At 47.4% G+C, this 134,366-nt stretch overlaps 4 protein-coding genes and 1 non-coding gene across 9 annotated transcripts; 2 read left to right on the forward strand and 3 right to left on the reverse strand.

The window, feature by feature from the left end:
* Nucleotides 1-41,277: 41,277 nt before the first annotated feature.
* On the reverse strand, nt 41,278-43,250 carry CHST14 (carbohydrate sulfotransferase 14). The gene has a single exon (XM_007538058.3). It carries the CDS (start codon nt 43,136-43,138, stop codon nt 42,014-42,016), a length of 1,125 nt encoding a protein of 374 aa, XP_007538120.1. The 5' UTR covers nt 43,139-43,250; the 3' UTR covers nt 41,278-42,013.
* A 2,311-nt stretch (nt 43,251-45,561) lies between these two features.
* Nucleotides 45,562-75,928, reverse strand: BAHD1 (bromo adjacent homology domain containing 1). 5 transcript variants are annotated; one of them, XM_060175116.1, is made up of 7 exons: nt 75,797-75,928; nt 53,254-54,665; nt 50,790-51,172; nt 49,751-49,910; nt 49,307-49,383; nt 48,251-48,351; nt 45,562-47,707 (listed from the first exon to the last, which is right to left on the reverse strand). In XM_060175116.1, exons 2-7 carry the CDS (start codon nt 54,650-54,652, stop codon nt 47,518-47,520), a joined length of 2,310 nt encoding a protein of 769 aa, XP_060031099.1. In that variant the 5' UTR covers nt 54,653-54,665; nt 75,797-75,928; the 3' UTR covers nt 45,562-47,517. The 5 variants fall into 5 exon arrangements, with proteins under 5 accessions (XP_060031099.1, XP_060031100.1, XP_060031102.1 ...); XM_060175117.1 differs by lacking the exon at nt 75,797-75,928 and adding an exon at nt 73,434-73,518; XM_060175119.1 differs by lacking the exon at nt 75,797-75,928 and adding an exon at nt 72,380-72,513 and having other exon boundaries at nt 48,251-48,342.
* LOC132533631 (small nucleolar RNA SNORA68) lies at nt 66,382-66,514 on the forward strand. The gene has a single exon (XR_009545489.1). It is a non-coding gene; the product is annotated as a small nucleolar RNA SNORA68 (small nucleolar RNA).
* Nucleotides 71,460-76,353, forward strand: LOC132533382 (basic proline-rich protein-like). The gene is made up of 6 exons (XM_060174186.1): nt 71,460-71,535; nt 71,643-72,237; nt 72,375-73,348; nt 73,452-73,701; nt 74,294-74,399; nt 75,881-76,353. The coding sequence occupies exons 1-5, from the start codon at nt 71,460-71,462 to the stop codon at nt 74,376-74,378; spliced, it is 1,980 nt and encodes a 659-aa protein (XP_060030169.1). The 3' UTR covers nt 74,379-74,399; nt 75,881-76,353.
* A 34,093-nt stretch (nt 76,354-110,446) lies between these two features.
* On the reverse strand, nt 110,447-126,967 carry IVD (isovaleryl-CoA dehydrogenase). Its single transcript, XM_007538056.3, has 12 exons — nt 126,762-126,967; nt 125,357-125,446; nt 125,075-125,126; nt 119,936-120,105; nt 118,558-118,651; nt 118,218-118,354; nt 115,867-115,963; nt 113,829-113,922; nt 112,890-112,971; nt 112,236-112,340; nt 112,081-112,153; nt 110,447-111,237 (listed from the first exon to the last, which is right to left on the reverse strand). Exons 1-12 carry the CDS (start codon nt 126,909-126,911, stop codon nt 111,104-111,106), a joined length of 1,278 nt encoding a protein of 425 aa, XP_007538118.1. The 5' UTR covers nt 126,912-126,967; the 3' UTR covers nt 110,447-111,103.
* Nucleotides 126,968-134,366: the final 7,399 nt, after the last annotated feature.

A 134,366-nucleotide genomic window follows, 5' to 3' on the forward strand; every position in this document is an offset into this window, starting at 1 on the left:
TATGTGACCACTGCATCCCTGTAGATCTGAGCTCACATTCTGTGGTCATGAGTAGGAACATTTCAAGCTGCCCTAATATCAGGACCCATCTTCCTCAGGTGTAGCATAGAGTGTGTTGTCCAACCTCCCTTCAGAGGATGGAACATTGTCTACCGTTGTTGATCCAAGTTGAGGGAAAGGTCCTATGGGGCACCCACAAAGGGGTCTATTTTGTTGTTCCTGATAGAGATGACCAGTAACAAGTTGAGAGGGATTTATTTGAGGTCTAGGCCCATCATGTCTCTTCGGGAATCTCAGGACTCTCCAAATAGGGCCCCAGCTGATGGAGTGACCTGATAGTGACTAAAGAGTCATCATTAAAGTATGCCAGTCTCTTGTCCTTATTCAGCTTTTGCAGTCTTTGCTTTTATAAGGTTAGCTTTGGAGTGAGTGAGATAACTGTAACAGGAAGTAGGTGAGGAGGGTATCTAAGTCTAATTAGATACTATTTCATTAGGAACTTTATACTGACTCACTGCAGACTATTGTGTACTTTTGCTCTCAGGTATATATTTTGCCCTAATTTATGGATACATGTGGACATATGCTCTATCTCACGAGACCTGGTCTATACCTAGGTTTGGGGACTTTGTTAGGAATTGAACCACCTGGAATGGAGTTAGAGAATACTATGAAAGGAAAGGTCTCACCCGGGTAATGAGGGTGAAGGGTTGACATTCCATGCCTGACATCTCTGGACACAGTCTGAAGTGAAGTATGCTGAGGTGGTACTCATTGCGTTGATTAGGTTGGGATCAGCGGATGCAGTATCATTTGGTATGAATAGAGAGAAGCATGCAGGAAAGTGAGCCCTACCCTAGAGGTTCCAGGACTGGGGGAAATATAGGCTCTATTGGGGAAGTGGGAGGTTCCTGCTATCTTAGGGTTAAGAAGACGATAGATAGTTATCACATTATTTGGCAATTGGGTTAACTTTGAAAAATCCCTTTGTTAGGATTTGCTGTATCATACACAACATCACTATAATTTATGTCCTTTAACATTATTTGTATATAGCTGTGCCACAGTTGCTTCTGTTTGCCCTGGTCTAGGCTTTTGAGAGAGTCAACATATCAAAGACTCAGCCTATGTATTAAAAAGACTCGGTATGTGCTTTAAAAAGTTTGAGACATACAGTCAATTTTCCCCTCTCATATTAATTAAGTAGTTATTTATATGACTACAAATTAATAGGAGTGTACATAAACACCATTCCCACCACCAAAAGACTGTGTCCCATCCCAACCACCACCACCACCACCACCCCCAACCCCCCAGCCTGGGAAGCCAAACATCCACCCTCACCCTCATTCCAGGGTTTTGACTTTGGTGCCCTATTCCAAGCTCCCTCATTTCTATATTGATTTTCTGCCTGGATGATCCATCAAGCTGAGAGAGTGGGGTGTTGAAGTCCCCTACTATTACTGTGTTGCTGTTAATATATTGCTGTAACTCTTTCAGTAGATGTTTTATGTATTTAGATGGCCTTTCATTGGGTGCATAGATGTTAATAATTGTAAAGTTCTCTTGATTGACTGATCCTCTGACTAAGTAATGTCCATCCCTATCTTTTAAAATTTTATTTTAAGGTCTATCATGTCAGATATGAGAATAGCTGTTCCTGCTCCCCCTTTTTTTGTGGTCCATTGGCTTGTATGGTAGTTTTCTATCCTTTAACTTTGACTCTGTGCTTGTCTTGTTAAGTGGTATTCCTGTAGACTAAATATGGTTGGTTTATGTTTTCTGATCAATCTAGTATGTAGGTGGACCCAACTTATTGTCTAGGGAGATGGTGTCATAGTTAGAAAAAGGACTAGAAAGCTGGATTAGGGAAGAAAGTAGCTCCTAGATATGGAGAAAGTATATAAATATTGTTAACTGTAAACCCCATAGATTTGATCTGGGGTCCATATTCAGCACAAGAGCCTATATAACCTCTGCATCCTGTAAGGTCTGAGCTCACATTCTGTAGTCATGGCTAGGAACATTCAAGGCTACACTAATTTCAGGACCCATCTTCATTGGGTGATAGGTAGAGTATGTAATCCAACTTCCCTTCAGAGAATGGAACATTCCCTACAATTGTTGATCCACATTGAGGGCAAGGTCCTATAGGGACCCACAAAGGGGTCCTATATGGAGATAACCAGTGACAGTGGCAAGAGGGATCTGTTAGAGGTCCTGGCCCATCATGTCAGGGTGGGAATCCCAGGACTCCCTGACTAGGGCCTCAGGTGATGGGATGGCCTGACAATGACTAAAGAGTTATCATTCAGGAACTCCAGTGGCGCAATCGGTTAGCGAGCAGTACTTAGACATCATTACAGTGTGCCAGTCTCTTGCCCTTATTCAGCTTTTGTAGTCCTTACTTTTGTTGTGGGGTACAGGCAAGGAAGACAACTCAAGACCAAGGTCTAATTATGAGTCTTTATTTCCCAGCCAGGTGCTGTCTCACAGCAATGGAGGAGAGCAAGCAACCCTTGTAACACAGCTGGTTATATAGGCAAAGATCACAACTGTCGCAAGCAAGCAGGGTAAAGAAGCTTATATGTGCAGTTAATTTTAGCATTCTAATTTTAGAACTCGCCCTTTTGACCCCCACACCTTCTTATCAGAGAAATCTCCAACTACTTCTTTCTGAAGAGTATTTCATAAGTGTACTGGAACTCTAGTGATGCATGAACTTTTTTGGAACTAACCAACACTGGAAGGGTCACTGGGGGGCCAAGATGGTGTTCCTCAGGTCAAGCCCTTACACTTTGTCTGACAAGGTTAGCTTTGGAGTGACTGAGGGACGTGTAATGGGAAGTAGGTAAAGAGGGTATCTTGGTCTAAGAAGAAACTATTTTTTTAGATACTTTATGGTGTAGTTTTCATCTATTATGTACTATAGAATGCTTTCTTTCCTCCCTCTCTTTCTTCCCCTGGTAGGCCTATAATACGTATATTATTTATTTTGAAGTTATCCCATATGTCTGTTGTTGTTTTCAGTATCTCTTAATCTTTTTTTGAGATCTCTTCTCTTAGTTTTCTCTAATTCATCCTCAATCTTGCTAATTCTGTTTTCTGCCTCACTTTTTCTATTCTCTCTCCCCTCTGTTGTTTTCTGTAGCTCAGCTATTTTGTTTCCCTGTTCTGATACTGTATTAACCTTGTTCAACTAGTTGTGCTCTTAGTTCAGCTATTTCAGGTTTCACCTAATTACTTCCAGATAGTTAATATTTTCTTTCAGATTCTCATTTGTTGTTTCCCCATTTCTCATGACTTTACTTTCAAACTCTTTCCTCACTCCTGTGATGAGTTCCTCAATTAGTGTTTGGATGCTGACCTCATTCTTATGTGCTTCTACCTTTGGGGGGCTTTTAGCTGGGGTTTTATCCTGGTTCATTTTACCAATGTTTTTTTTTTTTTTTGGTTTAACCATTGTATATAGTTTGTTATGAGGTCCCTCTCTTGGCACTTTTCAATTTATTGATCACTGTTGTATGGATTGACTTGTGTCTAAGTAAGGTATTTAGAGTTTGTGATTGTGGAAATTAACAGTTGTTTCAATGTGTGGATCTAATGTGTGTTTGAACATGGATGGTTGACCCCCCTCCCCCGGAAGCTCATATATCAGTCTCCCCTTGGCATGCCAGCCACTGTGGTTGAGAGCGATGAGCAGGAGTATGCGGGGAATTCCAACCTTCCTGTCAGTCTCAACCGTATCACTTCACCCTTCCTCCTTCTGGTGGGCTTTGCCTTCTTTAAATTTCTATTTCTCCATTCCTGCATCACCATCTATACCTTCTCATTGCCTTGTTCTATTTTTCCTTATAAGGAGATACTGGTCTCATTGGCCAGTTTGGCTACTTCCCTTGCACAGCTACCCCTTTATAAACTTGTAACTAAGACAATAAAGCGTTCCGTCCACTGACATAGTTCTCTGAGGTGGTTTGTTGTACCGTCCACCACCATGGTATGCTGGAAGACCGCTCAATGAGCTCACCCCGGCCATTTGTGGCCTGAGATTCCCTGCTCTTCATCTATGCTCTGGTGGCCAACAAAACAGACAGTGACATGGGAGCCAGGCTGGCTCATTCCCCTGAGGAACCTGACATCTGGCACCTGAATGTGGGGCACCTGGAGGAAACATTTCACTATGGCAGAAGAGGCCTTATGGTTACTAGTTGAGTATCCCCAAGGTCCGAACTTGGGATTACAGGATCCTGAGTCCCCAGTGGCTCCTGAGCCCTTAGTGGCCCCAGTCTGTCAAGGTGCCACAGATCCTTTATTTTCTATCCCTTTTACTTCCGAGGTAAAGGAACCATCACAAGAGACGTGATACGAGACATGATAATTGACAATCTCTGGCCAGGGCACTCCCTGGTGTGATTTGAAGGTCACGTCTCCTCTGTCCTGCCCCCGACTACCCATAGGGTGTTGGACCCCTCCTCACCCCTCCTCTTAAATTCAGAGGTCAGGCTTGTGTCTAGGGATTGTGCAAATCCCCTAGTCTCTGACTAGGAATGTTGGCCTGCCCCAAAGTGCCTCTCTTTCTGTCTATCATGGGCAATCTCCCCACCAGCCAATGGGACCCCCAACTTAGGTGCCTCCACACCCTCCTAGAAACTGGCCCTATTAAGCTCTCTAGAAAACAAGCCTTTTCTTTCTGGGATGTTGTCATCCGAGTAACCCCCTGGCTATCCATAGATAACATCTATGAGTTGGACACCTGGGTCCGGGTAGCTTACATAGCTCACAAGGAGGAGACAGAGGGAATTCTTGAACTCCTTTTACATTTTATGGCCATTGTCGCACCTCTCCGCCAATTCACCAACCCTGCTGAATCAAAGTCCCCTGCCCCAGACACTAAGCCCTCCCCGAATAGTGGAAAGGTTGAATCAGACTCTGATGAGGAGGATCACAACCCACCATCCATAGAGATGGCAATAACTTAAAGATCAGATCGCTTGTCTCGCTGAGGCCTGCAAGGCACCTCAGACCCCTATAGATCCCCCCTCCATCCAAATCAAAGTATCCTCCCCTGCCACCTTATGCTGAGCCTTCCACCCCCTCTTGTGATCCGCCATCATTGCCAGCTGCTCCACCTTCTGACATGGAGCACCTGTGCTGCCTCCATGATCAGAACTTTCATGGTGATCCCATTCTAACTATGCCTGTTAATGTGACTCCTAACTGCCAGACACCTCTCCACTGGTACCCTACAGCCCTGGAGATCTTATAGAACTCTAACAATCTATAAAAGAAGATGGAGTCCATGCCCCCGGACCTGCTTCATCCTTCAGGACCTAGCCCAAAATCTGAACACCCCCCCAAGATTGGCAATATGTGACCCAAGCCACACTTCTGGGCCCCCTGTTTTTTACAATGGGAAGCGTTTTTTCAAGAGGAATGTCTCCAGCAAGCCAAAAGAAACAGACAAACTCGGCCCAGTTGGGATTTTGTGGCCCTATTCAGGACGGGATGATGGGAGGCTGGCCTCCAGCAGGCTGGAGCTGGATTCCCTCCTGGTTATTTTGACCAAATCTGAGTTTGTTCCATCCAAACCTTAATCCTCCTCAGGGTGTGGCTCCCTCCTCTCTGGCTTCCCTTAGGCAGGAACCTGATGAATCTTTGACAAAATTCATTACTAAAGTTTGGTCCACACTTGAGCACAAAATTCCTGACCCAGATGCACAGGACCTCCTCCTATGGGAAGGGATGTTACTGGATTTTTGTCAAGCTTGCCAGGGTCTTAAGGAAGAGCATGTAGACTGATGGATTGTGGCTACACAGGACATAGGCTCCCCCTCCCACCAGGTTACCACCATGGCCCAGGCCTTTGCAGTAGCATTAGGGGAAGAGAAAGGAAAAGAGTGTTGTTTCCAGTGTGGGAGCTCAGACCATTAGCGAAAGAATTGTGCCAATCCCAGCCCAAAAGGGGGGCCTAAAGCCCTGCCCTTTCTATGTCTGAGATGTCAGAAGGGCTATCACTGGAAAAGGGACTGCCATTCCAAATACCATAAAAATGGCACACTTCTACTGCCTTTAAACTAGGTAAGGGGCAGCCCTCAGTCCCACCACCAAGAGGGCCAGCAATTAATACCAAGACTTACTGGGTAACCAACATAGAAGAGGGTTACCATCCCACCAGCAGAATCAAAATAGGAACTAGATCCTTCAAGTGCCTAATAGATACTGGTGCAGATATAACCATCCTAAGATGGAAAGAGGTGCCCCCCCAGTGGGAACTGGCTCTGGGACCCTGTCTAATGGGAGTAGGCAGGCCTCCCAAGCTTTCATCACTCGGGATGCTCTCACCTGCGAGGACCTGGATTGTACCACAGGGCACATTCGCCCCTTGGTGGCCAATGTAGCCACTAATCTCTTGGGCAGAGATGTCCTTGAGGCCCTCGATGGCATTTTGACAACTGGTGAGGACCTCATTACCCAAGGTATACCTTGCCCCCCTTTATCCAGCTGTCACCCCCAATCCTTTTAGCCTCTAATAGTTATAAAACTCCCTGCCTCGAATGGATCTCCAATGACCCAGTCTGGGTCAAGCAGTGGCCTCCACCTAGGAAGAAATTGTCCACTCTTAAAGAGCTGATCCAAGAGCAACTTGCTCTGGAGCACATCTACCATTCTCATAGCCCTTGGAATATCCCAGTATTTACCATCTAGGAAAAATTCAGAAAATGGCAGTTACTTTAAGACCTCTGTGAGGTCAGTAAGACGACCTGCATCTGGGGCTCCTCCCCAGAGAGGCTTACCTCTTGCTTCAGCCATCCCGACTAGAATTCCTATCATCACTATGGACATTCAAGATGGTTTCTTCTCCATACCTCTACACCCCCGTGACTGCAAATGCTTTGCTTTCTCTGTCTCAGTGCTCAATAACTCTGGGCTGGTGGACCAATTTGAGTGGGTGGTCCTGCCCCAAAACATGGCTAATAGCCACACTATTTGCCTGGAGGCCATGAAATCTGTCCTTCTCCTGCATATAGAGGAGTCACCCCCAATCCTTTTAGCCTCTAATAGTTATATTATTCCTGCCTCGAATGGATCTCCAATGACCCAGTCTGGGTCAAGCAGTGGGCTCCACCTAAGAAGAAATTGTCTGCTCTTAAAGAGCTGATCCAAGAGAAACTTGCTCTGGAGCACATCTACTGTCCCACAGACCTTGTAATATGCCAGTATTTACCATTTTATGGACGACATTCTTATACGGGAGGGACCTCATACCCATTCTATCTCCTGCCGTGACAGACTTACCCCTGCCCTCGCAGCTGAAGGCATTAAGGTTGCTCCAGATAAAGTTCAGCTTATCCCACCCATCCAATTCCTGGGTACAGAGATCACTCTGACCAATATACATCTCCTGAAACCTGTTTTTTCCTTTCCCCGCACATTCTCACATTGTCTTCCCTACAAAGTTTCTTAGGTAACCTTAATTGGCTGCGCCCCTGGCTATCACTGCCCACAAGCACTCTCCAATCCCTCTTTAATCTGCTCAAAGGTGATAGGAATCCTGCAGGCATCTGACACCCAGTGCCTCTGAAGCCCTCAGACAGGTTAATCAGGCCCTATGAGAGAGAGATCGCCAGATATGATCCCTCCCTGCCTCTCCAGCTGCTGATCTTCAACACCTCCCCCACCATGGTTGCAGTGTTATACCAAAGGCACGGACCCTTATAGTGGCTGCATACCCCCGTGGGCGGCACTCCCTGTCTTTTATCAGAAATAGATGCTCTTGCCTCTATGATTCACTCAGGCAGAGAGCGAGCAATCCAAGTATTGGGAAAAGAGCCTGATGTCATCACCATTCCCTTCTTCCTCTCCGACATGTAATGGTTAATTAGTAACCACACCCGCATTGCGATTAGCCTGGAGGGATTCCCAGGCCATCTATCTTGCTCTTCAAGTCAGAGACCCTTTCAATCTTTTCTCTGATAGCCTATATGTCACTAATCTTCTCCCCTGGCTCTGCCCCCCCCTTAGTGGGGGCAGTGCTCTGTGAGTCAGAGAAAAACTGCAGCATTTAAACACCAGCCATTTTTCTTGGCCTTCTAGGCCTCTGTTTTAAATAAAGCCCCCTTCAATATCTAAAGGGCTTTTAACAAGACTATAAATATCCAGGGCACAGGAGGCTTGCTGCTGGCCTCTGCTTTTCCAATAAGCATGCCCATATCAGAATTTTAAAGTGTAAGATCTAGTAAAGTTTTATATCCACCCTTACTCATAACCATTCAAAGGGTGTTACATAAGAAATTAAATACAGCTAAAATATAAGAGTATGAGAACAAGTAATTAAACTTGTGATAAATCTATAATAAGTAAATTACTAAGATCCTAGAAGTAAACTAAGTTCAAATATTGTGCTTAGATTGTTTAAGCAGCTTTAAATCATACTAAAGAGATGATAATCAAATTTTTCTTGCCTCTGTCATTATTGCTGATGCTCAGTGCCTGAACTACAAATCCACTTCTCCTGGAGGCTATTTTTCCCATTTTGCTGCCCTTGTTGTAGTTGTTATTATTGTCATAGCTGTTATTTATGTTGGATAGGACAGAGAGAAATGGAAAGAGGACGGGAAGATAAAGAGGAGGAGAGAAAGATAGACACCTGCAGACCTGCTTCACTGCCTGGGAAGCGACCTCCTGCAGGTGGGGAGCCAGGATCGAACTGGGATCCTTACGCCAGCCATTGTGCTTTGTACCATGTGCACTTAACCTGCTGTGCTACTGCCCAGCTCCTGATAATCATTTTTATTGTTAAAAATGCCTTCAAAAATTATATAAAGATATTTAAGCCAATTCTAATCATTGTGTCATCAATCTAGTGAACTTCTAACTTGGTACAAGTTTTTTCTTCACAAGTCAACGTTTACAGCACTGACAAGCCTTCACATGAAGAACCCACTGCTCATATGGTAAGGCCTTAATATAAAAGGTTCCCCTATATGTATTCCAATTTCATCTTATGTGACTTAACAACAACATTCTTATGTTTTACTCATGGGTATGTACTGACCCCTATGGTCACTCATATCCCTAGTTTTTTTTATACTCCCCCAACATACAGTTAGCCATAGCCTTTGCTATACTTAATATTTTCAAAATTTACAAAAATTTAAATTTTCAAACTACCCCCCAATGCCTCTCATTGTTTTGTGTGTACCTCCCTCCAAAGGCCCATTCTTGCTACTGTACCCATACCAACCTTAAAGGCTTACAAGCGTGTTTCCCAGACATTCCTATAGCCCAGCTTAAATGCATTATTAATACCTGTTCCTCCTGCAACTCCCTTATCAGAACACCTGGGATCCAAGACCCTGGAGTAAACCCTGTGGCCTTAAGGCCAATGCTCTGTGGCAGATTGACGTCACCCACCTCCCACAGTTTGGCAGACAAAAGGATGTCTTTGTAACAATAGATACATACTCCAAGTTCATCTGGGATACAGCTCAAACTGGTGAAAATGCCAAAAATCTTGTGTCCCATATGTTATCTTGTTTTGTCATTATGGGCCTCCCCTTAGAAGTCAAAACTGATAATGGTACTGCATTTACTAGCCAACAATTCAAATCTTTTGCTCACTTTGGGGTGTTACTCATACCACAGGTATTCCCTACAATCCACAAGGCCAAGGTATCATCGGGCAGCTCACCAAACACTAAAAAATCAATTAATAAAAGAAAAATGGGGAATACACCCCCTGAATGTATATCTGGCTCTTACCACACTTAATCTCTTTAATATTTATAAAAATTCTGGAAACCCCCCTATAGTTAACCACTTGAAAGCTCCCCACTCCCTCCTTGCTATACAGGTCAGATGGAAGGACCCCTTAAACAGCCTATGGAAGGGACCAGACCCCCTGATAACCATGGGAAGGGGATTTGCATGTGTTTTTCCACAGGACTCTCCAAAGTCCATCTGGGTCCCTACCCGCCATGTCCGGCATTGCCCACAGGATGGCATGACTCTCCTTGATGAAGAGCAGGAGATGCCAGAACACCCACCGCAGCACTGCACTCCCTGGGACTCATAACACGATATGGCATGAACTGAAGGGCCTAATCCACAGAGCCCAGAGACAAAACCTCCCTACGGGCCCCCATTTTCACCCCTTGCTCTTTCCGTATATCTTGTCTAACTATCCACCCTTCCCACTTCTGCTGCACCTGCTACTCTCTGGCAGTTTCAGGTGTGGGAGACTTACAATGGGATTAACAAGATCACAGGAACCAGGAATTGCACCCTTGATGAGTGCCAGTCAGCTGTCATCATCCCAGTCACCCCTGCCTCCTAGTCTCTCTTATTCCACAGCTCACCTCATACAAATAGGGCAAGTTCCAGTGGCTGACCCCCCTCACAAGAACAAAATGAGCAGTGTTCCTTCTTCTGGTCATCAGCATCAAGCTGACTGCCTCTATCAAACTTGCTGACAGTGCCCTCGTCCACTGCCTCTGTGCTCCAACTTAGGGATTGAAATAATATTGGAACAACTATCAATTGATACAACTGTGAACCCTTTAAGTACCTTACTTAGAAACAAGTCAATCCAGGCAAGAGTGATCAGTAATTTGAAAAGTACTGAGAGGGGGACCTCATAACATACTATATAGGATAGTTAAATCAACAAGAAGAAATATTGGAGAAATGAACCAGGACAAGAGTCCAGCTAAAAGCCCCCCAAAGGTTGAAGCACAAAATATTGAAGTCAACATCCAAACACTAGTTAAGGAAATAATCACAGGAGTGAGTAAAGAGTTTGAAAGAATTGTCATCATAAATGCAGAAACAACAAATGAGACTCAGGAAGAAAACACTAATTATCTCAAGTTTATTAGAGAGCTGAAATAGCTGAGTTAAGAACACAACTAGCTGAAAAGCTAAAACAGTATCAGAACAGGGTAACAAGATAGATGAACTCCAGAAAACAGTAGAGGGGAGAGAGAATAGAATAAATGAGGCTGAGGACAGAATTAGCAAGATCAAGGACAAATTAGAGACAATTAAAAAAGAAGTAAGAGATCTCAAAAAGAGATTAAGAGATACTGAAAACAACAACAGAGACATATGGAGTGACTTCAAAAGAAATAATATACGCATTATTGGCTTAGCAGAGGAAGAAAGAGGGAGGGGAAGAAAGCATTCTTCAGGACATAATAGCTGAAAACTTCTCTAGTCTAGACAACATCAAAGACATAAAGGTTCAAGGAGCACAGAGGGTCCCAAACAGAATTAACCCAGACTTAAAGACACCAAGAGACATCATATTTAGAATGGAAAGGAATAAGGATAAAGAAAGGATCCTGAAAGCTACAAGAGAAAAAGAGTCACCTACAGAGGAAAACCCATAAGATTAGCAGCAGACTTCTCCACACAAACAATACAGGCCAAAAGAGAATGGCAAGATATCTATCGAGTGCTCAATGAGAAAGGCTTTCAACCAAGACTACTATATCCTGCTAGACTGCCATTCAGACTAGATGGAGGCATAAAAACCTCCTCAGACAAGCAACAGTTGAAAGAATCAACTATCACCAAGCCTGCCCTGAAAGAAGTTCTGAAAGGACTCCTATAAACAGTCAGACCACCATAAATAGGTCATATATCAGAACACTCTAAAACTCTACAAGAATGGCGTTAAAATGAACTCTACAAAACCTTCAAGGAAGAGTTAATACTTCTACTTTTAAAAGTCTTCCAGAAGATTGAAGACACTGGAATACTCCCTTCCAGCTTCTATGAAGCCAACATCACTCTGATACCAAAAGCAGACAGGGACACAAGCAAAAAAAAAACATAGATGCTAAAATATTGAACAAAATTCTAGCCAACCAGATACAGCAGTATATTAAATAAATTGTTCATCATGACCAAGTGGGGTTTATCCCAGGCATGCAAGGTTGGTTTAATATATGTAAATCAAGCAACATGATCCACAACATCAATAAAAGCAAGACCAAGAACCACATAGTCATATCAATAGATGTAGAGAAAGCCTTTGACAAAATACAACATCCCTTTATGATCAAAACACTACAAAAAATGGAGATAGATGGAAAATTCCTCAAGAAAGTGGAGTCCATATATAGCAAACCTATAGCCAACATCATACTCAATGGTGAAAAACTGGAAGCATTTCCCCTCAGGTCAGGTACTAGACAGGGCTGACCACTATCACTATTACTGTTCAACATAATGTTGGAAGTTCTTGCCATAGCAATCAGGCAGGAGCAAGGGATACAGATTGGAAGAGAAGAAGTCAAACTCTCCCTATTTGCAGATGACATGGTAGTATACATAGCAAAGCCTAAAGACGGTCAACAATTTGTTTGGCTTTGTATGTTAACTCTTTTCAACCACCAGGTTCCAGATGCTAGCATGATGCTGACCAGATTTTCCTGGAGAGACAACCCCACCAATGTGTCCTGGAGCTCTGCTTCACCAGAGCCCTGCCCCACTAAAGAGAGAGGCAGGCTGGGAGTATGGATCGGCCTGTCAATGCCCATGCTCATTGGGGAAAGCGATTACAGAAGCCAGACCTCCCACCTTCTGCATCTCATAATGACCTTGGGTCCACACTCCCAGAGGGTTCAAGAACAGGACAACTATCAGGGGAGGGGATGGGATATGGAGTTCTGGTAGTGGGAATTGTGTGGAGTTGTAGCCCTCTTATCCTATGGTTTAGTCAATGTTTCCTTTTTATAAATAAATAAGACAAAAAAAAACACCCAAAGAATCCAGCAAGAAGCTTTTGGAAATCATCAGGCAATACAGTAAGGTGTTAGGCTAAAAAATTAACATACAAAAGTCAGTGGCATTCCTTTATGCAAACACTAAGTTAGAAGAAGATGAAATCCAGAAAGCAATTCCATTTACTATAGCAACAAAAGCAATAAAATATCTAGGAATAAACCTAATCAAAGAAGTGAAGGACTTATATACTGAATATTATGAGTCACTACTCAAGGAAATATAAAAAGACACAAAGAAGTGTTCATGTTCATGGGTTGGAGAATTAACATCATTAAAATGAATATACTACCCAGAGCCATATACAAATTTAATGCTATCCCAATCAAGATCCCAACCATATTTTTTAGGAGACTAGAACAAATGCTACACATGTTTATCTGGAACCAGAAAAGACCTAGAATTGCCAAAACAATCTTGAGAAGAAAGAACAGAACTGGAGGCATTACACTCCCAGATCTCAAATTGTATTATAGGTACATTGTCATCAAAACTGCTTGGTACTGGAACATGAATAGACACACTGACCAGTGGAATAGAATTGAGAGTCCAAAAGTGAGGCCCCACACGTATGGACATCTAATCTTTGACAAAGGTGCCCAGACTATTACATGGGGAAAGCAGAGTCTCTTCAACAAATGGTGTTGGGAAAAATGGGTTGACACATGCAGAAGAACCTGGATCCTTGTACACTGTAACATGTGTGCTGAACCAGGTGTGCCACAACCTGGACCCTCCCAGGGGTAATTTTTCCCTTCCCTCTATATAAAGAGAGAGAGACATAAAGATGGAGAGTAAAGGTGAGACACACTGCTCAAAAAACTCCTCCTCTGTAGGAGCTCCCATACTGGCAGTCTGGGGCACAAACCCAGGCCCTCAGGCATGGTAATGTGTGCATTCCACTGGATAAGCCACCTCAAAGACCCCCCTGTACATATCTTCTTAAATAACATTTAGGACTATTTTTGTCTGTGTATACAGAAATGTGTCACTATTATCTTACAATTTTTATTTCTCTGAGGAAAAAAAAAGTTTCTTACTGAGATGCAATACCACCAGATGCTGGGTTTGAATTCATAACCTCATGCTTGAGATTTGAGATGTTTTTCCACTTCCTGAGCTGATATTTATTTACTAGGGAATGTTGTTGTTGTTATTATTAATTTGAGGACTTGGGTTTAAATCCCCAGTCTCCATCTGCAGGGTCAGATGGAAGCTTCCAAGTGGTGAATCAGTGCTACAAGTGCATTTTCTTTTTCTCTTCCACTCAGTTTTTCTATGCCTCTCACTCTCACTTACCTGTCTATTTCTTTTTTTTTTTATTTATTTTTTTATTTAAGAAAAGATTAATTAACAAAACCATAGGGTAGGAGGGGTACAACTCCACACAATTCCCCCCGCCCAATCTCCATATACCACCCCCTCCCCAGTAGCTTTCCCATTCTCTATCCCTCTGGGAGCATGGACCCAGGGTCATTGAGGGTTGCAGAAGGTAGAAGGTCTGGCTTCTGTAATTGCTTCCCCGCTGAACATGGGCGTTGACTGGTCAGTCCATACTCCCAGTCTGCCTCTCTCTTTCCCTAGTAGGGTGGGTCTCTGGGGAAGCTGAGCTCCAGGACACATTGGTGGGGTCTTCAATCCAGGGAAGTCTGGCCGGCATCCTGATGACACCTGGAACCTGGTGACTGAAAAGAGAGTTAACATACAAAGCCAAACAAATTGATGAGCAATCATGGACCCAAAGCTTGAAAAAGTGGAGAGGAAGTGTTAGGGAGGTACTCACTGCAAACTCTAGTATACTTCTGCTTTCTTACTTTGGTGCCATACTCCAAACTCAGTCAATTTCTGCTTTGCGTTTCTACTTCTTCTATTTTTTTTTTTTTTACATGCATAACATTCCCCAGATTCCCATTTAACAATACAACCCCCACTATTTCATTCATCATTTTTCATGGACCTGTAGTCTTTTACTTTGGTGTAATACTCCAATTCCATTTCAGGTTTGACTTGTATTTTCTTTTCTAATCTTGTTTTTCAACTTCGGCCTGAGAGTGAGATCATCCCGAATTCATCCTTCTGTTTCTGACTTATTTCACTCAACATGATTTTTTCAAGGTCCATCCAAGATCGGCTGAAAACGGTGAAGTCACCATTTTTTACAGCTGAGTAGTATTCCATTGTGTATATAGACCACAACTTGCTCAGCCACTCATCTGTTGTTGGACACCTGGGTTGCTTCCAGGTTTTGGCTATTACAAATTGTGCTGCCAAGAACATATGTGTACACAGATCTTTTTGGATGGATGTGTTGGGTTCCTTAGGATATATCCCCAGGAGGGGAATTGCAGGGTCATAGGGTAGGTCCATTTCTAGCCTTCTGAGAGTTCTCCAGACTGTTCTCCACAGAGGTTGGACCAATTGACATTCCCACCAGCAGTGCAGGAGGGTTCCTTTGACCCCACACCCTCTCCAGCATTTGCTGCTGTTACCTTTTCTGATGTGTGGCATTCTCACAGGAGTGAAGTGATATCTCATTGTTGTCTTGATTTGCATTTCTCTGACAATCAGAGACTTGGAGCATTTTTTCATGTGTTTCTCGGCCTTTTGGATCTCTTCTGTGGTGAATATTCTGTCCAAGTCCTCCCCCCATTTTTGGATGGGGTTATTTGTTGTCTTGTTGTTGAGTCTGGTAAGCTCTTTATATATGTTGGTTATTAAACTCTTATCTGATGTATGGCATGTAAAGATCTTCTCCCATTCTGTGAGGGGTCTCTTGATTTGGGTAGTGGTTTCTTTTGCTGTGAAGAAGCTTTTTAATTTGATGTAGTCCCATAGGTTTATACTTGCCTTAGTCTTCCTTGTAATTGGATTCGTTTCATTGAAAATGTCTTTAAAATTTATGCGGTAAAGAGTTCTTCCAATATTTTCCTCTAAGTATCTGATAGTTTCTGGTCTAACATCCAAGTCCTTGATCCACTTGGAATTGACTTTTGTATTTGGTGAAATACAGTGATTCAGTTTCATTCTTCTGCATGTTTCAACCCATTGTTTCCAACACCATTTGTTGAAGAGACTCTGCTTCCCCCATATAATAGTCTGGGCCCCTTTGTCAAAGATTAGATGTCCATACATGTGGGGCCTCATTTCTGGGCTCTCAATTCTATTCCACTGGTCAGTGTGTCTGTTCATGTTCCAGTACCAAGCAGTTTTGATGACAATGGCCCTATAATACAGTTTGAGATCTGGCAGTGTGATGCCTCTGGTTCTGTTCTTTTTTTCTCAAGATTGTTTTGGAAATTCTAGGTCTTTTCTGGTTCCAGATAAACATTTGTAGCATTTGTTCTATTCTCCTAAAAAATGTGCTTGGGATCTTGATGGGGATAGCATTAAATTTGTAGATGGCTCTGGGTAATATATTCATTTTGATGATGTTAATTCTTCCAAGCCATGAACATGGAATATCTTTCCACTTCTTTGTGTCTTTTTCAATTTCTTTGAGTAGTGACTCATAATTTTCAGTATACAAGTCTTTCACTTCTTTGGTTAGGTTTATTCCTAAATATTTTATTGTTTTTGTTGCTATAGAAAAAGGAACTGATTTCTGGATTTCAATTTCTTCTAACTTAGTGTTTGCATAGAGGAATGCCACTGACTTTTGAATGCTAATTTTATAGCCTGACACCTTACTGTATTGCCTGATGATTTCCAAAAGCTTCTTGCTGGATTCCTTAGGTTTTTCCATGTATACTATCATGTCATCTGCAAATAAGGAGAGTTTGACTTCTTCTCTTCCAATCTGTATGCCTTTAATTCCTTGCTCCTGCCTGATTGCTATGGCAAGAACTTCCAACACTATGTTGAATAGTAATGGTGATAGTGGGCAGCCCTGTCTAGTACCTGATCTGAGGGGAAATGCTTCCAGTTTTTCACCATTGAGTATGATGTTGGCTGTAGGTTTGCTATATATAGACTCCACTATCTTCAGGAATTTTCCTCCTATTCCTATTTTTTGTAGTGTTTTGATCATAAAGGGATGTTGTATTTTGTCAAAGGATTTCTCTGCATCTATTTATATGACCATGTGATTTTTGATCTTGCTTTTGTTGATGTGGTGGATCACATTGATTGATTTACATATATTAAACCAACCTTGCATGCCTGGGATAAACCCCACTTGGTCATGATGAACAATTTTTTTGATATACTGCTGTATCTGGTTGGCTAGAATTTTGTTCAATATTTTCGCATCTATGTTCATCAGAGATATTAGTCTGTAGTTTTCTTTTTTGGTTGTGTCCCTGTCTGCTTTTGGTATGAGGGTGATGTTGGCTTCATAGAAGCTGGCAGGGAGTATTCCAGTGTCTTCAATCTTCTGGAAGACTTTTAAAAGTAGAGGTATTAGTTCTTCTTTGAAAGTTTTGTAGAATTCATTTGTCCATCTGGTCCAGGACTTTTATTTTTTGGAAGATTTTTGATAACTGTTTCAATTTCATTAGCTGTGATGGGCCTGTTCATGTTATCCACTTCCTCTTTACTTAGTTTTGGAAGTTGGTAGGTATCTAGGAAATCATTCATTTCTTGCAGGTTCTCTAGCTTGGTGGCATATAGTTGTACCTGTCTATTTCTATTAATAATAATCCAACATGGCTAACTTGCTTGACATTTGATTTTTTCTTTACATTTTTTAATGTGATAAGACAAAGAGAAATTCAGAGGAGAGGATGAGATAAAGGAGAGAGAAAGAAGACACCTGCAGATCTACTTCACTGCTTGTGAAGCGTCAAATGGTTGTACCACCACCTGGCCCCTTGATATTTGATTCTTGAGAGGGTCAAAGTTAATCACCTCTTTGGATTGTTTGAGATATAGCTTAAAGTTGAACTCTCTGACACTTGGTAGATTTTTAGATTTTCAGCTCCTGCTACATTTACATATATGCATGTATACAAATTTATATTGTTCTGCATTGTATATAGTATTTATACACATACAGAATACATTATTGAACTATAGAAAACATGACTTTAGGGCTGGGTGGTGGTTCATCTGGTTAAATGCACATAGTATCATGTGCAAGGACTGGGTTCAAGGCCCTGCTCCCAATTTGCAGCAGGAACACTTCATGACAGGTGAAGCAGGCCTGCAGATGTCTCTCTCTTTCTCCCTCTCTCTCTCCTCCTCCCCTCTCAATTTCTCTCCTATCAAATAAAGTAGAAAAAAAGAAAAGAAAAAAAAATGGCTGTAGGGAGTGATGGATTTGTAGTGCAGGCATCAAGCACCAGTGTTAACCCTGGAGGCAAACAAACAAACAAACAAACATGGTGTTAAAGCTGTCCGGACCAGGAAAGATAGTTCACCTGGGAGGATGTCTTATTTTGTCATGTGTACAACCCAGGTTCAAGCCTAGTTCTTGCTGTGCTGGAGGAAGCTCTGGTGCTGTGGTGTCTTTCTCTGTTTCTTGCTTTCTGTCTGAAAAAGTCAGCCTGGAGTAGTGAAACCTGACACATACTGATGGATGGAAGGAAGGAAGGAAAGGGGAAAGGAAAAGGAAAGAGCTTTCTACACTGGATTAAGAAAGGAGAAATATTTCCAGTATTTTCAGACACCCAGGCAGCCTGACCTCCCCTGGGTGTCTTGTTAAGTGATTACATCACAAGGAATCCTGATCTTAAAGTCAAACAGCAGTTAAAGTCAAACAGCAGTTCGGATAGCACACTAGAATAAAACCACCTACACACTCCCATCTTACTACGTGGAGAAGTGACTAGGCAGATCATGGAATCATATCCTTGATTGAAGTAAGTCATTCTGTTGTTTGAGAATACCTAACAGCCTTTTTCCAAGAGGCAAATGTGGGTGGGCCTGCAGGCAACGACACACTTATTAGAGCACACAAGTTACTATAGGAGTGGGCCTGGCTTCAAACCCCGCCCCACCGGCATCAGGTGGAGCTGTGGTGAAGCAGTGTCAGATATTTCTATTTCTCTTTCCCACTATCTCTCACCCTCTCTCTATACTTCTCTCTCTCTCTCTCCTCTCAGAGGGTTTAGGCAGAAAACTCAGAGAGAGAGAGAGAGAGAAATAAAGGGGTAAAGGGATGAACTAAGGACAGCATCAGAGCCCAGGATTCTCTTCCTTGAGTCATATGCCTAATTAAAGGATAAGAGATGCCTAGGATGACTCATTACTCAAAAAGCACAAAACTCATGGTACTCATGATAGTAGTTACTATGCAGCCATGAAGATCAAAACAAAACTACAGGTTCCAACTACAGCTGAAATCAATTCAAATTAAAATCACTAGTTTTGGGGCTGGGAAGATAGCATAATGGTTACACAAAAAAAACTGTCATGCTTAAGGCTCTCAAGTCCCAGGTTCAGTCCTCCACACCACCAAAAGCCAAAGCTCTGATAAAGTAAATAGATAAATAACAAATAATAAATTAGTTCAAATAATTAGTTTTGCAATCCAGGAACAATGCAATGAATAGAGGCCTGAGGTCCTGAATTTGATGCCCAGCATCACATGTGCCCAGAGTGATGCTCTGGTTCATTCTTACTATTAATAATAATAATAATAAACATTTAATAAAATAATGCTTATTATTTTTGCCACGAGGGTTATCTCTGATACACATACACACAGAGAGAGAAGTAGAGAAAGTAGAGACACCTAAGCACTTCTCATGAAGTTTCCCCTGCAGGTTTTCCCATGTAGTGCCCTGAGGTTTGAACTTGAGTCCTCAGGCATGATAACTAGCATGCTTTACCAGGTGAACCAACTCCTGTTCCCCCTGGACCCATATTTGTCCTGTCACAGAAGGATATGGCTAGGACCCCAAGCCAACCCTTTCGATCAACATGACCCTGAACCTCTGGGTCACCTTAATTGTCTTGAATTGTCCTGATAGGATGGTGGTCTTACATGATTTTCTCCTTCCTTCCAGAGAGTCACTGCAGCCTTGGGGTGTGTCCCCTCACCCTACTGCAGCCATCCCAGAGGCACTCCACCTGCTGTAGTTCACACATATTTGCTCCAAGCCTGTCTCCCCTCGGAGGAAGGGGTGAGCCTGCGTCCCACCCTAAAGCCCCCAGCACTAGGCACGAGGCCCCAGAGCCCAAGCCCCAGCAGTCACGTGGTGGCCCCTCCGCCCACCCTTGGGCGGGAGGGCTGGAATGCTGGTGTTGCTAGGCAACAGGACAGCATTCAGTAATGATGGCACTCAGAAGGCTGTTAGTCGTGTGTGTGTGTGTGTGTGTGTGTGTGTGTGTGTGTGTGTGTGTGTGTGTGTGTGTGTGTGTGTTTGTGTGTGTGTGTGTGTGTTACTGTTTTATCATTTAATGAAATAGAGATACAGAGAGGAAGATATAAAGACCAGAGTACTACTCAGCTCTGGCTTATGGTGGTGCTTGGGGTTGAACCTGGGGCCTTAGTCAACTTTTTTTTTTTTTCAGAGAGAGAAAGAGAGAGATCAAAGCACGGAAGGTTCCCTCGGTGTCATAGTACTCCATATGGTGTAGTGGGGACTTGAAACTTGTTCAATCACCTAGTACCACAAGAAGCCAAAGCTGAGTAATGCCTCCTCAATAAATATATATATATATATTTTTTACCAGAGCACTTCTCAGCTCTGGCTTATGGTGGTGCAAGGGATTGAACATAGGACTTTGGAGCCTTAGGCATGAGAGTCTCTTTGCATAGCCATTATGCTATCTACCTCTGCCCTAAAGTAGTATAATTTAAAATAGTTAGCTATTAATTATTTGTCAATGGTAGTAATAAGTCAAAAGATACCTGGACATTTGGAAAAGTCTGTCTGTAATCTTAGATAATACTGTTGTGTTAATATCTGGGGATTGAGTATGACATCAGGTTATATAACAGAATATTCTTTTCCATAGGAGATACATACTAAAATATTTGTGGGCAGAGGGTGAAGTAATAGGGTGTCTGTCATCTCTTCTGGAATGGTCTAGCAAAACTAACATATACTTGCTAATTGGTGAATCAATGTCTGTGGGCATTGCCTGTACTACTTTTATCATTTTTTAAATTTCTTTATTGGGGGATTAATGTTTTACAGTTGACAGTAAATACAATAGTTTGTACATGCATAACATTTCTCAGTTTAACACATAACAATACAACCCCCACTAGGTCCTCTGCTATCATGTTCCAGGACCTGAACTCACCTACCCCATCTTTTACTTTGATGCAATACTCCAAGTCATTTTTAATTTTTACTGATTACATATGAGAGAAAATTTCACATGAGTCAGTGAGAGAAAAGCAGAAAGCCAAAGTGGTACATGCAGTGCTAGGGATTGAACTGGGAACCTCAGTTTTGTGAACCCAGTGCTCACAAAGTTGAGTCAGTTCTCTAGTCACAGCTTGTACTATTTTTACAACTTTAAAGCAGGTTTGAGCCTTTTCAAAATAAAAATAGGAGCAGAGGTGTGGAGACTTCGTGTTGCATGTGGCCCAGCACAAAGAAGTGATGCACACTCCTGGTTGTGACTACCTTTGGTGTCCATGTGGGGGCGATTTTTTAAAGTGGAAGAGTGATTGTGGAGCAGTGGAACAATCTGAGTGGGATGGTAGCAGGACTTGGGAACCAGAGCTTCTCTAGCTCCACCTCAAAAGGTGATGACTGAGGCCCAGGAAGTGACACAATGAATAAGACATTAGACTTTCAAACATGAGGCTCTGTGTTTAATCCCCTTCACTGCATGTGTCAGAATGACACTCTAGTCCTCTCTCTCTCTCTTTTTTTTTTTTTTATTAATTAATGGGATGCACTGGATCGACCTTCTCATGGTGCATCCCGTGAGTTTCATTGGGGAAACCGACGATCCTTCCTAGCCAACTGAATCCACATGGATCCCAGTCACTTTCAAAGCCAGCAACAAGCAACTCCTGACAGCTTTCAACCTGACGCTGTTGACTGGCTATGGAAGAAGGGCAAATGCTAGAAGAAGAAGAAATTAATTAATAAAATTAAAATTAAACTTAAAAAGAAGTGATGACCATGTACCCCCACTCCAGGTCAGGGACATCTGCACCCACACAGCACACATAATCTGCCAAATTTATAGCCTGATCTTAAACTTCTCCTCTGTGGAAGATAAGAGTTCAGCACTGAATGAGTGCACATGTTGTAATGCACAAGGATCTGGGTTCAAGTCCCCAGTCCCCAACTTTAGGGGGAAAGCTTTGCAAGTGGTGAAACAGTGCTGCAGGTGTCTCTCTTTCTCTCTATCTTCCCCTATCCTCTCAATTTCTGGCTATCTCTATCCAACAAAGCTATTTAAAAAAAAAGTTTAACATTGGAAACAACACTTTTTAAAATTAAGTTTTTAAACCAGAGCACCACTAAGCTCTAGTTTATGATGGTGCAGGAAATGGAACCTGAGACCTTAGAGCCTCAAACATGAAAGTCTGTTGCATAAACTATTGTGCTATCTCCCTGACCCAAGAAACTACTTAAGGATGAGAAAGAGAAGCCTGAAGGGTCAGGCAGTAGTGTACCTGGTTGAGTGCACATGTCACAATGAATAAGGACCCAGGTTCAATCCCTGAGTCTCCATCTGCAGAGGGAAGCTTCATAAGTGGTACAACAATACTGTAGGTATCTCTTTGTCTCTCTCCTTTTTTTTTTTTTTTTTTGCCTCCAGGGTTATTGCTGGGGCTCAGTGCCTGCACTACAAATCCACTGCTCCTGGAGGCTATATTTTCCCCTTTTGTTGCCCTTGTTGTTTTATAGTTGTGGTTATTATTATTGTTGTTATCGCTGTTATCTTTGTCACCGTTGCCGGATAGGACAAAGAGAAATCAAGAGAAGAGGGGAAGTCAGAGAAAGGGAGAGAAAGATAGACACCTGCAGACCTACTTCACCACTTGTGAAGTGACCCCCTTGCAGGTGGGGAGCCAGGGGCTCAAACCCAGATCCTTAGGCCAGTCCTTGCGCTTAGCGTCATGTGTGCCTAACCTGCTGCGCTACTGCCAGACCCTGTCTCTCCCCTTTTCTATATCCCCCTTCCTTCTTGATTTCTGTCTTTTTCTCTCAACACCATTCCCACCACCAAAACACTGTGTCCCAGTCTTTCTCTCTTTCTATCCCATAAGTAAAGTAAAACAGAGAAAGGGGGAGGGCAGGAAGTAGTGCACTGGTTAAGCACACATAGTAGGAAGCGCAAGGACCAGCACAAGGATCCCTGTTGGAGCCCCCCCTCCCCACCTGCAGGGGAGTCTCTTTGCAAGTTGTGAAGCAGGTCTGCAGGTGTCTATCTTTCTCTCTCCTTCTCTACTCCTCCTCTCTCAATTTCTCTCTGTCCTATGCAACAACAACAGCAGCAACAACAACAATGGAAAAAAAATGACCACCCGGAGCAGTGGATTCATAGTGCAGGCACTGAGCCCCAGCAATAACCCTGGAAGCAAAAAAAGAAAAAAGAGGATGGCTGGGAGACGGCTAACCTGGTAGAGTGCACACTTTTACATACTTGAGGACCTGGGGTTTCTCTCTGTCTCCCTTTCACTGCCTCCCACTCTAGCTAAAAAATCACCAAAAAAATCCATGTGGAGTGGTAGAGACACACAGCAGTGAAAATCCTGCCAGAGAAGAGAGAGAGAGAGAGAGAGAGAGAGAGAATGTGAAGATGGTCTTTCCATCTGAATTCCCATCCTGTGTCAGTCCCTACTGCCAGATCCCATAGCCACCTGCTCTCTTCTGGCTTTTGTTTTTATTGCATACCAGGTGTGCTCTGTGACTCATTGTGAAAACTCACAGCTTTTTAAGTCAGAGGTTACCTGACTCATTTCACTTGTGAGGATGCAGGTTTAGAAAGTCTAAAGGTGGGAGTCGGGCTGTGGCTCAGCAGGTTAAGTGCAGGTGGCACAAAGCACAAGGACCGGCATAAGGATCCCGGTTCCCGCCCTGGCTCCCCACCTGCAGGGGAGTTGCTTCACAGGCGGTGAAGCAGGTCTGCGGGTGTCTGTCTTTCTCTCCCCCTCTCTGTCTTCCCCTCCTCTCTCCATTTCTCTCTGTCCTATTCAACAACGATGACATCAATAACTACAACAATAAAACAACAAGGGCAACAAAGGGGAATAAATAAATAAATAAATATTTAAAAAAAAGAAAGTCTAAAGGTCCACTGGATCAGTGCTGTAAGCAAGTGCCCAAGCAGACTTCCTGACTCCTCAACTCTCACCGAATCTGCCCTCCACTTTATGTGTTGTTTGCTCTGCAGAACTGGAGTCCCTTGCATGTGTGATTTTATGCTCCAGAACAATCTTTTCATTCATAGCAACAAAGAGAGAGGGACATACACACACAAACAGAGAGAGAGAGAGAGAGAGAGACTATAGCATCGGAACTCCCTCCGGTGCCATGGCATGTCCCATGTGGTATCAGTGTTCAAACACAGACCATATGCATGGCAAGGCATGAACCCTTATGTTGAGCCCTCCAGCCCTCTAGTGTGGTTTTTTTTAATTCAGTTTCTTTTTTTATATTTATTTATTCATTTATTTTGAATAGAGAAAGTAATTGAGAGGGAAAGTGGAGATGAGATAGGTAGATAGATAGAGAGAGAGAGAGAGAGAGAGAGAGAAAGAGAGAGACCTATAGCACTGCTTCACCTCTTGTGAAGCTTTCTTCCTGCAGGTGGGGACCAGGGACTTAAACCCAGGTCATTGTGCACTATAATTTGTGAGCTTTAGCAGGTGCACCACCACTTGCCCCCTTTTTCTTTCCATTTCTTTTCTTTCTCCCTCTTTCTTTTCTTTCTTTCTTTCTTTCTTTCTTATTTTCTCTTTCTTTCTCTTTCTTTTTGCAGAACTGAGGCTTTACACATGTGCTATTTCACTGCTCACTGACAGAGAGTGTTTGTCTGATTTTAAACCCCTTAAAACTCCTTCCTGCACATGGCCACAAGTCCCTATATAGTGAAGCTGACAGGTGAGGAGGCAGAGCTGGGGACTCAGGGCCAGGAGGCTACCATATTAACTATGTGTGTGGGGATCTATGGAAGTAACTGCAGAGGGAAAGTTTCACTGGCAGTGGAGCAGTACTGTGGTGTCTCTCTTATTCTGTTTCTCTCCTCCTCTCTATATCTCACTGTCTCTTACCCTATATCCAAAAAATGGCTACCAGCAATGGTGGAGCCATACAAATATCAATCTTCAGCAATAAAATTTGTGGCAAAGAAAGAAAAAAGTAATATGTTAATCACCACACATTTGTTGTGATTTTTAAAAATAATTTATTTGTGGTCCAGGAGGTGGTGTAGTGGATAAAGCATGAAACTCTCAAGCATGAGGATCTGAGTTCAATCTCCGGCAGCACATGTACCAGAGTGATGTTTGGTTCTTTCTCTCCTCCTATTCTTCTCATAAATAAATAAATAAATAATTTTTATTTGGGGGGAGCTGGGCAGTAGCACAGCGGGTTAAGTGCACATGGCAAAAAGCAAGGGCCATCACACAGATCCCCATTCAAGCCCCCCCAACCCCCACCTGCAGGGGATCATTTCGCAAGTGGTGAAGCAGGTCTGCAGGTGTCTATCTTTCTCTCCTCCTCTCTGTCTTCCCCTCCTCTCTCGATTTCTCTCTGTGCTATCCAACAACAATAGCTATGTCAACAATAACAACTAAAGCAAGTCCAACAACAAGGGCAACAAAATGGGAGAAAATGGCTTCCAGGAGCAGTGGATTTGTAGTGCAGGCACCAAGCCCCAGCGATAACCCTGGAGGCAAAAAAAATATTTTGGGGGCTGGGTAGTGGTGTACCCAGATGAATGTACATATTATTACATCAGACAAGAAACTAATCACCAAAATATATAAAGAGCTCAGCAAACTTAGCACCAAAAAAGCAAATGACCCCATCCAAAAATGGTCAGAGGATATGAACAAAACATTCACTACAGAGGAGATCCAAAAGGCTAACAAACATATGAAAAACTGCTGTAGGTCACTGATTGTCAGAGAAATGCAAATTAAGACAACACTTCTTCTTCTAGCGTTTGCCCTTCTTCCGTAGCCAGTCAACAGCATCAGGTTGAGCCTGATGTAAAGTTTTGAGACCTCCTTTGAATCTGGAGAGGTGGCAGTCATTGACTATGTGGGTAGCCACAGGGGCAATTCGGGTTGTCTCTGGCTCCCAGCGATGGAACGTAGCAGCGCACCGGCCATGGCCTGTTCGATAGCGATTGAGGAGGGCCCAATCATAATGTGCTAGGTCAAAGCCGGGTTGACGCTTGCAGGGGTCTGTGTTGAGGTGTTTGTTCTTTTCATCTTGGACAGAGCTAGAAGGAATTATGTTAAGTGAGCTAAGTCAGAAAGATAAAGATGAGTATGGGATGATCCCACTCATCAACAGAAGTTGAGTAAGAAGATCTGAAAGGGAAACTAAAAGCAGGACCTGACCAAATTGTAAGTAAGGCACTAAAGTAAAAGCCCTGTGGTGAGGGGTAGACATGCAGCTTCCTGGGCCAGTGGGGGGTGGGAGTGGGTCGGAGGGATGGGTCACAGTCTTTTGGTGGTAGGAATGGTGTTTATGTACACTCCTAGTAAAATGTAGTCATATAAATCACTAGTTAATTAATACGAGAGGGGGAAAATTAATTGTATGTCTCGAAGTTTTTCAAAACACAAACTGAATCTTTTCAATATATAGGCTGTGTAACTGATATGCAGACTCTCTCAAAAGCCTAGACCAAGTAGATCAGAAGCAACCAATAGCACAGCTATATACAAGACACTGGGTACTGTACAGCAAATCCTAACAAAAGGACTTTTCAAAGTTAACCCAATTACCAAATAATGTGATGATAACATTAACTATTGATTGTCTTTTTGAACCCTAAGACAGCAGGAACCTCACATCTCCACTATAGAGCCTCTACTTCCCCCAGTCCTGGAACCCTTGGATAGGGCCCACTTTCCCATATGCCTCTCCCAATCCATATCAAATAATATTGCATCTGCCAATCACAACCTAACCAACACAACGATTGCCACCTCAGCATGCTTCACTTCAGACTGTGTCCAGAGACTTCACTTGTGGAATGACAACCCTTCAGCTTCATTACTCGGGTGAGACCTTTCCTTTCATAGTATACTCTAATTCTATCTCAGGTGGTTCACTTTCTAACAAAGTCCCAAAACTTAGATATACACCAGTTTCTGTGAGAGAGAGCATATGTTCACACGTATCCGTAAACTACTGCAAAATATATACCTGAAAGCAGAAGTACACTAGAGTTTGCAGTGAGAACCCCCCTAACACTTCCTCTCCACTATTCCAAGCTTTGGGTCCATGATTGCTCAACAATTTGTTTGGCTTCGTATGTTAACTCTCTTTTCAGTTACCAGGTTCCAGATGTCATCAGGATGCCGGCCAGGCTTCCCTGGACTGAAGACCCCACCAATGTGTCCTGGAGCTCCGCTTCCCCAGAGACCCACCCTACTAGGGAAAGAGAGAGGCAGACTGGGAGTATGGACCAACCAGTCAACGCCCATGTTCAGCGGGGAAGCAATTACAGAAGCCAGACCTTCTACCTTCTGCAACCCACAATGACCCTGGGTCCATGCTCCCAGAGGGATAGAGAATGGGAAAGCTATCAGGGGAGGGGGTGGGATATGGAGATTGGGTGGTGGAAATTGTGTGGAGTTGTACCCCTCCTACCCTATGGTTTTGTTAATTAATCCTTTCTTAAATAAAAAATAATAATAAATAATAAAATAAAAAAAAGAATGTACATATTACAATGTGCTAGGACCCAGGTTCAAGCCCCCGGTCCCCACCTACAAGGGGAAAGATTTGCGAGTGGTGAAGTAGTGCTGCAAGTGTCTCTTTCTCTCTGTCTCTATCTCCCTCTTCCTTCTCTCTGCCGGGTGGTAGTGCAGTGGCTTAAGCGCACATGGCGTGAAGCTCACGGACCAGCCTAAAGATTCTGGTTCCAGCACCCAGCTCCCCACTTGCAGGGAAGTCACTTCACAAGCAGTGAAGCAGGTCTGCAGGTGTCTCTCTGTGTCTTGCCTTCTCTTGATTTCTCTGTCCTATCCAACAATAACAATAATAGTAACAAAAATTGGAGAAAAATGGCCTCCAGGAGCAATGGCTTCATAGTGCAGGCACCAAGCCCCATTGATAACCCTTAAGGCAAAAAACAAACAAACAAATAAAAATTCAACATTCTATACAGAATCACAACATCCAGAATCTATACAACACAATTGAAAAATATGTATTTCTTACTTTATTGGTTACAGAGAGAGAAACATTGAGAAGACAAGAGAAAGATTGTGAAGCTTTCTTCCTGCAGGTAGGAGTTAGGGTTTGAAGACTAGTCCTTGCACATGACATGTGCGCTTAACCATTTGTTGTGATTTCTGTCTCTCCTTGCAGAAGTTACATTCCTCTGCTCCCCACCAGTCCATTCCATCTGCCTATCCATCTATCACTTATCTATCTAGTCATCCATCTTTCCATTCACATGCACACACCCATGTATTCATCGCCCAACCATCCAGCCTCCTTCAGCCATTACTGAGCACCTTCTATGCATCAAACACAAAGAGAAAGTGGCCTGCAAAACAGCTCATTTGGATAGTGTGCTGCTCTGCCACATGTGCAACTTATGTTCAAACCCAGCCCCCACTGCATTGAAGGAAGCTTCAGTACTCTGCTCTCTCTATCTTCTTTCTCTGTCTCTCGGTGCCTCTTCATCTGTGTCTCTTTCCAAGAAAAAAAAATCATCCCTGAATCTCTGGCAATAACAACAACAAGCAAAGAAAAGAAACGAGCTCAGACTCTCGTCTTTGGGATATTCCCAACCTGTAAAGCAGTGACAGACAACACCATGGGCTGAAAGTTTTCCTAGACATGTGTACCGGGGTCTGTGAGACTTCTGAAGATGGAAAATCCAGCCCTGAGTCCCCTTCCTGTTCCTCTTCTGTGCCACTCACTTCATCTGTACACTTCATTTGTGGGTGTTGCACATGAGAACAGTCTTGGTGGACATGCAGGGGCTGGCTGTTTTCCCTGGCTCAGCTCTCTGCTTCATCCAGTTTCGTCACTGCATACTCACCCAGCCAGGAGACCTTCCTCCTTCTTGCCCCCTGATTTCCATTGAGGCTTTTCCCTGGAGAGGAGTGGTTGGGGCAGGGAAGCCTGGGCTGTCAGGGAAACTGCCTCCAAACTTGACTCCACATTTTTATCCTAAAGATTTATTTATTAAGTATTTATTGGTTTATTAATAATAAATTATAGATAATGGGAGAGAGAACTGTAACACATATGATGCCAGGAATTGAACTCAGAACCTCACATTTTTTGTTTTCTTTATTGGAGAATTAATGGTTTATAGTCAACAATAAAATACAGTAGTTTGTACACATGTAACATTTCTCTGTTTTCTATATAACAGTTTAACTTCCACTAGGTCCTCCTCTGCCATCATGTCCCAGGAACCTTCCCCCCACCCCAGAGTCTTTTACTTTGGTGCAATACACCAAATTTGAACTCCAGTTCAAATTCTGCTTTGTATTTTCCCTTCTGTTCTTATTTTTCAACTTCTGTTTTGAGTGAGATCATCCTATATTCATCCTTCTCTATCTGGCTTATCTCACTTAACATGATTCCTTCACACAACATCCACAGTGAGGTGAAGGATGTGAAATTACCATTTTTAATAGTTGAGTAGTATTCCATTGTGTATATACCACAACTTTCTCAGCCATTCATCTGTTGTTGGATACCTGGGTTGCTTCCAGGTTTTGGCTATTACAAATTGTGCTGATATTAACACAGATATATACACAGATCTTTTTGGATGGGTGTGTTGGGTTCCTTAGGATATATCTTAGGAAAGGAATTGCAAGGTCATAGGGTAGGTCCACTTCTAGCCTTGTAAGAGTTATTCAGACTGTTCTTCACAGGGGATGGACCAATTGACATTCCCACCAGTGGTGCAGAAGGGTTCCTTTGTCCCCACAACCTCTCCAGCATGTGTTGTGTTACCTTTTCTGATGTATGACATTTTCATAGGAGTGAGGTGGTATCTCATTGCTGTCTTCATTTGCATTTCTCTGACAATCAATGACTTGAAACATTTTCTCATATGTTTGTTGGCCTTTTGTAGCTCTTCTATAGTGAATATTCTGTTCATATCCTCTCCCCATTTTTGAATGGGGTCATTTGTTTTCTTGTTGCTGAGTTTGGTGGGCTCTTTATATATTTTGGTTATTAGCCTCTTGTCTGATGTATGTAAAGATGTAAAGATCTTTTCCCATTCTGTAGGGGGTCTCTTTGTTTGGGTGGTGGCTTCTTTTGCTGTGTAGAAGCTTTTTGATTTGATGTAGTCCCATTGGTTTATTTTTGCTTTAGTCTTCTTTGTAATTGGATTCGTATCATTGAAGATGCCTATAAAATTTAGATAGGAAAGAGTTCTACCAATATTTTCCTCTAAGTATTTGATAGTTTCTGGTAGTTTGATAGCTTCCAAGTCCTTGATCCATTTGGAATTTACTTTTGTGTTTGGTGAAACAGAGTGGTTCAGTTTCATTCTTCTGCATAGGAAACTTGGTTTTTGTGATGCTCCTTGCAAATATTTCCCTTAAGTGTGCATTGTCTTTGACAATGCATCCCAAATTCAAAATGTGCTTTTTTTTTTTGTTTTACCAGGATGTTAGGAACCACCATAAATCCTCAAGGATTAAGTTTTGTAACTGTGAACAATACAATGCAGAATTTTCTGTGGTTGAGGATTGCCATCTGTGTACACTGGAGGTCAAGTCTGTGGTGCTGTGGAGCAGCTGGCAGGAAACTGTACTGGCTGCCTCTTCTTCCCGCAGGCCCTCAGCATCAACTCCAAAATGAGAATAAAGCTGTGGGGCTGGCACATTCAGCAGATATGTTACTGTTTGCAAGGACCTGTGTTCAAGTCCTGAGCCATGGGAGCACCAGCAGGAGGGAAAGCTTAACAAGCAGTAGAGCAGTGTCTCTCCTCCTTGCATATTTTTATTCCTCTCTATCTCTCTCTTTTTACTTTCTGTCTAGAGGAAACAAGGGAAAAAAACTTCACTGGGAGTGGTGGAGCTGTATTGGTGAGATTGCTGGTGGCAAAAAACAAAACCAACCAACCAACCGAACTAATGCTGTGGTTCTCCCTATCCCTCCCTCCCTCCCTCCCTCCCTCCCTCCCTCCCTCCCTCCCTCCCTCCCTCCCTCCCTCCCTTTCTTTCTTTCTTTCTTTCTTTCTTTCTTTCTTTCTTTCTTTCTTTCTTTCTTTTTTCTCCAGAGTTATCACTGGGGCTCAGTGCCTGCACTATGAATCCACTGCTCCTGGAGGCCACCTTTTCGCCTTTGTTGCCCTTGTTTTATCATTGTTGTGGTTATTGATGTCGTTGTTGTTGGATAGAACAGAGAGAAATGTAGAGAAGAGGGGAAGACAGTGAGGGGGAGAGAAAGACAGACACCTGCAGACTTGCCTCACTTGAAGTGACCCCCCTGCAGGTGGGGAGCTGGGGGCTCGAACCGGGATCTCTATGCCGATCCTTGGCACTTTGTACCACGTGTGCTTAACCCGCTGCACTACCGCCGGACCCCTCTCATTTTCATTAATGAATAAAAAAAAGTAAAGAAAGAAGGGGTAAGAAGAGAGAGGAAGAGCGAGAGAGAAGAAGAGAGAGGGAGAGAGAGAGAGAGAGGGAGAGAAACATCAAATTCATTTCCTCCAGGTAGCAGTGATATTTGAGTTATCCCCCCAAGACCCCATTATGGCTGGGAATGGCACAGTGGCCCTGCTGGGAGGTCAAGGGGTGGAGTGGGCTAACCTGGACTGACATTGGTCCTTCTTGCCCTCACTATGGTAGGCAGGACTCGCTTTGCCTCTGGGGGCCTCCTCCACAGTTTCAAGTTCTTTGCTGTGGCTGAAGTCCTATAAGCTATACTGTAGGAGACCCGGGACTGATGTGCCCTTAAATCCCTGGCGGCTTCCTTTAAGAGGCCTCTGTGGGCTGATGAAATAGTTGACTTGCATAGTGCACTGCTTTTCCATGTGTACCACATGGGTTCGAGAGCAACCCCCACTGTGTTGAAGAAATCTTCAGGGCTGTGATCTCTTTCACTCTTCTCTCTGTCTCTTTGTATCTGCAAAAGTTGTTCTTGAGTGACAAACCCCCAATGATGACAGAAACAACAACAACAAAAACAAAACCAAGGCCCTTCCTTCCCCTCAGGCTGTCTCTGGAGTTTAAAGCAGGCATGACTGGCACACAGGGAGAAAACCTTTTTCCCAGAGGGATCTAGAGCAATCTCTGGGTAAGCCTGCTCCCAGCTGGAGGCTGTGGGCTCTGAGCCGCCAATGTACACAGTTGCTCCATTCATGACAAGGACACAAATGATGACTGGCAAAGCCTGCAGGGATCTGGTCAACTGCTGAGAATATCAGTGGGCACTGGAGCACAGCTGAGGCACAGCTGTCTTACTGCCCAGATGAAGGCAGGGACTGGCCACAGGCAAGGGCTCTGGTTGGGAACCCACCTCCCCCAGGAAACATTTTTCATTTCATTTCTTTTCTTTTCTTTATTTATTTAGTTTTTGTAATAGTGAGTTTATCAATGGGGTGCCTTGTATACATGACTCCACTATTACCAGTAGCTTCTTATTTTTTTATTTTTATTTATAAAATGGAAATATTGACACAACCATAGGATAAGAGGGGTACAATTCCACACAATTCCCACCACCAGAATTCCATATCCAATCTCCTCCCTTGATAACTTCTCTATTCTGTATCCTCCTGGGAAGATGGACCCAGGATCATTATGGAGTGCAGAAGGTTGAAGGTCTGGCTTCTGTAATTGCTTCCCCGATGAACATGGACATTGGCATGTCGATCCATACTCCCATCCTGTCTCTCTCTTTTCCTAGCAGGGATCTGGAGAGGCAGGGTTCTAGGACATATTGGTGGGGTCATCTTGTTTGCCCAGGGAAGTCATCATGGTGGTTGAAAGAGTTAAGATAGGAGGTTGGGCAGTAGCGCAGCAGGATAAGCGCACATGGAGCAAAGTGCAATGACCAGCATAAGGAACCCGTTTTGAGCCCTGGCTCTCCACCTGCAGGGGGGGTTTCTTCACGGGCGGTGAAGCAGGTCTGCAGGTGTCTATCTTTCTCTCCCTTTCTCTGTCTTCCCCTCCTCTCTCGATTTCTCTCTGTCCTACCCAACAACAATAACAGCAATAATAATAAACACAAAACAATAAAACAACAAGGGCAACAAAAGGGGGAAAAAGAGTTAAGATATAAAGCAGATGGGAGTCGGGCAGTAGTGCAGTGGGTTAAGCGCAAGTAGGGCAAAGTGCAAGGACCAGCGTCAGGATCCTGGTTCAAGCCCCTGGCTCCCCACCTGCAGGGGAGTCGCTTCATAGGCGGTGAAGCAGGTCTGCAGGTGTCTTTCTCTCCCCATCTCTGTCTTCCCCTACTCTCTCCATTTCTTTCTGTCCTATCCAACAACGATGACAACAATAATAACTACAACAATAAAACAACAAGGGCAACAAAAGAGAATAAATAAATATTTAAAAAAATAATCCAACCAATCAACCAACCAACCAAGGATGGAAAAACAATTCAGGCAATCCCATGGAAAAGGCAAATAAACAAATTCAGAATGGTTAAGTTAGAAAGCAGAACAAATTGTTGACTAATCATGAACCTAAAGGCAAGAATATTGCAGATGAAGATTTGGGGTCTCTGTTTTGCAAAAAAGCTAGTATGTCTGTTTTAGGTATATTCCAAGGGACCCATGATTTTACTAGTTTTTGCCTGAGCCTGACTTTTTGTCTGATCAAGAGTGAGGATAGAGAGACATTTGCAGCACATGACCCCACTCTTTGTGAAGCTTCTCTCCTACAGGTGAGGACTGGGACTTGAACCCAAGTTCTTAGACATGGTAAAATGTTCACTCTACTGAATGAACCAGCACCTGGCATCAAGAGTTAACTTTAAAGAACAGTGTCAAAGAAGGCACTGTGGGGTGGCAGATGAAAGCTGACCACAGGCTTCCCAGCACCTTCTGCTTTTGCATTCTCAAGTCTTTGTTTTCCTGATATTATACATTTTCCAATATTTCTTGTTTTCCCATCTTTCACTTTCTTTCTTTTAAAAAATATTTATTTATTTATTTATTCCCTTTTTGTTGCCCACTGCTACTGCCCGACTCCCTCTGCTTCTTTTTTTTTTATAAAGAATTCTTTTTTTTTTGGTAATTTTATTTATTTATCTTCCCTTTTGTTGCCCTTGTTATCTTTTTTATTGTTGTTGTAGTTGATGTCGTTGTTGTTGGATAGGACAGAGAGAAATGGAGAGAGGAGGGGAAGACAGAGAGGAGGAGAGAAAGACAGACACCTGCAGATCTGCTTCACCGCCTGTGAAGCGACTCCCCTGCAGGTGGGGAGCCGGGGTTCGAACCGGGATCCTCATGCCGGTCCTTGCGCTTAGCGCCACCTGTGCTTAACCCGCTGTGCTACCACCCGGCTCCCCCCCTCTGCTTCTTTTTAAAAATTGATTGATTTGGTGGCTCCAAGCACAAGGACTAGCTTAAGGATCCTGGTTTGAGCCCCTGGCTCCCCACCTGCAGGGGAGTAGCTTCACAGGCGGTGAAGCAGGTCTGCAGGTGTTTGTCTTTCTCTCCCCCTCTCTATCTTCACCTTCTCTCTCCATTTCTCTCTGTCCTATCCAACAACAATGACATCAATAACTATAACAATAAAACAACAAGGGCAACAAAAGGGAATAAATACATAAATAAATAAAAACTAAAAAAAGATTTAAAAATTGATTGATTGAAACCAAGGCTATTTTCCTGCATGACAAATCCACCTCTCTTGGTAATCATTTTATTAATTAATTAATTAATTTATAGAGACAGAGAGAGATGGAGAGGAAAGGGGGATAGAGAGGGAGATAGACAGACACCTGCAACACAGCTTTACCACTTGTAAAGCTTTCCCTCTGCAGGTGTGCAGCAAGGGCTTGAACCCAGATCCTTGTGCCTGGAAATACATGCACACTAGCAGGTCCACCACTATCCATCCTCCACACTCTATTTGTAAATTGTGTTTATTTGATAGAAAGTTAGACAGAGAGAGGAGAGAGACACCTGATGCACAGTTCCACTAATCATGATCCTGCAGGTAGGGACCAAAGGTTTGTACCTGGGTCTTTTCACATGGTTCCCTGCCTCTTTACAGTTGGCTTCTCTCTGCCTTCTACCTGCTGTTCCTCACTGCTCTGCATGTTTCCAGTAAAGCCCTCTGCCCCTTTTCTGCCTGTTGGGAATCCTTTCACAGACCAGCACCATTGTCCACTCCTGCCCTGGCCCTCCACACCGCACCTCCAGACATCCAGAGGTTCTCACTCCATCAACAGCTACGTTATGTTTGTTGGGAATGTAGTAGTGTGGTAAGCACATCCTATGGGGAACTAAGCCTAGCCTAAGTCTGAGTAGCCAGGCTGAGTCTGTGTGGCAGCACAGGGCCCTTTCAGAGATGCTGCAGGGCAAGTCTTATGTCAGTGCCCCCAGCCCTGCCAGAGGGAAGGTTTCCCTGCCCAGGGACCAATGTCCTCACTGCCCTGACTGAAACTCAGAGCCACCCCGCAGTTTGAGGCTCCTACCAGTTCTCAACCCCTCTCCTTTTACAGGCCAGACCCTTTCTATTTCTACTCTGCACCCTCCCTCGCCCCTCAGAGACTCCTCAACTGCTGCTTTATTCTCTAAATCTCAGGCATCTGCCCTCAGAGGACCTGGACTGGGGGAATGGCACATTCATGGCCTGATGCAGTGCTATTAAAACGTGGACTCTCATGGAACGCTGACCCAGGATGGTACTCTTATTCTTCTTTTTATTCTTATTATTTTCAGAAAGGCAGGCAGGAAGGAAGGAAAAAGGAAAAGAAAAAAAAAATGTGTGTGTGAACCGGAAATTATCCATCACTTCCAGTTGCCATGTTTTTCTCTTCTTGGTCATCTTTCTCCCTCCCTTTCTTTCTTTTTAGTACTATATTAATGAGAGATACAGAGACAAAGATATACACAGAGAGAGAAAGACCAGAGTACTGCTCAGCTCTGGTTGATGGTGGTGCTAGGGATTGAATCTGGGGCTTTACAGCCTCAGGCATGAAAGTATTTTGCAGAACCATTATGCTGTCTCCCCAGACCCCCTTTTCTTTTTCTTCAATTATCTTTATTTATTTATTGGATAGAGACAGCCAGAAATCTAGAAGGAAGGAAGAGATAGAGAGGTAGAGAGACAGAGAGACACTTGCATCCTTGCTTCACCACTCGCAAAGCTTTCCCCCTGCATGTGGGGACCGGGGGCTCAAAACTGGGTCCTTGCACACTATAACATGTGCGCTCAACCAAGTGCACTACCACCCACTCCCCTCCCCTTTTTTTCAATTTATGAATGGAGAAACAGAGCCAAGGAGAAAAGTTTGCAGTACTCCATCACTCATGAAGCTTATCCCTGCAGGTGGGGACTGGGGGCTTAAACATGGTAATGTTTGCATTCTACTGTGTAACCTGCCATATAGCCCAAATCTAGTGGTGTTTATTTATTTATTTATTTATTTTTTATTGCCACCAGGATTATCACTGGGGTTCAGTGTTAGCACTATGAATCTACTGTTCCCAATGGCCATTTCTCTCTCTCTCTCTCTCTCTCTCTCTCTCTGTCTTTCTTTATTTTCTTCCTTCCTTCCTTTCTTCCTTCCTTCCTCCCTTCTTGCCTTCCTTCCTTTTTTCCTTCTTTTCTATTTTATGTGATAAGACAGAGAGAAATTGAGAGGGGAAGGGGAGAGAGAGGGAGAGAGAAGGACACCTGCAGACCTGCTTTATTGCTTGTAAAGCTCCTGCCTGCAGATGAGGAGTGGGGGCTCAAACCTGGGTCCTTGTGCATGGTAACATGTGTGCATGGTAACCAGGTGTGCCATCACCTGCCCTAATCCAGTAGGTTTTATAATAGCTGAGACCACTTGGAAGTGCTAGAAACAGAGCTAGTGAAGGTGTGAAGATTAGAGAAATATAGATGCTGTAAGTTGGGGAACTGTAATGCACCTTCACCTAGAAAGGGACAAATGCTAGATAAAGTTGACTTTACTTTCAGTCCCAACCCTGCCAGCTTATGGGGAAAAGTCTCCCAGGCATGAATTCCTCACCTGGGGGCCGGCTGGTTGCACAGCAGGTTAAGCACACATGAGGCAAAGAGCAAGGACTGGCATAGGGATCCTGGTTCAAGCCAGGGGGTCACTTCACAAGCGGTGAAGCAGGTCTGCAGGTGTCTGTCTTTCTCTCTCCCTCTCTGTCTTCCCCTCCTCTCTCAATTTATCTCTGTCTTATCCAACAGCAATGAGAACAATAAACAACAAGTACAAAAAGGGCAACAAAAATGGGGGAAAAAGGCCTCCAGGAGCAGTGGTAGTGCAGGTACCAAGCCCCAACGATAACCCTGGAGGCAAAAAAGAAAAGAAAAGAATGAATTCCTATGAGATAGGAATAACTTCCCTTCCCTTACTGGGTTCTTTTCAGGACAGAGAGTGGTATATGTTCCCACAGGTTGCCCAATGAAAGTATTAGAATTTTCCTAGGGAGTTGGGCGGTAGCGCAATGGGTTAAGCGCACATGGTGCAAAATGCAAGGGCCAGAGTAAGAATCTCGGATCGAGCCCCCGGCTCACCACCTACAGGGGAGTCACTTCACAGGCGGTGAAACAGGTCTGCAGGTGTCTGTCTTTCTCTCCCCCTGTCTGTCTTCCTCTCCTCTCTCCATTTCTCTCTGTCCTATCCAACAACAACAACAACAATAATAACTACAACAATAAGACAAGGGCAACAAAAAGGAATAAATAAATAAATATTTAAAAAAAAAGAATTTTCCTGTAGAAAGTGGAAAAAAATGGGGTCAGCAAAATAGCTCACTTGGATGGTGTACCTGCTAGACCATGTGCATAACCCAGATTTGAACCTGACCCTCACCACATTGGAGGAAGCTTTAGCGATGTGGTCTCTCTCATCTCTTGTCTCTCCCTGTCTCTAATCTTCTTATCTGAAAAAAGTTGAGAGAGAGAGAGAGAGAGAGGAGGAAAATGCCTTTTTCTGGTTTGAAGTCAGGCTGGGGAAGGTTTAATAAGAAAAGGACTGGCTCCATTGAGCAGTAGAGAGTCGTGGCTCCATGAGGATTCTAGCTGCTCCCCAGAGAGGACTGTGGGAGGAGGGCAGAAGGGGAAAGGAGTGCAGTATAGGATTTAAAGTGAAATTATTTGGGGGCAGCCACTATAGGCATGAGGAAAATTGTACAAGAGTGGCCCAGGAGGTGGCACAGTGTTGAACTCACAAGCATGAGGTTCTGTGTTCAAACCCCATCATCACATGTGCCAGAATGATACTTTGGTATCCTAACACTCTCTCACATACATACATACATATGTATGTATATACAAACAATCATCTGTAAAGAAAAGAGATAAGAGGCTAGGTTGTGGTATACCCAGTTGCACACACATGTTACCATGCTCAGGGATCTAGGTTCAAATCCCCAGTCCCAACCTGTAGGGAAGAAGCTTTACAAGCAATGAATTCAGTGCTATAGGTATCTCTCCCCCACCCCACTCTATCAGAAAAAGAAAAAAAATCCACATTGAAAATATTTTTTAAAAAAAGAAAGAAAAATGAACAAGAAATGGCACCTGGATGTATCACAAAGACTGCCAAGACTGCCTTTATCCAGCTTGTGCCCAGTGGAATGAATTCTAGAAAAACAGACACATGGGCTACATGTCTGGCTCTGTGTAGGGTGACAGCAAGCTAGTGAAGTGTGGGCATTCTAAGAAGATACAGCCTATGTTAGCAGCTGGGAGGATGCTGGGTCTGCTCCTGGGCAGCCAGAGATTCCTGAAAGGCAGGGTGGGTGAAAAAGCAAGTGTCCCAGGGCTGACTCTAGGAGTGTTGAGGATGGAGTAGGTGGCAGTTTGTCTCTGCAGCCACTCTTCTTATCTTTATCCCTCTTCCCTGTGTCCCAACAAGGAGTTAAGCATATCCAGGCCCTCATTTGTCTCCTGTCCTGGGCAGGGACTGGCACTGTCACCTAATAAATGGGATTCTCTGCAAATGAAGCAATTGTGGTGGGAGAACATGTGCAGATGCCTCCAAATAGCACAACCTTGAGGGCTGGGAGGTGGTTCTCTCAGTAGAGTGGATACATTACCCTGATTGAGGACCTGGGTTTGAGTCCCAGACCACCACAGAGGAGTGCCTTCTGTGGGGAAAGCTTCACTATGGGTGAGGGTGAGAGGTGGGGAGGGAGAGCTTTATAAATAGTAGAGTTGAAGCAGGTCTGCAGGCGTCTTATCTTTCTCTCCGTCTTCTCCTCCTCTCTCGATTTCTGTCTGTCCTATCCAACAACAACAGCAGCAATGAAGACAATAATAATAATAAATACAACAAGGGAAACAAAAATGGAAAAAAATGGCCTCCAGGAGAAGCTTCATCTGCACTCAAATCTTCAAGAGAACCTCTTGCTTACTCTCCCCACATTCGTAGGATTCTCACCGCCAGAAATAAGCTCCTTCTGCTCTTAAGACTTCACCCCCTTTTCCTCTGTGGAGCTCCTCACTCAAGAAGCACGCTTGCAGCAGCCAGCACTATAGTGGACTTCCAAGCATGAGGTCCTGACTGTAGTCCCTGTCATAGCATGTGCCAGAGTAATGTTCAGGTCCTCACTTACTCTCTCTTTGGTGCCTGAACTACAAATCCACTGCTCCTGGAGGCTATTTTTCCATTTTGTTGTTGTTGTTATTGTATTGTTGTTATTGTTGGATAGGACAGGGAGAAATGGAGACAGGAGGGGAAGACAGAGAGGGAAAGACAGACACCTGCAGGCCTGCCTCACCGCCTGTTGAAGTGACCCCCCTGCAGGTGGGGAGCCAGGGGCTCGAACCGGGATCCTTGAGCCCATCCTTGGAATTGGTGCCATGTGTACATAACCTGGTGTGCTACCACCCGCCCCCCCAAAATAAACCTTTTATTATTTATTTATTTTGCCCCCAGGGTTATTTTGCTGGGTCTTGATGTCATCATTACAAATCAAGGTGGCCATTTCCCTATTTTATTTGATAAGACAGAAAGAAATTGAGGAGGGAGAGATAGAGGAGATAGAGAGGGTGAAAGATCAAGAGCTGATAAACACCTGTAGATATGCTTCATCACTCATGAAGTGTCCCTGCTACAGGTGAGGATGGGGGCTCGAATTCAGGTCCTTGCACATGATACTATGTGCACTTATCCAGATGAGCCACCACCCAGCCATTATTTATTTATTTACATATTTATATTTAAACAGAACACTGCTCAGCAGCTCTGGTTTATGATGATGCCAGGAATTGAACCTGAGACATCAGAGCCTAAGGCATAGAAGTCTTTTCAAATAACCATTATACTACCTCTCTGGTTCTCAAAATAAATTTTAAAAAGTAGCCAGGGAGGAAAGACAGAGTTGGACTCTCAGGCATGAGGTCCTGAGTTTAATCCCCAGCATCACATGTGCAAGACTGATGCTCGAATTCTCTTTTGTATTAATAAATACATATATTTTTAAAATATTTATTTTCCCTTTTGTTGCCCTTGTTATTTTTTATTGTTATTACTGTAGTTATTATTGTTGTTGTTATTGATGTCATCATTGTCGGATAAAACAGAGAGAAATGGAGAGAGGAGGGGAGACCTGCAGACCTGCTTCGTTGCCTGTGAAGCGACTCCCCTGCAGGTGGGGAGCTGGGGCTTGAACAGGGATCCTTCCACTGGTCCTTGCGCTTTGTGCCACGTTCGCTTAACCCACTGCGCTACTGCCCAAACCCCCCATGTATATTTTAATTAGTAAAAAAAAATTTCTCTGCATAAGATGAGGGGAGGAAAATGCCTCATTCCCAATTCAGATCCATTCCTGACCAGGCTCTCCCTTAGGCTGTCTCTCAGATTCTGAGTCTGTAATCCAGTATCACCCACAGGAAGTCACCAAGGGACTATTAGTTTGGTGATGCCACACTGCACCAGCCCAACCAAGTAGCATTGGATCCTACTTTCTCTCTCCCTCTCTCTGCCACTAGGGTTATCATGAGGCTTGGTACCTGCACAACTCCAGCATTCCCAATGGCTGTTTTTATTTTTCTGATACAGGATAAGAGACAGAGACACCTGTAGCACTATTCCAGAATTTGTGACGCTTCCCCACCCCTTCCCCCCTTGCAAATGGGGACCAGGACCTTGAACCTGGGTTCACGTGCATGGCGATGTGTACCGACTCCAGAGTGAGTCATTATCCAACCTTGGGATCCTACTTTTTCAATCTGCAAGCTCTCTCTCCAGACCTGGGGCAGTTGTTGGATGTGCAGGAGTTCAGAGGAAGACCCACAGAAATGCCAACTCTGTATATAAAACAGCTTTATTAAAAACTCAGCCAACAAGAAAACAAAGCCTTTACAAGGGTTTTATCAAAAAAGTACAAATTTTTAATAAATGAGAGGGAACAGTTGTAGCCAGATACATCCACCACAGTCACACCATAGGGGAGGGAAGCAGGTCCCCTGGACCTCAAGAAGAGGTGAGGCATAGGGGTCTTTGGATGTCTGCAGGGCCAGCTCCTGGAGTGACCAGGCAACAGTGTACTTTTGCTTTCCAAGGAGAAAAACAGACAGATGCTGACGAGTGCTGGACATTCTGAGTCTGAAGCAGAAAGGCACAAAGTCATTTCTAAGGCAAGTAGGCCACTGGGACTCCAGCCCAGAGGTGCATAGAATGAATGAGTGGCAGTGGACGAAAGACTTCAATCAGAGCCACCCCTCTGTTTATGACTGGTTTAGCCACCAACTGAATCAAGGTAGATCAAGTGGATCGCATGAATCCTGGCTGCCAGACCAAGAGTCAGTCATTGGGAGGGATGTGTGGCTTCACTGGCAAATAAGTGTCTCGCTCTGCCAAGGACAAGGAGGCTCACACTGTCTCCAAGAAGTGTCCCCTATAAGGAATACAGCTTTTCAACCTCCTTTTTTTCCTTTCTGTGCCACAGTGGACATCCACAGGACCTTCCAAGGGCAATCCCTGCCAGCCCACCTCAGAGCTGCAGCAGCATGTAGCCAACAGCTGCTGGCAGATGGCCATGGTTACTGGTGACAGGCCTCCCTGGTGACATTGGGCAGAGGATAGGCGAAGAGGGAGAAGTCGAGGATGTATTTGGGCAGCACGTCCTGCAGCAGGGCCCTGGGGGCGCTGCACAGGTGGTAGTGCAGGCTCTCTGGGCTGGTCGGCCGGTACCAGGCCTGGCGCGCAGGGAATCGGACGTGGGGGGGGGCGCGCACCCACTCCAGGACATGGTTGGCGTCGGCCTCCAGCCTCTCATAGGAGCCCACAAAGTCGTAGCGCACGGCGCACGGCTGGCAGAGGTGGTACACGGGCATCCAGTGCTCGTTCATGCGCTCGGGGTCCTCGTCGGCCAGGAAGCTGAGGAACTCAGGGAAGGTGACGTCGTCGCCCGCGGGGCTGGGTCCCGCGCCCACCCGGTAGCGCCGCACGATCTCGGCCCCGTAGCGCCGCTGGTACTCGCGGATCTCGCCGAACTTGTTGCGGTAGGCGGAGAGGAGGCGATCCAGAGGATCCCGCACGAACAGAAACTTGAAGTAGTGCTGCAGGCGGTAGCGGATCTCCTCGGGCCGCAGGTCGGCCAAGAACACCAGGTCGCTGTGGTGATCCATCTTGAGCCGCGCGTCCACACTGCCCAGCGCTCCCGCCAGCACCTTCAGCACGCGCTTCCAGTTGGAGCAGGCCACCTTGGGCACGTAGCAGTAGAGGAAGCGGTAGCGGTCGCTGACGAGGACGTGGCGCAGCAGGGTGCGTCGCTGGCCGACCGGCAGGTCCCAGGGGTCCCGGGGCATGCCCGGCTGGCCGCACACCGCACGCAAGGTCCGGTTGCGGACATCCCGCCTGACCTGCTCGTCCGGGTCCCCGGCGTCCAGGGTCAGCGCCCCCGAGCCGGCTCCGCGACCTCCCGCGCCCTCGCGGCTGGCCGGCTGCAGCGGGGGCGGCTTCATGTCGGCCAGGATGCCGCGCTCGATCATGAGCAGCAGCCCGCTGGAGGCCACTATCACCGCGAACATCAGCATGGACGGCAGCAGTAGCGGCGGCGCTCCCGGCCCGGCCCGGGCCCGGCCCACCGGAGCCCGTCGCAGCGCCCGGCACTGGGGCTCAGTTCCCGTCGGGGGCGCCCGCGGGCTCAGCGGGCGGGGGAACATGCTCCCGGCCGGGCCTGCGCGGGAGGGCCGGCCCGAGGTGCCCGCAGGCCAGGGAGAGCTGCGGGCAGAAGAGTGCGGCCGCGGCTGCAGGAGGGCGAGGCCCGGGCCGGATGTCCCGCCTGGCAGCCCAGCCGCAACAGGCGAGGGGCGGGCCCAGCCGGGGGCGGGGAGAGGGGCGGGCGCCCCTGAGGAGCGGGCTTGGCGGGGCGCGCGGACCCCCACCCGGGAGAGGGCGCCCATGCTCTCGAGCTGCGGAGACAAAGCTAAGCCCAGAGCCACGCTGGGCGGAGACCCAGCCGCCACCCCCTTCTCGGGTAGCCCAACTCTCTAGGGACACGGACTGAGGAGGCCCCGGGCCCAGAGCTCTCCCATGCCTGGTGCTCTCACCACACGTCGGGTGCAGGGGGTGCCTGGAGCGCCCTCTCTTCCCCACTTTCTGATCTTTGGAAGCAAAGGCCCCCTGAGTGTCCCCTCCTCAGTGCCTGTGGCCAATAATGAGGAGCTAGGCTGACAGGTTCAGACTAGTGGCTTCTCCATGACCTGTTAATGGAACCTCCCTCCTAGATTAGTATTTATGGCTGGATATCTAGAAATGACTGGCCATGGCTCCTCCCCTGCTCTAGCACCCACTGCCCATATGGGCATGTCAGGATGTCAATACCAGCACTTGAGTGCCCCAAGTCCATGCTGTGTACTCAGAAGCCTACTCTGTTTTGTATTCATTAGCCCCTTTTCCTTTCAGGAGCTACTAGAGAAGGACTTCCTGCTGTCCACTGAAGAACAGCCCATTGAAGCAGAAGCTCTATGAGCTGGTTTCCGTCTAAAGCCTCAATCCCTAATTTCAACACTTCAGAGATGAACAGGACACATGCAGGACGGTTCGCAGGGATACATGACCACTGACCCATGGATTCACTGGGCTCCCAGGGAGAAGCTAGGACTAATGGAACGCTTCCCAGTTCTAGCAACACCAAAGAAAGCACAACAGGCTTAGAAATAGGAAGCCACATCTTCAGCTCTTCTCAAAGGCTCCCCACCCCCCCACTGAGAACTCATCTCAGCCTCAACTGCTCCTAGCATTCAACAATACTTGGTTTTATTTACTATGGAGATATTAAAAAAAAAAAAAGGTCTTTTGTACTAGAAGGGGAAACTAATCTTTGAAACATTTTTTGAAGCTTTCTTTTTGCCTCCAGGGTTATCACTGGGGCTCAGTGCCTGCACTGCACTGTGAATCCACTGCTCCTGGAGGCCACTTTTTCCATTTTGTTGCCCTTGTTATTGTTGTTACTGCTGCTGCTGTTGTTGGCTAGAACAGAGAAATTGAGAGAAGAGGAGAAGATAGAGAGGGGGAAAGATAGTCACCTACAGACCTGCTTCACCGATTCTGAAACAACCCCCGACAGCCCTGCAGGTAGGGAGCCAGAGGCTTGAACTGGGATCCGTGCACTTCATACTCTATGTGCTTAACCCGCTGCGCCACCACCCGCCCTCCTGAAACTTTTCTTAAAGACTTACTAACCCATTTAATGAGAGAGCACAGCATGTGCCAGAACATTACTCTAGCACATACAGTGCTAGGGAACAAACTCAAGACCTCATTCTTGAGAGTTCAAAGCTCTGTCCACTGCACCTACTTCCAGGAAGCTCTTTGAATAGTTTGGCTGCAAGTGTTTACTCTTAAATGGTTGTTATGGGGAAGCAGTATGGGGATGGTCACTCACCTGAGGGACTACTACCTGTCTTGCCCTGGTATTATCTAAAAAATGCTAAGATGCCTCCCAGATCATGGAGCTCACAGGCCGCATGCTGATGGGGGTGCTATAGGGAGCCCACAGCAATGGCAGCCCACTGATAACCTCTATGAAAGGGCATCTGCCCAGGTGTTCTCACAGAAAAGTAAAGGGCTGGGCTGTCAGGGCCTCCTAGCCACCCTACCTCAAGCTGTGGTTCTGGTGGGGGGCTAAAGCAGAGGTGTGGGCAGTAACAAACCCTTGGTCCCATGATGTGGTCTTTATTCCACCAGAAAGGAGTGTCAACTGCCAGATATTAAGGTCTTACCTTCGGAACACACAGTCTTGGGGATCACTTCCCAAGCTGCTAGCTGGGTAATGGCTGGGGACTTCACTCAGCACCCCCAGGTGGCCACAGCCACCTAAATGCTGGGTTATTTCTGAGTTCCTATTTCTGTCTCCTCTCCTCTCTTTACCTCAACTTTCCTGCTGCCTTTGCTCGCTAGCCTCAGTGAGCCCCTGCACCTCCCACACCAAATGACAGAATAGGAATTGATGCAGTGGATAAAGCACTGGACTCTCGGTCACTAAGTCCTGAGTTTGATCCTTGGCACTGCATACAGCAGTGTGATGCCCTGGTTCTTCCTCCTATTAAAAAGAAAAAAAAATGCAGGACACACAACACAGGAGTAGCCTTTTCTAAATCAATACAATTTCTCAAATTTATTTATTTTTCTTAAAGAAGTTACTTCTAATCTCTGTCGAAAGGGAGGTGAGGAAAGACCCTCCCTCCCTTGTAAACACTGAAATACAGATCTGAGAGAAACCAGGGTCGACACACACAAAAAGTGCATTTTACAAAATAGCCAACTAAAATATATTTTACATGAATTATGCTTCCATTGAAATTCTACCAGCTGCATCTTCAGGTTCGAAAAAAATATTTCCACATCTAAGAGATTTCCAAAGCATTTCAATTCTGGCAGCAGGACCCCCGGCAAAGAGGCCCTGAGCTGTTCTGGGGCTATGGGAGGCTGGGTTCCTGGAGGCCAGGGCTTAATGCCTTGAACTGAGTGAATAGGTTTAAAAGTCAGATCACCAGCTCCCCCCCCACCACCACCAATCACCACTCAGTCAACTCGCTTCCCTGCCTTCCTCCAAATTGCTTGGCCAACATGGAGGATCTAAGACTATCCTCATAGGGGCCCAACACCAGCTCAAGGGCAGGGGTAGGGTGACTGGAAGTGCCTAGCAGTCACTTCCACCTGCTCCTCCCACCCACTCTGACCTGTCCTCACCCCAGGACCACGTTCTCAGCCTACTAGGTCTGTGGAACCCACACACAGGGCAGGTGGGTCCAGTTACTCCTGCTTCTGGGCTTTGCAGAAATGCTCCTGAGCAGGATCTCCAAGCTGGCAGCGGCCCACGGTGCACTCCTTTTTGGTTCAAATAGGAAATGACCGGCTGCCCTGGCTCCTTCACAGCCAACCCCAGGGCTACCTCCCCTCCTCTGGGGAGCAGTGCACTGAGGTGAGCACAGGGCCCAGGGCTACAGGAGCAAACTGAAAATGCAGACTTCCCAGACAGCTCCTAGAGTCAGCTGCTGCTCAGCAGGTCTGTGGACTGATACAGTGTGGATTCTTGGGGGGTGGGGGGGGTGGGGTGGAGATTAGTGCAATCTACAAAGAACTAGGTGGAAGGAATAGCGGGGCGGGCCAGGGTCCGCATCTCGCCTTTGGTTTGATTCCAGGTGGGTGTGGCCTGAAGGGTCCTGTGTGAAGTTCTGCAGGAGGTCTGCAAGCACCTCCGCGTGTAAGGCAAGAGGAAAAGTCTTTCAGTCAAGCAGGTAGCGGTTTTCTTGCCCCTGTGTTCCGCCCACTTCCAGCTCCTTCTGACCTCCAAGACACAGTCAACCCCATGTGGACCAGCTCACTTCTGGGGAGTCAGACCTGTGGTTGGGTGGCCTGGCCAAGAGGTGGGCAGGAAGCAGGTGTCCCCTGACAGGCCACACCCAGGACCAGGAAGGCCAGGTAACATGTCCCAGCACCAGGGGCTACTACATGGGCAGAAAAGGAAAACCAGGGGTAGACAAGCCAGACTCTGGGAAGAGGAAGCTTCTGGAAACCAGACACTGGTTCCCCCTGCCTCAAAGTAATGAGTTCAAAGTTGTGCTAGGATCTGGAAGAGCCTGGGCCTCAGGTTTAGGTGGAAGGAAGCAGCAGGTCACAGTGGGTGAGGTAAAGCTGGCTCCCGATTCCCCTCTAGGGCCTTGTGGAAGGGTTGGGGGTGGAGGAGGCTAGTGAGGAACCTGTGGGGTTTGTTTCCTGAAGGCTCTTACCTAGCCCTGCAGAACCCACCGCCCTCAGGCCTGGCCCAGACTCGGGAAGACAGCTGCTTCAGGAGAATTCTCCTGGGCCCAGCTGAGGGCTCTGATGCTTTTCTTCAACCATGGCCTCCCCTCCCCTCCCAGAGGGCCCAGAACCCACCGGGCCCCTGCCCACCCCTACCCCCACCCCCACCCCCAGGAACCACAGGCCAGCAAACTCAGGCTCCTGTGGCCCCTTCACCAAGTGCTGTGCTTCAAGCAGTGCCTCCTGCCCTGAGCCCCACTGGCTTGTGGGCAGCCCTGGTCGGGGACTGAGGAGGCTACTGGGGGTTCTTGAGAATGCGGCCATGGCGGAAGTCATAGACATGGCGACAGAGAAACACTAGCTCAGGGTCCGTGTCCTCCGGCACCGTTCGGTGTGGTGGCGTGGAGTAGTCTGCTGATGGGGGCACCAGTGCTGTCTTCCGGCTGGGGAGGCCCTCGCCACGGCGCTTGGCCATGGCACAGAACCTGCAGGGACATAGAGTAGTGTTGGCACCACAGCCACCTCTGGAAGAAGGCTGGTGCTCTCCCTGTCTGTCCAGAGGGCTGCAACATCACCTCTCATCATCTCCCATCATTGCAGGACCACACCTGCCACTGCTCCTCATCTTCCCCAAGAGTGGTAGCCCAACTCTCAGGTCTACCCCAGTCACTATGCTCAGAGGGGCAATCATTTGCCTTCTAGAAAAAAAAGATTACATGAATAATCTAGGAGGTGACACAGTGGATAAAGCACTGGACTCTGAAAAAAAAAAAATACATGGTGGAAAAAGCAGATCGTAAGGGAGAAAGTACTGGGAGGTAGCATAATGAATAAAAGGTTGGACTTTTAAGCATGAGGTCCCGAGTTTGATCCCCCCGTATCACATGTACCAGGGTGATGCTTTGGTTCTCTCTGTCCTTATCTCCCCCCCCCCCCTAAGTACATAAATAGGAAAGTAGATAAAAAGTTCTGGGAAGTTTTGGAGCCTTCAAGGGAGCCTAAAGGGATAGCCTGGGATCACTACCCACCTGCAGTACTCAGCAAAGGTCAGTACATAGCACTTTTCCTCTATGCAGGCCACACTGTTCTGGTCCTGGTGTCGGGAGGCGAAGACTTCATTCTGCAAGGGCTCAAGGAGAGCGGAGGGGGTGGTTACTAGCGTGAGAGCAAGGTGGGTACTCAGCCCTCTGAAAAGCCTCCTGACAGAGGAGTTGTTTTTGTAAATCCAGCACCCCAAGACAGTCCTCGTGGGTCCCAGACCACTCAGTAGTTGCCAGTGCCTGCCCAGCCCCCATCACCAACTTCCTGACCTTCTGTTCCTAGTCAGGATGGGAGCTGGTCCCCGTCTTCCTGGCTAGAAGATCCCAATCAGGGAATACAAAAAGAGGGTGCTTACTGTTGCCCTGGAGTTGCAAAGATGGGTAAGGTATTGAACTCTCAAACATCAGGTCCTGAGTTCAATCCCTGGCATCACATGTGCCAGGGTTATGTTCTAATTTTCTCATTATTCAATATTAAAATATTAATCAATATTAAAAGAGTAAGAGGGGACTGGGTGGTGGTGCACTTGGCTGAGTGCACATGTTACAATGTACAAGGACCTGGGTTCAATCCCCCAGGTCGCCCCCTGCAGAGGGAAAGCTTTGCAAGTGGTGAAGCAGTGTTACAGCTGTCTATCACCTCCATCCTTCTTGATTTCTATCTCTGTCCAATAAATAAAGATGATTTTAAAAAAGTAAGATAGAGAGGGATAGGATAGGCTAGGGCACCCTTTCAGGGGTTGGGTGCTAAGGAGCCTTTCCTATCTTCCCTCCCACTTCCTCTACCCAGTAGGACACCTGTGAATGTTCAATCCTGTGGCAAAGTGGAAATGTCTCCTTAGGACAACAATAATCCTATGAACAGACATTCCCTGGATAAAACTGACTGAAATTGGGTGTCAAAATCTAGTCCTGTCCTCCCTTCCACACATTCCATTGCATCCAAGGTGATAAGCCTGGGGGCCTGGCCACCTGCCTCTCTGCAGCAAGCTGTTTGTGCCACTGCCTGTCCCCACCCTCACCCCCACCCGCAGGGCAGCTCACCTCATGCATGCTAGGACTGCGTCCTCCCTGTAAGTGCTCCGGTCTGTAATACCACAGTAGGCTCATCATCAGCTCCCCTAGGAGATGAGAGCACCACTCAGGGCTGGGCCAACACCCCCAGTCACTCAGAAAGCAGACTGGCCCCCTGCCCTGGAAGCTTAGCCAAATGCACTACCAGGGCCAAGCCCACAAGCCTCAGTCACCCAAGGCCAGTCTGGGACTGCTGCCGTGCCTGGAGGTGGGGGGTGGAATGTTGGGGGGGAGTTGCTGACAGGTGAGGTGTGGGAACAGGTGTCCATGCCTCAGTGGTGGGGAAGGACAAGGAGCTGGCTAACCCAAGCTGTGAGGTCAGCCACTGCCTGAGGCAGTGGACACGCCCAAAATGAGTAGAAAGCATACTCTGTGCCAAGAACCCAGGCCAGGGCAGAGTCCAGGCAGGGGTACCTGACTCGGGGTTCTCCCAGAGGGCAGAGATCTTGGCCACATAAGGAGTGGACGTCTTCCGTGGGCCTGACTTGAGAAGGACCGTGTCCCGGACACGGATGGTCTCTCCATGCCGCTCCACTGCCTGATAGCTCTTTCTGATGGCAGGTTCCGGTTCATCCTGAGTAAGAAGCCAACAGATACCCCAAAGGGCTCTCATTTGGGGGCAACAGGCAGATACCACCTGCTCTAACTCCCCTCAGGATAGACTGACCACTGGGATGGACACTGGATGGGTGAGGAAATGAGGTGGCAGAGGGGCCCGAAAATTCTGAGGCTCCATTCAAATTGCTATGACCAACAGCACCCCTCACCCCCACTCCAGGTCTCCAGGTCCTGCTGGGCCACTCTGGGTATAGATCACCACTGTTAAGTGGTATGGTCTTGGGCAAGTTGTTTAATCTATTGCTGAGATCAGTTTCATTTCCTCTGGGTAAAGCAGGGATGTTCACATTATTAGGAAAGTGTGAAGCATGCTCATGGGGCAGAGGTGAGAAGTGAAGGTGCAGTCCAGGAAGTGGCTCAGTGGATAAGGCACTGGACTCTCAAGCATGAGGTTCCCAAGTATCACATGTGCCAGAATGATGCTCAGGTTCTTTCCCTTTTTTATTAGTGAAATGAGTAACTGTTTACATAAAGTGAACAATGTATGTCAAGGCTCCATCCATTTTAGCCCACATTTCTGTCATCGACCCACACTGCATTTTCTCTGCCCACTCCCAACTTTCTCTGCCCACTCCCAACTTTCCCAACCCACATTCCCTCCAACACCTCCATATGAGCCCTCTATTTCATGGTCCAGGACAGAAAACCCAGTACAAGTGGGCTGTGAAAACAGTGACTTATGTGTCAGGGTCAGAAGGAAATGAGGGTGGAGTCTGCATGCTTTGTTCCTGGGGTGGGCTGGAAGCCCATGTCACCTCCTCAGATCAGCTGAGGTTCCTAGGAGCCTTCTCACTACAGGCTATTGGTCCCCCACCCCCTACTGACTAACACTCACCAGAACGTAGACAGCCTTCTCGCAGGCAGCCCCCACAGGCACCCAGCCATTTGTGCGGCGGCGGCGCCTACGGCGAGGGCGAGGTCTCTGAGCACGGGGTTGCTTGGGGTGGCTGGGCCGGTGGGTGGCCTTGCTCCGTGCCGTGTGTCGACAGCTGGTGCCTGTACGCAGGCCAGACTTGGAGCCACTGGGGGGCTTGGCGCTCTGTGGGCATGCGCGGGCAACTGTCTGGGGTTCTGAGGTGGGTGTCTGAAGGTGAGGGACTGGCTCAGCAGCAGGTGGCACGCTGGGCACCGGGCAGCCCAGCAAGGGGTGGGCAGGCGAGGCTGGGTGGCCAGCTTCCGGGAGAGGAAATTCCAGCTGGCCCAGGGACCTGCAGCTTTCTGGGAAAAGGAAGGGGTAAGGTCAGTGCAGGTAAGGACAGCAGCACTGCCTACCCCCTTGCTTTCAGAATGCAGTCCAGTTCTGGTTCCAAATGTGGTGCCAGAGGTCATCAGTGTCAGGTGACTGACCAAGGGCATTTCTTGATCTTGGAGCTTGGCCCAAGACATCTCATCTCCCCTTCTAGTTAGAAAGGTCAAGACATTGGGGGCCTGGCTGGTGGTATGCCTGGTAAGGTACACACATTACCATGTGTGAGGACCCAAACTCAAGCCCCTGGCTCAAACCTGCAGGAAAAAAGCTTCACAAGTAGTACAGCACTGCTATAGGTATCTCTCCTTTTCTCTGTCTCCCTCTCCCTGTTTCTATCAAAAAGAAGAAAAAGTGAAAAAATGGCCTAGAATGGTAGAGTCATGTAGGAACTGAGCCCCAGTGACAATCCAGGTGGCAACAAGAAAAAAGGAAGGTTACTGGAATAGCTTTTTCAGCTCTGACCAATCTTTTCTAAAGTCCACAGGGCTTAGGAACAGGTCAGATAACCTGGGACAGGATTCCAGACCTACGTGGCACCAGGTAGCTCACTTCGCCTCTCAGTGCCTTAAAACAGAAACAGTAGTTCGGAATATCATACAGTGTGGTTCCTGTCATCCTTCCTTCTTTGGGGTCTCATGCACAAGCAATGTTACCACTTCTAGGCTGATTTATACCTTACCTCTGAGAAAAAGAGACCCACCACTCTAACACCTGTGGAGCTTCCCCAGGCACCAGGACTCAAATGAGGACATATGTATTGCAGTCATCTACCAGTCAAGCTAGCTCTAAGCCCTGGGTGTTCCCCCTCCCTTTTTTGGGGGTAGGGGGGAGTCATCACTGATCAGTGTTTCTCTTTTTAATGTGTTCATTCATCTTATCCTTCTGAGACCCTTATGAGTACCACCATGTAGTAAGGAGACAGACTCAGCATCCCTGGCTTGTCCTGGTCCCTTCACTAAGGAAGCAGATGCTCACTTCATTCTGGGCAGACTGGCACCATGACTACTCAGCCACAAGGGCCCCTGGGTGGACAGTGCTTGGCACATAGTGCTTATGATGCTCCATGGCCTGCTCTCATTCCTTAGCACCCTAACTCCTGCCAGAACCTTGAACAACCAGTCTGGTCAGCTGGTCTAAAAAACTGCTGGTGGGTATGGGGGGCCTGTGATGGTCTGACCCCTTGCTGAACTAGCACCTCTTATCCATGGGGGCAGAAGAGCTCGCTACTATGGAGGCATCATTCCTGGAGGTAGACCTCAAAGCCACGGTATGGTGCATCTTATCTATGCCAGGGACTGCCTGTCTGCTCTTGGCATATGTGCCCACCCAGCCCTTTATTAGGTACTAAGTCTCCTGCTTATGGTGATGTGGGGACTTAAATTTAGGACCTCAGGGCCTTAGGCATTAAAGTCTTTTTGTATAACAATTACATTATCTTCCCATCCCAAGTCTCGTGCTCTTTCAAGGCCTGGCACTGCCTGTTGGGTCTGGTACCCTTACACTGCCCACGGAGGTGGACTTGGCTGGTATCAGATGGCCCGAGTTTAGGGAGGGAATTCTAGCTTTCTTTAAGGAGGGCAAAGGCAACTTGGCAAAACCCCTGAACTTTAATACTGAATTTGCTACCCAGAGTCTAAAGCAGTGTGGATCCCAATGAGAAGGTGGACCCATCCCTGTGCCCTCTACCACAGCACAACCTTCACACACAGTCAGGCTGCTGAAAGCTACACATGGTCTAAGAGGTGGTGTAGTGAAAGCACTGGGCTCCCAAGCATGAGGTCTTGAGTTCAATTCTCCACATTGTATGTGCTGAAACAATGCTTTGGTTCTCTCTTCCCCAGCCACTATCATAAACAAATAGATCTTTATAGAAAGTTTTGAAAAGATAAATTAAGAGCTACACCCTCCCTGTGATGCTGCTAGGTATGGGGCACAAAGCCAGGGGACTCCTCCCATCTCCTAGTGCACTGATGCCAGCCATGGTCCATCCTCCTCCTGGATACACAGGCTCCCAAGTTTCCCCATATGTTACCTATCCAGCAGGACTCACCTGCTGCAAAAGGCATTTTGTAGGGACGGCTGCCGCAGGTAGTACCCACGTGGGTGAGGGACGAGGTCAGCAGCTCACAGACTCTATAGCCACTCATGCCAGTGTCCTCACTGGAGCAGATGCGGGACCCCCAGGGAGGATGCTGGAAGGGGGTGCCCGTGGGCACGGTACTTGGGGCCACCAGAAGCCCCTCACTGGGTGCAGCCACTGGGGACAGCTTACCCTCAGGAAGCATGGGGCAGGGGGAGCAGCCTCCACACTGCAGCCTCTCGGGGCTGCAGTACAAATAGAAGCTACCAAGCTCAGGTTGGCCACATAGGCCACGGTAGTCAGCAGGGTTGCCAGGCAGTGGCAGTGGGGACAGCTGGAGTGCAGGGAATGAGGGCTGGTGTAGTTCCTGCTTTGGGGCGGGTGATTCCTCGCCAGGGCGCCCAGGCTCCGGCTTCAGTGCTGCCTGCCCGCCCATCAGCAGAGGCAGCTGGGGGCGTGGCCCCGGGGGACTCTCTAGGGCTTGGCTGGTAGGCTGGTAAGGCAGCTGGCTAGGGGGTCTATGTGGGGTGGTAGGTGGCCATGGCTCCTCAGGATGACCCTCTCTACCAAGATGGCCTGAGGCCTCTGCAAAGCCAGTCCCCTGCTGGACCTTGGGGTAGTTCTTGCCATTGACCTTGGCCCACTTTGGCCGAGGGGCCTTGGGTGTGGGCAGCTCAGAGCCATCGGACTCTGGGGGAGCCCGAGGTGGCCGCAGTGGCAGCTCTCGCTCCTGGCTTAGCTTGAGGATGGCAGCGGCATTCAGGCTGGCCAGTCTCTTGGGGGCTGGGTCACCATCCCGTCGGGCACCTTCATCAGGTGCCAGCTCTGGGGACAGGTCTCTGCTGGCTCCTCCCAGCTCCCCTGGCCGGGGCCGCTTTTTGGAGGGACAGCCCCCTGTGACCCGGTCCCGGATGCGGTGGGGGTCCCCTCCTCGGCCACGGCGTGCACCTGCCAGGCTCCCCGTGTCTTCACGCTCCAGCAGCAGGTTGTTGAGGGCTTCAGCATTGAGTGAGGCCAGCCGTCGCTTGCGGGGCTGGGGGGGTCCTGCATCCTCTCCAGGGGCTGGGCTAGGGGGCTTGGGCAGGGCAGGCGGCAATTCATCTGCCTCATCAGCGCTGCGTGGGCCAGCCATGGTCTCTAGTCGGGTCAGCAGCACCTTGCAGGCCTTGGGCTTGTCAGGGACTCCTTGGCGCTTCCGCAGTGGGTAGTTCTTGCGGCGGTTGGCCAGGGGCCCAGGACTGTCAGGCACACCGGGCTCCATCCCATCTGCCCCCTGCTCCATATTGCTGCCATCCATCTGCAGGGCCTCCTGACGGCCAGTAGGACCCGAGCTCTGCACAGGAAGGGACTTCCTCCGAGTGTGTGTCATCAGCACCTCCAAGCTGCAGGATAGGACAAGAGGCACAGTGAGATACCACCCAGAGTGCCACACCCCCAAGTCCAGGCTTCCCAGGACCCCTTCTGTAATAAGTGTACTAAGGCAGTTGTGTAAGCATGGCCACTCTACTCCCTATGAATATGGCCCTGGGGAGTTTACACGACAGTGCAGACTGGAGTCAAAGGACAGAGCAGCAGGGGAGGAGCCACAACCTAGGTTAGATTAGAAAAGGCCCTCAAACAACCCAGGAAGTAGCACAGTGGATAAGGCACTGTATTCTCAAGCATGAGATCCTCAGTTTGACTCCTGGCATGGCAACTGCTAGAGTGATGCTTTGGTTCTCTCCCTCTCATTAAAGCATACACCCAAGAGAGGGCTGAAGAGGCGGGAAAGGGGACCACTGCCCCAACCTAGTCCCAGGAAAGGGTGGTTCCTGTCAATTCCTGCAGCACAGGCTGCAGAGCCCCTGAAACCCCCCCAGTGACACACACATACCACCTCCCCCCTTCCCCATTCAGCTCACCTATAGTGCCCTTCACTATGCTCAAAGCACCTCACTCCCAGCCCACACAGGTCTGATCTCAAATGCAGAGGACATGGGGTCAAAGCCAAGAAGGGCAGACACAGTTGGAATTTCTAGGTGAAGCTGGGTCATCCCTAGAGGGAGACCAGTGGGCCACAGAGGATGGGGTCCCAGTCCCTCCAAAGACTCTAAGTGGCCAGAGGAGGGAGGCCCAGGAGTGGCTGGGTGTCAAGGCTGAGGTCACCTGCATATCTGGCCCCAGAGGTCACATTCACCAAGTACAGAGCATGGAGTGAACAGATGGAAAGAGAAAGAAAAAGTGATGGAGGTAAAGGAGGTGCTGAGCCTGAGGGCTGCCATCCTCTCTCTGCTGCCTGGGGAAAGGTGGGGAACTGGGAGGCCAAGAATGACACACCTGCTTCCCTCTCAATGTACAGAAGGTCCCAGGCAGGAAAAGGCTGTGAGCAGAGCCTGCCCAGACCTGGGGCTCCTGCAGTCTCTCTCTCTGCCCCCTCCATTCAGCCTCTCAGTCACAGGGACAACCACCCTGGGCAGACTGAAAATCACAGGGTGCAAGTCACCTTTCCAAATCCAGCCTCACAGCCTCCCTTGGGTCAGCCAACAACCTCTGCCACTAAAACAACCCAGGGACCTCAAAAGCATGTTACCAGCTTTCATGCAGCACCTAAGGGTGTAGTCGTCAGAGAGTGGGGTCCTGTTATTGACCTCACTGCACCCCCAACTAGGCAGAGCATGTATGAGTCACGCTTTGAAGCTGGCCTGTGAGAACCTCAGATGCAGCAATATCTCAGGGTGGGGCTGGGTGGCTGGGCACCCCGGTGGGCAGAGCCCCTCTGATCTGCTGGAGGATGTTCAGCTCCTTGTCTTCCAAGACCATGCCTTCCACTTCCACAGGAGCACAGATTCCTTCCAGTATACAGAGGGGTGTTCTTACACTCTCTTCTCTCCATGAAGGTTCCGGAAGAAACCCCCCGCTCCCCCCCCCACACACACACACACGCACATCACTTAGCTTGCCTAGACCATGCCAGTGTGACTGTCCCCAAATCAACAGCAATGACCAATGGCTGGATGGTGGCCTGCAGGGTCATAGCATGCAGTATGTGCTCACTCAGCAGTGACAGTTAACTGTGAGATAGGTTTCCTGGGAAAGAATGTGTGGCCAACCACGTCCTAGCCTGATGTGGTCACTCGATATCTGCGTGACTCTCTTCTAATGTTGAGCGACCTGCAGTACTCTAATGACAGCCACCCTGACCACTTCTAAGCCAAGGTTGGGCTGTGAGGTGGGGTCTCCGCTCAGAGCTGCTCCAGTGCTGCCCAGCTTGGGAGGAGGCAGGATTCATTTCAGCAGCTGCAGTATGGAAGAGGACTTGCTCCTCAGCTGCAGCAGCACCCTGCACACACTCACCAACATAGGGGAGAACACCTTTGCTGCCTGAGAGGGAGGTATGGTACGACAGGGAACTAGCTGGGCATGCAAGTCAGGCCCAGAGCACTCCAGAAAGCAGGCATCACAGTTTTGCCCACGATCTGGGCTCTTATGGTGCAGCCCTTACTGGTCTGTGGGGTTCAGGACACAAGACTATGTCCCCCCATATCTCTCCTAAATTGCCTTTAGATACCATAATTCTAAATGCTGCTTCACAGGGCCTGTGAGGTAGCACTGTGAACAAAGCACATGAGGTTCAGAGTTCAATCCCTGGCATCATACATGCCATGAAGTTCTGGTGTTCTCATTCTTTCTAATAAATAAAAAATTAACAATAAAACTTGATCTAAAGACCGAAAAAAAAAAAAAAAAGCCCAGAAGGACCCAAGTTCAAGCCTCTTCACAAGCAGCAAAGCAGGCCTGCAGGTGTCTATCTTCTCTCTCCTTTATCTCCCCCTTCTCTTTCAATTTCTCTCTTTCCTATCCAATAAAATAGAAAAAGTCACCACCAGGAGCAGGGGTATGTAGTGCCCCAGCAATAACGTTGGAGGCAGAGAAAAAAAGATTTAAAAAGAAAGATAGGAAGGGAGTCAGGTGGCAGCGCAGTGGGTTAAGAGCACCTGGCGCAAAGCACAAGGACTAGAATAAGGATCCCAGTTCAAGCCCCCGGCTCCCCACCTGCAGGGGAGTCACTTCACAAGTGGTGAAGCAGGTCTGCAGGTGTCTATCTTTCTCTCCCCCTCTGTCTTCCTGTCCTCTCCATTTCTCTCTGTCCTATCCAACAACGATGACATCAACAATAATAACTACAACAACAAAAACAACAAGGGCAACAAAAAGGAAATAAATAAATATTTTTTAAAATCTTAAAAAAAATAAAGACAGGGGCCAGGTGGTGGCACACATGGTTGAGCGTACATGTTACAGTGTGCAAGGACCCAGGTTCAAGTTCCTGGTCCCCATCTGCAGGGGGAAAGCTTTTTGAGTAGTGAGGCAGTGCTGCAGGTGTCTCTCTGTCTCTCTCCTCTATCATCCCCTTTCCCCTTGATTTCTAGCTATCTATCCAATAAGTAAATAAAGATAATACAAAAAAATTAGGGAGTTATCAATAACAACAATCAATAACAACAACAATAAAAAACAAGGGCAACAAAAGGGAAAATAAATAAATATTTAAAAGTTTTAAAAAGACAACAGAAAAAATACATAAGCTTTTTTAAAATGTTGCAGGCTGGCAAGATGACTCACTTGGATAGTGCACTTGCTTGGTCATAGGCGTGACCCTGGTTTGAATCCAGTCCCTGCCACACAGAGGGAAGCTTCAGTGCCACTGCTTTCTCTCTTTTGGAAAAAGTCACTAAGAGGGGTGAAGTCCCAGTGATGACCAAAATACCTTAATTTTAAATTAAAAAATGTTGCTGGGCAAGCATTGTGGCTCATTCTTAACAAGAGGGTAGCATTTGGGTGTTTGGGCAAAAACACACCAGAGTCATCAGGTGACAACCAGGAAGAGCTCTGACCACCTTCTTCTAATTACCCCTGAAGCCATGAAAACTGGTCTTGGGTTCAACAATGTTCATGTCTGCAATGTCATGGATATTTCTTACTTGTGGGCGTAGGGTCCTTATACAACCCACTTTTTCATTCAGAAAGAGACACAGAGAGGGAGAACTGCTACAGCACCAAAGGTTCCTCCAGTGGTGCTGGGACCTAAACCTAGGCCACATCACAGCAAGGAACATGTCTTACCCAGTGAGCTATCACTCTGGCCCCTTTGCAGAAGAACTGAGTTTCCTAAATCTTCCATCAGAGGAGGAAAGAACATAAGACAGACTCACTGAATGTAGTCCTTATATCATGGGAAAAAACAGAGGTAGCATTTCTAGGAGCAAAGATAGGGCACACTATTGGGGACTTTCCAGGAGCTGGGACAGTGGAGAGTGTCCAGGCTGTATGGGAGGGGAGTATACCTGAGTGTGATGTAAGCTGGTGACCTAATTCCTCTAACTTCAGATCCTGCAACTCATATGGGTGCATCAATCAGAATGGGCTCTCTGGGTTGGAGAAGCAGCACAGTGGCAAAATAAAATGCACAGCAAGGTGAAGGGTGACAAGCCACCACTGGGAACCAGTGAAGCAGAAACCCAATATCCCACATGTTCCCACTTCCACGGCCACTGGAAATCTACAAACTGAGCCTGCCTTGCACTCTGCTCTGTTACTGGCTGTGCACACCTATGGGCCCTTCCAATTCATTTCCTGTGCAGCATCTAACATGGGGCTCAGGTTTCAACATAGCAAGAGGATAGGGAAAGAACTGAAACTCTACAGACTGTGCAACAGCAGCCCAGAAAGTAACACAGAGGACAAAAGTGCTGGACTCTCTCAAGCATTAGGTCCTGAGTTTGATTCCCAGAAACGCCTGTGCCAGAATGATACTCTGGCTCCCTCTTTCATAAACAATTTTTTTTTTTGCCTCCAGGGTTATCGCTGGGGCTCAGTGCCTGCACTATGAATCCACTGCTCCTGGAGGCCATTTTGTTGTCCTTGTTATTGTTGTTGTTGGATAGGACAGAGAAATTGAGAGAGAAGGGGGAGACGGGGGAGAGAAAGATACCTGCAGACCAGCTTCACCACTTGTGAAGTGACCCATCCCTGCAGGTGAGGAGCCAGAGGCTCAAACCAAGATCCTTACTCTGGTACTTGCGCTTCGTGCCATGTGTGCTTAACCCACTGTGCTACCGCCCAGCTCCGAACAATATTTTTTTAAAGAGAAAGACCCTGAGCAACAGTTCCAGGCATGTCTCAACTCCACAATGACAGATGAACTCTTTAGATCCTAGTTGTGAGGGGACAGTAAGGAGATGCTCTTTGCCTGTTACCACCACTACCTGCCTGCTTACTGGTTAAGACATAGACAGAGCAGAGTCACAGCTCAGGCAGTTTAAGTCCAGGGGTGCTGCATGGCCCAGTTGCCCTGCCCCTTCCACTTTCACAGTTGCTCAGTTCCCACCTACTGTCCAGAGTGGAGCAGTTCTCCCTGCCCAGACTCTTCTCTGAAAGTCCAAGCCCCTGGCAGATGATTCTGAAGGGACCCCCAGGAGTATAACCTGACTTGCCTAGATCATGTCATGCCAGCTCTCCCCAATTCAACAGCAAGGTCCAGCAGTCATCAAGGCAGGAAAAAGTGTAGCACCCAGGACTGGGTGGTAGTGCACCTGGTTAAGTGCACATGTTTCAATGCAAACCCGAGTTTCAAGCCCCCAAGTCCCTTTCTGCTGGGGGAAAGCTTTGTGAGTGGTGAAGCCGTGCTGCAGGTGTCTCTCTGTTTCTCTCCCTCTCTATAAGCCCCTTCCCTCTCAATTTCTGCTGTCTCTAACCAATAAATAAATAAAGGTAATTTAAAAAAATTTTAAAAAGGGGGTCAGGCGGTAGTGCAGTGGGTTAAATGCACATGTCACGAAGCGCAAGGACTGGAATAAGAATCCTGGTTTACGCCCCCGGCTCCCCACCTGTAGGGGTGTCGCTTCACGAGTGTTTCTCTCCCCATCTCTGTCTTCCCTCCTCTCTCAATTTCTCTCTGTCCTATCCAACAACGACAGTAATGTCAACAATAATAATAACCACAACGATGCAAAAAAGGGGGGGGATAGCTTCCAGGAGCAGTGGATTAGTGGTGCAGGCACCAAGCCCCAGCAATAACCCTGGAGGCAAAAATAAATAAATAAATAAATAAATAAATAAATAAATAAATAAATAAGAAGTACAGCACCCAATGGGAGTGGGCTGTCCTGTGTGGGCATGGCTTACTGTACCACCACCCTAGGGTCTGTCCGCCCAACGTGAGGCACCACGTTGTCTGTGCTGGTCACACCCCTACTCCTAACATACCACACTAAGGGTTCACAGGAGCCCCATCACTCAGAGACATCCATGCCTAACTCATGCTAGGCCCACAGTGGTAGCCAGCCTGGTCCCAAGGCTGGGTCTCACCCTGACTCCTGATAATCCAGCCTAGGGTGCAGTCAGTGCCTGGTACTTATTTTTTGGCTTCAGTCCATTTGTCTCTCTCTTTTAAATAAAATTTTGAAAAATTATTTATCAATAAGAGCAAGGGAAGGAAAGAGATGAGAGTGAGAACCAGAGCAGCTCTCAAGCTACATGTGATGCTAGGGCTTAAACTCAAGCCCTCATGCTTGAATCCACTGCGCTACCTCCCAACTTACTCGATAGTCCATCTCTTCTAAGCATAAAGGAATGGGACTTTTGTAGAGGGTGTAGTGAGACTATAAAGCAGACCCCTAATTTTCCATTAAATTACAAGTAGGACTTGAAATTCCATAAATCTAGGAATATATATATATATATATATATATATATACATACATAAACACACACACACACATATTGCTCATTTTTAAATTGATAATTTTGTATGGTCTACTATTGACATAAATATCCAAGTGGTCCTTGGCAGGGAAGAAAGGATCCCCCACCCCTGCTCTCAAAGTTCTCTTTAGAGGCATACAGCCCTGTTGCAGGTGGGCTGCAGCCCCACTTCTGTGACCCAGCCCTCACCATGGCCCAACATTGAGGCCCATGTGGGCTCCTTTAGCCATCTGAACTTCTTGGAATCTTGGTCCTTTCATCTACATGGCAGGAAGGATGGAGTTCAATGCCAGTGAGTGTCAGCCCAGCAGAGTGTCCAGTATACTGCAGGTGCTTCATGCACACTGCTCTCCCCTGCAGCACTTTCCTCTGGGCTAAGAGCTGCAGAAAAGGCATGTAAGGCTAGAAAAATGGGAGCTGGGTAGAGAACACACATTATGTGTGCGGGCCCAGGTTTAAGCCTGTAGTCCCCACCTATGGGGAAGGGGAGGGGGCCTTCCCGAATAGTGAAGCAATGCTATAGGTCTCTCCCTCTTTTTCCCTATTTCTCTTACCCTATCTTACCTTATCAGAGAGAAGAAAAGGGGGGGCTTGGGGGACTGCTGGAAATGACAGAATCATTGTAGAGGCACTAAGCCCCAGCAATAATCCAGGTGGCAAAAGAAAAGAGATTAAGAAATGGAAGCTGGGCTGGAAGACCTAGGACAAAATGGTGGGATAGACTCATTTAGAGCAGAGTGCCTACAGTGTGGTCAACAGAGCACATCTGAGTTAGGTCAGCATTTGCTGAGGACTACTGCAGGCAGCTGTAAAGCCCAGCAGCACAGACACACTCTGAGAAACTTGGCTAAGGGAAGGAACAACACATAGAGGCTGAGGGTGTGAAGCAGGAGACAAGTGCAGCTGGGCCCAGGTGCCCTGCAGGATCTACAGCTCTGGGCTAAGCTCAGAGTTGGTCACCAGGACTCCACAGGAAAGCAGAGGAGGGCCAGGGCACCTGGCACTCAGTGACAGGCCCTCAGCACAATGGGAAGACCTGATGACAACAACCAGGCACCTGCCCAGGAGTGGCCAAGGGTATGGAGGCTGAAATCAACCACCAGGACCAGCAGGAACCTGATTATATATATATATATATATATATATATATATATATATATATATAAAATCAATGAGAGAGAGAACCAGAGGATTACTCTGGCACATGCAATGCTGTGGATCAAACTCAGGACCTCACAATGAAGAGTCCAACACCTTAGCCACTGCACCATCTCTCAGGTCGCTAAGCTTAAGATTTCCACAATGGCTTGCCAAGATTGAAGGTTCTACCCTTTGTCTTAAACAAAAGGACAGGCCAGCTGGGCACCGACTTGTAGGAACCAGATTCAGACTCCTTCTTGCCCAACACTCCACCTGTGGGAGCAGAATCACAGGGTACTGAGCCCCATTCACACCTACCTAATTAACAAAGTGACCCATGCAGGCTCTTGCCACTGAGTCCTACCTGAGACCTTAATGAGAGCTTTCTGAGCAAAGCTCTGGCTTCCCACCTGTCCCACCTTACATAATAACACAACACTTCTGCTCCACAGATATTCTGAAGCCCACACCCTCACCCACCCCTGGTGCCCCCAGTGCAGAAGGCACTCCTTCCACTCTACTTCTACCCCTAGACCATCAGGCTACCAACCACCCATGGCACTGGACCAAGACAGAGACTACCCGACAAAGGTGCCCTGGGCAGCAGCACTGTAGTGCTAGAGTCCTTGCCCCAGACCAAGGGAGGATGCAGTAGAAGGCATTCCTGATTCATCCCAGGAACCTATAGGCAGCAGGAGAGCTGATGGTTGTCAGGGAATCCCTGTGTGCCTGCCGCCACCTTTGCTATCTTCTCCATTTTCACAACCACCAGCAGATTGGCTAGAGAGGTTGTGAGAATCCATCCAGCTCCTGACAGCTAGGGGAGGGGGGTGTCACTGGCTCACCAAAACTGGTCATTAACCTGCAGACAGACTTTAGGGTCCCTGTGCTATAATCACCCCACACTGACAACTTGTTCTCCCTGATTCTTCACAGCAAAGAAATGGAAGATGTACTCCAATTTAAAAGGCATGTGGGGAGACAACATAATGGCTCTGCAACCAACTTTCAAAAGCCTGAGGGTCTGAGCTCCTTGGTTCAATCCCCAGCACCATCATAAACCAGAGCTGAGAAGTATTCTGGTGAAAAAGAAAAAGAAAAAACAAACACATCTTCTGGGGCCAAAGAGAGAGGTAGGGCAAGTGTCTTGCTGGAAATGCACACAGCCCAAGCTCAAGCCCCAGAACCATGTGAGAAGTGCCATGGCACCAGGGGAAGCTCCAGTGAAATCACCAGGGGAAGTGCAGTGAAATCACACCTTAGCTCTGCAAAAACAAATATAAAAGGCACCTGTGAACTGGCTAGGGAACATAAACATCATTTTAAAGTCTTATGATTGTGGGGGATAGGGGAAGATGTTCACACAGAGAGAACCAGAGCATGCCTTGACAAAGCAATGCTAGTATTGAACTCAAGGACTTCATGCTTGCAAATTGGGCACTCTACCCACTGTACCACCTCCTGGGCTGGCATAAACATAATTTTACAAATTGGTCCTACAGAAAAATCAACTCAGTGTTTCAAACAAACGAAACAAAAATGCATACACTTCTGAAACAAATACAATTTACATCCTACAAAGAGATAAAGAGCTCAAAGACAGGGAGTCGGGCAGTAGTGCAGTGGGTTAAGCACAGTGGCACGAAGCGCAAGAACTGGCGTAAGGATCCTGGTTCAAGCCCCCGGCTCCCCACCTGCAGGGGAGTTGCTTCACAGGCGGTGAAGCAGGTCTGCAGGTGTCTATCTTTCTCTCCCCCTCTGTCTTCCCCTCCTCTCTCCATTTCTCTCTGTCCTATCTAACAACAACATCAATAACTACAACAACAATAAAAAAAAAGGGCAACAAAAGGGAAAATTAAAAAAAAAAAAAGAGCTTAAAGACATGTAGTTTTGATTTTTATGTTAACAACAATCCTGGCCAGTGATAAATAGCTCACATGGATAGTGTGATGCTCTGCCATATGTGTTTTGAGCCCAGCCCTCACAGCATTGAAGGAAGTGCTTTGGTCTCTTCCTGCCTCTACATTTAAATACACACACATACACACACACACACACACACACACACACACACACACACACACCTGACAAGGTGTCTAAAGATGCCCTGCATACCTAACCACATCCTTGCCTAAGATGAGATTTCTTCCTCTAACCTCGACTACAATAAAGACTAGAAGAAAAAACTTATTTCAGATTTGTGTATTTATTAATAAGAGAACCAGATCTGTATAAGCTAGAGATTTAATGAGGGGCTTTATGCTTTCAGGCTCAATACTCTAGCTAGCACACTCCCTCCAAGGCTGCTTTTTAAATGACTCCACCCTTCCCACTGGCCATTTCCCCCCTTTTTAATAGAGACAGATGGGAGGTGTCTTAAGATGGAAAGAGAGACACCAGTAACACTGCTCCACTGCATGTGAAGCTTCTCCCCTGCAGAGATGGGGGGTACTGGGGGGGTTTGAATCTAGGTCCTCATGGTGATAACAAGTACTCTACTAGGTAAATCACCACTCAGCCCCCTGCTTTCTTTTTCTTTCTTTCTTTCTTTCTTTCTTTCTTTCTTTCTTTCTTTCTTTTTTTTTTTTAGGACAGATTTGTTTATTTAATGAGAGTGATCAGAGCACTACCACTCCTGCCATATGTGATATCCAGGCTAGAACTCAAATTCTCAGGTTCGAGGCCCCGGCTCCCTACCTGCACTGGAGTCACTTCACAGGTGGTGAAGCAGGTCTGCAAGTGTCTATCTTTCTCTCCCCCTCTCTGTCTTCCCCTCCTCTCTCCATTTCTCTCTGTCCTATCCAACAATGATGACATCAATAACAACAATAACAACAACAAAAGGGAAAATAAATATAGGAAAAATTTAAAAAACACTTAAAAAAATTCTCAGGTTTGCAAAGCATGCACTCTATCCACTGAGCTACCTCTCCAATAATGTGAAGACAGACCCTTGGTTATCACACTCCAAACAACCACCTTAATATATAATGACCAGGGAATCGGGCGGTAGCGCAGCAGGTTAACTGCACATGGCGCATAGCTCTAGGACCGGCGTAAGGATCCCAGTTCAAGCCCCCAGCTCCCCACCTGCAGGGGAGTCACTTCACAGGTGGTGAAGCAGGTCTGCTGGTGTCTATCTTTCTCTCCTTTTCTCTGTCTTCCCCTTCTCTCTCCATTTCTCTCTGTCCTCTCTAACAATGACGACATCAATAACAACAATAACTACAACAATGAAAAACAAGGGCAACAAAAGGGAAAATAAATATAAAAGAATAACAAATAAAAAAAATATATATAAGGACCAGTTAACTCTCCTTGCCTGCCTCCCCTTGGTACAGAAATCCAGTCATTGTGATTTTTCTCTGCAAATCTCCTCATAGTCATTTCATCAATTTTCTAACTCTTTTACATTTGACCCCATCTGGGAGCCCCTTGAGCACACAGTGGAGGACACAGGTAGGCTGGTGACTCCATCTTCCCTGCTGGCAAGCCTGTCAAGAGTCATCTAGGCACTGAGCAGCAAGCACACTGGTGTCCTCCTTTAATACCACAGAATTCACCTAGAACAGCTGGTGAAAAGAGAACAGGTTCAACAAACTGAGATTTCCCCACAAACTTAAAAAAAAAAAGAAGAGAGATTTATTTATCTATGAGAGAACCAGAGCATCACTCTAGCATATGCAATACCAAAAGGACCTCATGCTTGAGAATCTAAATGCTTTATCTACTGCACCACCATGTCCTGGACTGCTCCCCAAATATTTTAGACAGGTGGTTGCAGTTGGATGAGAACCCCAGTGGAGGGCAGGGAGGTAGCATAATGTTTATGCAAAGAGAGTCATGCCTAAGACTTGAAAGTCCCAGGTTCAATTCCCTACACCATATAAGCCAGAGCTGAGCAGTGCTCTGACAAACAAAACACAAACCCAGCAAAGGCCACTCCTCCATAAGCAGGAGTGACTTGAGGCATCAGAGGAGGAGCTGGGCAGTAGTGCAGCGGGTTAAGTACAGGTGGAGGAAAGCGCAAGGACTGGCATAAGGATCTCAGTTCAAGCCCCCCCCCCACCTGCAGGGGAGTCGCTTCACAGGCGGTGAAGCAGGTCTGCAGGTGTCTATCTTTCTCTCCCCCTCTGTCTTCCCCTCCTCTCTCCATTTCTCTCTGTCCTATCCAACAACGATGACAACAACGATAACTACAACAATAAAACAATAAGAACAACAAAATGGAATAAATATTTTTTAAAAAAGAGGCATCATCAAACACAGGTGCTAACAGCAAAGGGTACCTCGTTGCCTTTGGAGGACTTGTTGTGCCCATCAAAGTGAACTTAGAGGTTCTACACACCCCCTGGGGAAAAAAAAAAAAGAGGCATCAGAGGATTGTTGGAGGCAGATATGCACCAGAGATGAAATAGAAGTGGAAGACATCACAGCAGGTGATGACCTGGGATTGACAGAGGTGGGCATTCACCAGGTGCTGCCTCTTTAGATGATAAGGAGGTCAAACAACCACGCCCCACTCTCGGCTCCACCCATAGGAAAGGAAACTGACTTAAGAGGCAAGATATAGCTCCCAAACTCCTTGTTAAGTGTGTCCGTCTCTCATTACAGTAATGTGGTCTTGGTGCAGCAAAAACATGCTCCCTCTTCACGGACAGACCTCTTTGAATCCTGAAGTGACCCTCAGGGATGATGCTCTCCCATCTGGGAGGAATGCTGATTCAGGTAATTAACCATCCACCCTAGCTGGTATCTCTCAGTGGGGAAATGACATCTGGGTAGAATTCCCTGCTAGGTCACACCACTGAGCCCTGGATGTGACTCTGCCTTCAGTTCTCACTAGTCTCCAGCTGGTAGGTCTGGTCAGCTGGGGTAGAATGCTAATTCCTCCACTGCAACCCCTGGGTAGGGCTGGTGCTCAGCAGGCCTGGCGGAATGGCCCATGGGATCCCTGATGTCAATGGCGGCCACTCCTGCTCCTCCTCCTCCCTGCCAGCCAGGTGAGTGAGTTAGTGTTTGTAGCAGCAGGAGGTGGGCAAGGGAACCATAAAGGAGCTGGGATTCAAACCAACTCATTTCACTTGTTAGGTGACTTCCAGAAAAGCAGGCAGCACTTCCTCCTGTGGGATCTCCTCCAAGGCTACCACCCTAAGGAAGTGGAAGTGACCAGGCATTCCTCATCTGTTCAGGGTTCACAGGTGCTCCTGGTCCTAGAGTCAAGGTTGGGACTGCCCCCACACCCCTATACCATGGAAGCCAGGCTGTGCAAATTCCTATGGACACTTGGGCTGGGTGTTGCTGCTCATTTTGAGATGCTGCCATGTTGACATTCTTCTCGCCTGTTCACAATGAGGGGCTGTTTGTGGAATACTCCAGAAACCAAACTCCTCCAGCTGGCAGCTTTAGTTGAATGTGGGCTACTTTTTCTTTCTTTTTTTGCCTCCAGGGTTATTGCTGGGGCTTGGTGCCTGCACCACTAATCCACTGCTCCTGGAGACTTTTTTCCCCCTTTTGTTGCCCTTGTTGCTTTATGGTTGTTGTGGTTATTATTGTTGTTGTTATTGATGTCGTCGTTGTTGGATAGTACAGAAAGAAATGGAGAAGAAGACTGAGGGGGAAAGAAAGACAGACACCTGCAGACCTGCTTCACTGGTTGTGAAGCGACTCCCCTGCAGGTGGGGAGTCTGGGTATTGAACCGGGATCCTTATGCAGGTCCTTGCACTTTGCGCCACATGCGCTTAACCCACTGCGCTACTGCCCAACCCCGGTGGGCTACTTCTGACTCCAGGGACTTTCTTCCTTAAGACTGTTTTCTCCTTTCTAATGAATCACCTTGTTATGGTGGCAGTGAGGCCAGGCATGGCCAGAGCAAGGACCAAAAGTAGAATCAGATAAAAACACTTATCTCCCCAAATGCCAGGGCAAAGAAAAAAAAATTCTACTGAAAATTTTCAGCAACTCCAGCAAGAAACATCTATAAGCTGAGAGGCTGACTTCCTGCTTCCTTTCTGGAGGTCAAATGCTTCCAACTTCTACTCCAAGATACCAAAGAAGCTGTAGGTTTTTTTTCCTCCTTCTTTATTATTATTACTGTCATTTTGTATAGAAACAGAGAGAGAGTAAGGGAGACCACAGCACCAAAGTTTCCTCCAATGAGGTGGGGCTTGAACCCAGGTTGTGCACATAGCAAAGCAGTGCACTATCCAAATGAGCTATTTCATCTTCTTTAATCCGGGGGAAAGGTAGAAGGGGGCTCTGACTAGCTTTTAATTTGCAATATGGATATATTTTGAAAATGGGATTTTTCTGATTCTTCACACAAGTGCTCCAGTGGCTACAGGATCTAAGAGGGGTACAGCTTGCATGGGTTGGTGAGACGCAGACAGTCCCCCCAACCCCTGAGAAGAGGAAGGACTGTGCTTGGAGACACTTGGACACATGGTGACAGCAGCTTGAGTGGTGGAGAGCCAGAGCTGCATCCCCAGGCAGTGAGAGGGGCACTCTCCTGGGACACATAGGAAAGGGTGATAGGGACCTGCCTTAATTGACTGGGGTGGGGGTGGGGGCGGCATACATCACCATGGCAACTGTGCAGGGTGGCCTTCCCGCTTGGAAGGGAAATGCAGGTTCATTAATCATCAAACTGGGGCAGAAAGGGAAGGTTTGGGGGAAAGGCATGGATGCACGATTTATTTTTACCCGTCTAGACTCAAACCACTCGGCAGTCCTCTTTTCTTTCCCTCTGGGGCCCAAAGCCAGCAGCAAACAAAAATGAAAGCCCTGGGAGAACTAGAAACAGTTTTCATTTCTGAGGGGTCCAGTATGGAACCTTGCCTGAACTGCCAGACGAGGCCCCCACTGTGACACCTCCTCCAAGACTACAGGCACATTTCCCTCTGTGTCTGCACCCTCATTTACACCCAGAATGGAGGAGTGATCAAATGTGGATTTATTTAGCATGGACATCGAAGTGAGTTGCACAAGAGCAGAGAAGGCCTGGTGGGGTGGGAGGGACACAGGAGCACAGACCTTTCCCAGCTCCCGGTCAGTTGAGACATGATGTCGAGACAGCAGTCAAGTTTCACTGCTCTCCTGGCAATGCACCCACAGTGACCCGGGAGGTGGCACAGTGGATAAAGTGGTGGACGCTCAAGCATGAAGTCTTGAGTTCAATCCCTGGCATCACATATGTCAGAGGCATACTTTGGTTCTCTCTCTTTCTCAATAATACATAAATGAAATCACTAAAACACACCACCACCACCACCACCCCCAGCCCTCTCTATATGCCCTTGACAGAGCAAGCTAAAAGCCACCCAGAACTCCACCATGAGACTTTCTGGGGAAGTAGGAAGCAAGGTCCCCCGTTTCCACCCTACTGAGTGGCCAACTGCAATTACTCTTTCCACAAATCCATGTGCATAATCCAAAGCTGGAATCCCTAAGACAGACAGACAGACACACACACACACACACACACATACATACACACACACACACACGTATGAAGAAACAACCCACCTACAAAACTACTCAGCGTATTACAGGCACAGGTCACAGTGGCAGAGACCAGCTGAACACACCTGGAGTGGCCTGAGTGGTGGCAGCCGGTGAGGCGAAGCGTAAGCCGGGTTAATGGCAGTGCGTGGTGGGGTGGAAGGGTAACTGAGACAAGCAGGAGTGAAGATGCGGAGACAAGTGTACAGGCCTGGTCTGGGGACAGCCTTAGAAGACACCGACTAGGTTCAGACTGCAGAAAATCGGGAGCCACCGCAGGTTTATAAATAGGGGAATGATATGGTGGGGGTGGGGTGTGGTGAGGTGGGGGAGGGCTTTAGGAAGAATCATCTAGCAGTTGTGACCAGACTGAAAAAAGAGGGCCAGAGGAAGTAGAGGGGAAGGCAAGCCAGCACAGGCCTGAAAGATGGATGGGAGGCAAGCAATAAAAATAAGGAGGGATGTGAAGGAAAGAATTTGAGTTTGACCAGGGAGGCAGCTCAGCAAACTGAGCACAGGACTTGCATGCACAGGTTTGCGTATGTCAGAGCAGAGCAGGGCTCTGCTCTCTTCCTCTCAGAAAACAAATTGGTGCGTGTGGGGTTGGTATTTATTAATGAGAAAGAGATGGGAGAAAAGAGAACCAGAGCTTCACTCTGACATAAGCAATACCAGGGATCAAACTTAAAGACATCATGCTTGAGAGTCCAAGACTTCACCCTCTGAAGTCTTGGCACATGTGACTTAAGTCAGGCACATCTTTTGTGCCACAATAAAAACTGATTATTAAAAACAGAAAAGAAAAACCTCTTTTGACCAAACTCGCCAAAACAAACCCTCCTAAAACATCAAATTTGACTGGAGTCTCCACCAGGTGAAGACCCTGAGCGGAAAACTTTATCGTGACAATTCCTCTTTAAAACCTGGTGGCCAGGACCCAGTTACAAGTCACTCCGTGCTGCCACCACAAAGACACCACACACTGGGCAGCCTCAGAGAAGATACCAAGGCCTAGAGATGTGTCCCTACTCTCTGCATCTTAGACCTGCAAATAAATTTTCATCGAACCTGCTTAAGGTAACCTCTCCCTTCCCACAAATCTCAACCCCAACCCAGGGGTCAGGAGCCAAGATTGAGAGGCAGCTTGCCTGCATAGGATGACAGCTCATCCAGAGCCAGAGAAGGCCCTAACCTAGCCGGAAACTGATGTGGCTAGTAAACTCCAGTTAGCCAAAAGCCAAGTTCTCAACAGCCGGAAAGCTGTGACCCGAGAGGATCAAGGGGGCTTGCATTTGCACCAATAGGAACGCATCCAGCCCAGCACTGTCCCTGCCGGCACTGCTGGCTTTGGCCAGGGGCTCCCGAGTGTCCTCCCACTGGCCAAGGACAGTGCTGTCCCTCTAGGGCATTTGCTCTCTCTGGGGCCCTTTGCTACTTCTGGGGGGGGCAGAGCCGAGGGCGGCTGGGAGGTACAAAGGAACAGGACTATCAACCTTTCTCTTATTTAATCAAGAAATTCCTGCCCAGATTTGCAGACTCCCTCTGTTTCTCAGATCTCTATGCGGGTAGCTCCTCCGGGCAAAAGTGCTGGGAGGCAGCAGTACAGGGTCCACAGGAGCACATCTAAGGGTGCTGCAGCCCCCAGCTCAACTGGTCTCTGTGCCTGAACAGTGACAATGGGCCACCAGAAGCTGCCCTAGATGGGGGTGCAGCTCCGCTCGCCCTCCGCGCACGCTGCCCCCGGCCCCCGCCCGCCGCGGACCCCACGCTCCCGACTCGGCCGCGGTGCTCGATGCTTGGAGCGCGGGTGCCCCGCGGCGGCTCCTCCCACGCGGCGCCCGGCCCCCGCATCCCCCGGGCAGAGTCCGGTCCGCCTCCCGCCCCTCGGGCTGGGTGGCTCGAACCCGCTCCCCTCCCCGACGCCACCACCTGCGCCCGCTCCGGCGCCGCCTTTGTCCGGCGCTCCGCCACCCAGCGGGCCCCTTGGGCCCGACCCGACCCGGCCCCCGGCCCCGGCCGCGAGGTGGCAAAGCGGGCAGGGCCCGGCCGGCCAAGCCGCGGGCACGGGGTCCCGCTGTCACTTGGAGGCGGTCTGACAACTTCGATCCCCCCGCCCCACCCCGCCTCAGGGCCGGCCCGCTCCGCACAGTCCCCGCCGGGCCTCCCGCGGCCCAGCCCGCGCCCCAAACCCGCTCCCTTCCGTCCTCGGCACCTCCCTTCCTCACGCACGCCCCGGTCGCGCCCGCACCTCCCGTCCGCGCGGCCCCCGCCCCCACCCGGCCGCGCCGGGCAGCCCCTGAGCGGGAGGACGCCCCCAGCCCCGCCCCCGCCCCCCGCCCCGGGGACCGCGATGGGGGAGGGGGCTGCGGGGGGCCGGCCGCCGGTGCTCGGGGAGGCCCGCCGGCTCCTCCCGCCCTCTGCGCCCGGCCGAGCCGCCCCCTGCGGCCGCCGCCGCCGCCCCCCGGCCTGGACGCGAGCGGCCCCCGGGGCTGTCACCTCGAGGCGCGCCGCGCTGCCCGCTGGCGGGACCGAGGCGCCGGGCGGCCGCACCTGCTCCGCGCCGTCCGTCTGTCCGTCCGTCCGTCCCTCCCGGCCAGCGGGGGCGGCGCTCGGGGGGCGCGCGGACGGCGGCCGGCTCTCCCTTCCCGCTGCTGCCTCCCGTGCCCACCCGCCCGCCGGCCCTTCCCCCCCGCGCGCCCGGCCCCAGCTCACCGGGACGGCGGCGAGGACGGCACGGCTCCGGGCGCCCGCAGGCCCTGGCCAGGCTGGAATCCGGCGGCTGGAACCCCCCGGGGGCGCTCAATTCCCGGGCTCCACGCTGCTGCGTCAGCGCCTCCTCCTGGGGGCTGGGGCCGGGCGGGCGGAGCGGGGGCCTCGGCCGGGCGGGGCCGTCGGGGAGGCGGGCGCGCCGACCGGGGCGGGCGGCCGGCTGGGGCCGGACGGGCGGGGCGGGCGGCCGGACGGGCAGGCAGCGGGGGCCGGGCTCCGGGATCCGCTACGCCGCTCGCGGTTCCCCCACAAACTCCCCGAGAGCGGAGCCTCCGCCGCCCTCCTTCCTGCTTCCTCGTCCCCAGCCAATCAGCGGAGCGCCCCTCGGCTGGCTCCGCCAATCAGCCGCCCCGCCCAGCGCTGGCCCCGCCAGCCAATCCGGCCCTCGGCTCCCCCTCCTGGTCTCTAACCAATCAGAGCGGCGGGTCGGTCGTCCCAACGCAGGGGGCAGCACGAGGCGGCCGGGGGAGGCGTGCGGGGAGTGGCGGGCCTGGGGGAGGGGTGCGGTGCCCAGAGTGGCGGCCGGGGCTGCTCGCCTTGGCCCGCTTCTGGCCTTTTCCCTTCGGCCCCCGAGCCTGGGCGCGTATACCATGGTGACCCGACCCTTCAGCCCCAGTCGCTCAACCGCCCCCCTCATCTGTGTCGCCCCCGCCATCTCTGTCCCCCCTTCTCTCCAGCACCCACTAGAAAAACTGCGAGCGGGAAGGCGAGCACCCACCTTCGCCGGCAGCTTCTGCCCCCTAGGGCAGAGCTCCGGGAAGGACAGTGACAAATCCAGCGGGGACAGCCCCCCATTCCTGAAGAAAGGCCCCAGACTCCAACCAAGGGGCCCCGGTTGCAGGGAAGCCCCTCCCGTCCCGGCCTCGCCTTGCCGACTTCCCCGCCTGCCACGTCTCCTCCCGGGCAAGGTCGGTGCCGGCCCCGTAACCCCTCACCCGCATCTCACTCCTCTTTCTCTCGGTCACCTCCAGTCCCCTTGCCCCAGCCCCCAAGTCACCCTTCTACTTCTCAGGAGCAGAATGTGGAGCCCTCATCCGTTTCCAGCTGACAGCAGAGTCCTTGACACCTACACACCCTCTTCCACCACCTCTGGGACATCAGAGCTCTGGGGGAGGGGGTGGGGACGGGGGCCGCCTGACAGCCCGAGCTCAACTCGGCGTCCCCACGCCAGTACGGGACCAGGTGTGGACACTTACCTGGCTTCCCCCTAGTCGCCAGGCTCACACCCACAGACGTCGCTCTCCCAGTCGGGGCGAGCTGGCCAGGTGGGGAGGGGTGCTGTGGGGGTGGCGGCTAGGTTCCCTGGCCGAGGTCCCTGGCAGGCCGGGTGGTCCCCGGGAGGTGTAGGAAGGGACCATGTCTTGGGTACCCTGAGTCGCCGAAAGCAGGCTGAGGGCTGCACTTGAGGAAATACTAGGAGTATGCACTTAGTAGGTTCTCCAAAATTCTGAGTCCACGCCAGAACAAAGCCTCATTCCAATTCCAGCGGGGGGGGGGGGGGGGGGAGGGGGAAGGGAGCTGCGGGAGGTGAAAGGAACAGCAGCAGAAAGGGTCACCGAGTACTGGGGGCCGCCCCAGGAAGGACTGAATGGAAGAAAGCCTCAGGCGGACAGAGGTATCTCCGTGTCCTGAAGGGGCTTCCTAAGCTGGGGAGAAGAATACCCATGAAAAGTGTGTGTGTGTGTGTGTGTGTGTGTGTGTGTGTTGTTTCTGCCCCTCCTGTAAGACCAAACTATGCAGCCTTTCCCAGACCTTCAGACTCCTGCGCACTTGTGCAGGCAACCTTTAAGAGTCATCCAGGTTGCTAACCCCTATGCCTAAGAAATGCACTTCCTCAAAATGGTCTCTTGCTTCCAGATCTGATTCAGGAGACCCTGACAGAATTAGTTGTGCAGGGGACACCGTCAAAAGAAGATGTGTCCCACTGGCAATGGAATCTTGAGAATGGAAGCTAAATGCTAAGGCTGGGTCTCTCAGAAATTCCTCAAAGGGTCTCCTTTTCCTGGAGGGCTGCCTCTACTTCTCCAACTTCTCACTCTTAGGGAAAGTAAAAGTCCCAAACCTGTAAAACAAAAGCCAGGACCCTGGGATCCAGGTGGTGGCGCATCTGGTTGAGTGCACACATTACAGTGCACAAGGACCCAGGTTCAAGCCCCTAGTCCCCACCTACAGCAGGAAAGCTTCACAAGTGATGAAGCAGTGCTGCAGATGTTTCTCTGTCTCTCTTTCCCTATCTTCCCCTTCTTTCTCAATTTCTCTCTGTCTCTATCCAATAATCAATCAGTAAATAAAATTTTTTTTTTAAAAAAGGACCCTAAAAGGTCCCTCTCTGAAGCTCCAGGACAAAGGTCCTTAACAGTCCCTTCATACCTACCAGGCCAGCCCTAACTCCTCCCTCTTCACAAGTACCCCTTCTCCCATAGTTGATGTCCCCCAACCCTCACACAGACTGGGGTGGGGGGAGAGGAGGACAGAAGGTGACAGCAGTATTTGCTGAGAGACCTGAGCCTCACCATCCTGGCAGCCTGGGACCCAGGCAGAAGAGGGGACAGGGCTTCTCCAGGCAGCAGCCCAGCCTACCTGTCCTTGGGCCCATGTCCACCCATGGGCAGGGACTGAAGTTAAAGGGTCAGAAATGTCTGTCGTTACAGGGAAGGAGACCTAAGTAGCAGGAAGCCCAGACTGCCTCGGAAGTGGTGGCAGGACCAATCTGTCCTGAGCACTGTCACACAGAAGAGAAAAGCTAGTGGCCCCAGAAAGGATCAAGAACTGTCTTTATTTGGGGCCCTGTGGGAGGGGACAGTGAGCATTGCCTGGAGAGGTAGCAGAGTGGTCATGAGCGCCCATTCCTGCCTATCCAGCCAGCCCGGCCTGCCTGGCAGCCTGGTGTCCCGCCCTCACAGCCTCCCCCAGGTCAGCGCTTTCTCCTGGCCCTGGGAGGTATAGGCTGGCTGGTGTTCCTCCCTGTTCTCCAAGGGACATTTTGGCTTCTCCTTCTCTCCTTTAGCCCAGCTCTACAAGGTTGTGCCCCCACCTCCTTTTTTCCCAGGTCACCTTAATGTAGTTCTACTTTCCCTCCTTGAGCTCTTCTGACCTTTCCTGAGTGCCACCCACTTCAGCATGACCCCATGCCTGTCTCCCCCCACTCTAGTATGGCCCGGTTCCCATTACCCTCTCTACCATGGCCTTGTGTCTGTCACCCCCCCACCCCAACACACACACACACACACACACACACACACACACAGCACCATGGTCGGGTGTCTATCAACCCTCTCTCTACCATACTCTGTGTCCTAACCTCCATCCACTATGGCCCAGTGCCCGTCAACCCCCACTCTACCATAGTCCCATATTCACCTCGATGTGTGTTCGCCCCTTCCGAGGTCCCGGAGGCCCAGATGGAGCCCGAACTCTAGCGGGTCTCCTCTGTCACCCCCGCAGGGGCCTTGTGCCGGGCAGGCTGGAGACCCCAGAGGAAGGGCGAGCCGCCTAGAGATGGGAAGCAGTGAGGGAGCTGCGGAGGAAAACAACCCGGCCGACACCGCGCTGCTAACCCCTCCCCCACGACGTCCAGCCAGACAGACAGACGACTGCTGCCCCACCCCCGCAGTCCCTGCAGACCTCGGCCGGGGGTAGGGGGGTGGGGTGTGTGTCTGGGCACCCCAGCCCGGCTGCACGTCCCCCTTCCTCCACCCCCGCCTGGGGTGTTGTGTGTCCTAGTCGCGGACGCCGCTCCTGAACTCATTGGAAGACCTGAGCACCTGGCGTCCCGCCCACACACGCACACATAGGACTACACTCCTGGGGGCTGGACGCAGGGGCACCGAGTCAACGTGGCTGCTGCAGTGACCCCTGCCCCCAGGCTGGGGTTGGGGAAGACCGGGACTGAATAAAGAAACTGGACTTTTATAGTCCTTTTATCTGACCCCATCCCTCTTAAAGGGACCAGAACCCTTCCTTAAAGGGATCCTCAGAAATTATTTACTCTCAGGCAAGACCATGGGCCTCATGAAGTCTGTTGGGTCTTTACCTGCTGGGTTTCTTTTCCCTGGGAGTGGGGATGGGTGGGCTAAAGTGTTGTCTCCAAGGTTCTTAACTGCTCTGAACTGGAAAGGCTGGGTGTTCCCCCTGGCGCGCGCGCGCGCGCGCGCGCACACACACACACACACACACACACACACTGCCACAACCTTGATGGGGTCCTGTGTGTAATCATTCTGGGCGAGGGGAGTGGTGGGGGGACTAGTACACTCAGACTTTGGGCTACTCATGCTCCAAAACCCTATCTGTCCAGCCTGTAGATTGCTGACACAAGTCCATCTTGAGGGTGGAGGCTGCTTCACACACACACACCCCCCAAAGCGCTTTCTCCATTCTCCAGCCCTCTTTCCCCCTGGGGTGCCCTCTCAACCTCAATCCACCATGGCCTCAGCAAGTGCAGGCGACATCCCCTCTCAAGCTCTTATCCAACCCAGGTCGGCTGGTTTCTGGGGTCCCTCCCTCTCACCCCCAGGTGTCACCCATTCACGCTCCCCAACCAAATCCAGAGGGTGGGGGATGGGTCCTTTCTGGTCTGCCCTCGCCCAGCCTCACCCAGCCCCTTGAGCTGCTGGGTTCAAGGAAGGTAGAGTGTGCGGGGAAGGGGGGAAGGGAATCCCAGCGCTCCAGAGGGACTGAGTCGGAAGGCAGCCAGCACTCCCTGGAGCCTCCCCTTATGCCCCTCCTCCCTTCACCAGGGAAGGGTAGAGGCTGCGTGGGAGGCCCACCCTCACGCCTCCCGGGAGGACAGGCCCCCTACTACTACCATCCGAGCCCCCACCCCCTCCGCCCCGCAGCTGCTGCCGCCGTGGGCTGAAGTCAGGCTCCACCTCCCTTCTCCGGAGGGAGAGGAACGTAGAGGGTTGTTTGTTGTTGGGGTGTGAGAGGAAGAAGGTTCCTGATCACCTGGCTTGGTGGGCACCCGGCGAGGGCTGGTGAGCTGGGCCGGCAGTGCTGGCCTGTCCCCACCCATCGCACTAGTTCTAAAAGCCCGCGCTGCTCCAGCTCCCCCACCAGCCGGCACCCGCGGCCCCCGCTCCTGCTCCGCCGCCACCGCCCCATGGAGAGAACCAGAATATTCGCTCCCCAGAAGCTCCTGTTGGGGCTTGGGTTGTGTTGGGGGTAGCCCGGAAAACGACAGCGTGTCATGGCTGCCGAGCAAGCTCAGGGCCGGGCCGGGTGGCGTGGTCTGTCCCTGCTGTGAGGCTGGGTGGGGTGTTGGAACGTTCCAGAAGGTGCTAATCTATGGACAACCTCGCTCTTCACGCAGACTTGCCATCCAGAGGGGGACAATTGAGGAGCCCCTGGCAGGAGGAGGTGTGCAAGGACAGGACCTACTTTAGCAAAGTCCCTAAGCTGTGAAATAGGGGGCAAGCAGCAGATGGGGCTGGAGAAGGGTGGCCTTTACCCAGGTGGTTCCAGACCCCCTGTCCAGGAACCCCAAGGTCACAGGGGTATTGGAGGGTTTAGGGGTAGACCCTGGTTTAGTCCAAGACAGAGATCTAGGGAGGCTGGGTGAGCAGCAGGTGGGAGTGTAGGGATGACTCTCCCAGATGGGACAGAATTGACTTTCCCCAGGGACATTCAGCCTTGGGGCTTTGCCATTCCTTCCTTTGCTCCTCTTCCTGGTCAAGTTGGGGATCTGTTTCTCCCCAGCAGGGAAGAGCTGGCAAGAGTCTCATGCCTCCACTTTTTATCCTTTCTCCTTTCTGATCAGTCCTGCCTCCCACCCCCAAGCATCCTCCAGGGCAAATATAGGGCCATTCTCACTTGTTCCCTATGAGTAGAATTCTTTGGCAGTTGACATTGCTGAAAACACACACACACACACACACACACATACACACACACTGGGTGGGAGGAGTGCAGGGAGGGGAGAGGAGAGATCTTGAGGGGCTGGTCTGAGACAGACTGAGCAATTGACCTTTTGGACCTGGCTCCATCCTCACCCCAGCCCCAAGGGACAGGTGTGACCACTGATACCATTTCAAAGATTGGGGGAAAAAAGACTAGCCCAAGTCACACAATCCAACCTCTTGACTCTTGGGTCAGGATTGCCCTCCTATTGCTGCCATGAGTATCAAGCTCAGATTTCAAAAAGTTCTCCTGAAGAAGTCTAGGTCCACCTTGCTCCCAGATGCCTGCATTCTCAGGAGGGGGGGGGGTGTTAATACTGTGCTGTACCTGGGTCTCTGTGAAGAGGCTGTAGTCCCACAGGGCAGGAGGGACACTGACATTCCCCCTCCAAGCACAGCATTGTTAAGTCCCTCAGGAAATGACAACAGACACATATCCTTCTCCCTAACCCCCAGGCCTGCCTACTCAAGCCCCCAGTTGGCAAGGTTTGAAGAGAATTCAGCAGGTAGACAAATTCTTTTTAAAGATTGTATTTATTTGTTTATTTATGAGAAAGATGGGGGCGGCGGGAGAGAAAGAACCAGACATCACTCTGGTACATTAGCTGCCGGGGATTGGACTTGGGACCTCATGCTTGAGACCTCATACTACACCACCTCCTGGGCTACAGGCAAACATATTCTGCTTGACAAATTCCCATCTCACATGGCTTTGGAAAAGTTTAAAATTCAGAGCTATTACCTGACTTTTTGGAGATTTAAACTAAAATTCGTAGCAGCCCAAGAAGTAGTACAATGGCCTACAGTGTTGGGAGCCTGAGTTTGACTCTGGCCATCACATGTTTGGTGTTTCTCTCTCTTATATTAATAAGTAAATACATCTCTTTAAAAAATCAAACTAGGGAGTCGGGCGGTAGCGCAGCGGGTTAAGCACAGGTGGCGCAAAGTGCAAGGACTGGCGTTAAGGATCCCGGTTCGAGCCCCTGGCTCCCCACCTGCAGGGGAGTCGCTTTACAAGCGGTGAAGCACGTCTGCAGGTGTCTATCTTTCTCTCCCCTTCTCTGTCTTCCCCTCCTCTCTCCATTTCTCTCTGTCCTATCCAACAACAACAATAAAAAAACAACAAGGGCAACAAAAGGGAATAAATAAACATATATATATATATATATATATATATTTTTTTTTTTTTAAATCAAACTAGTGGGCCAAGAGGATAAGGCTTTGGACTCTCAAGCATGAGGTCCTGAGTTCAGTCCCCAGCAGTACATGTACCAGAGTGATGTCTGGTTCTTTCTCTCTCTCTCTTATCATTTCTCATGAATAAATAAATAAAATATTTTTTAAAAATAAAAATAAAAATCCAGGGCAGAGTAAATATATAGTAGTAGCTCAGAGGACTTGCATTCAAGGAGTCCCTGGTAATAACAGTAGCCAAAGTGAAGCCATGCTCTGGTTAAAAATAAATAAGAGATCTGAGGGAGAAAGTCTAAGCTTGTCAGACAGAGAAGGGACAAAAAAAAAAAAAAAAAAACCTGGAAAAGGGCAAGAGACTGACTCACTTTAATGATGGCCATTTTGGTCAATACTAGTCACCTTGGGGTCCTAATCAGGGAATCCTTGAATTCCCCCCATAGATACTATGGGCTTAGACCTCTAACAGATCCTTCTCCTTATTGCACTGGTCACTTCCATCAAGAATGTCATCATAAGCATCTCCAGGACCTTACTATAAACTAGCAATGGTAAGGACTGTTCCACTTTCCAAACGGAACCTGAGTATCCTACTCTGCCACTCAAGGAAGACTGGTCCTATAATGAATGCCTATAATGTTCCCATCTGTGACCATGGACTGTGAGCTCAGACTGATAGGGACTCTAAGGTTTTACAGGCTTCTGTGCTAAATATGAATATACATGGTCCCCATATCAGATTGATGTGGTTAATAGTATGTATATATTTCAAGTTTGGGAGCTATTCTGCCCTAATCCATCTTTCAAGTTCTGTTCTCAACTCTGATACCATCCTCCCAGACACTATTTCTAGTCCATCTTCATGTTAGCTATCAAGCTCAAGCAAAGATTGTGGACCCCTAGGAACATACCTAAAATAGACATCCTAGCTTTTTTCCATCCATAGGTCACTATTCTCATCTGCTATATTTCTTTTCTTTGGTTCCTATTTATTAATTTTGTCCTGGTATTAATTTTGTCCTATTAAGTTTGTTACTGCCTTTCAGCCACCAAGTTACAGATGACACTTTGATTCCATCTTGACCTCCTTAGCCAGATGACCTCGCCAACATGTCCTGAAACCTCACTTCTCCAGAACCTTACCCCACTAGGGAAAGATAGAAACAGGCTTGGGGTATGGATTCACCTGCTAATGTCCATGTCCAGTGGAGAAGCAATTACAGAAGCCAGAACTCCTTCCTTCTGCACCTCAAAAAGAAGTTTGGTCCATACCCTTAGACAAAGGAAGAATAAGGAAAGATGACCAGAGGGCTCTGGTCCCCCCCAATTTCACCGGTATCCAAAACACTTGTCACCAGGAAGTTTTGTTAGTTATACCATTACTGGAAAGGAAGCAAATCTAGAAAACACGAGAGGAGGCCAGGCACCGTTTCGCTTATCTGAGATAGAAGAGGAAAAAAGGACACTCAGAAGTAGGTGTAGGTGTAATAGGTGTAGGTGTGACTTAAAAAGGAAGTGAAGGTAGGACCACAGAAAAAATGGGCCAGTGGTCTGGGAGGTGGTACAGTGATAAAGCTTTGGACTCTCAAGCATGAGGTCCTGAGTTCAATCCCCAGCAGCACATGTGCCAGAGTGATGTCTGGTTCTTTCTCTCTCCTCTTACTTTTCTCATTAATAAATAAATAAAATCTTAAAAAAAAAAAAAAGAAAGAAAAGAAAAGAAAAAATGGGCCAGTGCAGGGGTAGATAGCACAATGGTTATGCAAACAGACTCTCATGCCTGAGGCTCCTTCAAGTCCCAGATTTAATCTCCCGCATCTCCATAAGCCAGAGCTGAGCTGTGCTCTGGTAGAAAAAATTAATTAATTAATTAATTTAAAAAATAAAAAAGGGGGGGGAGTTGGGTGGTAGCGCAGCAGGTTAAGTGCACGTGGCATGGCGTGAAGCACAAGGACTGGCAGAAGGATCATAGTTCGAGCCCCTGCTCCCCATCGGCCGGGGAGTCGCTTCACAAGTGGTGAAGCAGGTCTGTAGATGTCTATCTTTCACTCCCCCTTTCTGTCTTCCCCATCTCTCTCCATTTCTCTCTGTTCTATCCAACAACAATATCAATAATAACAACAATAAAACAACAAGGGCAACAAAATGTAATAAATAAATAAATAATATTTTTAAAAATTAGAGGGGGCCTGGGTGGTAGCACAGTGGGTTAAGCACACATGGCGCAAAGCACAAGGACCCAAGGACCAGTGCAAGAATCTCAGTTCTAGCCCCCTGCAGGAGGGTCGCTTCACAAGCAGTAAAGCAGATCTGCAGGTGTCTACCTTTCTCTCCCCCTCTCTGTCTTCTCCTCCTTTCTCCATTTCTCTCTGTCCTACCCAACAACAACAGCAACAACAACAATAGTAATAACAACAACAATGATAAACGACAAGGGCAACAAAAGGGAAAAACTGGCCACAGGAGCAGTGCAGGCACTGAGCCCCAATGATAACCCTGGAGGCAAAAAAAAAAAAATTAAAAAGTTAGAGATCTGGAAGGTAGCACAGTGAATAGAGCATGAGCCCTAAGACCATGAGGTCCCCAGTATTACATGTATCAGAGTAATATTCTGGTGTTCTCTCTCTCAATCAATCATTAATGTGTACATAAATCTTTTTTATTAGTGATTTAAAAATTATAAAAATACATAAATCTTTTTTTATTAGGAGGATTAAAGATTTACAGTCCACAGTAAAATACAGTAGTTGGCAAATGTGTAACATTTCTCAGTTTTCCGCATAACATTCCAACCACCATTACCTATATCTTTCTTCACCATCATGTTCCAGAACATGAACACTAATTCCTCTCACTCTCCTGCATCCTTTACTTCGCAATACACCAACTCCAGTCCAAATTCTGCTTTGTGTTTTCCCTTCTGTTCTTACTTCTCAACTTCTGATATCATTCCATATTCATCCTTCTATTTCTGGCTTATCTCACTTACCATGATTTCTTCAAGCTCCATCTAAGATGAAGTGAAGAAGGTGAATTCACCAATTTTAATAGCTGAATAGTATTCCATTATGTATATATGCCACAACTTGTGCAGCCACTAATCTGTTGTTGGACACCTGGGTTGCCTCCAGGTTTTGGTTATTACAAATCGTGCTGCTATGAACATAGGTGTACACATATCTTTTTGGATGGGCGTGTTTGGTTCCATAGGATATATTTTCAGGAGAGGAAAATTGCAGCGTCATAGGGTAGGTCCATTTCCAACCTTGTGAGAGTTCTTCAGACTGTTCTTCACAGGCGTTGAACCAACTTATATTCCCACCAGCAGTGCAGGAGGGTTCCTTTGTCCCCACAACCACTCCATACCTTTTCTGGTGTATGACATTCTCAGAGGAATGAAGTGGTATTTCATTGTTGTCTTTATTTGCATTTCTCTGACAATCAATGACTTGGAGCATTTTTTCATATGTTTGTTGGCCTTGTGGATCTCTTCTTTGGTGAACATATCCTCTCCCCATTTTTTTTGTCTCCAGGGTTATCACTGGGCTCAGAGCTTACACTATGAATCCACTGCTCCTGGAGGCTGTTTTGTTGCCCTTGTTGTTGCGGGGGTCATTTTTTCTTTTCTTATTTTTTTCTGATATATATATATATATATAAAGGTTACTAGCCTATATATATATATATATATATATATATATATATATATATATATATATATATAAAGGTTATTATTTGGTTATTGTCTGATGTGTGGCATATAGAGTCTTCTCCCATTCTGTAAAGGGTCTTTTGTTTGGGTGGTGGTTTCTTTTGCTGTGCAGAAACTTTTTGATATAGTCCCATGGGTTTATTTTTGTTTTAGTCTCCCATGCAATTAGATTGGTATCATTGAAGATGCCTATAAAATTTAGATGGAAAAGAGTTCTGCCAACATTTTCCTTTAAGTATTTAATAGTTTCTTGTCTAATATCTAAGTCCTTGACCCATCTGGAATTTACTTTTGTGTCTGGTGAAATATAGTGGCTCAGTTTCATTCTTTTGTATATTTCAACCCAATTTTGCCAACACTATTTGTTGAAGAGACTCTCCTTTACTCATTTAGTAAGCTGGGCAACTTTATCAAAGATTATATGTTGATAGGTGTTGGGGGCTCACTTCTGGGCTCTCAATTCTATTTTATTAGTCAGTGTCTATTTTTGTTCCAGTACCAGGCAGTTTTGATTACAATTTAAGATCTGGGAGTGTGATACTTCCAGTTCTATTCTTTTTTTTTTTTTAAGGATTTCTTTTATTGTTATTATCATTATTTTTCCCCTTTAGTTGCCCTTGTTGTTTATCATCATTGTTGTTATTGCTGTTGTTGTTGTTGGATAGGACAGAGAGAAATGGAGAGAGGAGGGGAAGACAGAGAGGGGGAGAGAAAGACTGACAGCTGCAGACCCGGTGAAGCGAAGCCCCTACAGCTGGGGACCCAGGGCTCAAACCAGGATCCTTACACCAGTCCTTGCACTTGGTGCCATGTGCACTTAACCTGCTATGCTACCACCTGGCTCCCCCAGTTCTATTCTTTTTTCTCAAGTTTTTTTCCCCCCAATTCTAGGTATTTTCTGGTTCCAGATAAACATAGCTTTTGTAGTATTCTCCTAAAAAAAAAAAATTGGTGGGACCTGATAGGGATTGGATTAAATTTGTAGATGGCTCTGGGTAGTATATTCATTTTGACTATATTAATTCTTCCAATTCATGAACATGAAATATCTTTCCACTTCTTTGTGTCTCTTTTCTATTTCCTTGAATAGCGACTCATAATTTTTAGTATACAAGTCTTTCACTTCTTTTTTTCCCCCTTTTGTTGCCCTTGTTGTGGCTATTATTATTGTTGTTATTGATGTCGTTGTTGAATAGGACAGAGAGAAATGGGGAGAGGAGGGGAAGACAGAGAGAGGGAGAGAAAGATAGACACCTGCAGACCTTCTTCACCGCTTCTGAAGCAACTCCCTCCCCCCCGCCCCGCAGGTGGAGAGACAGGGGCTCTAACCTGGATCCTTAAGCTGGTCCTTGCACTTTGCACAACGTGCACTTAACCTGCTGTGCTACCACCCGACCCCCTTACACTTCTTTTAGTAGGTTTATTCCTAGATATTTTATTATTTTTGTTGTTATAGTAAAAGGAGCTAATTTCTGGATTTCTTCTTCTGACATAGTGTTTGCATAAAGGAATGGCATTGACTTTTGTATGTTAATTTTGTCGTCTGACACCTTACTATGTTGCCTGATAATTTCCAAGAGCTTCCTGCTGGATTCTTTAGGTTTTTCTATTTATACTATCATATCATCTGGCAGTTTGGCTTCTTCTCTTCCAGTCTGTATCTCTTTAATTCCTTGCTTCTGCCTAATTGCTATGGTAAGAACCTCCAACATTACCTTGAATAGTAACAATGAGAGTGAACAGCTCTGTCTAGTACCTGATCTAAGGAGGATTGCTTCCAGTTTTTCACCATTGATTATGATGTTGGCTATAGGTTTGCTGTTTATGGGCTCCACTATGTTAAGGAATTTTCCATCTATTCCTATTAAAAATTTTTTTTAATATTTATTTTCTCTTTTTGTTGCCCTTGTTTTTGGTTGTTGTTGTAGTTATTATTGTTGTTGTAGATGGCATAGTTGTTAAATAAGACAGAGTAAAATGGAGAGAGGAGGGGAGGACAGAGAGGGGGAGAGAGAGACATCTGCAGACTTGCTTCACCACCTATGAAGTGACTCCCTTGCAGGTGGGGAGGCAGGGGCTCGAACTGGGACCCTTTCATCTGTCCTTGTACTTTGTGCCATGTGTGCTTAACCCGCTGTGCTACCACCTGACTCCCTATTCCCATTTTTTTGTTGTGTTTTGATCATGAAGGGATGTTGGATTTTGTCTGCATCTATTGAGATAATCATATGATTTTTGGTTTTTCTTACATAAATCTTTTAAAAATAAACAAGGGTATGGTCAGGGAGGTGGTGCAGTGATAAAGCTTTGGACTCTCAAGCATGAGGTCCTGAGTTTGATCCCCGGTAGCACATGTGCCAGAGTGATGTCTGGTTCTTTCTCTCTCCTCCTATCTTTCTCACAAATAAATAAAATCTTAAAAAAATAAAAATAAAAAAATAAACAAGGGCAGGGCAAATAGTATAATAGTTATACAAAAAAAGACTTTTAGGGGGTCGCGTGGTAGCGCAGCGGGTTAAGCGCATGTGGCACAAAGCACAAGGACCAGCACAAGGATCCCGGTTTGAGCCCTCGACTCCCCACCTGAAGGGGAGTGAAGTGGTGAAGCCGGTCTGCAGGTGTCTTTTTCTCCCCCTCTCTGTCTTTCCCTCCTCTCTCCATTTCTCTCAGTCCTATCCAAAACAACGACATCAATAGCAAGGATAATAACCACAACAATGATAAAAAAAATTTTAAAAAAAGACTTTCAGGGCAGTGAAGATAGCATAATGGTTATGCAAAAAGACTCTCATGTCTGAGTGTTCAGTCCCTGGCACTACCATCAGCCAGAGCTGAGTATTACTCTGGTTTAAAAAAAAAAAAAGACTTTCAAGCCTAAGTTCAACTTCCAGTACCCAGCACTATCATAAAGCCAACTCTGAGCAGTGCTCTTGTAAAAAAATAAAATATGAAGGAATAAAAATGGCTGGGGAGCCAATGTAGTGGAAGTGCAACAAACTTTCATGTCTGAGGCTCTGAAGTCCCAGGTTCAATGCCAACATCACTATAAACCAGAGCTGAGCAGTGCTTTGACTCTTGCCCCCACCCCACCTGCTTCTTTCTTTTTCATGGAAACTAAAATGTATTGTATAAGTAAATAAAATAAAAATACAGTGCAAGGAGTCAGGTGGTAGGTAGCACAAGGGGTTAAGTGCAGGTGGCACAAAGCACAAGGACCAGCATATGGATCCCAGCTCAAGCCCCCAGCTCCCCACCTGCAGGGGAGTCACTTCACAGGCGGTGAAGCAGGTCTGCAGGTGTCTATCTTTTTCTCCCCCTCTGTCTTCCCCTCCTCTCTCCATTTCTCTCTGTCCTATCTAACAACAACAACATCAATAACAACAACAATAATAACTACAACAGCAATAAAAAACAACAAGGGCAACAAAAGGGAAAATAAATAAATACTCAAAAAAAAAATCCAAGTCCTGTCTTGAGACTCTGGGACAAGTGGCTACAGAAACTCAGGGTTTGGATAAAAAAAAGTTCAGGGGACCAGGTGGTGGCACACCTGGTTGAGCACACACATTACAGTGCGCAGGGACCCAGGGTTCAAGTCCCTGGTCCCCACCAGCAGGGAACAGCTTTGTAAGTGATGAAGTAGTATTGCAGGTGTCTCTCTGTCTCTCTCCCTCTTTATCACCCTCCTTCTCTCTTGATTTCTGGCTGTTTCTATCAAGCAAAATAAAGATAGTAAAAGTTCAGATTTCTAGTTTGTTTTTAGAAGACAAGGCTGCCTGACCCACCACCCTCTTCTACTAACAGCAGTTAACTGATGCAGACCCATCTTTGTGGGGTAGACACATGTCCATTTGCTCGGTTCCTTCTGACCTTCCCTATATGGGCATTGTTGAGACCTGCTTGGCCCCTTAAGGCTTTGGGTTTGTAGTCTCTGCACTGCTGCCATAGACACCTGGGCAGGATGATATACCAGCCCTAGCTTTGCAAAGTCTAACTCCCTTAGACTGACTTGGAGAGCTTTTCCATTCCTCTGATAGGACAAGCATGATCCCCCAGGAGCAGGTGTTTCCATTGCTCTTTCCAGATCCAATCCCCCATGGGTGGGCAAGGAAGAGGTAAATTAACCATGGTTCAAGGTTTGAGGACCGCTCTATATGACTACTCCCTATAATACCATAGTAAGTGACTAATAATGTTTGATGAGCTGAAAAATAAGTGATTGGTGAGCAGCAATTAAATAAATATATTAATGGAGTAGTCTGGGAGGTGGCACATTGGATCCTTAAGCATGAGGTTCTGAGTTCAATCCTCAGAAACACATATCCTAGAGTGATAGCCTTACCATCAATGAACCAACCACAAGCTCTAAGTCTTTTGTTTTGCTTTGACCAGAGCATTGTTCTGTTCTGGTTTATGGTGGTGCTGGGGACTGAACCTGGGACCTCAGAGCCTCAAACCTGAAAGTCCTTTTGTGTAACTACTATGCTATCTCCCTAGTTCTTCACCACAAGATCAAGAAACAACTCCCTCTAATGGAAACAGCCCCTGAATAAGTCCACAAACTATAGCCTGGGCCATAAATAGTGACAGCCTCAGCACTATGCATGCCCACACTACTCAAGAGCCCTTGGAAGGGGAACTTCTGAATTGAAAGAACCCAAGAGCAGCCCAGGAGATGATCCAGTGGATAAGTCACTGGACACTCAAAGATGCAGTTCTGAATTTGTTCTCCAGTACCACATATACCAGATGTCAGAGTGATGTTCTGGTTCCTTTTTTCCTCCCTTTTCCTTCCTTCCTTCCTTCCTTCCTTCCTTCCTTCCTTCCTTCCTTCCTTCTTTCCTCCCTTCCTCTCTCCCTCCCTCCCTCCCTTTCTTCCTTTCTCTCTCTCTCTTTTTTCTTTCTTTCCATATATATAGCTAGATAGATAGATAGAGAACCAGACTATCACTCTGGCACATGTGATACTGGGGATTGAACTCAGGACCTCATGCTTGAGAGTTCAACACTTTATTACATCACCTTCTGGTCTTAGTCCTATTTCTTGAACATCTAGCATGTTCTTAGTCCCTTGCTGGGTCAACATGAACATGTCTGGGGATACTCCAGCCATCTCAAGATACTGGCAACCCAGAGAGGGAGACAAAGTGCCTCAGGAGGCCATAGGAGGGAAGATGCAGGGCTCTGCTGTCATCTTGATGAGGAACATCACTACCCCCAGAGCCATGCCTGCCTTCGGTGCCACCTGTATGGACATCACCATGGCCTGTATCATCCTTAATAAAGTCATCCTCTTCCTCAACCTGTCTGTCACTCTTTAAAATATATATATTTTAATTGGGGTGGGGTGGGAGGAGGAGAGAATCAGAGCATCACTCTGGCTGGGGATCATACTATGCTGGGGATTAAACTCAGGACCTTATACTTGAGGATCCAATGCCTTATTCACTGTGCCACCTACCAGGCTGTCTGCTCTTGTTTTTCTCTCATAAATAAATAAGTACAGTAATAGAACCCAGCAGAGTATATGGCCCACACATGACTAAACTGGATAACAAACAACAGGGCAAGTGACACCAAGACTCAGGCATAAGTTCTGACAATATTTCCCCTCTGCTTTGTGAATATTATTCTATTTTTCTTGTTACCAGAGATTCATCACTTTGTGCTGACTTTTTCAGATAAAAAGATGGAGAGGCAGAGAAGAGGGGGCCACACACCACAGCACAAAAACTTCCACCAATATGGTGGGGGTTTGGTTTGTACCCAGTTATTATTCTACTCTTAAAAAATCCTGCAAGGGGGTAGTCAGAAAGTGGTTCAGTGTGGATAGCATAGGAGGTGCCTTTGTGGAGCCTTGGCACCGACTATGTTGCAGTCAGTGTATCTGTGCTCTGGCCACTTTCTCTCTCCCCTAATCAATCAATAAACCACTAAACAAACTTAGGGGGGCTGGGCGCCATGGGTGCAGAGGGTTAAGTGCATGGGTGCAAAGCGCAAGGGCCGGCGTAAGAATCCTGGTTCAAGCCCCCAGCTCCCCACCTGCAGGGGAGTTGCTTCACAAGCGGTGAAGCAGGTCTGCAGGTGTCTATCTTTCTCTCCTCTCTGTCTTCCCCTCCTCTCTCCATTTCTCTCTGTCCTATCCAATAACAACAGCTATGACAACAATAACAATAATAACAACTACAACAAGCACATTTGTAATGCAGGCACCAAGCCCCAGAAATAACCCTGGAGGCAAAAAACAAATACAAAAAACACCAAAAAAAATTTATTTGGGGGCCAGGCAATAGTGCATCGGGTTAAATGCACATAACAAAGAGCAAGGACCTGGTTCAAGCCCCCGGCTCCTTAACTGCAGGGAGGTTGCTTCCCAAGCAGTGAAGCAGGTCTGTAGGTGTCTGTCTTTCTCTCCCACTCTCTGTCTTCCTCTCCTCTCTCAATTTCTCTCTGTCCTGTCCAAGAACAGCAGCAGTAACAATAATAACAATAACAACAACAATAGTAAAAATAATGGCAACAAAAATGGAAAAGATGGCCTTTCCAAGAGCAGTGAGTTTGTAGTGCAGGCATGGAGCCCCAGCGATAACCCTGGAGGCAAAAAAAAAAGTGTGTGTGTATGTGGGGGGGGAGTAGGTGTCAGGCTGTGGCACACTGGGTTAAGCATACATAGTATTAAGTGCAGGGATCTCGGTTCAAGACCCCAGCTCCCTACCTGCAGGGGGGTCATTTCAGAAGCAGTGAAGCAGATCTGCAGATGTCTATCTCTATCTCTATCTCTATCTCTATCTCTATCTCTATCTCTCTTTCTCCCCCCATCCTCTCCTCTCCTCTCAATTTCTCTATGGCCTATCCAATAATAATGGAAATAATGACTGCCAGGAACACAGTGGATTCTTCTTGCAGGCACCAAGCCCCAGCATAACCCTGGAGGCAAAAAAAAAAATTATTAAGGTGGGCAGCAAAACCCAAGTTCCAGTCTAACCCTCACTGCACTGAAGGAAGCTTTTGGTGCTGTGGAGGTGTCTTTCTCTCCCTCTCTCTAGAAAAAGGAAGGAAAGAAGGAAGGAAGGAAGGAAGGAAGGAAGGAAGGAAGGAAGGAAGAAAGAAAGAAAGAAAGTCAGGTAGTGGCATACTTAGCTGAGCACACATGTTACAAAGCACAAGGACCCAGGTTCAAGCCCCCAGTCCCCACCTGAAGGGGAAGAGCTTTGCAAGTGGTAAAGCAGTGCTGCAGGTGTCTGTCTCTCTCCCTCTCTGTCTCCCCCTTCCTCTCAACTTCTGGCTGTCTCTATCCAATACATAAATAAAGATAATAAAAAAATTAAAAAAGAGAGAACAGGGAGTCGGGCGGTGGCGCAGTGGGTTAAGCGCACGTGGCGCAAAGCGCAGGGACCGGCTTAAGGATCCCGGTTTGAGCCCCCGGCTCCCCACCTGCAGGGGAGTCGCTTCACGGGCGGTGAAGCAGGTCTGCAGGTGTCTATCTTTCTCTCCCCTCTCTCTCTGTCTTCCCTCCTCTCTCTATTTCTCTCTGTCCTATCCAACAACAAAGCAACGTCAACAATGGCAATAATAACCGCAACGAGGCTGCAACAACTAGGGCAACAAAAAAAGGGGGGAAAATGGCCTCCAGGAGCGGTGGATTCATGGTGCAGGCACCGAGCCCAGCAATAACCCTGGAGGAAAAAAAAAAAAAGAGAGAGAGAACAATGGAGTAACAATAATAAGTGACAAGACTTGGGTCTGAACCCTGGCTCCACTGCTTTTAGGTGTGTGACTCGGAGCCACTTGTACATCTCTCTCTGTGCCTCCATTTTCTCATCAGTAAAATGGGAGTAACAACAGTATGTGTTTCAGAAGACTGGTTGAAGGTGAAAAGAGTTGAAAACAATGCAGAGCTCACCAGATCTTGCTAGGAATGTTACCAATCACAACAGAACACATGCCAAGAAGAAACAAATGAAAAGTAGGGGCTGAATTTACTATATGCTTTTTTTAATTAAAAATTATTTTTATTATCTTTAGTTATTGGATAGAGACAGCCAGAAATCGAGAAGGTAGGGGAAAGAGAAAGAGAGACACCTGTAGCACTGCTTCATTCACAAAGCTTTCCCCCCTGCAGGTGGGGAGGAGGGGCTCTATCCCAAGTCCTTGAGCATTGCAACATGTACTCAACCACCTGGCTCCTCCACTGTTTTCTCTTTAAGGACCTTCCCCAAACACTTTCTTAAACCAGAGCACTGCTGCACTCTGGCTTATGGTGGTACTGAACATTAAATCTAGGACCTGGGAACCTCAGTCCTGAAGATCTTTTGCATAACCACTACGCTATCTCCCCAGCCCAGCAATTCCCTAATCTTATGCTTTCCAAAGGTCTAGTAGCAGCTCATTTGAATTTTGCACATGAACTCACTGTGAGTTGTGAGCGTCCTCTATCTGATGGGATGGGGGCAAAATGTTGCAAGTGTATTATATTGCTGTCTGAAAAGAATATTCCTTTTGCAAAGCCGCATCTAAAAGTACTCTCCTTCCCCTGCCCTCTGCACTCATTTTGACACTGAACTAACAATGCTGTCTTTCAGAACATCGGCTACACTTCAAACAACTTTGAACTGCAGGCTGACCCGGCAGGCTCCGGGTGCTGAGATCTGGGGCAGCAGAGGCTGAACCCACCCACCTGCGACCACCCGACCTCAGCCCTCCCCACGCCCCGCCCTCCCCAGACCTCACCCTTCCCCTCATCGGGCCCGCCCATTCAGAGTCCCGCCCCGCGGCGCCCAGCCCGCTTCCCGCTCCTGCTCCGCCTGCCCTGCCCCCAGCCGGCTCCCAAACAATCTCAGCGGGTCACCCTCCCGGTTAAACCCTTTTGTGGCTTCTGCTGCGTCTCAGAATAAAGATTCGAATCTGGAACGGACCCTGCAGGCTCCGTGGTCCCTCCCCCGCCACCCCCCACTTCGTCACATTCCAGAACGTTCCACCCTGCCCCCCTCCTCCTTGCCTCCCCAGCCTTCCTGGGTAGGGCTTGGTTGTCCCTAGGTCTTTCCGTCTCTCCACCTGTTCTCAAGAGCAGACCCTGGAAACCTCATGAATAAAAGAACGACTGGCAGAGAAAGTCAACCTTTGTGCAACCGGGGCTCAATTCCGTCTGATGATTTTGCTGGGTGGTCACCGCCTCGATCGCTGCTCTGACACCCTTGCTCTCAGCCAGGTTCGCTGTCTGAGAAGTAGCTGCTGTTACCTCGACCTAATGTGTGTGGGCTTTGTGCTTTTGCCATCAAATTTACTGAGCCTCTCTCGCTACCTCGTTGTGTGTGTTAGAAACATGGCACACCCCCCTCCTTATGTATTTTTCAAATACTTTTGGGGGAATTTATTTACTTACATTATTATTTTTTTAGATAGAGAGGGAGAGAATCAAAGAGACCACAACAGCATCAAAGCTTCCTTCAGTGCCATGGGGTCTGGGCTTGAGTCCCAGTAGCCCCATCATAGCTAGCTATCATGGCACTATCCAGGTGAGCTATTTCACCAGCCCCCAAGGAAATAATTGTTTGTAGGACAGCTGTTGACATGTGGATGAATGGGAAGGAATTATGTTAAGTGAGATAAGCATGTCTTAAGAAAGATGAATATCAGACGATCTTACCCATAGGTGGAATTCAAGAAAAAAGGAAGGAGGTAAACACAGGGTGAAAACTTGGATTGGGTGTGATGGGTTGTTTTTGTTTTTTAACTGGAGTACTGCTCAGCTCTGGCTTATAGTGGGGGTTGGGGGGTGAGGGGTAGGAGGGGAACGGAAAGGAAGGGCTTGAATCTGGGACCTCCTCAGGTATGCAAGTCTTTTGCATAACCATTATGTTATCCACCCCCCTTGGACTCTGTTTTACCCTCTTGCCTCAAGGGTACATAGGATTCATAGGTGGTGGTGTGGGGGTGGCACCCATAAACTGCAGTCCCCCTTGGAGGAGTGCTCAGCATCTGGGGAGAGTGGGAGCTGCAGCTTGAAGCTCCCCAACAGATGCCTGGGGTACCACACAGACTCTCCAGAGGTCCTGCCTGTTTCACAGTGGGACTCCCCTCCCTCACTTGGGTCCTAGAGGAAACATGCTTCCCCGCTGCAAGGGGGAAACTTCACACGCAGTGAAACAGTGCTACAGGTCTTGATATCTCTATCTCGCTCTCTCCTCCCTCCCTTCTCATTTTCTGTCTCTATCAAGTAAATAAATAAATAAAAACCCACAAACAAACAAAAACCAAGATTACAGTGGTGTACCTGACATTTATAAACTCCTGGAGCAGATCATTTAAACATTTTTATTTTATTTATTATTATTTTTCTTTTATTACCAGTGCATTGCTCAGCTCTAGCTATTTGGTGGTGCTAAGAATTGAATCTGGGGGGGAGTCAGGCTGTAGCGCATCGGGTTAAGCGCAGGTGGCGCAAAGCACAAGGACAGGCATAAGGATCCCGGTTGGAACCCCGGCTCCCCACCTGCAGGGGAGTCCCTTCACAGGCGACTCTTTCTCTCCTCCTCTCTGTCTTCCCCTCCTCTCTCCATTTCTCTCTGTCCTATCCAACAACGACAACAACAATAATAACTACAACAATAAAACAACAAGGGCAACAAAAGGGAATAAATAAATAAAATAAATATTTAAAAAATAAAAAACAAAAAAAAAACTTTAATGAAAAAAAGAATTGAATCTGGGACCTTTGGTGCCTCAGACATGGAATCTGTTTGCATAACCTAGCACATTTTTATTTTATTTATTAGAGAGAAAAGAGAAACCAGAGCATGATTCTGGTCTGAGAAGATGTTTGGGGTGATTTCAATGCTCTTGAATTTCTTGACACTGTCTTTGTGGCATATGGTCTATTTTTGAGAATGTCCCATGTGGAGTTGAGTAGAATGTGTATTCCAGTTTCTTGGGGTGAATAACTCAAAAAATGTGCTACTAATAGTGGGGGCCAAGCAGTGAACACCTGATTAAGTGCACAAAGTATGAAGTGCAAAACCCTGCACACGGATCCTGGGAGCAAAATGGAAAAAAATGGCCACCAGGAACAGTGGATTCATAGTGCCAGCACCAAGCCCCTGTGATAACCCTCCCTGGAGGCAAAAAAAAAGGGGAGGGGGGAAGTGCTATAGTTCTAGTTTATGTATCTTCATTTAATTCTCTTGTTTCTTTATTAATTCTCTACCTAGATGATCTGTCAAGTTGAGAGAGTGAGGTGTGAAGTCTCCTACAATTACTGTGTTACTATTAATATATTGCAGTAGCTCTTTCAGTAGATGTTTGATGTATTTAAATGGGCCCTCCCTCAGTGGGTGCATAGATGTTAATAATTGTTAAGTCCTCTTAGTTAATAATTGTTAAGTCATCTGAGTATTAAGTAATGTTCATCCCTATCGTTTATTACTTTATTTATTTTAAAGTCTATTGTCAGATATGAGAATAGCTGTTCCTGCCCCTTTTTGTGATCCATTAACTTGTATGATAGTTTTCCAACCTTTCACTTTGAGTCTGTGTTTTTCCTGTTTAGTTAGGTGGGATTCTTGCAGACAATATATGGCTGTGTTGTGTTTTCTGATTCTTATTTGGGCCACTGACATTTGTTGATATTATAGATCTAAGATATTTTAATGCCATTATTCTAATTTTTTTACTATTTTTTTATTGGGGAATTAATGTTTTACATTCAACAGTAAGTACAATAGTTTGTACATACATAACATTCCCCAGATTCCCATATGTACAACATTCCCCAGATTCCCATGTGTACAACCCCCACTAGGTCCTCTGAATCCTTCTTGGACCTGTATTCTCCCCACCCACCCACCCCAGAGTCTTTACTTCGGTGAGATATGCCAATTCCATTTCAGGTTCTACTTCTGTTTTCTTTTCTGATCTTGTTTTTCAACTTCAGCCTGAGAGTGAGATCATCCCATATTCATCCTTCTGTTTCTGACTTATTTCACTCAACATGATTTTTTCAAGGTCCATCCAAGATCGGCTGAAAACGGTGAAGTCACCATTTTTTACAGCTGAGTAGTATTCCATTATGTATATATACCACAACTTGCTCAGCCACTCATCTGTTGTTGGACATCTGGGTTGCTTCCAGGTTTTGGCTATTACAAATTGTGCTGCCAAGAACATATGTGTACACAGATCTTTTTGGATGGATGTGTTGGGTTCCTTGGGATATATCCCCAGGAGAGGAATTGCAGGATCATAGGGTAGGTCCATTTCTAGCCTTCTGAGAGTTCTCCAGACTGTTCTCCACAGAGGTTGGACCAATTGACATTCCCACCAGCAGTGTAGGAGGGTTCCTTTTTTTAAAATTTTTTTTATTAGTTTTATTTATTTTTGAGAGAGATACAGAGAGACACACATAGAAACACCAGAGCACTGCTCAGCTCTGGCTTATGGTGGTGCGGGGGATTGAACCTGGGACTTAGGAGCCTCAGGCATGAGAGTCTGTTTGCATAACCATTATGCTGTCACCCCCACGCCCAGGAGGGTTCCTTTGACCCCACACCCTCTCCAGCATTTGCTGCTGTTACCTTTTCTGATGTATGATATTCTCACACGAGTGAAGTGGTATCTCCTTGTTGTCTTTATTTGCATTTCTCTGACAATCAGACACTTGAAGCATTTTTTCATGTGTTTCTCTGCCTTTTGGATCTCTTCTGTGGTGAATATTCTGTCCAAGTCCTCCCCCCATTTTTGGATGTCTTGTTATTGAGTTTGGCAAGCTCTTTATATATGTTGGTTATTAAACTCTTGTCTGATGTATGGCATGTAAAGATCTTCTCCCATTCTGTGAGGGGTCTCTTGGTTTGGGTAGTGGTTTCTTTTGCTGTGAAGAAGCTTTTTAATTTGATGGAGTCCCATAGGTTTATACTTGCCTTAGTCTTCTTTGTAATTGGATTCGTTTCATTGAAGATGTCTTTAAAATTTATTCGGAAAAGAGTTCTGCCAATATTTTCCTCCAAGTATCTGATAGTTTGTGGTCTAACATCCAAGTCCTTGATCCACTTGGAATTTACTTTTGTATTTGGTGAAATCCAGTGGTTCAGTTTCATTCTTCTGCATGTTTCAACCCATTGTTTCCAACACCATTTGTTGAAGAGACTCTGCTTTCCCCATTTAATAGTCTGAGCCCCTTTGTCAAAGATTAGATGTCCATAGGTGTAGGGGCCCATTATTCTAAATTTTTAGAGTGTTCTGATATATGGAAGGTTTTTGGTGATGTTGTTACTGCTTTTATAAATATTTATTTATTCCATTTTGTTGCCCTTGTTGTTTTATTGATTCTGTCATTGTTGGATAGGACAGAGAGAAATGGAGAGTGGAGGGGAAGACAGAGAGGGGAAGAGAAAGATAGATACCTGCAGACCTGCTTCACTGCCTGTGAAGTGACTCCCCTGCAGGTGGGGAGCTGGGGGCCTCGAACCAGGATCCTAATACCAATACTTGTGCTTGGTGCCATGTGCGCTTAATATGCTGTGCTACTGCCTGACCCCCTCTACTAATTACCTTTTAGAGATAGAGATAGAGATAGAGGCAGAGAAAGAGAGAGGGAGAGAGAGATATCATAGAAGTGAAGGGGCCAGATTTGAATCTGGGTCATGTATGTGGCAAAGCAGTGTACTATCCAAGTGAGCTATTTTGCCAGCCTTTACATGATTTTTTTTTTTATTTGCCTCCAGGTTTATCGCTGGGGCTCAGTGTTAGCTCCACAAATCCAGTGCTTCTGGCAGCCATTTTTTTCCATTTTAATAGGACAGGAACAGAAGAAATTGAGAGAGGAGTGGAAGATAGGGAGGGAGAAAGATAGACACCTGCAGATCTGCTTCACCATTTGTGAGGTGACCCCCCCTGCAGGTGGGGAGCCAGAAGCTTGCGCGGGTCCTTGTGCTTTGTACTATGTGCACTTCACCCAGTGCACTACCGCCAGTACCTCTTACATAATTTTTAAAATATATATATTTATTTTCTCTTTTGTTGCCCTTACTGTTTTTCATTGTTGTTTTAGTTATTATTGTTGTTATTGATGTCACCATTGTTGAATAGGACAGAGAAATATAGAGAGAGGAGGGGAAGACAGAGAGGGGGAGAAAAAGACAGACAGCTGTAGACCTGCTTTACTGCTTGTGATGTGACTCCCCGGCAGGTGGGAAGCCTGGGGCTCGAACTGGGATCCTTACGCTAGTCCTTGTGCTTTGTGCCACTTGCGCCTAACCTGCTGTGCTACCGCCCGACTCCCCCTCTTACATAATTTAAAAAATATATTTATTTATTTATTCCCTTTTGTTGCCCTTGTTGTTTTATTGTTGTAGTTATTGTTGCTGTTGTTATTGATGTCATCATTGTTGGATAGGACAGAGAGAAATGGAGAGAGGAGGGGAGACAGAGGGGGAGAGAAAGACAGACACCTGAAGACCTGTTTCACCGCCTGTGAAGCGACTCCCCTGCAGGTGGGGAGCCAGGGGCTCGAACCAGGATTCTTACACTGGTCCTTTGTGCCTGGCGCCACCTGCATTTAACCCACTGGGCTACCGCCCGACTCCCACATAATTAAAAAAAAAAATTTATTTATTCTCTTTTGTTACCCTAGTTGTTTTATTGTTGTAGTTACTATTGTTGTCATTGTTGTTGGATAGGACAGAGAGAAATGGGGAGAGGAGGGGAAGACAGAGAGGGAGAAAGATAGACACCTGCAGACCTGCTTCACTGCCTGTGAAGGGACTCCCCTGCAGGAGGGGAGCCGGGGGCTCAAACTGGGATTCTTAAGCCGATCCTTGCACTCTGTGCCACCTGCGCTTAACCTGCTGCGCTACCGCCCAACTCTCCTTACATAAATTTTTAAGAAGATTAAAATATATATATATATATATATATATATATATATATATATATATATATATATTAAAGAGAGTGGATATTTCACATGAGGCAAAGAGAGAGAACCAGAGCATCACTCTGGCATATGTGATGACAGGAATGAAACTTGGAACCTCATGTTTGAGAGTCCAACACTTTATCCACTGCTCCATCTCCCTTATGTGATTTTTAAAAATAATCTTTATTTATTTATTATTGGATGGAGACAGAGAGGGAAACAGATACATGCTGCCCTGATTCACAACTTGTGAAATTTCCCCCCTGCATGTGGAGAGCAGGGGCTTGAACCCAGGTAACATGTGCACTTAACCAGGTGCTCCACTGTCTGTCCCCCTTATATGAATTAAAACATGTTTATTCATTTATTTTGGATCGAGACAGACATTGAGAGTTAAGGGAAAGAGAGACACCTGCAGCAGTCCTTCACCTTACATACTACATATACTGTGTTTGTTTTACCCAGTACACCGACACTGGCCCCTCAAATTTTAATTAAGTAATTTTACTCCCAGCAACTTAAAGTACTCTACATTATGCCCAGCTCCATGCAGCCCAACATCATCAGAAAGGGCTCATGTAGTGAGACTTTGCTTCCCTGTTCCCATAAGCAGAATTCACACTTGCAGTCTCCTCAAGGCTGCTCAGAAAACCCCAGGACCTTGCAGAGAGTCTGCTTTGTAGGACCACAGGCAGATGCACTGGGAGTAGGGGAGTGGGGTAGTGGTTATAGTGAAACCAGTGAGGGCAGGTGGGTGCCCTGTGCTGGGGTTACCTCTTGGGGTAACTAGGGGCTCTCTGTGTGCTAACTCAGTGTTGTCTCCTAGTTTGTGTATAAGAATGATGTAGGGGGAGTCAGGCAGTAGCACAGTAGGTTAAGCGCAGGTAGTGCAAAGCACAAGGACCAGCGGCGTAAGGTTTCCAGTTCAAGCCCCCAGTTCCCCACCTACAGGGGAGTTGCTTCACAAGCGGTGAAGCAGGTCTGCAGGTGTCTGTCTTTCTCTCCCCCTCTCTGTCTTCCCCTCCTCTCTCCATTTCTCTCTGTCCTATCCAACAATGACAACATCAATAACAACAACAATAAAAAACAAGAGCAACAAAAGGAAATAAATAAATAAATATTAAAAAATGTTTTAAAAAGAATAGCGCACATGTTATAATGTGAAGGACCTGGGATCAAGCCCCTGGTCCCCACCTGCAGGGGGAAAGCTTCACAAGTGGTGAAGCAGTGCTGCAGATGTTTCTGTCTCTCTCTCTCTCTCTCTCTCCCTCTCTCTCTCCCCTTTCTCTTGCAGTTTCTGGCTGTCTCTGTCTATTCAATCAATAAATATTTTTTTATTATATTTATTTATTTATTTTCCCTTTTGTTCCCCCCCTTTAATTGTTGTAGTTATTATTGCTGTTGTCATCGTTGTTGGATAGGACAGAGAGAAATGGAGAGAGGAGGGGAAGACAAAGAGGGGGAGAGAAAGATAGACACCTGCAGACCTGCTTCACCGCCTGTGAAGCCACTCCCCTGCAGGTGGGGAGCCGGGGGCTTGAACCAGGATCCTTAAGCCGGTCCTTGTGCTTAGCGCCATGCGCGCTTAACCCGCTGCGCTACCGCCCAACTCCCAATCAATAAATATTTTTAAAAATATTTATTTCCTTTTGTCGCCCTAGTTGTTTTATTGTCGTAGTTATTATTGTTGTTGTTATTGATGGTGTTGTTGTTGGATAGGACAGAGAGAAATGGAGAGAGGAGGGAAAGACAGAGAGGGGGAGAGAAAGACACCTGCAGACCTGCTTCACCACTTGTGAAGCGACTCCCCTGCAGGTGAAGAGCCGGAGCTCGAACAGGGATCCTTATGCCAGTCCTTGCGCTTTGCACCACATGCGCTTAACCCTCTGTGCTACCGCCCTACTCCCAATAAATATATTTTTTTAATATTTATTTATTTATTTATTTATTCCCTTTTTTTGCTCTTGGTTTTTCATATGTTGTAATTATTGATGTCGTTGTTGTTGGATAAGACAGATAGAAATGGAGAAAGAAGGAGATAAAAAGGGAGAAAGGGAGACACCTGCAAACCTGCTTCACAAGCGGCAAAGCAACTCCCCTGCAGGTAGGGAGCCGGGGGCTCGAACTGGGATCCTTCTGCCAGTCTTTGAGCTTTGCACCACGTGCGCTTAACCCGCTGTGCTACCGCTGGACTCCCAATAAATAAATATTTTTTAAAAATAACAAATAATTTAAAAAATATATTTATTTATTTATTTTCCCTTTTGTTGCCCTTGCTTTTTTTTAAAAAAAATTTATTTATTCCCTTTTGTTGCCCTTGTTGTTTTATTGTTGTAGTCATTATTATTATTGATTTTGTCGTTGTTGTTGGATAGGACAAGGAGAAATGAGAGAGGAGGGGTAGACAGGGGGAGAGAAAGATAGACACCTGCAGATCTGCTTTACCACTTGTTATGTGACTCCCCTGCAGGTGGGGAGCTGGGGTCTCAAATGGGAATCCTTAAGTCGATCCTTGTGCTTCATGCCACATGAGCTTAACCCGCTGTGCTACTGCCTGGCCCCCAGAAATATATTATTTTTTAAAAAAAACTTACTTATTGGGAGTCAGGGGGTAGTGCAGTGGGTTAAACGAATGTGGCACAAGGCGCAAAGATCAAGTAATGATCCCGGTTCGAGCCCCCAGGCTCCCCACCTGCAGGGGAGTTGATTCACAAGCCATGAAGCAGGTCTGCAGGTGTCTATCTTTCCCTCCCCCTCTCTATCTTCCCCTCCTCTCTCCATTTCTCTCTGTCCTATCCAGCAACGATGACATCAATAACAACAACAATCATAACAACAACAATAAAACAACAAGGACAACAAAAGGGAATAAATAAATAAATATTTAAAAAAATAAAAAAAACTTACTTATTGGGGCCCACCTATATTGAGTGCACACATTACAGTACACAAGGACCTGGCTTTAAGAGTAGTGAAGCAAGTTTATAGGTGTTTCCCTTTCTCCCTCTCTATCTACCCCTTCACTCTCAATTTCTCTCAGCTTCTATTAAATACATAAGTAAATTGAAATATTAAAAAAATATTTATTTACACCAGAGAGAAAACCAGAGTATCACTTTAGTACATGCAATGCCTGGGATTGAATTTGGGATCTCACGCTTGAGAGTTTAATGCTTTATCCAGTGCGCCAGCTCCCAAGTTGCTCTGCACATGAGCACACACATTATAATACTTATTTATTCATTTGATAGAGAATATGCAATACCTGGGACCAAACCTGGGACCTCACATTTGAGAATCCAATGTTTTAGACACTGCACTACCTTCCAGGTAGCTTCTGCTGAACAGGAGGAGGAGAAAGGACAATATGCACCTCCCTTGGCATCCTATTACCCTTCAGTCCCCTCTCTTGTTCTCAGCCACCAAGGGGTGGGAGCATGGCCTGCTGGGATTGGTGGGAGAAATATGGGGGTTGAGGGCCCCCTGCTGCAGCTGGGCCCTGGCTCCTGGTGTGAGAAAGCCTAGGAAAAATGAGGGCAGGAAAGGCAGGCTGCCCTTTGCTTTTGCCAGCTCTGGGATTAGGCCAGGACTCCAGCCCACCTGTTGTTTCCCTCATTCTGCACTTAATGCTCACTGCTAGGAAGCAAGGGAGAGAGTGTAGGGAGTGTGGGTGGCTCACATAAGCGAACTGTGTCCTGTAAGATCTTACAGGTTACACAGGGATGGTCACATACAGAACTAGCAAGATGTGCTCTTGGCATCACATGACTGCCTGACTGCTCTCTTTATCTTGATCCCCCCCCCCCCCTTTGGTTGTCACTAGAGCTTCACCACTGTAGGCTGACTTTTTCTGAAAGACACAAAGACACCATAGTACCGAAGCTTTTCCTCAGTGTACTGGGGGCTGGGCTCAAACCTGGGTTGACATTACTGGTAACTCCTTTTTAAACAAGATTTGCTTATTTGTTTACAGCTTGTTTAAAAAAGATTTATTTATTTATTTTTGTACCAGAGCACTACTCTACTCTGGCTTATGGTGGTACAGGGGATTGAGCCTGAGACTTTGGAGCCTCAGGCATGAGAGGCTCTTTGCATAACCATTATGTTATCTACCCCCATGATTTATTTATTTATATTTTTTAAATATTTATTTATTCCCTTTTGTTGCCCTTGTTTTATTGTTAAAGTTATTATTGTTGTTGTTATTGATGTCATCATTGTTGGATAGGACAGAGAGAAATGGAGAGAGGAGGGGAAGACAGAGAGGAGGAGAGAAAGCTAGACATCTGCAGACCTGCTTCACTGCCTATGAAGTGACTCCTCTGAAGGTGGGGAGCCGGGGGCTGGAACCAGGATCCTTATGCCGGTCCTTGTGCTTTGCACTACGTGCGCTTAACCTGCGCTACTGCCCGACTCCCATATTTATTTATTTACTTTCCCTTTTTGTTGCCCCCTTTTTTTGTTGTTGTAGTTATTATTGTTGTTATTGATGTTGTCGTTGTTAGATAGGACAGAGAGAATTGGAGAGAGGAGAGGAAGACAGAGGGGGGAGAGAAAGATAGACACCTGCAGACCTGCTTCACCGCCTGTGAAGTGATTTCCCTGCAGGTGGGGAGGGGGTGGTCCTTACGCTGGTCCTTGTGTTTTGCACCACCTGCACTTAACCCGCTGCGCTACCGCCCCGACTCCCTATTTCTTTATTTTGGTGAGAGACTGAAAGCAAGAGAGAAACCAGAATACTACTTAGCTCTGGCATATAGCAATGCCAAGGAATTGAACCTGGGGCCTCTGGATCTTTAGGCATGCAAGTCCTATGCTTTTAACACTGAGTCACCTCCCTGAATCCCTTTCCACTTTTTTTTTTGCCTCCAGGGTTATTGTTGGGGCTCCATGCCTGCACTACAAATCCACTGCTCCTGGGAGAGGAGACAGACAGACACCTGCAGACCTGCTTCACCACTTGTGAAGTAACACACACACACACACACACACACACACACACACACACACACACACACACACACACACACCGGCTGCAGGTGGGGACCCAGGGGCTTGAACCTGGATCCTTGCTTTGGTCCTTGCACTTAGTACTATGTGTACTTAACCAGGTGCACCACCACATGGCCCCTCCCTTTCACTCTCTAATTACATTTTCTTTTCCCCCTTCCCCTCTCCTCCCTCACCTCCCCTCTTTTCCCCTTTCTTCTCCTCTCTCCTCTCCTTTCCTTTTCTGGCTGAGGAGGTGGCATAGCGGATGGAACATTGAACTCTTATGCATGGGCTCCAGAGTTTGATCTCTGGCATTACATGTATGCCAGAATGATTCACTCTTTTTTCCTCCTTCCCTCTCATCAAACTCAGGACCTCATGCTTGAAGGTCTAGTACTTTTTTCAAAAAAATATTTTTATTTATCATTGGATAGAAACAGAAATTGAGAGGGGAGGAAGAGATAGAGAGGGAAAGAGTCACCTGCTGCCCTGCTTCACCTCTCATGAAGCTTCCCCCCACTCCCCTCCCGAAGAACTGGGTCCTTGCTCACTGTAATGTGATTGCTTAACCAGGTGCACCACCACCTGGCCCCCAAAATCTGGTACTTTAATCACTGCATCACTTCCTGGGCCATTCAATAAATATTTCTTGGGGGCTGGGTGGTGGCACACCTGGCTAAGCACACACATTACGGCGTGCAGGGACCCAGGTTCAAGCCCCCGTTCCCCACCTGCAGGAGGAAAGCTTCACGAGTGGTGAAGCAGGGCTGCAGGTGTCTCTCTGTCTCTCTCCCTCTCAATTTCTCTGTTTCTATGAAATATATAAGTAAATAAAAATATTTTTTAAATGTTTCTTGAGCACCTGTTATATTCCAAGAACTGTGCTAACTACTGAGCTCCAGCCCTTGAACTATTCACCCAAAGCAAGAAGAAGATACATAGGAGGTAAGCACCAGTGTGGAAAGCCCAGGGATGCATGGAGAAGTGGGAAGGGTGTCTGTCACTCAGGAAGGTTTAGACAAGGTCAGAGGAATGGGAGACACAGGCTGTCTTCCTGTAGGAGGCAGCTCTGCACTGAAGTTCTGGGCATGGAGGAATGGAAAGAAAGTTCAGGGCAGGGATAGATAGCATAATGGTTATGCAAAGAGACTCTCTTAACTGAGGCTCCAAAGTTCCAGGTTCAATCCCCCACACCACCATAAACCAGAGCTGAGCAGTGCTCTGGTAGAAAAGAAAAGAAGAGAAAAGAAAAGAAAAGAAGAGAAAAGAAAGTTTAGGGCTGAAAGGGACCAGCTTGGGCAAAAAACAGTAGATAAGAACTGTGCTCTGAGGAGCCACAGCAGGCAGAGCACAGCACACTCAGGAGTGGAGCAGTGGAGGGGAAGGGTGGGGTGGAGGGGAAGGGTGGGGTGGATCTGCCACAGCCACCTTGTAAAAGCTGAGCTGTTTTCCACAGCTAGGAAGATAGCTCCATTGGTAGAGTAAAGAACTCTCATGCCCAAGGCTCCTGGCTTGAGACCTGGTGCTGTATGTACAAGAGTGGTGTTTTGGCTTCTTGCTCTCTTTCAATGTGAAACTCTAATACATAAACAAGAAAGAAGAATGAATGAGGTGCTGGGGGTCATGGAAGGATTTTTCCAGGAGCTTGTTGATTCATTCTGGCTCAGTTTAGAGGAAGGGCTGAAGGGCACAAGCTAGAAGACTGACAACTTGTCAGGTTGTTGTAGATCCAAGAGATCTTTAGGAGTTGGCAGGGCAGCTTCAAGAATGGCTGGGTTCTACTGGGTGCTGGAGAGGCCAGTGAGGAGGAAGAATTCCAGGAGTGACAGGCTGGAGGCGGGCAGGGCTCCCATCTAGGACTAATGTGTGGGCACTGTGCACTGAGTGTGGGCAGGGGGAGGGACACAAAGGAGTGTAGACAGAGCTCTGGGCCATCTGATGCCAGGGTGCCCATGTGTTGTTCCAGTGGACAGGGCTGGCCTGAGTAAGTGGGATGTGGTGCAGTAGATAAAGCATTGGACTCTCAAGTATGAAGTCCCACGTATGATCCCCAGCATCACATGTGCCAGAGTGCTGCTCTTGTTCTCTCTCTCAAATAAATAAATATTTTGCCACCAGGGTTGTTGCTGGAGCTCCGTGCTGGCACTACAAATCCACTGCTCCTGAAAGCCACCTTTTCTTTTCTTTCTTTTTATTTTATTTGACAGGACAAAAAGAAATTTAAAAAGGGAGGGGGAAATAGGGAGAGAAAAGGAGAGACACCTGCAGACCTGTTCATGAAATGTTCTCCCATAGGTAGATCCTTGCAGATGATAATGTGTGCATTTAGCTGGGTGTGCCCCTGCCTGTCCCCACCCCCACCCCCATGAGCTTTTAAAAACTATTTCTTTAATATGAGACAGAGAATTCACGAGAGGGAGAGGGAGCATTGGGAGAGGGGAAGGGGAAGGGGGAGGAGGAGGGTGGGAGAGGGTGAGGGAGAGGAACACGAGTGTAACTCAGATATATGCAGCTCTGGGAATTGAACCAGAAGCCTTAGGCATGAAAGTCTGATAATCTACCAGCTTTTTTTTCTTTTTTTTTTTTTCCCCCCTCCAGGGTTATCGCTAGGGTTTGGTGCCTGCACTACAAATTCACTGCTCCTGGTGGCCATTTTCTCCATTTTTGTTGACCTTGTTATTGTTATTGCTGTCATTGTTTTTGGATAGGACAGAGAAATCAAGAGAGGAGGGGAGGAGGGGAAGACAGAGAGGGAGAGAGAAAGATAAACACCTGCAGACCTGCTTCACTGCTTGTGAAGGAACCCCCCCTGCAGGTGGGGAGCCCAGAGGGCTTGAACTGGGATCCTTAAGCCGGTTCTTGTGCTTTGGGCCATGTGTGCTTAACCCATTGTGTTACTTCCTGACCCTCACTCTACCAGCTTTAAAAAATATTTTATTTATTTGATATTAGATATACAGAGTTGCACATTGACAGAGAGAGGGGCAGATATGTTGGTGCACCATTCTGATATATGTGATGCTGATGCTCAAACTGGGAGCCTCAGGCATAAGAGACCAATTTAGCAGTTTCCCCAGCCAATGTAGTGAACTTTTTTTTTTAAAAAAAATTATTTATTAATGAGAAAAACAGGCAGAGAAAGAGAAAGAACCAGACATCAGGAGTCGGGCGGTAGTGCAGCGGGTCAAGCTTAGGGAGCATGAAGTGCAAGGACCGGCTTAAGGATAATTACAACAACAATAAAAAACAAGAAAAAAAAAGTGCTGCCGGGGATTGAACTCAGGACCTCATGGTTGAGACTCCAAGGCTTTATTCACCGCACCACCTCCTGGACCACTGTAGTGAACTTTTTTTTTTGTATATTTATTTATTTATTTCCTTTTGTTGTCCTTATTGTTTTATTGTTGTAGTTATTCATGTCGTCGTTGTTGGATAAGACAGAAATGGGGAGTCGGGCGGTAGCGTAGCGGGTTAAGCGCAGGTGGCGCAAGGTGCAAGGACCGGCATAAGGATCCCGGTTTGAGCCCCCAGCTCCCCACCTGCAGGGGAGTCGCTTCACAGGCGGTGAAGCAGGTCTGCAGGTGTCTATCTTTCTCTCCCCCTCTCTGTCTCCTCTCCTCTCTCCATTTCTCTCTGTCCTATCCAACAACAATGACATCAATAATAACTACAACAATAAACAACAAGGACAACAAAAGGGAATAAATAAATATTAAAAAATCTAAAAAAAAAACAGAGAGAAATGGAGAGAGGAGGGGAAGACAGAGAGGGGGAGAGAAAGAGAGACATCTGCAGACCTGCTTCACCGCCTGGCCTGTGAAGTGACTTCCCTGCAGGTGGTGGTGGGGGTGGTCCTTATGCCGGTCCTTGCGGTCCTTGCGCTTTGCACCACCTGCACTTACCACCCCAACTACCACCCTGACTCCCTGTAGTGAACTTAAAATATATATATATATTTATTTTTTATATTTATTTTCCCTTTTGTTGCCCTTTTTTTATTGTTGTTGTAGTTACTATTGTTGTTGTTATTGATGTTGTTGTTGTTAGATAGGACAGAGAGAAATGGAGAGAGGAGGGGAAGACAGAGAAGGGGAGAGAAAGACACCTGCAGACCTGTTTCATCGCCTGTGATGCGACTCCCCTGCATGTGGGGAGCCAGGGGCTCAAACCTGGATCCTTACGCTGGTCCTTGTGCTTCGCGCCATGTATGCTTAACCTGCTGTGGTACTGCCCGACTCCCTGTAGTGAACTTTTTATAAATAAAATCCTTAGATTGGGGTGAGGAAGATAGCATAATGGTTATGCAGAATGTTTTTATGTTTGAGGCTCTGAGATGCTAGGCTCATACCACCATAAGCCAGAGCTGAGCAGTGCTCTATCCTTTCTCTCTCAATATCTTTTCCTTACTGAGAATTGAGAAGTAGGGGACCAGGTGGTGGCACAACTGATTAAGTGCTCACATTACAGTGCACCAGGACCCAGGTTCAAGCCCCTGGTCCCACTTGAAGTGGAGAAGGTTTGCAAACAGTGAAGCAGTGTTGCATGTCTCTCTCTCTAGATTCCTTTTCCCTGTCAATTTCACTGTCTCTATTAAATAAATAAACCAACCCACCCCAAAAAACACCTAAATTCCTTTTTAAAGCTTTTAAAATTTTTGCAGTGTTGTGTATTTTTAAAGTTTTATTTATTTATTATTGGAGACAGAGAAATTGAGAGGGGGGAGGGGAGATAAAGATACACTTTTAAAGTTATATTTCAAAATCCATGGACATAAACTACAAGTCAAAATAAAAAAATAAGTGAGGTAAGGTGGTGGTGCACCTGGTTGAGTGCACACATAACAGTGTGCAAGGACTGAGGTTCAAGTCCCTGGTCTACATTTGCAGGGGGAAAGCTTAATGAGCGGTGAAGCAATACTGTGAGTCTCTCTGTTACTCATCGCCCCCTTCCTTTTCAATTTCCTACTTCTCTATAACATAATAAACAAATAAGTAAAAATTAAAAATAAATTAGGTAACCTGGGAGGTGGCACAGTGGTTGAAATGCCTGACTTACAAGTGTGAGGTCCTGAGTTTGATCCCTGGTATTGCATGTGCTAAAGTAATGCTCTGGGTCTCTCACAAATCAATTAGTCTCAACAAACAAACCTACCCTTCGACCGACTTTTGTTCTGAGTTATATTCTGATTTTTCTAGTGGCTGAAATTGATGCCTTTCATGAAATAAAATAACAGAGAGCAGTGAGAGGACAGCCTGTATTGCTCAACGCTGATCTTGGTGAATATTTGGTAGATGGCCACTGAGCCCTGTGCGTCTTGGAATTGGGGAGGAGTCTCCAAGCCCTGCGCTGCAGCCCCGTGAGAGGCCGACAGAGGTCAGGAGAGCTCCACCCGCAGAGCCCGGGGCAGCTGGCTGTAGAGCCAGGCTCTGTTTGCACTGGGCACTCCCCTCAAACCGCAGGCAGATTGGCCCCGTCCATTGCATCCTACCAGGAAATGCACCTCCCTGAAGGTGCACACAGTAACCCGGTCTCTTGCAAGGTTGACGTAAGGGGGTCGTTATCTCTAGGTTCTTTGGGTTTAGAATTAGGACGGGCCTTTAGGGAACCCCCTCCAGGGCCCGGGGCCCAGATCCTTGTTCACAGAAGCAGCCCCGAAGGTTTGATTGGGCTTGGGTCTGGCTTGGGAATCTGTAGTTGTCAGAGTCTGACAAATCATGCCCAAGCCACACTCAAAGTCATTTTCTTGGCTTCTTTGCTACAGGCCAAGCCAGAAGGCGAGACTGGAGTGTCTGTCAACAGACCCAAACAGGCCATGGACCTTGGCGAGGGAGAGGGAACCTGAAGTTGGGGCTGAATGATGCATAAAAACCACAGAAAAACCCCCAAAAGCCACAGGGGAAACTTTCACATTTACAGCTCAGAGGACACTTTTTTTTTTCTTTTTCTTTCCAGCTTTATTTGAGAGAATGAAAGAACCAGAGCATCAGTCTGGCACATGCAATGCCTGGAATCAAACTCACGGTGTCGTGCTTTTAAGTCAAGCGCTCTACCCACTGCGTCCCCTCCGGGCTGCTATGCTTTAATTCCCCAACATTTTCCAGAATGCATGGAGAGAACAAGAGTCCCCAAACAGGTGGGCAGGGCCTGGTGGTCAGTCCTATGGGAACCTTCGGGGTGCCCCAATTACCCAAGATCATGGTGTAGACTATCTCCAGTGCAGAGTGGACAGTTGGGGAGGAAAAGGGACCGTGCCAATAGCCCTGGGGCCACCCCTCTGGATGGAACTGGCCAGTCAGAAGAGAAGCAGGTTCCATCTGCCTGGGACCTCTGGTTGGGACCAGCACTTGGCTACAGGAGCCAAAACTGCACTCAGCAGCTGGCCAGGAGAAGTGTTTTTACGAAACTCAAATAGGGTAGAGAACCTGTTCTACTGGCCATGCCCATATGAACTTGCTTTGGGGCCCAACCCCCATTGAGACTGATTTGGATCCTACAACAGCTGATCCTGAGAAAACTAAGTTGCTTTGATGTTTTTGAAAGCATGGGCATGGCTTCTAGCTCTCTTCTAGCTCCAAAACTTTTATGTTACACTGGCTTCCCTCTTCCTCCCTTTAAAAAGTCACCAGGAGGCAGCACAATGGATAGATGAAAGGCTTTCAAATCTGAGATTCTCAGGTCCCAGATTCAGTTTCAGCATCATCATAAGCACAGTGGAGCAGTGCTGTCTGTGGTCTCTCTCATAAAAATAAATCTTTAATTTTTTTTTTTTAACAAGTCAATGGGGTTGGGCATCAGGAAAAGGGGCTTCAGACCTGCAATATATATATATATATATTTGCCTCCTGGGTTTTGCCATGGCTATGAGTCTGTAATTCTACCACTCTTGGTTGATTCTTTCTTTCTTTTTCCCAGAGTACTGCACAGCTATGGTTTATGGGATTGAACCTGTGACTTCACAGCCTCAGACATGAAAACCTTTTGCATAACTATTATGCTGTTTATTCTGCCCTCTTTTCTTTTTTCTTTCAATTTCGGAAATAGAGAGGAAAAAACACTATAACACTGTTCCACTTGTGAAGCTTCCCATATGGTGGCCAGGGGCTGAAACCCATGCCTAAGAGTCCAACACTTTATCCACTGTGCTACCTCCTGAACAGTGACCTCCTCTCTTCTAAGGGCTGAGCCATTCCTTGTCCCCATTAGCAGCCACTCTCCAAGGTGATGGGCAAGAGCCAGGCTTGGGGTCAGTAGCAAGTAACCTCTCCCTCCCCACCCTGCCCCTAAACACCAGCTTAGAAGCAGATAGGTTTGTTTCTTGATCTGTTTAATACAAAATGGCACCTGCCACTCACTGTGCAGTTAGAACATGACCAGCTGTGGGCTGTTAGATAAATGAGTGTGGGCATCTCAGCTGGAGTGAAGCTAACCTCCTCAGGCTGCTGCCCAGGCAGCAGTGGGCAGCCACATGAACTGGCTCAGGGTTGGTAGACAGGCTTGCTTTCACAGACACCTCAGTAGGCAAGCGCAGGTGGCGCAAGGTGCAAAGACCGGCATAAGGATCCCGGTTCTAGCCCCTGGCTCCCTGCCTGCAGGGGAGTCAGTTCACAGGCGGTGAAGCAGGTCTTTCTCTGCCCCTCTCTATCTTCCCCTCCTCTCTCCATTTCTCTCTGTCCTATCTAACAATGATGACATCAATAACAACAACAATAATAACTACAACAATAAAACAACAAGGGCAACAAAAGGAAATAAATATTTAAAAAATAGTCCTTTCAAAAGCTCCTTTTGAGTTTCCTGAAACCACCAACACCTCTCCCAGGTTGAGCCTCATCATTGAGGCTTAGCACACACAGAGCAGGCCAGACCTCAGGAAGGGTCCAGAGATAGGAAGCACTGAGGAGCAGAGCTGACATGTCCCCTTCCAAGGAAAGGCCTCCTCTGGGTCTGGGCATATGTCTCAGTGGTTAGTGAAAGTCCGAGTTGAAGGCTCTGCCAATGACCAGCCGCCTCACCTCGCTGGTCCCTGCCCCGATCTCATACAGCTTGGCATCTCGCAGGAAGCGTCCCATGGGGAAGTCGTTGATGTAGCCATTGCCGCCTGCAGCCAGGGCAGAAGAGAAAAGACAAGACAGGGGTGATGACAGCTGCCGGGCTAGCGTTGCAGGTGTTTCTTCCCGGGCACGTGCTCTCTGGGTTGGAGAGAACTTGACCAGAGCCAACCTGGGCTGCTGCTTATTCAGCGACCAGGAGAGAGACCAGGAACTCACAGCGGAGCGGGAATGCATGCAATCCTTTATGGATCAGAGACAATGCTTTTATATCTTAGAAACTGGAAGTGGCAAATCGGAAAAGGAAATGGTTAGGAGAGGGGATGGAGAAAAGACCGTGAAGGCAGGAAGCTTCCATAGCAGCTGCTGTGAAAGTTCTAACCAGTGGGATTAAACAATACCCTCCAGGCAGGGCGGGTCTCAGGCAAAACAATGATTATGTAAATAGACCACAGCATCAAGCACTGCAGCATGAAGCAGGGTGGAGCTGGTGTAATGCCCAACAGACAGTGGGAAAGCTGGGGAAGTCCAAGACCAAGGGCACAGATATAGATTACAGAAAAGCGCCACAGCAGAGAAGGTGAGAAGGAAGTATATTGGGAATACTGACTGGGAGTGGGGAGTGTGGTCCTAGAGTGCTGGGGAGACCCATCAAGAAGAGATGGAGCAAGCCAGATGGGGGTACAGTGGAGAAAGCACTGGACTCTTAAGCCTGAGGTCCTGAGTCTGTGCCAGAGTGATGCTTTGGTTCTCTCTCTGCTTCTAGGAGGCCTCTCATCTGCTTGTCCCCTTGTAACTGGGCAGAAAAAGTCTGAAGGTGCCCAATCCTCGGTGGCTGGTAGAGGTGGTGTGAAGGGAAGAGGGTGTCACAAACCCAGAAGTGGGGTACTCACCCAGACACTGGATGCCGTCCAGTGCCACCTTTGTGGCGCACTCAGCAGAGTAGAGGATTACACCTGCACAGTCCTGTAGGGAGGTTGAGTTAGCAGCTCTGTGGGGCCACTCGGGAGCCTCACACTGCTCACTGCCCTGTCCTGCCCCACTTTACCTTGGGTGTGCAGTGGCCCTCATCACAGGCTTTGGCCACGTTGTAGACATACTGTCGACATGCCATGAGATGGGTGTACATGTCGGCCATCTTCCCCTGCATTAGCTAGGCACAGAAGGAGGCCACCAGTCAACAGGCTAGAGTCATGTCCCTCTAGAACATTCTCCCTCATTAGAAATGGGCTCAGCAGGCATGGAGAGGAGAGGGAAGGGGTTTGAAGTGGAGGTAAGTGGGATGTGGCCAGTCCACCTACAGTGACTTTGGGTGTTCCTGTTGGGGCCCCCCCTCCCACATCCTCACCTGTGTTCACCACTCTGCAGCCTACAATGCTGGGTTCATGCATCTCAAACAAGTGAGAAGGCTCTTTCATTGCCAGGGGACATCTGAAGAGCCTGCACCTCAGGTACTCAAGTTCATCTTGCTGCCACAGGGCAGCCAACACCCCTGCTCAGTCACTTACTGAAGAAAGTTCAAATGCTGGGGCATGGGGGATGGTGTTCTCAAGCATGATGCTCTAAGCTTGATCCCCAGCATGACATGTACCAGTGTGATGTGATGCTCCTCTGCTTCTTTCTCTTCTTTCCCCCTTCCTCATTAACAAATAAGCTCAAACTCAGTGAAAGAGTATGTTTCCACAAAAATCCCCCCCCTCACCTGGAAGTGGCCAATCTTCTGGCCGAAGGCTTCTCGCACATGCAAGTAGGGGATGGTGTGGTCCAGGACGGCCTGCATGATCCTGCCGGGGGTGGGGGGTGGAGGAGAGAGACACTAGGGGATGCCCTACTATTCCTCCCACTTCAGTTGGGGACAAAATTCTTGGGGGGGGGGGGTGAGACCCTGCAGCAGAAAGGGAGCTTGAGGGTGCTGGCCAGCCCTGCCTAGCTGCATCAGAGAACCCAGCACAGGGCCAGTCCAGGCCTGTGCTGCATCATGAGTAACTGGTTAGTGTTAGTCTGGGCCCTGAAGCTTGGTCTTACTACAGTGCCTTCAGTATAAGGAATGGATATGTGGGGGCTGGCAGGTGGCTTACCCAGTAGAACACACACACACTTTACTGTGTGAAAGAACTTGAATTTGAATCCCAGGCCACCAAATAGTAGCACTTGCCTGGGGGAAGCTTCACTAGTGGTACTTTATTGTCTCTCTTTCTCTGTCTCTCTCCCTCTACCTAGAGGAAGGAAAAGAAAAAAGGCTGCTAGGAAGGGTGGAGTTGTGCAGGCATGAGCTCCAGTTATATCCTTGGTGGAAACAAAAAATAAAGAAAAAAGAAAAAGTAAAGGAGGGGGTGGCATTGGAGAGAAAGCACAATGGTTATGCAAAAGGCTCTCATGCCTGAGGCTCCAAAGTCTCAGGTTCAGTTCTCAGCACCACCATGAGTCAGAGCTGAACAGTGCTCAAATATATATATATATACATATATAAATACATATATATATATATATGGGAAAAGAAAGGAAAAGAAAGGATCAGAAGGAAAGAAAGTCTCTGTAGAGGAGGAAGTTTTGTGTGAGTATTCCCACTGTACCCAAAGGGAAGGCAGTAGACCTCCCTCCAAGGAGCCTGAAAGGACCCAGCTGCCTCCTTCATACTCACCCCAGAGGTCCGCCAGCCAGCACCAGGCGCTCCAAGTCCAGTCCACTCATCAGCACGTACACGCCTTTGCCCAGGTGGCCCAGGATGTTAGTCTCTGAGAGACAGGCAGGCGAGGTCATGGGAGAGAGCTGCATGCAGTTGCCCCCCTCCTATAACCACTAATCCAGGACCTTGACTTATGTCACCTGACCTTCCACTAGGGCTATGGCTGAGGAAGAGGATGGAGCTGATGATGCAGCACTTGCTGGAGGGACAGCCCTGTACCCCCAAATGATATACCAGAGCCTGGCCATTAGACCCTCCCCTTCTTCCTGGGCTGCCTTTCATGGGAGAGAACAGTTATATTGGTCTAACAAGGCATCTTGCCCATTTCCTAGTTTCTTTTATACCTATGCCCTTAAGGGAGCGAGGCTTATGCTTCTCCTCAAGGTGAGTCTGTACTGGTCCACTGTCACCTCCCACCCAAGATCATGGTCATGCAAGACTGTCCTGACCAGATGATCACTCAATACTAGTAGACAGAAACTTCTGGGTGTGGCCAGGGGAGTGACATAGTAGGAAGGGTATTAGATTTACACCCAGGAGGTCCCAAGTCCAATCCCCAGCATCCCATGTATCAGAGTGATGCTAATTTGGCATCAACATTTTTACTAGAGTGCAGCTCAGGTCTGGCTTATGTGGTGTTGGGGACTGAACCTGGAACCTCAACGCATCAGGCATATTCTTTTGCATAACCATTATGTTGTCTCCCTGACTCCCTTTAGCATTTTTTTAATTTATTTTTCATTTTGTTGCCCTTGTCTTTTTAAAAAATTGTTGTTATAGTTATTATTGTTGTTGTTATTGATATCATTGTTGTTAGATAGGACAGAGAGAAGTGGAGAGAGGAGAGGAAGACAGAGAGGGGAAGAGAAAGATAGACACCTGCAGACCTGCTTCACCGCCTGTGAAGTGACCCCCCTGCAGGCGGGAAGCCGGGGGCTTGAACTGGGATTCTTATGCCAGTCCTTGCGCTTCGAGGCACGTGTGCTTAACCCACTTCGCTACCGCCTGACTCCTAGCATTTTTTTTTTAAGGCAGAAAGAGTGAGAGACCACAGCACTGAAGCTTCCTTCAGTGTGGTGGGGGATGGGCTTGAACCTGGCTTGCGCACATGGCAAAGCAGCGCACTATCCAAGTGAGCTGTTTCTCCAGGCCCTCTTTAGCATCATTAATGGATATGTCACAAAGGCTGTATAGGCAAATGTACCAGTGAATGTGAAGAACATCGAAAGTAAGAACAAATTTTACTTATCTTCCTTCCTTCCCTTTTTTTTTTTTTTTTGCCTCCAGTGTTATTGCTGGGGCTCCATGTCTGCACTACGTATCTACTGCTCCTGGAGGCTATCCCCCCCCTTTTTGTTGTCCTTGTTGTTCATTGTTGTCATTAGTATTATTGCCATTACTGTCATTATTGGATAGGACAGAGAGAAATGGAGAGAGGAGGGGAAGACAGAGAGGGGGAGAGAAAGATAGACATCTGCAGACCTGCTTCACCGCCTGTGAAGCAACACCCCTGCAGGTGGGAAGCCGAGGCTCAAACTGGGATCCTTATGCTGGTCCTTGTGCTTTGCCTCACGTGTGCTTAACCCGCTGTGCTACCACCCAGCCCCCTCCTTCCTTCCTCTATCTTTTCTTCTTTTTTAAAATTTAGTCACGTACATATTTTTTCTTCCTAAAATTTTACCCAGAGCACTACTTACCTCTAGCTTATGGTGGTGCCAAGGACTGAACCTGTGGCCTCAGAGCCTCAGGCATAAAAGTCTTTTGCACAGCCACTGTACCATCTCCCTAGCCCCTGATTTTACCTTTCTACTTCAGATACAGCATGCCAACCTCAGATGCTGTGTTACCTATACCAGAAATGTCACCTGCATTGCAGTCAAAGTGGGGATGCTACCGAAGCCCCACCCCCCACCCCCTTTGTCACTGTGTGTGTAGCTGGGGTAAGGGAGGGGTAGAGGGGTGTAAGGGGGAGGGGTTGTTCCTACAGACTTACCTGGAACCTTGCAGTCTTCAAAGATGAGCTCACATGTGTTGGAGCCTCGCATCCCCAGCTTGTCTAGCTTCTTGGCAGTGCTGAAGCCAGGCATGTCCTTCAGAGAAGCAGACAGAACAAGTCCCAGGGGCTCATAAGCATAAGGCCCAAGACTGGCACCTGGTTCTCCTTGGGCACTAGTCCAAACAGCCCTGCTCCACTCCTGCTCATGTCAGCTTCAATGCCCCACCCTGACCCTAGCCTCCTGAGCTGCTGGCAAGTTCTCCCAGCAGCAGTTTGTTCTCAGTGCAGAGCCCACAACCCTCCTGGTCCTATCCACTTCTGCTCACTCACGAGACTCCCACCATCACTCTACTCTTGTGCCCATTCCTCTGACATCTGGGCCAGCTGTGCCACCCAGGAACACCTGCCTGCTTCCCCCCAGCTAGTCAGGGGCCATCTGGGTTGGCATACTCCCAGCAGAAAAGCCAGGGGAGCTGTTCCTCCCCTCCAGGCTGGTGACAGCTAGGCTGTTGACTCAGACAGGCCCAGTGGTGCACTTGTCCATCTCTCCTTGCACCTCAGCATGTCTACCCATATGGGGCATATTAAAACCCTGTCAGCATTCATTCACAAAGTTCTTGACAACTCTTTGCCCTCAGCCCCACCTCACACAGGAGTCCTATTTTCCTGCTTCAAGGTCACCTGGACTCAGTCTCACTTCTCTTTCTTTTTAAAATTTTTAATCTTTATTTATTGGATAGAGACAGCCAGAAATTAAGAGGAAAGGGGGAGATAGAGAAGGGGAGAGACAGAGAGACACCTGCGGCCCTGCTTCACCACTTGTGAAGCTTTCCCCCTACAGGTGGGGACCACAGGCTTGAAGCCGGGTTCACTTCTCTTTTAACACACCATTGTCTGACTCACTCCCACCCACTTGGCTCATTCTTTCTCTCATATTTCTCTTTTTCTCAACCAGACCACTCAGCTGGGATCAAAACTGGACCTCTCACACCAAACCCTATGCTCTATTGTGCACTATGTTACTGGCCCATATTTTTCTTTCTCTAAAAATTTGCTCAGTTCTTGGGGCTGGGTGGTGATACACCTGGTAGAACACACATATCATGTGTGATGACCTAGATTCAAAATTCCTGATCCCCACCTGCAAGGGGGATGTTTCACAAGTGGAGGAGCAGTGCTACAGATGTCTCTTTCTGTCTCTCTCCCTCTGTATCTCCGCCTCTATTAAAAAAAATGTCAGGGGCAGAGGGAGATAATATAATGGTTATGCAAACAGACTCACATGCCTAGGGCTCCAAAATCCCAGGTTCAATCCCCCGTACCACCATCAGCCAGAGCTGAGCAGTGCTCTGCTATTAAAGAAAAAAAAAAAATTGAAGGATGACAGAGGACCTAGTCGGGGTTGTATTGTTATATGGGAAACTGGGGAATGTTATGCATGTACAAACTACTGTATTTACTGTTGAATGTAAAACATTAATTCCCCATTAAAGAAATAAAATAAAAAGCTGAAAAAAAAATTGTCATCTAGGAACAGTGGAGTTGTGTACGCACCAAGCCCTAGCAATAATTCTGGTGCCAAAAAAAAATTTGCTTAGTTCTCTCCCACTCTGTTTGAAATGTGATGCCAGGACTTGAACTCAGGACCTCCTGGGTCACATCTGTACATTCTTATTAAAGAGTTACTTATTTACTAGTGAGAGAGAGGACCACAGCATCACTCAGGACCCCATGCTTGAGGGTCCAAGGCTTTATCTGCTGTACCACCATCTGCGCCATTCTCTATTCTTAGAAATAAATGCATGGGCAATGGTAGATAGCACAATAATTATGCAGAGATTCTCTTGTGCCTGAGGTTCCAAAAATCCCAGGTTCAATCCCCTACACCACCATAAACCACAGCTGAGCACTGCTCTGGTAAAAAAAAAAAAAAAAAAAAAAAAAAAAAAGGAAGAAAGAAGAAAAGAAAGGAAGAAAGAAAAATGCAGGCTTCCAGATTCTTCTCTGACTCCAGCTCCATCTTCCCATAGGTCATCCCTGCTCACACATAACTCCTACTTCTGCTCTCACCACCCCCACCACCTCCCATGACAGCTGCCTCCTTTCAGTCCTCCTGTGCCTGAACTTTTACACATGACTTGGCTCCCTGGATTGTACCCATGCTCCCTGGACTCCAGTTCCTGTCCATGATCCTTTCAGTCAAGACTGAAAGCATCTCAGCCTCCCTCCCCCAGGAGTCTAGGCAGGGCACACAGTACTAATGGACTCTGCCATCAGCTCAAGGAAGATCATACCTAGCACCACTTATGGGAGACAGAAGTCCCCCACCATGCAAACCTCTCCCTCACCTTCTCCACAATGAAGGCTGTGATGCCCCGAGACACTGGCACGGCTGCCAAGTCGGTCTTGGCATAGACGATAAGCACGTCAGCATCAGGGCCATTGGTGATCCAGAATTTATTGCCATTCAGGATGTAATGGTCACCTGAGAATGAGAAGTTGCTTACCTGAGCCAGTCAGCCCGAAGCCCTCCTCCCAGGTGGTAGGTACATAGCTGCTGGCTGTGTCACAGCTCTGCAAACCCAGCAGAGCCTCTCTCCTACCTACCCTCCCCCCAAGCAGCTGCCCCCTCACCCTAAAATGGGCTGCCCTTTGGTCACTTCAACATCAAATCCAGCAGGGTCTCACCTTTCTTTTCTGCTTTGAGCCGCATGGAGACCACGTCAGAGCCGGCGTTGGGCTCACTCATGGCCAGAGCACCAATGAATTCACCACTGATGAGCTGCAAGGAGACAAGAGTCCTGGGCTGGTCAGGACTCACCGACTGTTGCTACACCACCTGCTCTGCTCACATGACGCCCCTCCAGACTGCTCTCAGATGAGGACTGGGAATTTCCCAGGAGAGCAGGCTAATATGTCAGTCTGAAAAATCTCTCTCCTCCTCCTATTCTATCTGCAAAGGAAGCTAGTCTCAATCTTCCATTTATTTTATTCTCTCTATTTTAGACTTGTTTACTAGTGAGGAAGAAACAGAATCAGAGCATCACTCTGGCACATGTGATGTAAGGGCCAAATTCAAGACCTCACATTTCAGTGTCCAGAGGTCTATCCACGGTGTCATCTTCTGGGCTACATCTCCCATTTCTTGATGTGTTCTACACGCACTGTCCAGTAACCCACATGGCATATTTTTACCTGTTTTTATTTGTTTTTTTTTTCCATCAGGGTTACAGCTGGGGCTTGGTGTCTATATGGCTCCACTATTCCTGAAGGCCATCCCTCACCTTTCCTTTCTTTGTGATAGAGGGTGAGAGACAGAGGAGAAATACCTGTAGTACTTATTCCACTGTTCATGAAGCTTCCCCACTGCAGGTGGAGACTGGAGACTTGAATCTGGTTCTTTGTGCATGGTAATGCGTATGCTCTATTAGGTATGCCATGACCCCTTCAGTGAAGAATTTTATTATTTAAGTATTTTATTTATTATTGAGAGAGACAGGAGGAGAGAGAATTAACCAAAGCATCACTCTGGTACATATGCTACCAGGGAGCAAACTTGAGACCTCATGCTTGAGAATCCAATACTTTATCTTCTGTGCCATTTGCCAGATTGCATTAATGAAGAGGTTTTTAAAAATATTTATTTTCCCTTTTTTTTGCCCTTTATTATTATTATTGTTGTTATAGTAGTTATTATTGATTTCGTTGTTGTTGGATAGGATAGAGAGAAATAGAGAGAGGAGGGGAAGACGGAGAGGGGGAGAGAAAGATAGACACCTGCAGACCTGCTTCACCGCCTGTGAAATGACTCCCCTGCAGATGGTGAGCGGGGGGCTCGAACCGGGATCCTTATGCCGGTCCTTGTGCTTTGCGCTGCGTGCGCTTAGCCTGCTGTGCTACTGCCCGACTCCCAATGAAGAGTTTTAAAACAAATCCCTGTGATCTTCCTTGCCATACCTGGCTCAGGGCATGGCATGTTATAGTGAGAGGTACAATTTAGCATGCTCATGTGCACCAAATGGTGGCTACAACAGAGCAGCCTATATCTTACTCCCCATTTTCTCACCTTGGGCAGGTATTTCCCCTTCTGAGCTTCATTTCCATTCCGGACCAACTGGTTGATGCAGAGGTTGGAGTGGGCACCATAACTTAGTCCCACGGCACCCGAGGCTCGGGATATCTCTTCCATCACCAGCACATGCTCCAGGTATCCTAGGCCTGAGCCACCGTACTGGACTGAGAGTGGAGGAGATGCAAAGATGTGGAAGAAGCAGCCAAGATAATATTAGTACACAGACAGGCACCTGACTTCAATCAAGGGAGACTCTGCAATGCTTTTGAGCAAGCAGAAATACCAGACTTATTACTGAATCTGCTCAAGGAATTATAGAACTGGTTTTGCAGAGGTATCATTGTTATTCCTATTTTAGCCTGGAGACACTTCTGAATGAAGACCAAAAAAGCCTGAGCCCTAGGAGTTCAAAAAACCATAGAAGTGACCTGGTAGGTGATATAGTGGATAAAGTATTACATTCTTAAGCATGAGATCCTGAATTTGATTTCTGGCATTACCTGTACCAGAGTGATATTCTGGTTCTTTATCACTCTCCATCTCTCTCTCTCTAGTAATTAAATAAATAAACCTTTTTTAAAAATCACAGAAATGAAGAGGCAGGTAAATACATGAAGAAAGAGGGCCTGGAGTTTAATAGAGAAACATGGAGAGGAAGGATCAAGGTACTGAGGAGAGAAACAAAGTAAAGGATGTAGATGCAAACAACCCAGGAAAGAGAAAGGAGATTGTCATAGCATGTTTTTTAAAAATATTTATTTATTCTCTTTTGTTGCCCTTGTTGTTTTATTGTTGTAGTTATTATTGTTGTTGTTATTAATGTTGTCATTGTTGGACAGGACAGAGAGAAATGGAGAAATGAGGGAAAGATAGAGGGGGGAGAGAAAGATCGACACCTGCAGACCTGCTTCACCACTTGTGACTTCCCTGCAGGTGGGGAAGCGAGGGCTCAAACAGGGATTCTTACGTTGGTCCTTGCGCTTTGCACCATGTGCGCTTAACCCACTGCGCTACTGCCTGACTCCCATAGCATGGGTTTTGACCTCAAGAAGCAGGTGTAGTGGCCTGGGAGGTGGTGCGATCCTGAGTTCAGGCCCTGGCATGTGCCAGGGTGCCAGAGTGATACTCCAGTTCTCTCTCCAACTCTTCATAAATGGAGGAAAGAGGAGGGGAGAAGGAAACATACTAAGTAGACAAAAGAGCCACAGCCTGGGAGAAAACCTGAACAACACAGCAGAGGGCAGGCAAGAGGCAGGCAGGTAATCTACAGCTCATGTCATATGTGACTTCTCCTTTCAGCAGATCCCACATCAAAGGGACTGGGTTATTTAGTACTCCTACCCACTGGCAAGACCTCTATAAATATTTACTCTGACCAAGCCTTTAAGCTTGTGCTTGCTCCCTGCCCTCCCAAACCAGCATACCCCTCCAGGCAGGAAAACTCACTGGTGAATGACATCAGAACAGCAACCAGGATGTAGAATGAGTTCTCAGACCTAGCTTTCAAGGTCCCCCCGCTTCAAGGGGTTTTCTCAGATATCTACTGGCCTCCTTCTAGTCCCAGTTAGGAAGGAGGCTCAGTTTAGAACACCTGCTCTCGGGTCACACAAGCTTGCCCTCCATTCCTGGTTTTGGGAGACAGCATTGGAGAAAATTTCTCTGAGTTGCTGGGACTCACTGGGTACATGTGCTGTTAATATACTTCTTTGTTGGGAGTCAGGAGGTAGAGCAGCGGGTTAAGCGCAGGAGGTGCAAAACACAAGGACTGGTGTAAGGATCCTGGTTCAAGACCCTGGCTCCCCACCTGCAGGGGGGTCGCTTCACAAGTGGTGAAGCAGGTCTGCAGGTGTCGATCTTTCTCTCCCCTTCTCTGTCTTCCCCTTCTCTCTCCATTTCTCTCTATCCTATCCAACAACGATGACATCAACAACAACAACTACAACAATAAAACAACAAGGGCACCAAATGGGAATGAATAAATAAATATTTTAAAAAATATATATACTTATTTGGTTTTTCCTCCTATGGATCTGATGCTTGTTTACTTGTCCAACCTCTGAAGAAACTGAAGGGATCCATAATACTTTCTCTAAATGATAATTTAATTTATTAATAAGACAGAGAGACACAGAGAGAATCAGAACATCACTCTGACACATGTGATGCCAGAGATCAAACTCGGGACCTCATGCCTATAAATCCAATATTCAGGCCACTGTGCCACCTCCTGAGCTACAATATTTCCCCCTCTCTCTTCCTTCCTTCCTTCCTTCCTTCCTTCCTTCCTTCCTTCCTTCCTTCTTCCTTTTGCCACCAGGGTTATTGCTGGGGCTCTGTGTCTGCATAACAAATATACTATTCCCAGGAGCCATTTTCCTTCTTTCTTTCCTTTAGTAGGGTAGAGAGAAATTGAGAAAGGAGAAGGAGATAGAGAGGGAAAGAGACAGATAGCTGCAGCCCTGCTTTATCACTTGTGAAGCTTCTCCTACATGTGGGTACTGAACATTTGAACTCAGATCCTTGTACATGGTAATATGAATTCACTCAGGTGAGCCACAGAGTAGATCCTCTCTCTCTCTCTTTGAGATATTGATGGGGGGGGAGGGGACAGAGACACCTATAGCACAGTTCCACAGCTTGTGCAGCTTCCACTACAAGTGGGAACCAGGGGCTTGAACACAGTTCCTCAAATATGGATGTTTGTGTGTTTTACTAGGTGAGCCACCACCTGGCCCCAAGGCATTTTAAATTTTACTTCTTACTCTTGGATTGTTGGTATGCTTCTAAGACCCCTTCTGTTTCACTGGTTTAATCCCCCCTGCTTAACACTGTATTCTATTTACATAACCACTGTTAACTAAGCACTGCCCTGCCTGCAGGGCATTGGTTTAATCCCCACTGGTTCATGATGTCTTTTTGCTCTGCCCCCTCTTGTAGTACACCCTGATTTGCACCAGTCACTTTTCGCTCCACCCTCTCTACATCACATCCTGTTTCCCCCTACTTGGCAAATATATATATATATATGGGCAGGATTGTGATTATATATAGTTTAGATGGCTTAGATTGTGCTGCATTCTACATGAATAAAGAGATATTGCTTTTCAGCTCAGCCATGAGTCCCTGGTCATCTGTCTCCCACCCGCGAAGCTAGCCCGGCATTGGATGAGTAATACGAGATTTCCCTGTCACAAAACTTTCTGGGAAAAGAAAGACTGAATAAAGTTAGCTTTGTGAATGCCACTATAGCTGTAGGGCTTTATCCTTAATATGGGTCAGTCCATTGGTTTTGTTTTTCCCAAGAGCTTTGACATACTCTCAATAAATTGAATTCCCAGTTTATTTATTTTATTTTTTTAAAATTTATTTTCCCTTTTGTTGCCCCTGTTTTTCATTGTTATAGTTATTATTGTTGTTGTTGTTGTACAGGACAGAGAGAAATGTATAGAGAAGGGGAAGACAGAGGGGGTAGAGAAAGATAAGACACCTGCAGACCTGTTTCACTGCCTGTGAAGGGACTACCTTACAGGTGGGGAGCTGGGGGCTCGAACCAGGATCCTTACGCCGGTCCTTGCGCTTTGCCCCATGTGCGCTTAATCCTCTGTGCTACCGCCCGATTCCTTAATTTTTTTTTTTTTTTGTCTCTAGGGTTATTGCTAGGGCTCGGTGACTGAACTATGAATCCACTATTCCTGGAGACCATTTTTTTCCATTTTTGTTTCCCTTGTTGTTGTTGTCAGTTAGGACAAAGAGAAATCATGAGAGGAGGGGAAGACAGAGCAGAGAAGAGAAAGATAGACACCTGCAGACCTGCTTCACCGCCTGTGAAGCAACTCCCCTGCAGGTGGGGAGCCAGGGGCTCAAACCAGGATCCTTACACCAGCCCTTGTGCTTTGCGCCACCAGTGCTTAACCTGCTGAGCTACTGCTCAAACCCCGAACTGGGATTCTTAGCAGGTCCTTGCACTTTGTTTGTGCCATGTGCGCTTAACCCACTGCACTACTGCCTGGCCCCTATCTATTTTAAATATATATTTAATATTTATTCATTTCCTTTTTGTTGACCTTGTTTTTATTGTAGTTATTATTGTTATTATTATTGATGTCATTGTTTTTGGATAGGATAGAGATAAATGGAGAGAGGAGAGGAAGACAGAGAGGGGAAGAAAAAGACAGACACCTGCAGACCTGCTTCACTGCTTATGAAGCAACTCCCCTGCAGGTGGGAAGCCGGGGGCTCGAACCAGGATCCTCACGTCGGTCCTTGAGCTTTGCGCCACGTGTGCTTAACCCACTGCACTACCACCCGACTCTCTACTTTTTTTCTTAACAGATGAGAGAGACAGAAAAGAGAGACACGAGAGATGGGAAGATAGCTAGCTGAGTAGTGCTTTTGTCTCTTTGTCATGAAAAGAAAGACAGAAAGAAGGGGAAAAAGAAAAGGAAGGAAGAAAAAAAAGCATTATTTTCACAGTGGAGACCTAACTCACAGTAGTAGAGTACAAGTCTTCCCATGCTTAAGGGCCTAGACTCAAACCCCAGCACAAGGGAGTGCAGAGACATTAGGGGAAGTGCCTGGGATAATAGAATGGTACTATGCTCTTTCCCTCTCTGTCTCTCCTTTATGTGAAAGAAAAAGTTGGTTTAGGATCAGTGGAACTGAACAAACACTAGATTGCAGGTACTACCAAAAAAAGGTAAAAGTTCTCTAAGGAATGAAACTAGGGGCCAGGTGGTGGTGTACCTAGTTGAGTGTGCATGTTACAATGCTCAAGGACCTGGGTTCGAACCCCCAGTTCCCACCTGCAGGAAAGCTCTGTGAGTGGTAAAGCAGTGTTGCAGGTGTCTCTCTGTCTCTCTCCTTCTCTATCACTCCCTTCCCTCTGGCTGTCTTTACCCAATAAATAAATAAAGGTAATTTTTTTAAAATACTTTATTTAGTGAAAGAGGGATACAGAGAGAAAGATGCACAAGAGAGAGCTATCAGAACACTGCTCAGCTCTGGCTTATGGTGGTGCTGGGGACTGAACCTGGGACTTAAGAGCCTCAGGCTTGAAAGTCTTTTGCATAACCATTATGCTGTCTTCCCAGCCCTAAAGATAATTTTTTAAAAAAGGAATGAAACTATACTCACCTGGGGCTGTGATACCCAGGACTCCCAGCTGCCCCAGCTGCTTCCAGAACTCCTATCAATGGAAAAGAGTCAGCGAAATGAGTGGTGAGAAGGTGCCAGGTGTAGGGGCTGCCACTTCTGGAACAAGCAATCCCGGGAGGTTCTCAGAAAGGGGCTGCTTTCTGAGGAAAGCTTCATTGACCAGGACATTCTATGCACCCTTCCAGGCACCAGTGCACTCAGACCACCATGACCTAGCTCCCAAACTATCCTCCATGCTCAATATAGGCCTTACTGACTTACCCGAAGGTTCTTGAACTCATTGCTTTGATCGATCTCCTGGGCCTGGGGAGCGAGGTGCTCCTGCAGGAACTTGGTCATGGTGTGGCGTAGCTAGAGGGGAGAGGTAGACAGAGATACTGGATGCATCCTGTGGCCACAGAAAATAGTGCCTCTACTGTGGAAGACACGGTCAGGAAAAGAAACTCCAAGGGAACCTCAGCAAATAGCAAAGGCACACTACTCTGTGCTTCCTCAGAAATGGCCTTTATATTCCTTTCTGAAATCATGTTTTAAATTGTATTTATTTATTTTTATTGCCACCAGGGTTGTTGCTAGGGTTTGGTGCCTGCACAATGAATGCACACCTGGTTGAGCACACCCAGCCCCTGAAGATCATTGCCTCCTCCCAACCCTTCCTCAGTACTTTTGTCACCCCACCCCCACTGTGTTTCAGTCACAGCCCCCTTCCATCCCAGGCACCTGTCGAGCTTTTTTCTGTTTCTGCTCAAGATAAAAATGATGATTCAGGGGGTCGGGCGGTAACGCAACGAGTTAAGCGCATGTGGCGCCAAGCGCAAGGACCGGCAAGGATCCCGGTTCGAGCCCCCGGCTCCCCACCTGCTGGAGAGTCGCTTCACAGACGGTGAAGCAGGTCTGCACGTGTCTATCTTTCTATCCTCCTCTCTGTCTTCCCCTCCTCTCTCCATTTCTCTCTGTCCTATCCAACAACAAATAGCATCATCAACAGCAGTGATAACCACAACAAGGGTACGACAACAAGAGCAACAAAAGGGGGAAAAATCCACTCCAGGAGCAGTGGATTCATGGTGCAGGCACTGAGCCCCAGCAATAACCCTGGAGGCAAGAAAAAAAAAAAGATGATTCAATCAGTGATAAACTTTTCTTGGACTATATGAGGATTAGGACAGCACCCTTTCTGCCAAAAGTGATTCAAAAAAACCCCTGCTAACTAAATTTGGGTTGGGCACTCATTTAGAGAGACAGAAGAATCACATCCTAGGAGAGCCCCAAGCCAGCGTCCAAGGCTGATCCAGTCTCTTTTCTCCAGGGGGTTTCAGCTCCATATATTTATCTGGATCAACTGCCCTAACTTTATGCTCAACTTTTGCTTTGTCCCCAGAGGCTGAAAAATCAGAGTGGATCAACAATGCATTTCAAGTACCCTCTTGCCCCCAGGTGAGTATTCAAAGAAGAGTACGGCTGATGGAGTAGGCAAGAGAGTCACAGACTTGTTAGATACTAGTGTTCGGGTGGAAGAGGATTTGAAACAGGCTGGAGTACTTTTGCTACCTGTAGGCGGCCCGCGCTGCCCCCGCGCTGGCCCCGCGCTGCTTCCGCGCTGCCCTCGCAGGCGGCATCACATATTATTCGTGCACACACTAGCTGGGAGCGGACCAGGGCCTACCTGCTTCTGCTCCTCGCTGAGACGGTTAATTGCATCATCCACGGGCAATTGTGAGTAGGTCCGCGGGAGGCCCAGGACAGGCAGCCACAGGGGGCGCCGCAGATTCCAGCTCGCCGCGCGCAGACCCAGCACCCATAGCGCTGACGCCATCTCTGCCCAGTCCTGTGTAGAGCAGAAGGTCGTCTCCAGCCTCAGGGGTTCCGCCAACCCCAGGCCTCGCCACTGCTCCGCCCCCCCCCCCCCCCCGCACTCTCCACCAATAGGTAGAGGGGCGGGTCCCTAACTGCCTATCATCGTGCGCCGCCCGACGAAGGCCGAGCTGCCCTTCGGCCGCGCTGCCAGCCAATCAGCGGTGGCCGCCCTTCTTCAGAGGGGTCTGGCAGGGAGGTGTTTGCTCTCGGAGTTTAGGATGCAGTTTCCACAGTTGAAATCTCTGACTTCAAAAGCCTATCTGTGCGGGGAAAAGTTAAAACAGCACAGATCCCTTCCACTATCCCCTGCAATCCCGTGACCAGAACAAGTCGTTGAAACAGAAGCGATCCTCTAATGGGAGTCCGCCCTCTAGTTCCTGCGTGCACTCTTCAGTTTAGGAAAATGACTTTGCTCTCCAACACGGAGACCGCAGACACTTGCTGCCTTATTTGTTGTCTGCCCACTGTTGATTCTGAATTCGGGGCTGCTCCACCCCAATGCCATGTTTTGCCATATTATTATTATTATTTTATTACTTACATTTCTTTTTATTTTATTTTATTTTATTTATTTCCTTTTGTTGCCCTTGTTGTTTTATTGTTGTAGTTATTATTGATGTCGTTGTTGGATAGGACAGAGAGAAATGGAGAGAGGAGGGGAAGACAGAGAGGGGGAGAGAAAGACAGACACCTGCAGACCTGCTTCACCGCCTGTGAAGGGACCTGCGGGCAGGTGGGGAGCCTGGGGTTTGAACCGGGATCCTGACGCCGGTCCTTGTGCTTAGCGCCACCTGTGCTTAACCCGCTGCGCTACAGCCCGACTCCCCATTACTTACATTTCTTTACCACAGCAGATCTGCTGTGCAACTCAGGCATCCAAGTTTGACATCCTCGAGGAAACACTCACGAAAGACATGTCTCTGATATCTGATTACTGTAAAAAATGGCGACTAATCCCTAGCACTGCAAAAACGGTATCATCTGTTTTCCATCTACACCATGCCTCGGCCTCGCGTGAGCTTAATGTGCAGCTTGGCGATACGAGAATCCGGCATGAAGCCCAGCCAGTCTATGTTGGCGTTACTCTCGATCGCACTCTGTCATTTCACAAACATCTCATAAAAACTGCAGCAAAGGTGGGCGCGAGGAATCACATCATTGCAAGACTGGCCAGCTCCTCATGGGGCGCGAGCGCTTCCACACTACGATCATCATCTCTGGCATTATGCTATTCCACTGCAGAATACTGTGCCCCAGTATGGTTCTGTAGTCCCCATGTCCACTTGGTCGATTCCAAATTATATTCCTCCATGAGGATCATTTCTGGAACCATCCGTTCCACCCCGGTTCCATGGCTGCCAGTTCTTAGCAACATCGCCCTGCCAGATATTCGTCAGGATGCGGCATCATCTAAGTTCATTTCCCACGTCTATGCTCGACCGGACCTGCCAATATACGCGGATATCTTCGCCCACCCTGTCCAACGTTTGACGTCTCGTCATCCAATCTGGTCTCCTACACCTACACTGAACTTCTCTGTTCCAGACTCTTGGAAACAGAGTTGGCAGTCAGCTGAGGTAAAGAACAAACACCTCAAAATTAAAAAACAAAAAAATTAAAAAAAAAATAAAGGAAAAAAAAACATAAAAAAAAAAAGAACAAACACCTCATCACAGACCCCTGCAAGCGTCAACCCGGCTTTGACCTAGCACGTTATGATTGGGCTCTCCTCAATCGCTATCGAACAGGCCATGGCCGGTGCGCCGCTATGTTCCATCGATGGGGAGCCAGAGACGACCCAAACTGCCCCTGCGGCTACAGACAGACTATGACCCACATAGTCAACGACTGCCACCTCTCCAGATTCAAAGGAGGTCTCGAAACTTTACATCAGGCTCAACCTGACGCTGTTAACTGGCTATGGAAGAAGGGCAAACGCTAGAAGAAGAAGAACCACAGCATTGTTCAACTCTGGTCTATGTTGGTACCAAGGATTGAAACTAATACTTTGAAGCCTTAGATTTAAAGGCCTTTTTGCATAGCCATTATGCTATCTCCTCGTCCTTATTATTATTGTTGTTGTTGTTATTTACGATTTATGTATTATCATGAGAGAAAGAGAACCAAAGCATCACTCTGGCACAGGCGGTGCTAGGTTTTTGAACTTGGCACCTCAGGCTTTTAAGTCCAGTGCTCTAGTCACCTAGCCATCTCCAGAGTTACAACTAATTAATTTTTCTTTCTTTTTTATTTTTTATTTTTATTTATCAATGAGAGGGATAGGTAGATAGAGGGAAAGAACCAGACATCACTGTGGTACATGTGCTGCGGGGGATCAAACTTACTATGGTCATCTGTGTTTCCCAATGTGTGGCTGTGGACCAAGGCACCCATGGGAAGCAAATGCATAGGGAGGCCCTGGAATGTTTACACTTCTGGCATATTCCAAATGTGTGGTTAAGTATCACACAGTTCCTCCCCTCCTGAGTTCTGAATAAGCCCCTTCCCCCTTCCAATGTTCACACTCAGCTCCCCCCCCCCCACCCCCATACACACACACACTCGCCTGGATAGCCCTTCAACTTCCTTTTCCTCTTTTCAGTGATTCATTTTCTTTTCTGCTGGAGTTTCCAAACTCCCTTTGGGTTTGATTACTTTGCTTGAGTGTGGCTGGCAGAGCTCAGACCACATGGAGGGCAGGGAGTTACTTTCTCCTTAACAAGTTTCAGGTCAATTCCTACCAGGCCTGAACAACTTTGTACCTCAGCACTAAGCCTTTTATATATTTCAAGCTGGGTGAGATACAAGCTGATTTGGTTAAATAGAGTCTGCCAAGGTTTCCAGTCAGAATGCGGAAGTGAGAGTCTACAACTTGTGGGTGGGGGTAGATAGCACAGTGGTTTTGCAAAGAGACTCTCATGCCTGCTGCTCCAAAGTCCCAGGTTCAGTACTTCACACCAGAGCTGAGCAGTGCTCTGGTATAAGAGAGAGAGAGACTATAACTTGCAGTGATTTTTCTCTCCTTCATTCTTTTGCCTGTGGATTTTTCATTTCTTTTTGTACCTAGGAAACTCTTCTTGTTCTACTGGCTTATAAGGACTCAAAGGGATGCACTACTGCCCAGTTCCTCCTGCTGAAGCATTCTTTGTAAACATGTGTATCACCTAAATGTTCGCTTCTCCAAATAGACTGTAAGCATCTCTGAAGTTGAGAATGTCATGCTTTGGCCAGGAGGTGGTTCAGTTGACTGGATTTTCCAGCATGAGGTCCTGAGTTCAGTCCCTGGCATTGCAATTGTCAGAGTGATTGTTGTATGCTTTACATTGGGTTGTTCTAGTTCTCCCCCCGCCAAGAGAATTGGATCAGTCCTGTTAGTTTCGCGGGCCGCTTGGCCCCTCCCCTAGGAACCCCGCCAGAGTTCCAGAGTTCCTGAGTTAGAGAGTTAGAGAGAGTGCTTGCGAGAGAGGGTTCCAAAGTTCGAGAGTTCCAGAGTTCGAGAGTTGAAGAGTTGCAGAGTTCCAGAGTTCCAGAGTTGTAGAGTTCCAGAGTAAGAGAGAGGGCCAGAGTTCCAGAGTTGAAGGGTTGCAGAGTTGCAGAGTAAGAGAGAGTGCTTGCGCCGCCGCAAAGAGACAGCAGAGTTCTGTTTGGTGATTAGTTTGGTTTAGTTTATGAATCGTTGTTCCTGAATAAAGAAATACAGCTTCCCTGCCCAGCCGTATGTCTCTGGTCATCTCTGTTACCCGCCCAGCAAGAGCCTCCGAAATTTTAGCAACAAGTGATGCTCTGGTTCGCTCCTCCTCTTCCTTTTTCTTCTCTCTCTCATAAATAATATACATATCTTGGGGGCGAGGTGGTGGCACACCGGGTTAAGTGCACATAGTACAAAGTACAAGATTCTGAGCAAGGATCCTGGTTTGAACCCCTGACTCCCCACCTCCAGGGGGGCCGTTTCACAAGTAGTGAAGCAGGTTTGCAAGTGTCTCTCTCTCTCCCTCTCTAACTCTACCTCCCCTCTAAATTTCTCTGTTCTATCCAATAAAAAATGAAAAAATGGCCACCAGGAGCAGTGGATTTGTACCGTAGTGGTGGCACAGAGTCCAATCAATAACTCTGGAAGCAAAAAAAAAAAAAAAAAGAGGGACTGGGTTGTGGTGCACCTGGCTGAGCTCACATGTTACAATGCACAAGGATTCGGGTTTGAGGTCCCAGTCCCCACCTGCAGGAGGAAAGCTTTGTGGGTGGTGAAGCAGTGCTAAAAGTGCCTCTCTGTCTCTCTTCCTCTCTATCAACCTCTCCCTTCTCAATTTGACTGTCTCTATCCAGCAAATAAAGATTAAAAAAATAATATACATATATTTAAATTTCCCATAATAGTCAACACATATCTGTGATCTTGAGAAAACTTATGCAGTTTCCAATGGAAGGAATGGGGATGTGGAACTCAGTGCTGCATATGCCTTCCCTCTTTTTCTTTGATTCTTTGTCTCCCCCTCTCAACTTTTATCAAATTAATGCAACAGTAATAATAATAACAAAAATGACACAAAGTAGTGACAACCTGGCACCTGCTGCTTTACAAAGGGGACATTCTCAATAGCCTGGCCAGTGTTCCTGTGCAAAAAAGATGGAGTGATTTATGACTTGCTATGGGTTGGTCACTTTCAGAGCAAGCACCATATATGCTGGCTCTGAAGAAAACAGTCACAATTGTTTGGTGTACTAGAAACAATTAAATGGTTACATTCAAACAAGCCTTGGGAGGAAGACTGGCTCTCCCATTCCCAGCATCAATAAGATTTATGTGTTCAGGGAAGTGGGTGGTAGCACACCAGGTTAAGCGCACATAGTGTGAAGTGCAAGGACCAGAAGGAGGATCCCGGTTGGAGCTATAGGCCTTCCACCTGCAGGGGGTCACTTCGCAAGCCGTGGAGCAGGTCTGCAGGTGTCTATCTTTCTCTCTTCCTCTTTGTTTTCCCCTCTTCTCTCAGTCCTATCCAACAGCAACAATGGAAAAAAAAAATAGCCACCAGCAACAGTGGATTCATAATGCAGGCACCGAGCTTGTTATATGGAAAACTGGGAAATGTTATGCATGTACAAACTATTGTATTTACTGTTGAATGTAAAACATTAATTCCCCAATAATAAATAAATAAATAAAAATAAAAAAATAAAAATTCTGAAAACCTCCCTATAGTTAACCACTGGAAAGATCCCTACTCCCTCCTTGCTATACAGGTCAGATGGAAGTACCCCTTACATAGCCTTTGAAAGGGATCAGACCTCCTGCTAACCATGGGAAGGGTTTGCATGTGTTTTTCCACAGGACTCTCCAAAGCCCATCTGGGTCCCTGCTTGCCGTTTCCGGCATTGCCCGCAGGATGGCATGACTCTCCTTGACGAAGAGCAGGAGATGCCAGAAGACCTGCTGCAAGACAGCATCCCCCGGGACTCATAATGAGACATGGCATGAACTGAAGGGCCTAATCTGCAGAGCCTAGGGACAAAACCTCCCTATGGCCCCCCTTTTCATCCCTTGCTCTTTCTTTATATCTTGTCTTACTATTCGCCCTTCCCACCTCTGCTGCACCTGCTACTCTCTGGCAGTTTCAGGTGTGGGAGACTTACAATGGGATTAACAAGATCATAGGAACCGGGAATAGCTTCCTCAATGGGTGCCAGTTGGCCGTCATCATCCCAGTCACCCCTGCCGCCTAGTCTCTCTTATTCCACAGCTCACCTTATACAAACAGGGCAAGTTCCAGTGGCTGAAACTTCCTTCCTCACCAGAACAAAATGAGCAGTGTTCCTTCCTCTGGTTGTTGGCATCGGGCTGACCATCTCTATTAGACTTGCTGGCGGTGCCCTTGGCCACTCCCTTCACACTGCTGGACTCCTGGAATAACAACTTCAGCAGTCCCTAGATTTCACGGCTGAGAGCCTTGAGTCCTTACAGTGAGAGATTACTTCCCTTGCGAGGGTGACTCTCAACGAACTCAGTCATGATTTAAAAAAATGGCTTGCTCCCTCAGCCATGGACTCTTAGATATCCTCTCCCATGTTATCTTGGATTCTTCCCCTCCTGACCCCTTTCCTATTGACACGCTGTTCCTTGTCGCTCCATGCCTCCTACAGTTCCTAAAGAACCACCTCCAGGACATGGTCCAAGTGACCATCCAGAGAGTCTCGGTTCAACCCTATTCTCCTATCCCCACGGTTGACTTGGAAGTCATGGCTGACCTTCTTTTAACAAAAGGAAAAGGGGGAATTGTGGGTCTAATGTACGTTTGAACATGGATGATTGACCCCTGGAAGCTCATCTATCAGTCTCCCGTTGGCATCCCAACCACTGTGGTTGAGTGTGATGGGCGGGAGTACTCGGAGAATTCCAACCTTTCTGTCAGTCTTGACCACATCACTTCACCCCCTCCTCCCTCTGGTGGGCTTCGCCTTCTTTAAATTTCTATTTCCCAGTTCCTATATCACCATCCATACCTTCTCATTGCCTTGCTCTCTTTTTCCTTATAAGGAGATACTAGTCTCATTGGCCAGCTTGGCTACTTCCCCTGCACAGCTACCCCTTTATAAACTCGTAACTAAGACAATAAAGCATTCTGTCCACTGCCATGGTTCTCTGAGGTGGTTTGTCGTACCGTCCACTGCCATGGTACGCTGGAAGACCCCTCAGTGAGCTCACCCTTGCTGCTGCTGGCCTGAGATTCCCTGCTCTTCATCTGTCTCCTGGTGGCCAACAGGCCAGATAGTGACGTGGGAGCCAGGCTGGCTCCTTCCCCTGAGGAACCCGACATCAATATTATCTCAATCCCTGAGTTGAAGCACAGTGGCTGTTAAAGCCTCTTTTGTTCTTTTTCTTTCCTGTATGCTATGGGAGCCTGAGGGCTTTTAAAGTATAAGCAGGCTTTTTAGCTTAATCACTTACTGCCAACCAAGAAATAAATCAGGGTGAGGGAGAGATAGCACAGTGGTTATGCAAAGAGACTCCCAGGCCCGAGGATTCAAAGCCCCAAATTCAATTCAGCTGCTCTGCCAGCTGCCAGGTGGGCAGTGTTACTTGACCCTGTGAGTTTCCAAACAATCTCACTTATACTCTGTGGGTTCTGTGGCAATTATTTACCATATCTCCTACTTCATCAGAATACTGTGGAAAGGCTCCCAATATACAGCCCCACCTCTAGTCCACTGGGGTATGTATCTTCTCCTGAGTTTCCTGGCCAGTCCTCTGCCCCTCAGTGTCAGCACAGGGCCTCCCCACTGCTGCTCCAGACTCCGAGGGACAGTAGCAACGGAGATTTATAGCTGCATTTGGTGAGCCTTAGGGGCGTTCTCTCCTTCCCTAAAGCAGTCTTTTTGTTGGTAAAATAGACGGAGGGGGCACCTCAACCAGAAAATGCCA

This window comes from Erinaceus europaeus, chromosome 16 (genome assembly GCF_950295315.1).
Source record: "Erinaceus europaeus chromosome 16, mEriEur2.1, whole genome shotgun sequence".
Taxonomy (NCBI): domain Eukaryota; kingdom Metazoa; phylum Chordata; class Mammalia; order Eulipotyphla; family Erinaceidae; genus Erinaceus; species Erinaceus europaeus.

Bases quoted from the DNA above. Each gene is read 5' to 3' on its own strand.
- IVD (XM_007538056.3), bottom strand. From the start codon at position 126,911: ATGGCGTCAGCGCTATGGGTGCTGGGTCTGCGCGCGGCGAGCTGGAAT. The intron at 125,127-125,356 runs GTAAGTCAGTAA...TTCCATTGATAG, and splicing joins ATGAGTTCAAGAACCTTCGG to GAGTTCTGGAAGCAGCTGGG. The intron at 120,106-125,074 runs GTGAGTATAGTT...CTCCACTCTCAG, and splicing joins CCTGGGTATCACAGCCCCAG to TCCAGTACGGTGGCTCAGGC.
- CHST14 (XM_007538058.3), bottom strand. From the start codon at position 43,138: ATGTTCCCCCGCCCGCTGAGCCCGCGGGCGCCCCCGACGGGAACTGAG.
- BAHD1 (XM_060175116.1), bottom strand. From the start codon at position 54,652: ATGACACACACTCGGAGGAAGTCCCTTCCTGTGCAGAGCTCGGGTCCT. The intron at 49,911-50,789 runs GTGAGTGTTAGT...CTTCTTACTCAG, and splicing joins AGAAGGCTGTCTACGTTCTG to GATGAACCGGAACCTGCCAT. The intron at 48,352-49,306 runs GTGAGCTGCCCT...GCTCTCCTTGAG, and splicing joins GCAGTCCTAGCATGCATGAG to CCCTTGCAGAATGAAGTCTT.
- LOC132533382 (XM_060174186.1), top strand. From the start codon at position 71,460: ATGCTTGGAGCGCGGGTGCCCCGCGGCGGCTCCTCCCACGCGGCGCCC. The intron at 71,536-71,642 runs GTCCGCCTCCCG...TCCGCCACCCAG, and splicing joins CATCCCCCGGGCAGAGTCCG to CGGGCCCCTTGGGCCCGACC. The intron at 73,702-74,293 runs GTGGGGAGGGGT...TCTTGCTTCCAG, and splicing joins AGTCGGGGCGAGCTGGCCAG to ATCTGATTCAGGAGACCCTG.